The following is a 144,179-nucleotide window of genomic DNA, read 5'->3' on the forward strand; positions in this document are numbered from 1 at the left end:
TAGGAAGACATTGCTGCGGCTGAGGTTGAAGAGGTTGCTGCCTGTGTTCTCCTCAAGGATTTTGATGGATTCCTTTCTCACATTGAGGCCCTTCATCCATTTTGAGTCTGTATTCGTGTGTGGCGTAAGGAAATGGTCCAGTTTCATTTTTCTGGATGTGGCTGTCCAATTTTCCCAGCACCATGTGTTGAAGAGGCTGCCTTTTTTCCACTGGACATTCCTTCCTGCTTTGTTGAAGATTAGTTGACCATAGAGTTGAGGATCTATTTCTGGGCTCTCTACTCTGTTCCATTGATCTATGTGTCTGTTTTTGTGCCAGTACCATACTGTCTTGATGATGACAGCTTTGTAATTGAGCTTGAAGTCTGGAATTGTGATGCCACCAACTTTGGCTTTCTTTTTCAATATTCCTTTGGCTATTCGAGGTCTTTCTGGTTCCATATAAATTTTAGGATTATTTGTTCTATTTCTCTGAAAAAAAATAGATGGAATTTTGATAGCGATTGCATTAAATGTGTAGCTTGCTTTAGGTAGCATAGACATTTTCACAATATTCGTTCTTCCAATCCAGGAGCATGGAACATTTTTCCATTTCTTTGTGTCTTCCTCAATTTCTTTTATGAGTACTTTATAGTTTCCTGAGTATAGATTCTTAGCCTCTTTGGTTAGGTTTATTCCTAGGTATCTTATGGTTCTGGGTGCAATTTTAAATGGGATTGACTTCTTAATTTCTCTTTCTTCTGTCTTGTTGTTGGTGTAAAGAAATGCAACTGATTTCTGTGCATTGATTTTATATCCTGACACTTTCCTGAATTCCTGTACATGTTCTTGCAGTTTTGGAGTAGAGCCTTTTGGGTTTTCCACATATAGTATCATATCATCTGCAAAGATATGAAAGCGTTTTTTAAGGAATTTTTCATTATTAAAAGTTAGGAAAGTTAAGCATGTTGAAAGTTTGGAAAATACAGCATACACATGTAAAAGTCATAACTAATTCCACCATCCACCAATAACCATTGCCAACATATCACTGTTTTATCCAGCCATTGTTCTATACAGAAATATTTTATATTTTGAGTAAGAACTCTGACTAACTCTGACTTTACTGGAAGGTAATAATATGTAGTGTAGTGGGAATTTCATACCCTGAAGTTGTGACTTGTCTGTGATGACCTTTAGGATAAATAAAGCAGAGTTCTAGCTGCTCTTTTTATTGGCTACTTTGATTAATTGAATGCCTGATTGAAGGGCTTGAAGACCCCACCATTCCTGGGGGAAAGACTTCCTTCTGCTCTGTTTCCATCCTAGCAAATGCAAAGTATGCTATTTATACATAATAGTAGCTATAGGTGTAACATTTTTTTTTTAAGAGGGTAACTTGTCAAGTGTTTTACTTTCTCCAGTAGTGGATGTACTTTCTATAAGTGATATATCAAGGCCCTACTATAATGTAGTATTTCCAAAAGATTATTTATCTAATAATTCAGATTTAAACAATTTGTGTTGTTCTGACACCACAAGGAAAACTTTTATAATTCCATTTCATTTCTGACTTCCTATTTTATTCTCTATGCCTTTATAAGTCCTAGAAATTGAAGTTATTTACATGAAAATAAGATTTTTGTTTTATCTACTAAAGATATGTTTTTAAAATTTACTCTCTGTCACTCTGTAGAGGTAGAACTTGAATTATCAAAGAGTAGAACTATAACTTCAAAAAGATAAAATGGCCAATTTAGTTTAGCTCCAGAGAGCAGTTCACAAAAGATGGAACAGAAACTTCTAAGTAAAATGTGTATTCATCTTTAGAATCTCATTGTCATTCTCTCTCTCTCTCTCTCTTTCCCTCAATAATGCTTTTAAATTCTAACCTGAACAGGTGGTGACAGTACTGTCTTAACATAGCCTGAACTGTTGAGGAGTGATGTTGTTCTTAAAAATCCTGGTAGAGGACCTCATGGCTAACTCTAGGGCTGGGCAGAGAAAATACAAAGATGAGCCTGGAGAGTAGTATCTTGAATTGCCAGAAAGTAAATGCTGAAAATAAGTAAGTAAGTAAGTAAGTAAAAATGGAAACAAATTAAAAGGACACTGGAGCCAAACTAAGAGAATTCCCAGTGCCCAAACTGGAGCCAAACTAAGAGAATTCCCAGTGCCAAACTGAACAATTTGACCAACAAAATAAATGACAGAAGGAGTTTATTATAAGCCAAAGAATAAAATAAATATCCATGAGTTCATACTGATACAAATAAGCAAATAAATAAATGAGGGAAATGGGACAAGTGTTCCTTACAGAAAAAGTCCAGATAATAAATGCAGAAGAGATGGAGAAAAGAGAAAACCCCCCTTAGAACACCATAGGAATAATTGCTGTGGGCAGAATTCACAGATGAATGCTGAAATTAATGAGCAAAACTTTAAGGAGAAACGGAGTATTTGCATAGTCTCAAAATATCTCTCTCAAGAAACTTAGTAATGTCTGTGGTGGTTTTAATAAATGTCCACAACTTTTTGGATTCTCTTCCTTCCAGGAAGTGGAGCTTACTTCCCTTATCCTTGAGTGGGGCTCTTTGTTCATAGTGACTTGTAACTAACCCACAGAGTATGGAGAAGAGAACAGTAGTAACTTTCCAGTAGTGAAACGTGGCACATACCATCTTAATGAAATTCTCAGGGATAGCATCACCAGGAGTAAGTCATGTTGCTAATATATCCTCCCCCCAGATATTACACAACGAGAAAGGCACTTCACCTCTTGGCATTTGTCCCCCAAATCTACAACCTCAGTCTAATCATAAGAAAATATCAGAAAATTCCAACTTGAGGAGCATTCTACAAATATCTGACTAGTACTCTTCAGAAGTGTCAAGGACGGTCTGAGGAACTGTCACAAATCAGAGGAAGCTAAGGAGACATGATGACTAAGTGCAGTGTGGTTTCCTGGATGGGACCCTGGAACAGATAAAGACATTAGTGGGAAAAATGAAGTCTGAACAGTCTGCAGTTGTTAATTGTTGTACCAACATGAATTTCTTTGAATTGATAAATGCACTGTGATACATAAAATGTGAACATCAGGGGAAGCTGGGTGATGGGAATACTAGAACTCTCTAAACCATCTATACACAGCTTTTCTGTAAATCTAAAATTATTTCAAATTTAAAAGCTAAAAATAGAATCACTACAACTCACTGATGGACTTCTCAGTCTAAGCGTATTTGTTATTTTAAAGTGTCTCCAGAGCAAATTAATTCAGAGAAATGCCCTGCCCCTCAAGCCTTTGTGCAGTCTCTCTATAAAATAAAGATGACCTTTAAAAAAAAAGATTTTGCTTATTTATTTATTTGAGAGAGAGCACAAGTGGAAGGAGAAGCAGAGAGAGAGAGACAAGCAGGCTCCCTGCTGAGTGCAGAGTTCAACACAGGACTCACTCTCACCATCCTGAGATTGTGACCTGAGTCAAAAGCAAAAGTTGGATACTTAACCGACTGAGTCACCCAGGTGCCCCAGCATGAGCTCTTTATAGAAAAACATCTCTCCTGAAACAGAGACAATAAATTTACAGAGTTTCATCCCACCACTAGAAATAGAAATGTAACTTAGCCTGCTCGGGAGAGGTCAGTTCAGCCAACCCTGATGGTTGCCTTTTGTAGGTATATGCCTAGCACTTAAGTTACAAAAAGTAGTCTCTAAGAATAGTGCAGAGTGGAGCACCTGTGATTGTACCTGACTCTACAGTGGGCTCTTTATTGCAGGTATCGTTATTGAGCTGCTAATTTAAAAATCTCCAGAGATATTAGGGGCATCTGGGTGGCTCAGTGGATTTTGGATCAGGGCATGATCTCAGGGTTGTGAGATCAAGCCCTGTGTCAGGATCTGTGCTGTATGTGGAGTCTGCTTAGGATTCTCTCTCTCCCTCTGCCCCTCCACCCCACTTCTCTTTGTCTCTGTCTCTACCTCTCTTTAAAAAAAAAGAAGCAAACCAACAAAAAACAAAAACAAAAATAACCCTCCAGAGATACTAGATCCAGATTCATTGGATTGTCTCTTCACCTCATTTTATTGATAGTTAAAATAGTATAAAAAGTATGGTACTCAACAAGATGGATACATGAACAAAATATTTTTCAATATAAAATACATTGTATATTGCTCTTTAAAAAAACAGTAACATTCACTAATTCAGTATAATAGTACAGGTAGGAAATCCTGATTTATAAATCTTTTATTCTTATTACTTTCAAACTCTTATTAGTTGATTATAGAAGGCCTAACAGGGTCTTGTTTTAGTAAATAATAATATGTACTTGGCTGAGGGTGGTTACTGTCATAGAATTAGAATTTGGATACTAAAATTAAAGTCCTCCCCTGTATGGCACTCATTCTCTTGATCTGACCATTAGTGACAGTTGTCTTTAGTTTGTACACATATGAGAAGTATTATTTCTGTCAGTTAAATATATCTTACTACCAAACCAAATGAGTACCTTGTAATGTTTCTACCTTGGGAATATAACTGATGTGATCAGAAGAACAACGAATTGTTCTTGAACATGGATATACATTTAGGCTACTGCAGTGGCAGACGCATGCATTTTTCAGAACACTGTTTCCAGGTTGTTGATAATGCATGCCCAAACGGATATGCAGATGCTTAATAATGTTGCTTAGTTGTTGTAGTCAGATTGAGCAGCACATAATTTATAGCAATTCTGAAACCAGGAACACAAGAATGATGAGCTATATGATAAAGACTTGCTGCTGGTCAGTGAAAGTACCGACTGCACATTGTTGATACAAGCCTGTCTTGTGTAGTACCTATGAGACAATTTTCTTGACACCTGTTTTCAAAGCATACCTTTCCATGTCATCCTGGTTTCTTTGGTGAATTTACTTATAAAGTGTTTTTTGTTTTTGAAAGCAGTATGCAGTCTATTCTTTCCTAATTTTAATTTAATCAAGAATTTTACTGGTTGGCCACTATGTGCCAGATACTTTCATTTATTATTCTTCCAGGGTTCCGGTAAATGAGGAACTCCTTTGCCCATTTTAGAAATTATAAAATGGAGGCTCTGAAAGGTTTAGAAACTCATCTTTGTTAGATCCTACATGTGATAAATGTGGTTACCTAGCTGAATGAGTTGCCTAATACTTGACTATAGATAATGTATCAAAAGTAAAAGGAGGTGGATCCTTAGAAAGAAGGGGAGGGGAATTGAGATTAGAATAATGAGTATTTGAGAATAATTTTAGCAAGTTTGCTAAGTGGAACATCAGTCTTTTGGGCATGTTTGTTCCACAGCCACTGAATGTATTGGTCCTGTTGGATTTGTTGAAAAGGCAGATAATACAATCCAATGTAATACTCATTAAAGGAAAAGGAACACAATTTGATAGTATTTATGAAGACATGCACAGCCTAATCTGTGAATTGAAAGCATCTTTTAAAAATTTGCTTCCCTTCATATTCCTAGGTGGTATTGAATCTGTGGGTAGAAAAATGAGAGCATTTCAAATAATGCTAATGAAGTTTAAATGATGGCAATCTACCATATTGTGAAGAAAAGTTGTTAGCTGTGAAAGATGAGGACAGAATTAAAATATTACCATGACTGGCATTTGATTTGAAAACTGCAAAGCTTAGGTTCCTATTTATGAAAACTATCCTCAGAGCCCGGTGAAATATCTCTTAAAAGGTTTTATGGTGGGGCGCCTGGGTTGCTCAGTGGGTTAAAGCCTCTGCCTTCGGCTCAGGTCATGATCTCAGGGTCCTGGGATTGAGCCCCGCATCGGGCTCTCTGCTTGGCAGGGAGCCTGCTTCCTCCTCTCTCTCTGCCTGCCTCTCTGCCTAGTTGTGATTTCTCTCTGTCAAATAAATAAAATATTTAAAAAAAAGTTTTATGGTTACCACGGATACTTGTTAGCTTTGGTAGAGTAAGTTGTAATTCATATTCCATCATCTGAGGTGAAGGAACCAAAAAGCCACCCAACTAAAATGTAAGGTAGCTTCATCTGTATGTTCACAGTAGTTGGAAGAGATGGAAAGGGTAACTAACCCAAAGATTAGAGTTTGGGTTAGTTGTTATTTCTTGAAAAGCAAAATATTTAGCCTGCACATTACCTGGATCTCATCCTAATGTTTACTCTCTATGTATAACTTTTTCTTTCAACTGGTGAAGGGAACTTTTTAGGTTGTGACGCAGGAATCTAGATGGTGAGAGCCTTCTGAATGCTGACGAACCTAAGCAGCCTCTCAATTTCTGAAAGCCATAGGGACGCAGAAATATTGAAGGCATTGGTCCCTATGGTAACATATTTGCATTTGGCCCAGAAGTGACTAGTTTCTGCTTAGCCTCTTTTGATTGCTATATACTGACAGCCATTTTCACAACTATTTTTAAAATGTCGGATTAATGAGCATGTGTACAAGGGAGTGCACACCATATCCTTCGGCTTGATTAGACACTTCACATGACAAAAAGCTCTGTGTGAATTGTTACTGAGGTGTTTTGGGCATTCCCTAATGTGCCTGTCACACAATGGAAGCAAAAAGCCTTTCAAATGATTTAAATATTTTCCTCAATTCTCTTTTAAAACAGGTGACAAAAGAGCTAAAACAGTATGATAACAAAATTATAGAATGCAAATTTGAGAATAACAGCTGGGTCTTCATGAGACAAAGAACAGACAAAAGTTTTCCTAATGCCTACAACACTGCCATGGTAAGTATGACAACCGACAGATGTTTGTTACATTAAAAGAGAGAGAGAGAGAGAGAGCGCGCACACACACGTTAAGGTTTATAATCAAAATGTGCTGTCTTTGGTGTTCTGCTTGATGGGGCACAGGTCACTCAGACCCCTGTCCTTGCTGGCTGTGAAAGGGCTGTGACTGTCGGCTCCGGCTGGCTTATAGGTTCCCGTCTCTAGGCCTGTGGGCTTGTGCCCATGCGCCCAAAAGAGAAGTGTAAAGGGCAGGATAATGGGCTGTATACAAGTTAAATTTGTTGAACAGCAACAACAACAAAAGCCATGATAATTTCAGATCTATTCAGAACTATAAAAATCATTGTTTGCCAGATGATAAAAGACTAAATTAGCAGGGGGAAAATGTCATTTCCAGCTCCTAAAATAGCTTTATAAACAATGGAGAACAAAGTAAATGAAAACCATTAAAAAAAAAAACAAACCCAAACCTCCTAAAACCTGCTGTGCTATCTTTCCGAGTGTTCTTTGGGTACAATATAAATGTTTTGGGAATTCAGAATAGTAAGTTTCTTTCATGGAGAACAACAGAAATTAATTACTTTTATAAGGTAAACCTTATAGTAGCAGTAGCAGTTGTTGCTCTGGGTTGCATTTTTAGTGAAGCTGGGGGAAAAAAAAACCAAAAATGGATAAAAACTAAGATTAAAGGTTAATAGAATTGTGTGCCTTTAGGCTGCTCAGTCAGTGATGATGCTGATTATATGATAAGCTTATGAGAAAATACAGAAATTGCCAGTTTCAGTTTTGCAGTTTATGAAAGTTACTATTGTACATTTAAGGGTTCTGTTAGAACTAGCATCTGTGTTCAGACAAGATGAGTTAATTTTGAAAATGCGAATAATTAAGCCACTGTCCTCCCCCCACCCCCAAACTAGATATGTAAATACAATTCACAGGACTGGTGGTCAATTTTGATCACATAAGAAAAGATGCCGTATTTATTCATAATTTTATTAGGATACCTTACTTATCGAAAACAAGTTATTAAAATAAAATAGTAAAATCTGTGTGCTCCAGTGGAACCTCCCTGTTCAGTAGAAACGGTGGCGGGTGCCATCATGACAGGGTGGAGTTCCTTCTGACAGATGAGACTGGAGGATGGTAGCGCACGGTTTCTGTAGTTTTGGTTGCATATAGGCTGTAGCGTGATGCGTTGTAGTCCATTAAAATCCCATGAAAGCAGTTTCCAAGAGGGGGAAAACAATAGTGATGGAGTGGTTGTAATTCAAATACTTAAAGTTTTGGTTTAAAATTAACGGTACAGGAAAGAGTATCCACCAGAAGAGCACTCGTTTGGGGGGCGAGGGGGTGGTCAGAGAGTCGTTTCATGTGTGAAGCCTGTCACCCCAGTCGGTGAAATGAAAGTGTTCAGCCTGTCGGGACGAAAACCTTTCCCCTTTCGCATCTCCCTGTGGTGAGTCAGCTGCCTTAATTAACCCTCACGTGAGACACGTGTCTCCCTTTGTCCACAGCTGTGTGCAACAGCATCTCCAACCCTGTCACCAAGGAGATGCTGTTTGAGTTCATTGACAGATGTGCGGCAGCTTCGCAAGGGCAGAAGCGGAAGCATCATCTGGACCCCGACACAGAGCTCATGCCTCCACCACCTCCCAAAAGACCTCGCCCTTTGACCTGAGACCCGCCCCTGACTCAAGGATTGAGAGGAAAAATGAGTGGGAAAAGATGCTGTTGCCCCGTTTTTGCAGCCAGAGAAATTGGAAAAAGAATGTGACTTGATGTTGATACACATTTTGAATTTCTTTTTTTTAAGAAGAGTATTGTAGCCAGCCTCTAAATATTTGATACATTTGTTTCCTTAGTGCTGCAATACCTCGTGGACTTTATTTATTTTTTTTAAAGATTTTATTTATTTGATATATAGAGAGAGATCACAAGTAGATAGAGAGGCAAGCAGAGAGAGAGGAGGAAGCAGGCTCCCTGCTGAGCAGAGAGCCGGATGTGGGGCTCTATCCCAGGACCCTGAGATCATGACCTGAGCGGAAGGCAGAGGCTTAACCCACTGAGCCACCCAGGTGCCCCAATACCTCGTGGACTTTAAACGTTTTATTTATATCTGATAAACTCAGCCTTACCTTGTTAATATGAAGATTGAAATATCCAGAGGTTTAATCGAGATTGAAATCAATGAAAAAGAGGCCTTGTTTGTATATGGATAACTTTCACCTTTAATTTATAAAGTTAGTAATCTGGAACTGTGAGCGCAGAAAACACTGTATTTTTTAGAAGTTGTATTTCAACTATGATAAATTTTCCTTTTCAAAAAAATGTAGGCAATGTCATTAAACATTCTTGCTATCATTTATCATGGATTTCCTACATTTCTAAGATTCTTGTATTCAAAAACAAATGACAAGGTTGTTAAGTATTGTATTATATAGAACAACTTGGTCTGGCTTAGATCATTTTAAGTTTTTTTTTTTTTTTTTGAAATGTTAAAGTAAAAAAAGTAAAGCCCTGTTTTTGTGAGTTGCATCCTTTTTAAAGGAAGTATATTGAGTATTTTCATGTTTCTATTCTTGGAACTAAAATATCAACGATCCAGTGTGTCATTCTGGCAGTGGTTTTGAGTTACTTCCTAGAACTTAGATATCCACCACTGGGTCCCTTTTATGTAGTGTTCTCCTGGGAAACTCCTTTTTTTTTCTCTCTCTCTCTCCTTTTAAAAGAGCCAGGGCTACTTCTGCTTTACCTCAGTGGTATCGGCACATTGTAAATTACATTAAAACACGCAACTCACAGTGATTATGGGAGCGATATCAAATACAAACGATGTTGTGTTAGTTCCCTTGAACAAAATGCCAAAGGACATGCCAGCCGACTCCTTTGATTAGAAGGTAATGCCCATGGAATAGAACGCTGTCACTAGAAACCGCTCTCCCACTGCTAGATAAATGCAGAGGCAAAGAGTAGACATCTGTAGGAACTAAACATCAAGGAAGCCAAGACGTCGATTTTCAAAGCCAGAATTCTCTCTCTGTTCTGTACTGGGGATGCTATTTCTGTTACACATCGGAATTTTACAACATTTACTGATAGATAATGGATTTAAAGAGCAGCTAATTGGTCATCTGCTCTTGTTGAGAAGCTGTGGTCTGATTGGCTTATGAAGGAACTCTGAGAATTAGCCTACTAGAGGCTAAGGTATTTATTTTTAGAGGTACAGGTTTTAAGTATGTATATTTAAAACAAATTTTCATGATCTGAATTTTATATATGTATATGTATATACATGTGTCAGTATATGCATCCGTGTATATTCTTCTACTAATACAATCAGACATGAAAAATGCAAATGAGTTACCCAGCAGACTGAATATCTGACAGGATTTCTATATGGTATAGCGCAGATTAACCAAAAATGTATTTACATTCACCTGCATTTTGATGTTTTTAAACAAAGTTTTCTCCTGCAGTGCTTTTCTATATGAAATACTAGAGTCACGCTTGGGCTTTTTCCTTTGTTCTTTCCAAGTTATGTTACACTTAGTGAATGTATCCAGAAGGTCATTTTAGTATTTCATTCCTAGAGTGCTTTTGTGAGTTTGGGCACTAAAGAGATTAAAACACCTCACTGCTGCAATGACTGCTGAAAGGTGGAAATTTGTCAAGGTTCCATAGTGTCTTCTACAAAGTGGGTCTGAAAAAACACCCGTGCAACTCCAGATAGTCTGACGCCTGCTTCACCAGGATTAGTGACTCGTTTCACCTGATAGGTTGCTTTCCTCCAAGCCTGTATAAATGCAGAGCCCTTTTGCAAATATAAGAGCTAGTTAATGGAGTTAATTGTTTATGGTAATTGTATCCTTTTAAATTGAGTTCTGTGAAAAGAGCATCTCATTTTTAATACACCCAGATATTTCCCCCCTTGCCTTTGTGCATTTTCCAGACTTAATTTTCTTAATTTGTTCTTTCCGTTCAGTTACAGTGAAGTATAATCGCCGGCCTGATAAGTAGATCCCCTTTGGCCCCTGAACACACTGTCATCTGCAGTATCATAAAAAGTCATCTACAAAGTCAAGGGGGAAAACCGAGAGGCAGGGAAGGAAGGAAACCCTTCTCTTGTCAGCCCGCTTTACTGTAACTATTTTCTGACTCTGAAGTTTTATAGACAAGAATAAGAAAACTTTGCTTTCCTGCGTTATCAAATGTAAAAGCTTTTGCTTTGAATTTGGAGAAGATGTGGATGACTTGACTGCCTGGATGGTTACATTTGCTTTCCGTGAAATGCTCAGAAAATGTCAGGACATTCCTTCTCTAACTGTGTGTCCACAGGGATTGTAATAAAACTACTGATTTAAAATAACAGAAAGTGTATCCACTTTGTTTTGTGTCCCTTTATTTGACTAATGATCTCATGTCCTTTCTGTTGCTGCATTTTCCTGTCTGCCATGCCCCATCGTCATCCATCTGGTTTTGTTGCATTCTAGAATTAGCAAAAGACTTGGAAAATCCTGTTTTCTTCCTGAGAAACCAAGAAGTTGGATTGACTTGGGGGGTTCAGTTTGCACCTTTTCTTTTTGGAGTGTAAAGGGTTGGGGGAAGCACAAAGCACATCTGTAAATGATGCTTATAATATTATATTTCTGTTCATTCACCTTTTAGTGCACTACTGTATGAGTAGATATTCTGTTACATTATTTTTAACACATTTAATACTTTCTGCAGTAAATATTCTGAAATAGTGACATAATGACCGCTATCAGTTTTTTTGTTGTTGTTGTTGATTCTTCATTTTTTTTTAAAGATTTTATTTATTTACTTGACAGGAAGAGATCACAAGTAGGCAGAAAGGCAGGCAGAGAGAGAGAGAGGGAAGCAGGCCCCCTGCTGAGCAGAGAGCCTGGTGTGAGACTTGATCCCAGGACCCTGAGATCATGACCTGAGCCAAAGGCAGCGGCTTAACCCACTGAGCCACCCAGGCGCCCCATTCTTCATTTTTTTAAAGTATGGGATTTACCATTTGTAATTTTCAAATGATACCATTTGGAACTAGGTGCATAGTCCTTTCTAGGCAAAAGACCTTAAAAGTCAAGAACCAAATACTTGCAGGTGGGGAAGACTAATGTGGTAGAAAAAACCCTGGGCTAACCCCAGAAACCAAGTCGAGGCTCTGCCTCTTATTGATTCTGTGTTCTCTCTAAATCTCACCCTCTATCCCCCCACTCCGTCCCCATCTATAAAACGCTGAGATCGAGCCAGATGATCAAAAAGAGCCTTTTCAGGTCTAACACGATTCTTGTGAAGTCTCATGCTTTGTAAATAGCCCATGTTTACAATGAAGGCAATATTGCCATTACTGAAGATTTACCAAGCATTATGACTGTCCTAAACACAACAGCCCCGTGCAGGTAGGTACTGTTACTACCCTCCTTTTGTAGTTGAGGAACCTGAGACTCAGAGAGGTAATTAACCCAAGGTGATGTAGCTGGTAAGTTGTGAGCTGAGGCCCAAATATAGGTCTTTCTGACTCCCAACGCCTGATTGTTCAGTACTCCTCAAGGCTTTGTTGCAGCCCCAGCGTGGGGGCTGCTTCCATGTCAGGGGCCCCAAACTATTTGTTTCTTTAGGGCTAACAGGGTTTCAAGCACCTCTCTCTAAAGCAGGGAGATGAAGTTGGGATCAGCAAAGTGGATATATTTTTAGGGACTGACTTAACCACTTATTTAACAATATTTAAATGTGAGTGACACAGAAGCCATGAAAAGAAGTTTAATATTCTCATTAAGATAATAAATTTCAGAGACATAATTAGGAAGAAATAAATGATTAAATTACACACCAGGCCAACATTTTTCTGATTGTCGCATAGTTAACTGTCAACTCTGATGCTTTGGTAGGTTGGTGTCAGCCTTGGTTAACCCAGAAGCGTCCTTCTTCCTACCAGACTCTGCCATCAGGGGACCGACCTCTGTGCAGGGTGAACAGGGTGGCGGTGGAGGGCCCTCAGACCAGGGGCCTGCCAGGCTTCTAAGAAGACTTCACATTTCCACAGATGAGCGCATGCATCCAGCGTTGCCAACTGTTTGGCCATGGAGTGGCTGTACGAAACACCAGGTTGCCATTATTTCATAAAATAAAGATAATTTTTTTAAGATTTTTTTTATTTGATAGAGAGCACAGCAAGGAGAGCAGCAGAGGAAGAGGCAGAGGGAGAGGGAGAAGCAGGCTCCCCACTGAGCAGGGAGCCCCATGTGAGACTCGATCCCACGACCCTGGGATCATGACCCAAGCCAAAGGCAGACATTTAACTAACTGAGCCACCCAGGCTCCCCAAAATAAAGAGAATCCTAACACCCAAAAAAGGAGTAGGACATAATTTAAAAGAAAAGGTGTGTCTTTACATGTTTTATGATTCTCTATGTGGTCCTTTGCTTCTACATTTCACCCCAAACTGGTGAATACTTTTTCATGGCCCAGGCAAACACTTTTTCATTGCACAGGTGAAATTCCAGGCAGCTCATAAGCGGGCAGAGGGGCAAGAAAACCCCCCTGGTTCTGTAGCCCAAGGTCATTTGCATAGCGAGAATTTACATATACCTCGCAATTGTTCATTCTATCATGCCATTGAGATATAAGGCATACAGGTGCAAAATGAATTGTCTGAATGTTGAAACCTACCTGGAGAGAATGAACCCCTCAGCTGTTTAAGGTACAAAAATAAGCATAGGCAGATAAAGCACAGAAAAACAGAATATGACAACAAATCAGACCCATAGAGTCACCAATGTACACAACTTTGAAGTTGGTGCACAGTCTGTTTTTCCTTTAGAACGCTGCCACCAGAATGACCTCTCAAGACTGCAGACCTGTTCCTGCTGTTGCTCACCAGGAAGAGCTCTCTGGTCCAAGATGTTAGAGGCCTTCCATGATCTGGCTGCAGCCTGTATTCACATTTGGGTTGTGTCTGTGTGCCTAGAACTCCATGTTCTCTAAACCCAGGAATCTTTCCTCATGGTGCTGCTCCTGCTTCTGCCAGAGACCCCAAACTCCCTTCATCTCAGGATTGAAGGGGCCTTCCTGCCATAGGTAGCCTCTTCGATCTCAAACTGTATCGTGATAGTCTCTGCCCGTCTCCTCTCGAGACAAGGGTCTTGGCCCATAACACAGGGTGTATAACAGCAGCGGGCCCTCAGTCGTGTTTAGGCAGGAGGTACAAATGCCCTGTTGTACTTGCTGTTGAGACTCAAGACATATTTGCTGTCGTCTCCCTCAGTTTAGCTTATACAAGCATGATTTTTTTTGTCACTCCGGCCTTTTTGTCATAATAGCAGCTCTGAAAACATCTCATTTCTTCAGAATTTCTTCAGAGGCCATCTACAATGTGTCTTGTATTTAATCCTGACTAGAAGTGTCTTGTCTGTTCTTGCCTTTTGCCTTCTGAGGAAACTTCTCAGCAGGAGGAATCTTAAATTGCCCTGGTCTCCTGGCCGTGAGATATTCTGAGGGGAGGTGTGAGGAAAGTCGTGTTCTGAATCACATCTTATTTTTTGGTGCAGCTTCACTGAGGCTGCCACGTCTTCAGCTAGGAGGCTCCTTCTCCCTCCCCACCTACTCCTGCCCAGCTTCTGATGTTTTCAAAGAGAAATCTTCCGGTAACTGCTGAGGCTTTTCAGTTAGTTTTAAAAATAAATACCACTCTGTGATTCCTGAGTGTAAATTGGTGCTTCTAGTCACATCTTTCAGAGTGGGAAAGGCATGTAAAAGATATTATTCTTGTTGCTACTATTGAATGCTATCTTCCAGGATCTAAAGGAATAAGAAACTTTATAGTTTCTGTAGAAGTTCTGCTTCCCTTCTGAAAGCTGTCAGGGGAACATTGTGTAGATTTGATCTCCAGTTTAAACACACTGTGTGCTCTGATACACATCAATGATGAGGGCTGCTAGAGAGAGCCTAGCTGAGCCATCTGACAACTGAAACTCTCCTGTAAAAAATTTCTTGAAAATTCTGTGTGTAAGTAGAGTCTGTATGCCTGGACACATCACATACAATTGGGATGACGTAGGAGGTGTACGTGTTCCAGACCTTCGTGGACGGGCAGGGTGAATGGGCAGGGAGGTGCAGACAAAGAACGTGGGGAGGGTTGCTTTGGAGCAAATTGTCTAAGGCTTGTATGAAAGACAGGGGAAGGAAATCTGGCTGTAATATCCCTGACTTAAGCTAACCAACAAAGCAGCTGCCCTGGGCCCCTTGATCTCCTTCCAGCTACCCTTTTCTCTGGTCCTTTTACCTGCAAGATTCCTAGGAGGTGATTGCACTTGCTCAGTCTCTCTGCTTTCCTTGTATTTTCTCTCTTTCTTTCTTTCTTTTTTTTTTTTTTTTGAGAGAGAGAGAGTGTGCAAGTTGGGGGCAAGGGAGGGCAGAGGAAAAGAGAGTCTGAAGCAGCCTGCACACTCAGCAGAGAGCCCAAATCGGGGCTCCATCTCACAACCCTGAGGTCATGACTGGAGCTGAAATCAAGAGTCGGACCCTCAACCAGCTGAGCCACCCAGGCGCCCCTCCTTTGCACCCTCTGCCAACAGGCTCTGCCTCTACTGAGAATGCTCCTGTCACCACCAGCAGTGCCCTCTACAGGGTCAAATCCACTCTCCGAAGTGACGTCTCAGAACTATCAGCTTCTCACTCTCTGGTTGTTGTTTTGTTTTTGGTTCCCCGCCTCTCTTCGTTTTTTTCTTTCTTTCTTTCTTTCTTTCTTTCTTTCTTTCTTTCTTTCTTTCTTTTACTCTTTTTAAAGGGAAATGTCAACCATATACAAAAGTAAGGAAAATGTACAGTGACGTCCCATCTACCCATATTTAGCAGTGATCAGTTTGTCGTAGTTCCTATTTGTTGAAGGAAGTCCCCCATCTCCCTTCACACACACACACACACACACACACACACACACACACACACACATATGATTACTTGAAAGCAAATCACAAACTTCCCCTCCTTGTTGAACCCTTGCTGCCCTTGGCTTCCAAGCCACCATAGTGTCTTGATTGTCTTTCCTCCTACTTATAGGGTCTCCCTTGCTGAGCCCTTTCTACCATCTCTGCCTCCTAGTGTTATAGTGACCCAGGTTCGGTCCACTGGCCTCTGTGTATGTGTAGCCAGAGAATGTAGACCTTCTCGAGGAGATCTCTCCTTGTCCCTGAATGCTAATACCACCCATACACAAACAATATCTAAATTTATTTTTAGCCTGGATCTTGCTTGTGAATTCTAGAGTCAAATATCCAACTGACAGCTTGACATCTTCACTTAGATGTTTAATAGTCACTTCAAACTTAATACACCCCAAACTGAACTTTCCTTCCCCCATAGACTTGCTTCTCTTCCCACAGTCTTCTTGTAGAGCTTAACGACAATTGCACTTTTCCAGTTGCTTCAGAATCATCCTTGATTCTTTTCTTCTCTGACACTCCATGTCCAATCCATCAGCAAATGCTGTCAGCACCACCTTCAAACTGTAACCAGAATTTGACAACTTCTCAACCTCTACAACGTCTCTCATCCCATCTCTTGCCTACATTGTTGCCATAGTCTCCTAACTGGTCTCCTGGTTTTCATTCTCCTTCATCCCCTCCTCCCTCTGTTCTCTACACAGCTGTCTGTAATACTTTTTAGAACATGTCACTCAACTACTCAGAACCTTCCAGTGCCTTCCACCTCATTCAGAATTAAATTCTAAATGCATACCATAGCCCACAAAGCATACATAACATAGCCCCCAGCCTCCTCTTCAGAGCTCACCTCTCATCCTCCTCCTTGCTCACTCTGTGCATCCCACTGGTGCCCTTGTGGTTTCTTCATCTTGCCAAGCATGTTCCTGCTTCAAGAACTTTGAACTTTTTCTTCCCACAACCTAAATGCCCTTCACCTAGCTATTCCTAAGGCTCATTGTCCTTTCATTTAATTATCTAGATGAATTCCACCTCATCAAAAAGGTCTGGCTGACCATCCCATCTAAAGTGCTACTCCCCACCTGGGTGGCTCAGTCGGTTAAGTGTCTGCCTTCCCAGGGTCCTGGGATCGCGCCCCAAGTCGGGTTCCTGCTGGGCAGGTAGCCTGGTTCTTCCTCTGTGTGCACTCTCTCATCTCTCTCTCTCTCAAGTAAATAAATACAAATTAAAAAAAAAATAGGGTGCCTGGGTGGCTCGGTGGATTGGGCCGCTGCCTTTGGCTCAGGTCGTGGTCTCAGGGTCCTGGGATCGAGCCCCGCATCGGGCTCTCTGCTCCGCCGGGAGCCTGCTTCCTCCTCTCTCTCTGCCTGACTCTCTGCCTACTTGTGATCTCTCTCTCTGTCAAATAAATAAATAAAATCTTAAAAAAAATAAAATAAAAAATAAAGTGCTACTCCCATCACCACCTACCTACCCTCTTACCCTAATTCATTTTTCCACAAGCACTTATCCAACATGTTTACATGTTTTCCTGGTGTCTGACTCTCTTCTCTAGAATGTAAGTTCTAGAATGTGAACTGAGAATTTGATTTCCTTCACTGCGGTATTTCCAGTGCCTAGGCCAGTCTGGCACAAAGTATAGAAGTTTAATAAATATTTCTAAGTCTATAAATGAACTAGGGTTGTGCAGATAGGCTGGGAACAGATTATGAAGGGATCTGAATGTTTGGCTAAGAAGTTAGGCGCAATTTAATCAACAGTGAAGAGCTATTAAAAGCTTTTATACATGGGAGTTGTGAGAATTTGTCCAAGGTGGCAGAAGAAAGAAAAACAAGGTGATAGACAAGCTGAGAGGCTACTGTAATAATCCCATTGAGAGGTAAAGAACCTAGAATAGGATAGCATATACAGAAATGGAGGTGAGGAATGGGATAGGCATACAGGAGAGGGAATCATCAGGATTCAATAATCAGTTGAGAAGCCAAGATTACCTTCAAGGGTTTGAATCAAGGTGGGGGAATGGTGGGGCCCTTCCCAGAAACAGGGATGTGAGAAGGAAAAGCTGACGTGGGGCTGGGGTGGAGAAGGAGCTTCAGAGCAGGGTGAGTGGGGGGTGCCACCAGGAGTTTCAGAAGTAACTACCCAAAGACAGAGGCAAAATTTAGAATGGGGTTCAGACAGTCAGACTGCTGGCAAGATTTGAAATTTGTTCACACAGAAGTGATGGTATAAAACAGGGTGAGAAGAAGGTATCGACTAAAAAGAGGGTCAGCAACTTCCAGCTAGTGGATGGAAGAAAAAAATGACAAAGTACAGCATCAAGACATAAGTTCCAATAAAGATCAAGAAAGCAAGGAAAAGAAAAGAAAGTTGAGAAGGTACAGCCTGCAGGAGCTGAGAGAGAGAAGGATGTCTTGATAGAGGAGGCAGAAAATAGTTCCAATTGTCCTAGGAGCAAGTCATGGAGAGCGAAGGACTGGAAAAGAGTAGGCAGATAGATAACCTTCAGAAGCATGAATGGGGATGGGTAAAGTCAAGGGAAAAACCAGACAGAATATGAGGAGATGGAAGTGGTGGGGTTTGGGGCTAATCTATCAACAGATGAATGAATATTCCTGAGGGTAGTGGTGATGGCATGTATTCACTCCATGATGACCTGTCTAGACAGTTACCCATCCCCTGTATCAAGATGCCCATGTGGGTGACCAGGGGCTTATGGGTCTGCTGTAGAGGTGTTGATCTTCTTAGTTCTCAGGCTCAGGGCGGGTGCTGGACGGTTGCCTCCAGCTGAATGATGTCTCTGGGCTCCTGAAAGGGAGAACCTGGGGATTCCTGCAAGTGAAAGCTCAGGACCAACCTAAGTACCCAGGAGGCTGCTGCTCCACCGTGGAGATGGGGGGATGTGGGGGGGAGGCTGGTCCCAGAGCGTGACACTGCCCTGTCCAGACAGAGAGCCCATGGAGTACCTGAGCACACAGCTTGGGCTATTGGCCACCCCCCCACCCCCACCCCCCACCCCCCACTCCTGGTAACGACAAGGGCATTAAGGAGTGGTGCTGTCCCTGCCTTCCTGTATGTCAGCTATTCCTGTCTACTGTGACTGACAAACTACTGTGGTGGCATCCATTTTAGGTACAAGGAGACCTCTTTAACAATGCACATGCATTCTGCACATTAGGTCTTCGTCATTATGTAGAAATAATTTATGTAAAAATAATTGTCTTGGAATGGAAGTCCATTTGCTTTATCATAAGTAATGTCATCAAGAAATCCCCATGAATTTATATGTAGAAGTGAAAAATGGAACGTGACTGGATTCTTTAAATATCATTTCGACAGTTGACATTTTTGAAAGGTTGCCCCAAAAAATGGCTTTAATTTTTTTATTCCCCACTTGTGCAAGGTTTCTCATTGATAGTGACTACCAAGAAGCTGAAGAGATTATTACTAAAAAGTTTTGGTCAGGATTTTAGGACAGCATTTAAAGCAGTAAACCTGACATTAAAAAGGTATGTTCATGGGAGCAAGCTCAAAGTTCTCATTTAACATTTTGAAATGATTTTACTTTGAAATTTCATATAAAGCTGTAGTCTTCCCTAAGACTTTTTGTTCTATTTTTTACCACAATTTTTTAATCTGAAGAAAATTGAATGGACCTTCCCCATCAAGACCCATATAGACACCTTTAATGCTTTAGCTTACCCCAGGGTTCCCCCCAAGATTATCATGTTCTGTGTTTGCCATGACGTGAAAAGGGCTGGGAACATTGTCTGATGGCCAAGGATTGGAGATTGGCAAAGTGAAAACAGAGGAAAGTTGAAAAGATGAAGGATTTAACCCCACATTGGGCAAGAAATCAAGCAAAATTGGAAGGGTATGATGGCTTGGATGGATAGGAGAGAGTGAGACCAGATTGAAAGATCAGAGTATAGAGCCATGCTACACTGAAAATGGCAGGGCACTGCCTTCCATCTCTCCTACACTTGTATTTTCTTTGCTGCCTCACACCAGTATCAGGACTTTTTTGTTATACAATGACAGGAAAGCAAACTTACCCACTCTAGATTATAGTCCAGAAGGCAGGAATGAGTTTCAGGAATGGCTTGATCCAGGAGTTTTGCAACTCTTAAATTCAAGTCTCACTGGGCTTCCTATGGTCCTTCAAGAATCACATCTCGGGGCGCCTGGGTGGCTCAGTGGGTTAAAGCCTCTGCCTTCAGCTCAGGTAATGATCTCAGGGTCCTGGGATCGAGCCCTGCATGGGGCTCTCTTCTCAGCGGGGAGCCTGCTTCCTCCCTTCTCTCTCTCTGCCTGCCTCTCTGCCTACTTGTGATCTGTCTATCAAATAAATAAATAAAATATTTTAAAAAATCACATCTCAATTCACATCCATCATAAAGAGCAACTATCTATCTACTAACAGCCACACAGAAAGTTTCATTACATTTCATTTCATCGGACAGGTCATTTGTCCCTTACTGAACCAGTCCCTGTGGCCAGGAAATATAATGCCCTCTCTGAATGGCCAGACTTATGGCTGGTACCCCCTGTACAGCTGAGAATGGAACGTCTCCCAATATCTCCTTTGTTTGCTTAACTGCTTTTATCGCTTCTTTTTGGCACCCCCCCCCCCCAAAGGTTTATTCATATTCCTTAGTAGTAGTCAAAATATTAACCAACTGACAACCACTGGTGCTGACAAATCAGGACAGCTCTGGAAGAGCATACCGAACATTCCCTGCCAAACCAGGTGTTACTCCTCCCTGGTTGCTAGGTTGTAGGGAGGTCTGGGAATACCACAGAGAGGCAGCATAACCCGGAGGAGGAATTTGCTGCGGGTGATTAGGGAAGTGGCTGTTTCCCAACTACTATTCAGCTAGTATTGTCTTTCCATATTTACAAGCTGTGTTGCTATAACAAGAGTAGTGGCACTGCTAGGATTCCAGCTGTTTTTGTGCGTGTTTGATCCTTTCCACCACCATAGATAGACTGTCCTCCTAAAGGCTGGGGAGGGGGCCTGTTTGTTCCTAAATCTCCCATAGCACCAACAAGGTACATTTGTCCATTCGCTTACTCAACAAGCGTTTCTTCAGCCCAACAAATATTAGGTAGCGAGGGGCGCCTGGGTGGCTCAGTGGGTTAAAGCCTCTGCCTTCAGCTCAGGTCATGATTCCAGGGTCCTGGGATTGAGCCCCATGTCCGGCTCTCTGCTCCGCAGGGAGCCTGCTTCCTCCTCTCTCTCTCTGCCTGCCTCTCTGCCTAGTTGTGATTTCTCTCTGTCAAATAAATAAAATAAAATAAAAAATATTAGGTAGTGAATAGTTTAATTGAATAAATGCAAAAGCCTCCTTTAAAAGTGTTGCAAAAATAAAAAAGTATTACAGTTAGATCCAGTTTCATTTAGGAGAAGGAGTAAGCGGAAAGTTTGAGGAAACTAATATGACTCTAAGGGAATTTATGATAATTGTGATAATTATGATAAGTTGCCAAGAAACAGTGACCAATATTTATCTAGAGCTTGTCCTGGTTACAAATACATTTCCCCAGATTTCTTGTCGATGGGATCCAGTGGAAGGGGTGTTTGTGGGTTGCAAGGCAAGAGGAAGCCCAGATAGGCAAGCAGAAGGGATGACACTGGCCTGGGGCAAGAAGCAGGGGAAGAGTAACAACCGGCAGGAAGCTGGCTGGAGGAAGTTTGCAGCAGTGGGTTGGGGGTGGGGAGCTACCTCCTGGCCCCTGATCACCTCTTGGGATCCTCCCAGAGAGAAGAAAAGCATGAGATGGAGTTTGAGCTGGAAGTCATCTTCTGGGGCATCTGGTCCAATTTGGAGGTAAGTAAAGTGAGACCCAGAAATACTAGGTGACTTTAGCACAGCTGGTCCCCATCTTTCTGATTCTCTGTTCCCTTGGCATTGTTCCCTGTGAAGATAAAGATGGGGAGGAAAAAAGGATTTCCTCCAGGTAGGCAGACAATCTGCCCTTGGACAAAGCCTGTAGGTAGCCCAGATGTGACTGCCCTTTACCCTGTTTTCACCCTGGAGCTTGAGCAACAGGAGGTGCCCAGATGCCCATGAGGAGCGCAGGTGCACACACATACCTCTAGGGCTTGGAAGTTTATTCAAGGTGAAGCAAAGTCCACATGCACTGCTGATGGATGCTCAGAGTTGCGTAACCTACAAGCACATGTCTACTTAGAAAAGTTTGATTTTGATTGCCATAGAAGGCAAAACATCTTAAAATGAAGTTGAGCTATCTTTGGATAGGATGCAAAACCGCCCATGGGTATATCACATCAGAAATGATGTGATTTCTTCCAGTCCCTCAACTCAAAAAAGATGAACAGATTTAACTGATGCATTCTAAAAATAAATAAATAAAAAAAATCTGTTTTGAGTTTGAAACCAAGTATAGAAGTTCTAAGGTCTCTCTCTTTTTTTTTTTTTGGTGGGGGCAGTCAGGAGATGACAGGGTAAAGGACAGTGGGATTTCCCCCCCCAAAGTTATAACTGAACTGTTTTAGCTCTGAGCATTTTGTACTGGGTATAACAAGATGACTAAAGGTCGCAATAACAAGGTTGGCTTGGAAAAAATTATGAATGGTGGTTATACATTTAAATCCTCACACATAGCCCAAGGTGATGTTTTCTGAGCTGGAAAACTAACACTCCATTTTTAAACCTGTAGTGTCAATAACGGAACAAGTCTAACTCAAAGCTGACTGGACTCCTTAAGACCCAGATCAGGAGACAACAGCGTCTGCCTTCTCAGTAACCTAGAGCGAATGCAAACCTGGGCGCTCTCAGGCTCCCCGCTCATGCCTCTGGGGGGCCTGGGGCTCCGGGGTGGCCTAGGGGCCCCTCGCGGGCCATGTCACTCAGCCATCTACGCTAGCCGCCTCGGATTCCTCCGTTTCCCTCTTCTCTGAGGCACAACTGAGCTTGCCCTTCTTACATAACAAGGTTCCTGGCTGGAAGCAGAATGTCCTTCACAGGTCATCTACTCTAAAAATCAGCAACTTGGGGCACCTGGGTGGCTCAGTGGGTTAAAGCCTCTGCCTTGGCTCAGGTCATGATCCCAGGGTCCTGGGATCTAGCCCTGCATCAGGCTCTCTGCTTGGCAGGGAGCTTGCTTCCCTTCCTCTCTCTCTGGCTGCCTCTCTGCCTGCTTGTGATCTCTGTCTGTCAAATAAATAAATGAAATCTTTAAAAAAAATAAATAAAAATCGGCAACTTACCAAATTAATTTTGTTGTGTAAGGACCCCTTTCCCCACCCCACTCCCCCTCCCTTTGGACTGCAAGTTGATTCTTCTCGTTCTCTTTTGTCTTCTTCAGAAAAGAGATTTAACATGTTACTGTGGTGCAGAAAATCAATGCTTTGGAATCTATGGTAATTTTTCAGGCTGTTTAAAATCACTCACATGGCTGGCTAAACCTGCTGCTGATAGAGAAACACAGTTTTGTTGCAGAGGAAAACTTCAAGTTGGAAACCTCACTGCTGGTGTGTTTCTGTGCGTCTTTTCACATTGGAATTTAAAATATTTATCCCGTAGCCCAGGCAGCAATCTTAATATGCGGCTGAGGCTCTAGCGTGGGTCCCTCTGAGCTAGCTGTCAGTGTGACCCCACAAGCTAAGCAGGGGGTGTTTAGGGGGCCGAGGCTGGGTGTGCGGCGGACAGCCAGCAAGCACGCACTGCGCAGACGCGAGATCAGGGCTACCAGGTGGACGAAGAGTGAGATACCAAGGGGAGGTTTGAAAGAGGGGGAGGGGGCCCTTGGTTGGCTCTGGAATACTGCTGCCTGGAGGAAGGGCCGTCGTCTTGGACAGACACTGTGGAGAACTTTGCAGTGAATGCGCCACATCCAGCCCGTGATCAACGCTGTGACTTGACCACTTTTTTTTTCTCCACGTGGCCTCTCGGTGGCATTTGACATGGGCCTTCAGGGCAGGGAGTGTTCTAGTCATTTCAGATTTGGGGGGGTGGGGTGGGGGTGGGGGATAGAAACACATTTCCAGGGGACTCATGACTGCAGGTAGGAAGGCATGAGCCCAGACACACCATTCTGCTGGCTCAGGGCCCGGCTTGGTGTCAGGGGTGGACCTTAAAAACATAGAAGACCTCGTTCTCTCGTAACTCACCCCAAGACCGAGAAGACAGGGTGCCTAGTGTGAAAACCCTGGAAAAATGATTTGCAGCAACTCGTATGCAGAAAGAATATTGATTCCCATCTGCCACCAGCTCGAGCATTCCTGGCAGGGAGCAGTGCCTTCGTGGAAGAGGCTTGAATTCTTTGGCTGCTCTAGCAAACCCTGGCCCCAAGTACCAGTACCAAACAGACGGCTGGGTCCTGTTCTGTTTGTTTTTACTGTGGAGCCTCAGGCCCTGACAGCTGTCTGGTGGGAACACACTCCTAGGACCCTCCTTCGCCACTCCTGACCTGGATTCCTCATCACACCCACCACAGGGGGTCATTCTTAGGTCCTCATCCCCCAAACAGTGCCTCTGTGGGATGGGACAAACTGTATCCTCTGGGCAAGGTGGCACAAAGATGGCAGAGTTGGCTCTCAGCCCCTCTACGCCCAAGCAGAAAGCTTACAGCGCATCGTAAGTGGTAAGCCTGGCTGTCCTCTGTCAGTTCCTCATGGGGCCAACCAAGGCCCTGCCAAGCAGCTCCCCATCTTACAGCTGCCGCCTGGGGAACTGTTCTATCATCCCCGGGAAGAATCTGGATTGGACAGGGATTCTTAAGATGTCTAGCTCCAGTGACCACGTGGTCAGTGCCTCTGGGGTGCTGGGAAGGAAGAGGTGGTGACCAAACAGATGGAAAGGAGGAGCCGACCCCCTGGAACCTTGTTTCCGGCTGTGAGGTCATGTGTGCTCCAGCCACACCAAATCACAGCCCCATATATCAGTCGGCCGTAAATTGTGCCAGGGGGAGTGAACCTGCACAAAATTCATTAGGAACATGGTCACCATACACACCATAGACAAACGCTGCTCAGATAAATTACCAGGAGTGGACAAGATGCCCAAGCAAACGTCAGTGACACCCCCGACTCAGACAATCTCTTGAGGGGAATCAGGACTGCAGCTGATGTACATTCTGGAGAAAACCAGGTCCTTCCAGCCCTCTCCCTCAGAGGCAGACGTTGTTTGTCATGCCACAAGTGACAGAGACATTCCTGAGAAGCTGTAAATAATTTGAGTTTGGAGAAAAAATAATTTATAATGTGTTCAAAGAGCACTCAATCTTTCCCACACTACTACAGTCAAGGATTTTCCTTTTGGAAGGACTTTTTTGTCAACTCCTAAACCATAATTCACCTGGAAGCTATCACTGAGCACCAAAGGTCTTGTTTCAGGGGGGAATTATAAGTAAAATTTGTGTATATGTACATTTTTTTTTTTTCTGGAATGGTCCAGAGTTTTGCTTAATGAATACTCACAGGGTTCGGCAATCCAGAAGCAGTTTTTTGGACAAGTTTGCAGTTGGGGTATTTGAGCATGCCCTGTGAGAACTGTGTGGAACTGGGATGGAACTAGGACAGTCACTTACATGTGCTTACTGCCATGAAATACTTTTAGCCAGGTGACTCCCTTATTCTTGGCCCCCAGCAAGTAATCAGGGCTTTCTGTGAGCATCTGTAAAGATGACAGAAAAAGAATCCTCAACATAAAGCTGACCTTGTCTCCTAGATCCAAATGGAGTGACCAACCTATGTTTGTCATGTGGGGTTCTCCTCTACTCAGAGCCCCTCTTAGACATGAATGTTATGCCTCACGTTGTTGCTTCACAACCAGCCTGTTTAGTCCATCCTGGAAGGGCACGGTCTGGGGACACGCTGTGCTGAAAAGTCTGTTTCAGATTCTAGCTGTACTGTCCACTTAGGCTCATCCTCCAAGCTGGAGTTGCAGGCTCTGGCCCCATTTCTCCCTCAGTTTTGATCCTCCACACAAGGAACAGTGTACCAGCAACATAAAATTGTCCCTGCCCTCAGCGTGTCTTTGCTGGGAGTTGTCATTAAATGCTAGGTGGCTGCTGGATTTTGCATCACGCTGGATCTTAAGGGACAGTGAACTGGGCAGCAAATGTTGAGGCTGGACTGATGGCCCCGAAGGAATGTCAGGGGGAGAATGGGGGAAGTAGGTGATTTATTTATAGGTGACCAAGCGACTTAATGGTAAAAGTTGCTTGCCCCCTCACTGGGACTTAGGGATTATGGTTTCCTTACCTTCCAGACCAAGTGCTTATTCATGAACTTTGCTCAGTAAGTCACCACCCACAAGACGCAGGGGGTGTGAGGGAGCCAAGGGCTCTGTGACCCACCAGAGTTGCTGGGCTCCATTCCTAGTCCTGAATGAAAAGCGGAGGCTCCTTCATTCTCCTAGATTCTTAGTCCAGGACTGGCCTCCAGCACCCAATTGGGTGGGCTGATTTAAGTCACTGAATGGTGGTCGGATGGTGTCCCACACCTCGAATATTTTCCTTGCTGTCCCTGTCCCTTGGTTCCAAGAGGAAAGATGTGAACCTGACATGCTGGCCTTGTATGCAGTGACTGGTATATAAGAATCAAGTACCCTCACCCTCCCCCACCTTCCACATGGCAAACATGCTGCCCAGGAGACTGTACGTAATGTTTCAAAGACCCCAAATCTCTGAGAGCGATCTTGATGAAGTTAACCAGGCTCCATTCATGTCTTTTAGACAACCCCACAACATAAAGCATTTCCCATGCCAACGCACATGGCAGAATGTTTTCTTTTTGATGATTTCAGAGATTTAAAAATGTCAAAAAGATTCTGGTTGTAAATGTCCCCACAGTGATTTTGTCATTTTGTGGAGAAAAGAAAGCAAGTTTCACCACCACCCCTTTCAGAACAGACCAAGCTGCAGAGGCCCAGCCCCTCCTTCCACTACTCCTTCCTACCACACCCCCATCTTATTCATATTCTGATCTTCAACACACTTGAAAAGATGTTATTTCAAATGTTCTTACCAGAGAGAAAAATCTTCCTTGGTTTTCAGAGCCTGCCATCAAAGGACTTCATCTGCATTTGGGTGGCTGCACATGGGGATGGAGGCTGGAATCACACAGGAGGGGGCAGAGCTGGCGGCCCCCTGCCCGCACCTCTGAAGCCCCCCAAGTCCAACAGGGAAGCCCACTGATCCAAGGTGTCAAGGCCCAGAGGTGGGGGGACCCCAACCCTCCTGGGGTGAGCTGTGTGTTTACCTGGGGGCAGCAGTAAGAGCATACACAAGAGCTCACTCAGGCCTTTAATTTTTTTTTTTTTTGTATCACTTTTGGGTCTTTTTAAAATTAACATATAATGTATTATTTGTTTCGGGGGTACAGGTCTGTGAATCGTCAGCCTTATATAATTCACAGTACTCAACATAGCACATATCCTCCCCAATGTCCATCACCCAGTCACCCCATCCCTTCTACCCTCCTCCCCTCCAACTCTCAGTTTGTTTTCTGAGATTAAGAGTCTTATGGTTTATTTCCCTCTCTGGTTTCATCTTCTTTCATTTTTCCCTCTCTTCCCCTGTGATCCTCTGTCTTGTTTCTCAAATTCCTCATATCAGTGAGATCATATGATAATTGTCTTTCTCTGATTGACTTATTTCGCTTAGCATAGTATTCTCTAGTTCCATCCATGTCGTTGCAAATGGCAAGATTTCATTTCTTTTGATGGCTGCATAGTATTCTATTGTGTATATATACCACTTCTTCTTTATCCATTCATCTGTTGATGGACATCTGGGCTCCTTCCATAGTTTGGCTATTGTGGACATTGCTGCTACAAACATTGGGGTTCACGTGCCCCTTTGGATCACTACATTTGTATCTTTAGGACAAATACTCTGTAGTGTGATTGCTGGGTTGTAGGGTAGCTCTATTTTCAACTTTTTGAGGAACCTCCATCTGTTTTCCAGAGTGGCTGCACAGCTTGCATTCCCACCAGCAGTGTAGGAGGGTTCCCCTTTCTCCACATCCTCACCAGTATCTGTCATTTCCTGACTGGTTAATTTTAGCCATTCTGACTGGTGTGAGGTCGTATATCACTGTGGTTTTGATTTGTATTTCCCTGATGCCGTCACTCAGACCTTTCTAATTCAGCATTCAGTACCAATCCATAAAGGTTAAGGCAAAGTCAACTTGCAAAGAAATGAATCAAATAGCAAACATTGGTGGGGACCTTTTAAAACCAATCTGAGAAGACCAACTCAGTCGTTTGTTTGACAAGTATCTGTGGATGGTTTACTGAGTGTCTGTTGTTGAGGGCAGTAACACATGCCCCTATTGTAAGGAGTAAAGCAGACAGGTGAGCAGGTGACATCATGCTGGGAGGCGATATGGGAGTGGGTTGAGGGGCGCTTATGTCAGACCCGGGGATTGGGGATCTTGGATATCTTTCTTCCCAGTGGATGCCATGTCAGAACTAAGACCTGAACGATGTAAAGTGAGGAGGCGGTCTGGAAAAATCATGCTGAATGCCATGTGGGCAGTAAACGGGAGTGCAGAGAAAGGAGGGGGGACTACAGGAAGAGGGGAGAGGGCGGCCTGACCTAGAGAAGTGACAGTGGGTGGGATAAGAAGCAGCAAACTTGGAAATGGATGGGACGCAGAGGGAGAAGGAGAGGAAGGGGTTCAGGATGAAGCCTGCATTTCTGGCTTGGGTGACTCACTGGGTGGTGGTGCATTCTCTGATGGGGGATCCTGATGGAGGAGGAGGAGGGAGAGAGGGAGACAGTGGTGCATCAGAGCCCTGGTTCTTAGAAGGGGCTGTGGGTGTAGGGAGGGAACAGAATTTAATGAGTTCAGGTTCAGGTAAGTTCAAGGTGCTTCTGGAACAGAGAGGAGGAGTTCAGCAGGCAGCTGAACCCCTGGGAGGGGAGCACGGGTGTGGGGAGCATCTGGGCTGGAGTGAGGTCTGGGAGAGCCTCAGGTAGTTGGAGACTTCAGTGAGGATTATAGACTTTCCTAAGTATTTTAGCAGCATCCTTAGCAATCAAGAATTTGGTGCTAATTACAGATAACAGCAGGCCTCATTTGCATATTAACAACTAAATGTACTAATTACAAATTAGCTTTATCTATTCACTAAAACAAGCCCAGGAGGCCTTTTTACTTAGAAAGGCTTTGATAGCATTTAGTTAAATTACTGTGTGTGCACCTGGAAGCAATAATATCTGCATTTCTTATATGCCATTGTATAAATCAGATGGGCAAAATAGAGGCTTTAGTGGATTTAAAACCAAAGAGGGGATTCGGTTTTGCGAGAGTTTTTAGTGTAAATACAAGGAAAATAAAAAATTATTCTGCTTTTTTTTTTTTTTAACGTTTTCTATAGCTTCTTCTTTCTGAAGAAGCAGGGTCCCCAGATGGTTCCCAAAAGGGCCTCTGAAAGCAAATGGATTTTTCCAATCTGAGAGTGAAAAGAAGCTGTACCCCCCGCACCCCACGCCACTGACTCCCACCCAGCTGGGCAGCTGTCTGGAAAGCAGCATCTCCTACCTGGAACAGGAGAGGGAGGGTCCAGGAGGAATGTCTCAGAAAAAAAAGGGAGGAGGGAAATCCTATAGAAGGTTTGCTGTATTCAAAGGTATGAAAGGAGATTTGGGGCTCTGTTGGAGAGTTTTAGAATGAGTCATCAATAGTTTCCTTAAAAAACAAAGCAAACTGACAATTACTCATGCCAGGAAGGACAAAAAGCAAACTGAAAAAAATGTTCTGGTGTATCAGGTGGCTCAGCTGTGCTGAAAACATCAAAGCAGCCACTGATTTAGCTAACAGCAGTAATGTAACTATATCGAGAAAATGGAGAGGAGGCAATGGTATATATATGGGAGTAAATCTAAAACTGAAGAAAAAGCATTCCATGAATGCTGCCTGCAAATATGGAGGTAAATATCAGAAGACAGTGTCTTTGAAGAATGAGAATTAGGAGGGAGACACATGGGTCAGTGACAGCTGTTTTCTATTTATGCTTCGTAGTCATCTTTGAGTTTTTAAGCCTATATATATATACATATACTACTCTGATAAAAAATAAGAATACATTTTCAAGGGCCTCTAAGGCATAGGAGACTAGTTTGTTTTGCTTCAATTGCTAAGCAAAGGCAGGGACAAACAATTATTGTCTCAGGTCTCAATTTACCAAAGCAGAAATAGAGCAGCTGGGTGTGTGACCCTCTGAGATCCAAGCCTGTGTTGCTGGGACAAAGGCAGTCTTAGTTGGTCAAAAATGCAGTCCTACTGTAGAACTCACCTGTCTCAGTGTCTCCAGGGGCTTCCAATCACCAACTTGAGAAAATCCCAATTCTGTAACATTGACCTTTAACGGCTACCATGATATAGCCCTTGCCCACCTCTCCACTTCCTAACATTCTTCCCTTCACAACTGCACCTTCAGCCACCCTAAATAGATCATAGTACTACAGTACACACACACACACACACACACACACACACACCCATACCAGACTGTCCTTCTACCAACCTGTAACCTGGGTAACCCCTAACTCATGCTCACTTACCTGTGAGCAGGTAAGTGATATCCTTGTCCAGAACTTTCCTTCTCTTGAGAGCCTTCACTGACCCCTCCTGTGGCTTACAGCATGCCTTGCGCTTCTCTCTCACATTTCCAGTAATCCCTCTCTCCCACCCCTCATGAGCCCCTCAGGGCAGGAACTATGCCCTGTAGTGTTACTCAAAGGAATGCTTCTTCCAGGAACTTTCTGATGGGGTGACAGCAAGTCCTTCAATGGGTCTTCCTTTTGCTCCTCCATCCAGTCCCATTTGCCCACAAAAGTCCTGTCCTCACCAAGAGCCTGCTCAGCCTCTGCTGCTCTCTCCCCTGAAGGAAAGAGAAATCCAGGTTCAACTGAAGGAGGGAGAGTCAAAGACGGCTCAAAAAGGATAGAAGGCAAGGCCTGGATGATATTGGGCTTTGTGATATTGGGCAGTGCCATAATTTCCAAGGCCAAAACCAACCTAGAGCTTAGAGGGAAGGTTTTGAAGGCCTGCCCATGTGTCCCCCAGCTGGGTCGTCTCTCATTACACAGTCCCTTCAAGATTCCTGAGCCCTTCCAGGAAGTGGCAAGCTTTACATTCCACCATTAAGATTTCCTAACCAAGGAGCTCAGAGCTTGCTGCCTAGGGGAAGAAGGCCAGTGATGAACTCTGACCAACACTTTCCTGACCCTGGCTGGACCCAGCCCTGCTGTACCTGGGAAAAGTCTTGTTCTCATCTCTGTCTGGCCAAGGGGGCCCAAACAGGGACATGTATGGAGTACCACACTCCTCACAGTGAGAATACCCATCCTGGCCCAGCATCCCAACAGGGATAGAAACTTCCAAAGGAAAGGTCAACCAAGAGAAGAAGGAAACCTCTCAAGCAATAGTTAGCGGGCACCAGGAGGAAGACCTAGAAGCATGACAGGCTGTATGATGATGGTCATAAACTCACAAACACAATAGTGATGCCAAGCATCGTTTGAACTCTGGCTTTGTGCCAGGCATAGTGCTAATGCCTCCACACACGTCAGCTCATTAATCCGTCAATACCCTGCAAGGTAGATGCCATCACTACCAGCACCTAGCAGATGTGGTCCCCAAGCTCAGAGAACTCAGCTGTCCAGGTCCTGCTGAATGGTAAGTAAGGTCAGGAGGGGTCCCACTCCGCATCTATGGCCTCAAAGGGTTTAAACTTTTAACATGGATGTTATGCTTCTATGGACCAGGTTGGCAAAGGAAGGAGAGGTAGAAAAGAGAAGAAAGGTGATGGATTTTTTTTTTATGGCTTAGGGGAGGCTTAGCACATTTTGAAGAATGAAATCGAATGTGTCCTGCCTGCTCCTCCTCCGCCCCAATTGCTCCCCAACCCAAACTAGCAGCCGAGGTACTTCAGGGGTTCTGGGGTCTTCCTCAGTTCCAAAGTCGAATGAACTGTAAACAAGCAAATGTTTTAAATAATGTTCCCCAAAGTGCAACCTTAATTTGCATCTTGTCTAGACTTTCTAATGCCCCTGCAGGAGCACCGGATCTTATCAGTGTCTACATTTTTGACAAGCAATAAGCTCACACTTACCCGGGCTGATGGCTCCACGTGCCTTCCGCAGCTAGTTAGTAATTTCAGATGCTGTAGGAGGGAGTTCTCTGTGGAAGAATCACACTTTCAATCCAAAATTAAAGCACAATTTGGTCTAATTGTCCTTGATTTTATCAGTCGCATAAAATGGCTGATCCCATATGCAAAAATAAATAAACAGTTGCGCAGCTTCGAAATCCTTTCTCTTGGGGGCCAGATCCCATCAAGTTCTATGTTGTCTCTCATGCTATTTCCATCCACCAAACAGTGCTGATCTTTCTCTGTCCTCTTCGATTTTCTCTCCTTTCTCTGCGCTCCCCCCAGCCCTTACCAAAAAAAGAAAAGCATAGTGTCTCTCTCTGTGTGTCTATCTACTCTGTCTGTCTTGTTTAATTTTAGAATGGAAGTTCCTTAAGATCAAGAATAGTTCCTTCATGAGAGGATGACACTCAGAAATCTGGAAATGCCTATTTAAATGGTAAATTGGTACATTGGAATAAGGAAAATAATAAAAGTAGCCATTTATTTATTCCTCTAGCAACAATTTCTTTGTGAATAGAGACCATATTTTGGGCCTGAGATGTAGAGATAGAGAGACTGCCCCAGGCTTCTGGTGGGAGAATGCCTTCCAAGAACATCCAAAGATTTACCCTCAAGCAGGGAAGGTGCTGGAACGTGCCCAGCCCTCATGTGCAGCAAGTCTGAGTTCCAGCTTGCCTCTGCCTCTGGTTAGTTGTGTGATTTTGGACAAAGTCCTTTCCCTCTCCAGTCCTTCCCCCTCTTTACTCAGGAAAGTGAAGGGCCATGGGGTGGTCTTCGGTGCATTCCACTGGTGACACAAATACCTCTGGGAAGGAGGAGGGAGGTCAACAGTGATCCAAAAGACATGATAGATATGATGGAGGTCCAGCAGCAGTGGTGAGTGAGGGATGGAAGGGAGCTGAGGCATTTGAGAGAAATTTGGGAGGTAGTCAATCAGTGCTCAATGTCTCTAGGATGAAAAGAGAAGGGTCTGGAGAGACACTCTCATTTCTGCTTTGGGGACCCAAGAGGGTGTGGAGGACATAGATCAAAGTGGCTATGGGCGGAGAAGGTATAAGATTTGGACTGTACCATCTGTGCTGATTTTAAAAATATGTCCACAAATTCTTTAACACAGTTCCTATCGTGAATATGGACTTGCCTTAGTGACTAGCTTCCAATAAATACAATGCAGTAAAAGCCATGCCATGTGACTTTTAAGACCAGGTCCTAAGACAATTCAACTTCCATCATGTCTCTTGCCTTCAGAATCCAGCTCCCATGCTATGGGGAAGCCACGACCAAGTGGGAAGGTCTTTGGTAGGTTTCCCAGCCAAGGTACTAACTGATAGCTGGACCATGCAAGTGAGAAAGCCTTTGGAGGTGGCTCCAACCTGGGCCATCACTGACCATAGCCTCATGAGAGACCTGGAATGAGAACCACCTAGCTGGGTTGAGTCAAGAGCCAGAACTGTGAGAAGTAACACAGACTTCTGTAACTATTGTGTTGTGTCACTATGTGATAAGCAGAACCTGCTCCAAATGGAGAAGGGTGATAGATCATTCTGGGTGCTGGCAGAATACAAGGGGTCCAGGAAGAAGAGTTAAAAGGACAGAGTTTAAAGAAAAGGTTATTTATATAGGTGCGGGCAAGGCTGAGAGAACCACTAAGGGATGATGAAGTACCCAGACAAAAGCAACAGGAGTCATTCTGCCCTCTGAGCCAGATAGGACAAAGGGGAGGGAACAGTGTGACCACAGCCTGGTGGCCATGACAAATGTGAGGGACTGAGAAAGATGAGGACCTACTAGATTATCAGCAAGACTGCAGAGGAGGGGAGGAAGAAAAGGGTTACAACGCCCCTCACTTTCTCCTCTGGCCCTCCCACCTCCTGATATTTCCATGAGCTGACTCAGCAGCAGGCCCGAGGACGAGGGCAGCAGTAATGTGGTGTGTGGAGTCCAGGCCCCCAGACCACGCAGCGATACGGAGAACACATGTGGGCAACAGCAAATGCAAAGTGATCAACAAAAATGAATGAACGAAGAGACAGGGTCTAGGCAGAAAGGCAGGAAACCCAACATTTAAGGGCAAAGTGATGCAGAGATGCCTACGAGTGAGAAGATCCAGATGAGATCTCAGGGCAAGAAGCGAAGCAGGTGGGAAAGTTCTGTGGCTCCTAAAGCCACCAAGGGAAGATGTGCAAGGGAATTAAGGGCCACATCCACTTGGTAGGTTCCTGCATTTGCAGACAGCTGGTCCCCTTCTGTTCTCTAAGAAGGGAAGCCATCTCTCCTTTGCCTTGCAGGCTGGTCTTGCCTTACCTTCTGGACGCTTGGTGCTGAGAGGACAGGGAAGAGCAGTGCTTCTTTTGTCACCTGTGCTGTGCGCAAGGGGACTCAGGTCTTCGAGGGCTGCTGAGCGTGTGGCTGAGTGGGGGACATGTTCATGGAGCCAAGAGGGCCCCCAACAGTGCAAGTGGAACCAGCCTGGTAGTTGTTTTTCCTGACCAGTTCGGTGGGCTGGCAAGCAGAGGCAGTCTCTGATCCCAGCCTATATCAACTGGAAGAATTCTCAGAGCATGTGTCTTGCTTGCAATGACTGTCCTCGAGGACGAGACAAGCTGGCTCCCCTTTGCGGTAACATTGCGGTCTGGTTTGTTTCCACCTGCCCTGAGGCCTTGTGTTCCTGGTGTAGGGCACGCTGGGAATGGGGTCACTGGATGGTCCTGAGGTATGGACAGCGGGACAGCAGGGAAGCTGACTGCTTCAAATTTCGACATGAGATTCGTGTCCAGGGACTTGGGAGGTCTTTGACTCACATTTAGTGCTTAAGTCTTCTCAGAAAGAGCTGTAGAAGGAAATTGAGGCATGATGGTTCAGACTAGAATGGTTAGGACTGTGTTGAGCAGGGCTGACCTGGAGAAAATTCTATGATGACAGCAATGTTGTTCTGCATGGTCTCATATAGTAGCCACAAATGGCAGGTAGCTACCAGAAAGTGGCTAATGTGACTGCAGTACTGAATTTTAAGTTTTCTGTCATTTTAGTAGCTGAAAATGTAAATGTACAGAGCCACATGTGGCTAGGGGTTCCTGTAGCGGGGACAGGGCAGGCAGAGGGTGAGGCTGGGCAGATTATTCTTTTTTCAGTTCTGGGTCCTCCATGGGGGCCCAGAAAAGGTGAGGAGCAGCATCTTTGCTCTGGGGATCAGAGGAAGAAAACAACTACATGCTCTTTAAAGGGAAGTGTCAGGGATGGAATTTAAGTGGGACCTGGCCCAGGTGCTGCCCACAGGGAAGAAGCTGGATCTCAGCAGGTCTGAGGTCATGCTGGGGTGTGGAGGGGGTGGGCAGAGCAGATGGGGAGGGAAGATTTCCCCACTGCCCACAAGCCAGCAGACTTGCCAAAGCTGAAGAGGGAAGAGTTTAGGACCAGAGAATTAAGACAGAGAATAAAGCTGGAGAACTGTTGAAAAGAGGAAGAAGGAACAGGAGGCAGATGTGTGGAGTCCCTTCCAAGCAGGCCTCCCCCCGGGACCCATGCCCATGTCACCTGCCAGCACAGAGACAGCAAGCGTGTCCCTGAAGATGTGGGCCGGCCAGCAAAGGAACATTCGCTGGGAAGCATCTGGGGGAGGAGCCAGATTGGCTCCTGTGGAGCTTCTTGGTGAACTAGGAAGGGCAGAGTAGACTCTGCCTTCTGTGTGCTGCTTCCGTCTGTGGTCCTGCTGGCTAACAGGCCAGTAACACTGACCTCAGGTGTGGGGCCTGGGAGCAGGTCCCAGACCCCAGTCCAGCTCCCACCCACTGGGAACCTGGGGCTCTGTAAGTCAGCAGGTGCCTGGGGCTGAGAAGCAAGCAGAGATGCCAGCCAGGAGTTGTGAAGGAGCTCTGCAGGGCACACTGTTCTAAACACCAAGGTTTCTGTTTCTGCTAGGATAGAAAGACATGTTGTATGGCCCATAAACACAGATTTTTTTTTTCCCATTCTGCTAAATCACTTTTTTTTAACCTTTCCTTTTCTTCCTTCTTCTCTTTCTTCTTCTTCTTTTTCTTGCTAAATCGCTTTTAAAATAATAATGGGGCAGTGGAAGCTTGCTGACATTGACCTGGAAACTGAATAGCTCTATGTCTTGGTTCTCAGCCTAGGGCCTTTTTCTATTACTATCTTTCTTTCTGGAAGACACAGTGTTTTTGTATCAGCCAAGGCAGAGACCCAGGTGTAGGTATGGGCGAGAGAACTCCAAGTCCTGCCTGTTACTTATGCATTAGTGAGTCAGGCCAGAGCCAGGACCAAGGAGGAACTGGGTTTTCCTACAGGACACAGAAGACAGGATGGCTGGTAGGCTTTTCATTCTACTCACTGAACAGGGGCTTGGAGAGGCCATGGACCCTGCCATTCTCATTTTTTATCTCATTATCTATCCACTCATCCACCCACTCTACCATCTATCCGTCCACCCACCCATCCATTTTGAGTAAAAATCCTCCAATATCCTGAGTTCATGGCTTCACCGTTAGGGGAATGAGGACCAAGCACTACACAAGAAGTTGATTTTGCGGCTCATATACTCCGACTACACATCTTTCACTGATGAGTGTCTGTACTTTTAAGCTGAATGCCTAAACCGACCGACTTCCCCCGGGAGAACATTCTGAGGCCACGAGGATTGAAGAAGGGAAGGGGAGAGCCACCAAGAATGTATGCGAGGAGCGGGAACATCTCCTAGAGGGACTAAAACGAGAAGCATAGCCACAGTCCCCCCCCCCCCCCGCCCCCCAGATTTTGGGTTCCACTGGGGTTTGGTTCAAGAAACAGCCATTTTCCACCCTTCTGCTCTGAGTAAGCTTTGCTATGGGTGGCCAGAGCAGGAAGCCCTTTTGGGGAGCTCTTTTCCATAGCGGGGGTGGGGGGGGTGTGGAGGAGCCCGTGCTGGAGGGACGCCCCACCCCCAGGGTCTGCGCATGTGCTGAGCCCGCTGAGCCCATGAAGCGGGCGGTGTTCTCCGCCTGGTGCTCCCCCAAAACCGCTCCACATCACCGAGAACTGAGACTGACGCTCTGGTTCTGGAAGAAGCTCGGCACTTTGCTCCTCTTCTGTTCCCGGAGCCGCCAGGTGATGTGTTGTCTTAAACAGCAAAACTGTACACATGGCAATTCAGTTTCAATTAGCAATAATCGCGCCTCGGATAAACCTCATTGGCTACGATACTGCCACTGCGCAAAGCTGGCAATTCAGTTTCAAAGGAAATGCCTTGCCGTGCCAATTGTGGGATAATCATTTTCCACACCAAAAACACACTTGAAAATGTTGGCTTTTAAGACACATAAACAGTGGAACCGCGAACCCACTTGTTGAAGCAGAGACAAGAGAAACCGCATCTCCTCAGTATGGCAAGTGAAGACAGGCAGCTGCTGCTACCCTGCGTCTTCCCAGCAGAGTCTGCCGCGCTCAGCAAGGCCGCTGGCGCCCTTTCAGGAGGGGTCCTTCCCTGCCTTGGCTGCACGTACCTGAGGCTCCCCGAGGCCTAGCCGCGCTCGGAAGCTCGCCCAGGGTTGGCTGCGCGTGGTGATCAGACCCGGGGGCGACAGGCTGCCGTGGTCGACGCCACTGGGGCTTCCTGGCAGATGGGCGCTGACCAAGGGGCTTGCTTCCTCTGAGAGCGGGCTCTGCTCTTGCTTATCGCCTTTCGTTCCGCTTACTGCCCGGCCCAGCGGCCATCTCACCAAAGGCTGGTCTGGGCGCTGAGGCTGGCTGCCAGTGAGCATTTACTCTCCCCTCATGCAATGGAAGAACAAACCAACCAACCCAAACCAACACCCAGTGACCCTCTTCTGTTGGTAGGGAAGCAGGAGGGGATGCAGTCCTACGCTCAAATGCAACCCCAGACAACAGAGATGCCGTCTGTCTGTGGATCAGGGAGTCCGCCGGCTGTTGCTCCCTTTGTACCTCAGAATCTATGGGTCAAGATCACCTCAGTGAACATCAGTTTGTAAGGTTAAATTTACCCTGATGCCTGAGCACATTACTTTCCATTTCAACTGGACGGGGGCTTCTGCTTCCAGACAAAAATGGGGAAAATGTGTGTCACCTATTCCTCACGCTAATTACAACTACAAACCCTGGGCAAAATGCATACGGACTCAACAATGTGGAGGAAAGAAGACAGAGGGCTAGAGACCTGGTGATTCGGGAGTGACCCAGAGGTGAGCTCTGTGGGGAGGGGGGGAGATGGAGAGGAGAGGGAGTTGAGGGAAACTGGAAGGGGAGATGAACCATGAGAGACTATGGACTCTGAAAAACAACCAGAGGGTTTTGAAGGGGCGGGGGGGGGGGGGGGAGGTTGAGAAATCAGGTGGTGGGTAATAGGGAGGGCACGTACTGCATGGAGCACTGGGTGTGATGCCAAAACAATGAACACTGTTATGCTGTAAATAAACAAATTAAAAAAAAAAAAAAAAAGAATGTGGGGGGGGGCGCGCACACGCACTCGTCTCCTCATATCCTAGCCTGGGCACTAGAGAACCCTGAAATTTGGAAATGCCAAATGACACACCAAAAAACCCATGGAAAAGCGTGTCCTCTCTAGTCAAAGGATCTGGAAAAGGATGGACCCGTGTGATGGACTGTTTTAACTCTACTTGAATATATGTTCTGGATATTAGTCCCTCTTCAGATATGTAATTTGGAAATCCTTTATCTCATTTTGTAGTGTGCCTTTTTACTCTTCTGATAGTATCTTTTGATGTCGAAAAGTCTTTCATTTTTTTATAAAGGCCAATCTATTTTCTCTTTTGTTGCCTGTGTCTTCGGTGTCATATCCAAGAAATCATCGCCAAGTCCAATGTTATGAAGCTTTTGTCTGATGTTTTCTTCTAAGAATTTTATTACTTTAGGTCTCACATTCAAATCCTTGATGTATTTTAAATTAATTTTTTGTGTGGTGTTAGGCAAGGGTTCAATTTCATTTCTGTGCGTGTAGATATCCAGTTTTCCTACATCATTTTAAAAAAAGACTGTCCTTTACCCATTGAATGATCATGGCACTCTTGCCAAAAAATAATTTGACATACATGCAAAGATTTATTTCTGGGCTTTCTATTCTGTTTCATTAATCTATATTTCTGTATTTATTCCAATACCACATTGTTTTGATTACTGTATCTTTGTTTTGGTTATATGGGTTCCCTATAATTTCATATGAATTTTAGAATGGGTTTTGCTCTTTCTGTAAAAAAGTCATTGGGATTTTGGTAGGGTTTGCTTTGAATCTGCACATTGCTTTGGATAGGTTTTTTTTGTTTGTTTTGTTTTGTTTTGTTTTTGTCTCTCACTGTCTCTTTATTTTTTTAATTTTATTTTTTTCAGTGTTCCAAGATTCATTTTTTATGCACCACACCCAGTGCTCCATGCAATACATGCTTCCTTAATACCCACCACCAGTCTCACCCAGCCCCTCACTCTCCTCCTCTCCAAACCCCTCAGTTTTTTTCTCGGAATCCACAGTCTTTTATGGTTCATCTCCCTCTCCGATTTCCCCCAACTCACTTCTCCTCTCCATCTCCCAGTGTCCTCCGTGTTATTCCTCATGGTCCACAAGTAAATGAAACCATATAATTGACTCTCTCTGCTTGACTTATTTCACTCAGTATAATCTCCAGTTCCATTTGTGTTGATACAAAAGTTGGGTATTCAAAAGTTGATATAAAAGTTGGGCATCCTTTCTTTTTTTCTTTTCTTTTCTTTTTTTTTTTTTTAAAGATTTTACTTATTTATTTGACAGAGATCACAAGGAGGCAGAGAGGCAGGCAGAGAGAGAGGAGCAAGCAGGCTCCCTGGGATCATGACCTGAGCCAAAGGCAGTGGCTTAACCAACTGAGCCACCCAGGCCGTCCCCACATACACTACTTTATCTGTTCATCTATTGATGGGTATTTGGGCTGCTTTTATAATTACGCTAGTGTAGATAATGCTGCTATAAACAATGGGGTGCAAGCATCCCTTTGAATGAGTGTTTTTGTATTTTGGGGGTATAAACCTAGTAGTATGATTACTGGATTGTAGGGTAGTTCAATTTTTAATTTTTTGAGAAAACTCCATACTGTTTCCAAAGTGGCTGCACCAGTTTACATTTCCACCAGCAGTGCACAAGGGTTCCTTTTTCTCCACATCTTCACCAACACTTGTCTTGCATTTTTGATTTTAGCCATGTTGACAGGTGTGAGGTGATATCTCAGTGTAGTTCATTGTGTAAGTCTTTTGCCTCCTTTGTTAATTCCTATGTATTTCATTCTTTTTGATGTTTGATTTCATGTTATTGTAAATAATATTTTGTAATTTTCTTTTCAGATTGTTCATTGTTTGTGTATAGAAATGGAAATGATTTTTGTATGTTGACTTTGTATCCTGCTACTTTGCTAAATTCCTTTATTAGTTCTAACAGTGTATGTATGTGTGTTTATAATCCTTAGGGTTTTCTGCATAAAAGATTATATTATCTGCAAACAGAGATGGTTTCACTTCTTCCTTTTCATTTTGGAAGCCTTGTATTTATTTTTATTGCCTAATTGGTTTGCTAGAACTTCCAGTATTATGTTGAGTAAAAATGGTGAAAACAGGCATCCTTGTCCTGTTTCTGATCTTAGAGGAAAAGCTTTCAGTCTTTCACCATTGAATATAATGTTTTCTATGGGTTTTTCACGTGTAGTTTTTATTATGTGGAGGTAGTTTCCTTCTACTCATAGTTTGTTCAGTGTTTTTATCATGAAAGGGTGTGGATTTTTGTCAAAAGATTTTTCTGCATCCACTGAGATAATCATGTAGTATTCTCTTTCTTTCTGTTGATGTGGCATATTATATCAATTGATTTTCATATGTTGAACCATCCTTGCATTCCAGGAATAAATTCCACTTGGTCATGATATATAATACTTTTGATATGTGACTGAATTTTGTGTGCTAGTATTTTGTTGAGGACATTTACATCAATTTTGTAAGGAATAACGGTCTGTAGTTTTTTTTGTAGTGTTTTTGTCTGGCTTTGATATCATCAGGGTAATGCTGGCCTCATAAAATGAGATGGAAATAATTCTCTCCTCTTCAATTTTTTGGGAAAGATTGAGAAGGATTAGTATTCTTTAAATGGTGGAATTTACCAGTGAAGCCATTGAATTGGGGCTTTTCTTTTTTGGGGAGATATTTGATTACTTATTTGATATCTTACTAGTTATAGGTTTATTCAGATTTTTTATTTCTTTGTGGTTTAGTCTTGGTAGATTTTATGTTTCTCGGAATCTGTTCATTTCATATAGGTTATTTAATTTGTTGGGGTACAGTTGTTCTGCTCTCTTATAATCCTTTTTATATCTGTAGAATTGGTAATAGTGTCCCCATTTTCATTTCTGATTTTAGTAATTTGAGTCTTCTCTCTTTTTCCTTAGTTCATGTACCTAAAGGTACTATCACCTTTAGGTGATAGTTTCACCAGCTGAAACTATCAATTTTGTTGATATTTTCAAAGAACCAACTTTTAGTTTCATGATTTTTTTTTCTTATTGCTTTTCTATTCTTTATTTCATTTATTTCTGCTCTAATTTTTATTGGACTCTTTGATTTTGGCTCAGGTTATGATCTCATAATGAGCTCAAGCCTTGTGATGGGCTCTGCTCTGGGCATGGTGCCTGTTTAAGATTCCCTCTCTTTGTTCCTCTTCCCTCCCACCCCCAGCTCACAGCATGTGCATTCTCTCTAAAAAAAATTTACAAGATTATAGTAATGGATCATTGAATGCCAGGGGTTAGAGATAGTAAAGGAAAGAGTAGAAAAGGGTTTTCACTGTGGGAACAGAACACTTTGATATCCTGATTAGGATGGTGTTTACATTAACATATCTATGTGCTCAATTGGTGAAATCTGAATACAGTCTGTAGTTTAATTAGTAATACTGTGCCATTTTCAGTTTCCTGGCTTTCATAATTTACTGTGATTATGTAAGATCTTATAACTCAGGGGAACCTTGGTAAAGGGTAGATGGATCTAGTATTTTTGCAACTTCTTATGAGTCTAACATTGTTTTAAAATAAAAAGCAAAAAAAACCAAAACAAAACAAAATGAGAAAACTGAATAGGAACTGTTTCTAAGTGTTGCTCTGCAAACAACTTGTGGCATTTCTGGTTCAGTGTAGCACTCAAGACTGGAGGGAGCCCCTCTCCTGCCTCTTCCTTTGGGCCATCAAGTCTACCTACTTTTATGAAGAACATCTTGCATGCAATTCAGACAGTTGTGTTCAAAATATCTGTGTGAGAGGAGCCGAGGATCCCTTTTCCAGGTGCCATAGTCTTTAACCCTGCTTCCTCCATCTTTTCCTTTTACTGTTATCACTGAAGTTGATGTTGAAGAACTGGGTCATTAATTCTGATCAGTCAGCCCATGTTTACTAGGCAAAAAGTATGTGCAAAAAGGAATATAATTTATTTGTTATTTTGGTGTCTTTATGCATATAAACACAACAGACATCATGTTCTTAGGAGGGTCTGGCTCTGGCAAACCTCCAGGGTCAGAATCCAGGGAAGATCACTCTTTGTGTGTCTCCTCACTGTTCTGGATGTGCGCCCCTCTGGGGTCCTGTAGGCACTGTCAATTGTGGTATTTTTGCTAATATTTGTGTATATGTCCCTCCTCACTGGGGCAACGATCCTGTCTTCCAGAAAATTTTCATCCAAGCGATTGTTAACATTTGCTATCAGGACTAGGTCCTGTGATGGACTTCTGTCCCAGCTGGCATAGCCACAACACCCTTTGAGATGCTACTTAAAATCCCCTTGACTGTCTGGTCACCCATCTGCGTGTCACCATCTCAACCTTAGAACCTTATGGGAGTTCCTGTCAAATGAAATCTAGATTGCTGCCCATTGTGGCAGAGGCTGATAGTGCCAGCCCAAATCTATTTCTCTTCTTTTTCCTTTATAGAAGAATCCCCAATTATTTTGGGAGGTGGCAAGATGCTCAACTAATAAACCACATTTCCCAACTTCCTGGGTTTCTAGATGTGGACATGTGACAAGTTCTGGTGAGATATAAAAAAGGTTATTGGGTGGGACTTCTGGGAAAACTTTTAAAAAGACAGTTGTGAAGTGCCTTTTTTGGTGGTGGGGGTACTCCTCCTTCTTTCTTCTGCCTTCTGCCTGGAATCCACATGTGATGATTGGTGTTCCATCACTAGTCTTTGCTCATGAGGTGGTCTTCAGGATGAAAGCCAGAAGCTAAATATACAGAGTCAAAGAATTGAAGGGGCCTTGGTTCTTGATGTCTGTTGCCATGCCAGGCCAGGACTGCCACCTGTAAATTTTCAGATGAGAGAAAAATAAACTTCTGTATTCTCTTTGCTCTTGCTATTAAGTCAAACAGAATTCCTAAGAGATGGTCTTTTGTGTGAGGTGCTGCTCTGGCCTGTCTACCTTGGAACTTATTACAAAGCCAGATGAGGTCACTGTGGCAGGTTGTGTGTTCTTCATGAACATTGACTGATATCAAGGGAACATGTGCTGATGTGTCTGAAGAGGAGAGTCAGTAACTGAGTGGAGTGTGGAGGTGGGGAGGAGGATGCTTGGCTTGGAAAGGATGGGGGGGGCGTAAGGAGTGATTGGGTGTGCATGAACTTTAAGCTATACTTTTTGTGGTCGGGTGTCACCGCCTTCTCCATTCCTGAGCTTTCTGAGTCACTCCCCCTGCCAACAGGCCCTGGGAATTGAGATCCTGCTCCACCCTCCAGACCCACAGGGAAGTTGTCTCTGGTCCCAGTGAAATGAAACATGGGGAAAAGGCATTTGGGGGAGGCCTCTTGAAAGGAGGACTCTTCAGTGACTCACTGCTCAACTTCCTGAGGTAGGAATGAGTTAAGCAACAGTCAGCTTTTTGCCTGATGTTAGTCCAGGCCTCTGATTTAAAAAAAAAAAACACAAAAACGTGGGATGTTCAGGAAGGGAGAGTCAGGCCCATTCAGGACTGGGCATTTACATACAGAAGCTCAAGCCTGTGCACAGCTCACAGGCAGAAGAGGACTTAATGGAAGCCGATGGAGATGCTCTTTGTGGAAGGATACAATGAGAAAGAAGCAGCTCTTGTTTTCCCTGGTGTCACCATGGTTCTGACTGATGACATTTCCACAGAACAAGTCCTCTTCCCTGCCAGGCTCATTTGTGCTCTTGTGTGTGGGCTCCTGCCCTCTGCTGTAATGGGGTAGCCACAGTGGATGTGCTCATGGCCATGATGAGTTTAATGACCTCTAAATAGAGTGAAGCTTGTTTTGTTTCTATGAAAGAAGAAATGACAACTTATCTTTCCCTTCTCCCTCTTCTCTTCAGCAGTTTGGCTTGGTTTTATATAGCTCTGTCTTGTCTTGGGACCCACACCCCCAAGGCCTAGGTTTTGCTGGTACTAATACAATTGGAAGGCACAACCACACTCCTCTCAGCTCGAGATAAGAATTTAAATTAAACCTCATTTAGCTGGGCACTCCCTTTTGATTTATCGGCAGATGCCTCTTGCTGTTTGAGCCTTGTTAAATTGCTACCAAACACCTCATTGACCAGCTGTTCCTATTAAGCCAAAAGGGCATTGCAGAGCAGGGTCAATCCCCTTGCACTTTGGATGGTTCTTATATGTTATCCCTGTGGAGTGGCCACAGGGAGGGTATTATCCCCTGTACCCTGGGAGCTGTCTGGTTAATGGCAGTAAGAGATTCTTCTGCCGATGGGTGGGAGTGGGAGGGGACAAGCTGCACTGGCCAGGGACCCGTTGCTCTGTTCTGCATGCTGGGGTCCTGCCAAGTCTCTGAATGAGGCAAAGTCATGATGCCCAGCCCCTGGTGTAATGTCAGGTAGGTATCTTTCCTGTGGATAATGAGCCTAGCACGCGTATAACCTTCTCCTTCACTTACCAGCCAAGGGTGTGGCTTTGCAGAGCCAGAACCGACCTAACTATGGCTAGACATAGGTGCAGCTCACTCTGTGTAACCCATGTATTCCCTAGAGGAAGAAAGGCACACACTTCCATCAACTGTCTCACAAGCACTTGGTGACACGGATGGAAAAGCCTAGGGCTGTTTGCCTGCATGTGCTGCATCTTTGTGTTGATAAGAAAGAGTCCCTGTCCTTGCGGTGGACACAGCCCTGTGCTAGGGTCAAGGCCTAGGCAAGCAGCCTCCATGAGCTGCTCTGCCTCCATGTCTGGCCTCTGTGGAGCACTTTTGTATAGTGTAGGAGCTGCACAACTGCACTGGGAACCCCACTGATCACTCCTAACTCAGAGGGATCCTAACTGGCTGCCTACATTTTTCTCTCCACTATATACTTTTTCCACTCCTCAGTGTCCTCCTATCCCCTGCATTCACTCCCTTTCTATTCTCAAACTAAGTCCCACCAGAGGCTTCTCTGGGGACAGAGTACAGGTCAGAATGGCCTTGAGAGTCTTGAGGGAAGCCATCTAAAGTTGAGCTTAGGGCCTGACCCCTGGCTCAAGGCTCGGTGGGGCTTGTGTGCTGGACCCAGGCAGCAGGGAAGCTCTACTTCTAAGTGCTTGGTTGTAAGGAAATTGGTAGTATTGACTCATAGACCTGGATGGGACCCAAGAAGCCACAATCTCCATCACTGTTCTTACCTGAGATTCTTGTTCCAAGTGGCAGAGGCATCACTTTGGATTTAGACATTTCAGCAAAATGTCTCAAAGGTAGGATTCTGAGAATATCCCCCTGAGTTCATCCTAGGACCCCTCTCCCTACAGCTATGGTCCCCCTGAGCCAGGGCCAGGTCTGGTGGAGCACTTTGGAGCTGGGGTTTAATGTCTCCTGAAAGTCAAGCCATATTCCAGTCCAGGTCTGTCTCAGAGAAAAACTCCACAAAGGATCTTTAAGAACTAATATCAGAGTATCATTGTCTGCTGTGATCTCCCCTTCCTGTCCCCTCATGACACAAAGACAAGCACATAACAGCTCTGGGCCAGAGGGGGTTCCTGGATGTAACCTGTCCAGGAAAGTGTCATCTTCTCCAGTTTCCTGGGTCAGACCCTCCAGGAAAGTGCTGGGCTGTGAAAACCCAGGGTTCCCAATCTCATTCTCATGGGTCAACCTGAGCCTCCTGGCCACATGTCCTTTCCTGTAGTCTTGTCACATCCACACTGCTTTCCTGAGACACAGCAGAGTGGGCACATGCACTGGACAGGAATGAATGAGCTAAGCAGGTTCTCAGGTTGCTTATGGAGCCCTCTCTGATGCTGCTCGGTATTTTACTTACCATTTTGGTGCCCACAGCAGGCAGCCCTGATGTTTTCTAAGAAAAATTATTTCCTCCTGTGTGCTTCACAGAGGGATATACTCATTCTCCTAACACAAGCTTTATTTTCCATCTTTGTAAGGGTTTTTATTCTTGTTTCTCTTTTGTTTTCTACTTGGTGATCAAAAATCTTCCCAAAGATGGCCAGTAGTTTTTGCTCCCTTCCCTGCAGGGATGCATGGGGCAACTCTGTGTCCTCTGCACAGACCACACCTATGCAGGATTTTGCCAGAGCTTCACTACTAGCTCCGAGAAATCCTCCTGTTAGCCCACTTTGTTGATTTTCTTTCCTTTTTTATTTTCAGCGTAACAGTATTCGTTGTTTTTGCATCACACCCAGTGCTCCATGCAATATGTGCCCTCCCTATTACCCTCCACCTGGTTCCCCAACCTCCCACGCCCTGCCCCTTCAAAACCCTTGGGTTGTTTTTCAGAGTCCATAGTCTCTCATGGTTCATCTCCCCTTCCAATTTCCCTCAACTCCCTTCTCCTCTCCATCTCCCCATGTCCTCTGTTCCTCCTCAGTTCCGGGTGTTTTCCTCTCCCAAAACTCATCTACTATTTTCTTGTCCATTCATGGCCTTGAAATACGTGGCACTTTGATCCTTTTGCTCAGAATTTCCTTACAGACTTTGAGAATTCTTCTTCCCTTTTGGCATTATGACAAATAGTTAAGTATGTTCTGATCTGAACATCAGGCTTCATGTCTGCATCCTTTAGGTTCAATGTTCTGTACTTTTCTTTGTTCTCCATTGGTTTTAAAAAAATTATATTTGTGTCTCAGGCATAGGGGAGGGATAGCGCTTCAGGCTCTGGCCTTCCCCCTCATCTGCACACACTTCAGGTCCAGCTTTGATTACACTTTTGGGAGGCAGCATTAGATAGCAGAAATATTTCAGACCATGGAATCAGACCTAGACTGAACCGCTGCCCCTTTCTAGCTGTGTTACCTTGGGAGATTATTTAACCTCTCTGAGCCTCAATTTTTCAGTATAAAATGGGATAATAGTCTTTGCTTCAGAGGACACCCAAACAAAGAATACAAAGGACGGGCTCATTTAATGGCCAGATGATGGAGGGATCATTTATGACCCAGGTGATTTAGCCTCCCTTTGCCTTTTTAGTCTTTATAATAAAAACAAGAGAGGATCCTAAAAACACACTTTTAAAAGTTAAGCTAGGGGGAGCCTGGGTGGTTCAGTGAGTTAAGCATCTGTCTTCAGCATGAGTCATGATCCTAGGGTCCTGGGATTGAGCCTCATGTTGGGCTCTCTGCTCGGTGGGGGGTGCGGGTCTGCTTCTCCCTCTCTATCTGCCTGTCCCCCTGCTGAGCATTCTCTCTATCAAACAAATAAATAAAATCTTAAAAAAAAAAACTGAGTTGGCTGCCCACTCATGTCCATAGCAGCATTATGTACAATAGCCAAAATGCAGAAGCAACCGAAGAGTCCACTGATGGATGAATGGATAAACAAAATGTGGCATATACACACAATGGAGTATTATTCAGCCTTAAAAAGGAGTAAAATTCTGACACATACTACAACATGGATGAATCTTGAAGACTTTATGCTGTGTGAAATAAGCCAGTCACAAAAAGACAAATACTGAATGATACCACTTACATGAGGTACCTAGAATAGTCAAATTCTAGAGACAGAAAGTAGAAGGGTGGTTGCAGGGGGCTGAGGAGGCATAAAATGGTGAATTATTGTTTAATGGGTTTCAGTTTTGCAAGATGAAAAAGTTCAGGAGATGGATGGTGTTAATAGTTGCACAACAATGAGAATGTACTTAATGCCACTGAATTGTACACTTAAACATGGCTAAGTTTTATGTTCTGTTATGTGTCTATTTTATCACAATTAAAAAAAGAAAAGGTGAGCAGTCCATGCTTTTCAGTTATGTTGTCCTCTAATTGTTTGCCAGTCAAGAGGAAGCTGTTTTACTTATATTTTTATTATAGTAATAGATGCATATGAGTGAAAAAATTAAACAGTACTGTCATGGAAAATAACCATCTTCCCCTCTCTAGGGGAATTCTCCCCAGGTCTCACCAGTCACTGAGAATATTTTTAGCTCAGTAGTAACACTGCCTCTGATCATTTTGAAAGTCCAAAGAATTCACGGGCATTGATTTTTCTTCTTGAGATTCCATTTTAGAAATTGTTGACTCTTCTGGTTTGGAAAAGGGTAGGACATCTTCAATGAAACCATCAACCATCAGGTTCAGTTGGGACACTGACTGTGAGCAATGATTTTCTGCATCAGCTGCCATTGGGTTGGGGGGCAGGGCTGGGACACACACCATATACTCACGGTGCCCATAATGCATCATTTTCTTTCTACACAGTGGCAGCAAAAGGGCACATCCAATATTGTATTATTTTCTTCTTTCATTCATGACGATGTCCCACACGGGCCCTGAGAGTCTGAAAAAAGAAGCGTTTCCTAGGTTCTAAGAATGAAGGGAGCCCTAGCCAATGCATCATGCTTTCTCTGCTAATGATAGACTCATGCATAAGAGCGACTGTAACTACAGAGGGGCGGCAGGCATGAGAAGGAGGGACTCAACGGTCAGTGGCTGGGGTCTGAAGGATAGCAAAGCTGTGATTAGAATTCTCAATCAGACTTCCATGATTGATCATGGCCTGGGGCGGCAGGTGAGAGAAGTCTGTGGACACAAACTCCTCCCTCGGCCCTGTCTTTTCTTCTGTTGGCAGAGTTAAATCCTAGGGGCGATGGAAAACTCGATCTTACCCAAGAGTGTAACTTTAAAGGATCTGCTGAAGGGGAGGTGGGGTGGATGAGTGCTGGGATTCAACAACTCTCTCCCCACAATGGCCAGAGGGATGTCTCTCAAACACAATGCTGACCTTCTCAAGCCTGATCAAAGAACTCTTGAGAGTTCTTCCTTCCCCCTCCTCCTTTTTCCTTCCTCCCTTCCTTCCTCCCTCCACAACTTCTCTCTTTTCCTAGATGCCTTCTGGATTATCCTCCTGTCTTTCCTCCTCCTTTCTTACCCACCTACTTATCTGTCCTTTCCTTCCTCCTATGTCGATTAAGCACTGACAAAGGAAAATTATTTCAAGGAAGAAACCACAGTCTACTGAAAAGGGGCACGCTCCCCCCCCCACACACACACACGCAATGGCAATATAGTGTGAGCTATAATAAGGGTGCTAGGACGGACAGAGGCGTACTGACGAGAGAGTTCCTACAAGCTTCCTGAGGTGAAGTGGCAGGGTGCTGCCCGCAGAAAACACAGCACAAACACAATGGCACCAAGACAAAAAGGGCCGCAGTGTTTTCTGGAAGTGTAGGCAGGTCAGTGCCATTGAAGCATGGTTTCTGGGGGAAGGGGTCTGAAATGAATCTGGAGAGGTCAACAGGCCCCAGTTATGAGAAACTTTGTGCCTAAGAACTTTATGAAGGCAATGAAGATAAATCATAAGTCTTAAGCAGAAGTGGTAGGGGTGACTCGATTTTAATGAAACCTCCATAAACACACGTGCAGGTCCCTGTCTCAGCACACTGCTTAAAACTGCAACTTCAGGGGTGCCTGGGTGGCTCAGTGGGTTAAAAAAGCTCTGCCTTTGGCTCGGGTCATGATCCCAGGGTCCTGGGATCGAGGCCCGCATCAGGTTCTCTGCTCAGCAGGGAGCCTGCAAATTATTAAAAAAAACAACAAAACAAAACAAAAACAAACAAACAAACAAAAAACCTGCAACTTCACACGCAGCTGCCCTCCTTCCTACTTTATTTCTCTCCACTGCTCTCATCCCCGTCTGGTGTTGGATTCATTTAATTTTATTCATTGTCCATCTGCCTCTGCTGAAATGCAAGCTCCATTTTGAGAGACAGGGGGTTTGGTTTCGTCCACTGCTCTATCCTTTGGACCCAGAATACCATTCAGCACATAGGAGGCACCCCATGAATACTGCTGAACAACACGGTCTTTTGAAAGGCAGTGAAACTCAATCATCTCAATGCTTTATTTGGAGGAAAGACTTGGCCTTCAAAGAGGACACTTCATGTCAACATGCCCAGTGCCAATTCCATGCAGAACACGCGTGAAATGCCTCAACAAGGAACCAGGTCTTATTCACCCAGTGCACACTAGGGAATCCAAAAATGGCTTCTGAGTCATGAGAAATTTGGACTGTCAACCCAAGGGATTCTCTCTTTAGTTCAGAAGGTGAGCAATTTCTCTAGAATATTCTACACATCTCAAGAAGCTCCTTTCGGAGAGACAGGAATGTAATGTGTTCCTCAAACACAGTGGTCATGGAATTAAAGCTCAGCAGTGGCCAGTGAGGCTCCTCAATCCATGTATCCAGGCTTCCCGGAGGCAGGGAGGGGGACTGGTGCCCCCCTTCCAGGATGCCATCATAGAGCTACCACAGCAACTTCTGATAGGGTTCTGACATTCTGACCGCCTGCCACAGGAGGCCATCCCCATCTTAACAGAAGGACGCCATGGCTGGGGAAGAAGTAAGCTGGAGAAGGAAGTGCCTGGTATTCAGCGCCCAACTTCCCGGAGTGAACCCCAACTCCGCCACATTCCAGCTGCATAACGTGCAAAGAGCAATTAATCTCCTGTGCCTCAAGGACACCTTGGGAACAATAAGGACCCTACCTCAGAGGGTCACTATGAAGATGAACCGAGTCAGCCTTCAGTGAACAGTGCCCGGCACATAGTACATGTCTTAAAAAATGTGGTATTCTCAGGGCACCTGGGTGGCTCAGTTGATTAAGCATCTGCCTCTGGTTCAGGTCATGATCCCAGGGTCCTGGCATCGAGTCCTGCATTGGGGACCCTGCTCAGTGGGGAGCCTGCTTCTCCCTCTGCCTTCTGCTCCCCCTGCTTGTGCTAGTTCTCTCTCCCTCCCTCTCTCTCTCTCTGATGAATAAATAAATAAAATCTTCTTTAAAATGTGGTACTTTTGCATTGGCGCATCTTAGAACATAACAGGTGCTCAAACAATGCTTATTGAATTGACAATATAACATATACACATCTGAATTTCCTTAATAGATGCCCACAGAAAATGACAGGAAAGGGGCTTCAGCACAACGCACCCATATCCCTGCTTGGAAATGTTAAAAAGATACTAGTAACTCGAAAGGCTCTGCCCCTTTCTGGCTGTATTGATTTGAGGTATAAACTTTAACTGCAAAGGCTGCATCTCCTCTCCTGTGAAACTCAGCTCTCTCCAGGGATTGCCCTGTGGCTTGTTCAGGTAACAATTTGGTGTTTTACAAACACGAGAGCACTATAAAATATTGTCGGTATTATAAACAGAAAAGCTCCAGGCACTCAGCAAAAGAAGAAAAAAATGGAATGTCAAACTACTCTGTCTTCTTACATTTGTGCAAAATTAAAATGACTCTTTGAAGAATCCAGTTTGGATAAGCCCATGTCAATACCACTGATCCAAGCCATCACTAATGACAAGATTGATAGCTCAGGAGGGTGAGTCATTTCATGTTCACTGTGCATCATGCTTAATTCGCCAAAAGGAGTTTGTGTGTATAATTAATGCACTTTTCTTCCTGGCTTCATCTGGAAACATGTAAAGGGTCTCCAGGGAATTCTATAAGTTAGAAACAATTAATAAAATAAAACCACTTAATTAAAGAGAATAATTGGAGCCTATTTTGTCCCTGAAAACAGAGGGATAAAAATCACTTTGGAAACACACTGTAGAAAAATGGGCTGAGTTTTCAAAGAAAGAACAATGCGTAGACGGGACACATGTAAGTCATGATAGTGGACGGATTTCCCAGGCCCTTTGTTCTACAATGATTTCAAACCACCTGACTTGACATGTACCAGGAACAGAAGATCACTGCCCCTACAATGACAAGTGCCATTCCTATGGAAGCAAGCTTCATGTGTTCATTATCTCTGTGTACATTTACAGCACCTCCCCTGTACCCACCATTGGGACCCATCAGCAAGAAGCAGCCACTCTCCCTCTGTCTTCCAGAAACTCCCAGTGTTGTCAGGAGAAGAAAAAAGTCCCCATGCACCTAAAATGCAGAGGGGCAAGGACGACATGGAGACAGAGGTTAGCACGGAATGGTCAGTGGGAGCTCCCCAAGCAGCCCCAGAGAAACACTGCTTTCAGGTGCCCTGAGTTTTTGGAAAGAAGCCCACCCTCACCGGCATAGGAAGAGAAAAATGCAACTGCACATGTTAACATCGTGTCCTCAGCCACCGATATGGGACTGCACATGCTGCTCGGGCAAATTACATAAATCTCCACGTGTTACAGGAACAGAGTATGTGTGTCAGAGCAGAAAGGAATGACGCTGGAAACCCGATGGGGAAAGTGCATGTACGTGGAATCAGAAAAACGAGTTCAGATTACATCATCATGTTATCCAGTATGTATGCAGCATCTCCAGGCTTCGGTTTTCTCTCGAATGAAAACGGAGTTCTAGGAACGCTCAGATGGTAGTACACAGGACTATGGTTCCCAGCTCTCTGCGTCCCTCCCGATGAGATGGGCATTCATCTGTGCCCTTTGCACTGTGACTGCCAGCACCTCAAGAGAAACAAGGAACATTCCCTGCCCTGTTGTCAGGTTTGGGCACATGACTAGCTTTGGCCACCATAATATGCAGAAACTTAAAATGCACTTATGTTGTTCATTCACTTTACACCTGCATTTCAGCCCCACCCCCCCAGGCGGTAGGACCACGTGGTTCCGATGAGGCTGCTCCCCGAGCCAAAGCAAAAAATCTCCCAGAATAAACCTGAGCCAAAGCAAAAAAATCTCCCAGAATAAACCTGAGCAGAGCTGCAGACAGCTTGGATAACTACTGAAATTTGGGGGTGGCTTGTTACTAAAGCAAAAGGTCAGCAATACACAGGTGAATGAACAACTTACAGGCTAAGAGGAAGTCATACAGGTAGTTTTACAATAATTAGAGATGCGTCGTGATAAATACATGCGTGAGATAGTACTGAAGAACCAATAACATTTGCAAAGACACTTGTCCCATATTAGGCAGTTAATCAATGTCTGATTCCTTCACCTTGGACCTTGCAGAGAGAGGCGACAGTCTCAGAGTTAAGCAATTATAATGAAGGTCATGCCAAAGCATGAATACATTAATTGGCTCCATATTAGAGACCTGCCATCAGAATTAATTGGACATTTTTTAGACTGGCTCTTATGCTTTCCTTCGACTCTGTCCATTTTACAGACGAGACAACAGAGATACAAAGGGCAGCTCTCGATCCACTTTAAACAGCAATTCTGATCATTATATAAATCTAGGTGGAGTCCCTAAAAGACAGCCTGATGCCATATGTGCTCAATAAATGTAAACTACTGTCCGCATTTATTCCTATGAACATTCCACAACTAACACCTGTTGCAATTTACTAAGAGGGGGTTACACCTGTACCTCCTCATGACAACTACAGCACACCAAATTCCTTTTCCTTCACCTTTTCCTGATAGTGTCTGTCACCATTTCTGAATAAGTGGTGTGAGAAGCTGTTTTCGATTCCTTGGAGACCTTTCCGTGCAAAGACACAGTGGTGAAATATTTGGATTGAATGAAATATTTGGATTGTGTAATTCACAAGGTAGGTTACTGCTTTTTGTTTCTTCGGTAAATTCCACACAGTGAATTTCTAGTGCAATTTCAGGACTTCAAAATATTTGGCCCGATCATTAAAAACCAATCAATATGAGCCTTTGAACACTTATTCATTCATAAGCCGATTGGCTCTATTTCATTGTCTTCAAATGGCCGGTTGCATCGGTTTGTCGTCTTAGCGACTTTAAGATCAAAGTCAGCGGTTCTTAAACTTTCAGAGGTGGCACACCCCTTTCAAGGCGACAAAAGCTTGGACACTCCCTCTAGACAAATGCCCATCAAGAATTCGGAATCCCGGCCACAATCTCCCCTGGGGATCCCACGCTGACAAATGATGGGACGCCAGGGTCACTGGTAGAGCGGGTGTCTAGAAGTGGGGTGCCTGTAACATACAACAGTTCCCAAATCAAAAGATGGAGGGAGGCCCAGATACTTCTCTTCCAGAACAAGACTCCAAATCCCCCATTTCATGGGGATCGGTGGGCCAACCTTACCTTGATTTTCTGTGTGCAATTTCTGCACAAAGTGGGGGCTCATAACAGTTCTCCCCTCATGGCAGTGTTGCGGAAATGAAATGAGATGATCCATGACCATGGCACAGTGCCCAGCCCAGTATAAGCTCTTCATAAACATGAACTACTGCCACCATGTTAAAATGCAGGACACTGGGACCTGAAAGAGGAACAAGCTGCCCACAGGTGTCCATCTCCTCGGTGGCAGAGCTGGAGGAGACGCTGAGATGCTGAGGGGCTTCCAGAAGAGAGCTTACAAGAGAGCCAAACGCCAGAGTTAACCAACCAGGGCATCTAGAAAGAAGTGCTAAAATCAGCTGCTACCTGTTCGTGGCTCAGCTGTTCCATTGCACCAGCTGCTCTAAACTTTCAGACGTGTCTTAGCACAGCACAGAATCACCCCATCCTATAATCATCCCATCAGCCTCAAATCTAATTTCAGTCCTTGAGAGGCTGGCTTTTTTTTTTTTTATTAAGGGGGCCTAAAATTGAATATCCATTCCTATTTATAGTAAAAGGACATTTCCTAAGAAAGTGCCTCGTAAGGATTCAGATCTTTCCTCAGCAGTCCCCCCCACCTCTGGCCATTTTGGGTCTATTTTGATTCTTTTCCTGATTGAAACACGTCTCAGAGGTTCCCACTGCTGAAGAAGGAGAAGCTTCCCGGCAGGTCCATAGCCATGGGGTGTGTCCCGGGCCAGCATTAATGGGACGGGGCCCCAGAGAAGGCAGCACTGCCCCAGATTTGGTGATGGGGAGAAATCATCTCACCACTAAATGCCAAGTATGTTTCTAGAAGAGTGGTGAAGAGCTAGCCCAAATAAAAACTCCAAGATTATAGTTATCAGTAGCATGGGAAGTTGTTTAAAATAAAAAGATGAGCCATCAGATGTGTGGTCTAGTCACAGCAATGAGCCAAACTGGGACAAGAAACCATGGTTACTGGCCCTACGCTGCCATTTCCTAACTGGGAAACCTTGGGAATCTGCTGGCCCTCTCGGGCCTCAGCTGCCTTTTATGCGAAACAACTAGGCAGCGACAAGGTATCAGACTAAATTGTCTATAAAGACCTTTTCAGCTTAAGAATCAAAGGGATAGAAGAATATTTATAGCAACATATTCTGTAAGAGCAAAAAAGTAGACACCAGCCAAATGCCTATCGTTACTTGAGGAGATAATGGGTTGCTCTTAGAACAGAACACTACACAGCAGAGAAAGTTAACCATATGTATGTGCATTGGTCTCAAGCAAACTTAAAAATTAAAAATACAATGAGTACCAAAAGCACGAGAGTATTGTACGATCTGTTTCCATTTTTTAAACGATTTTATGTATTTATTTGAGACAGAGAGCAGGAGCAAGGGGAAAGGCAGAGAGAGTGGAAGAGGGAGAAGCAAGCTCCCCATTGAGCATGGAGCCCAACACGAGCCTCAATCCCAGGACTCTGAGATCAGGACCTGAGCGGAAGGCAGATGCTTAATGACTGAGCCACCCAGGTGCTCCTATCTGATTCCATTTATATAAAGTTCAAAAGCAGGCAAAATGAAAGGCATGCAGAACATGATCAACATGAAATTCAGGCTGGTAGCTACCTGGGGAGGGGAGAGGGCAGACACTGTCAAGGAGGAGCCCTTTGGAAGATTCCAGAGACCCACAACATTCTATTTTGGGACCTGTAGAGTAGATACCTGGGTTTTTCTTTTGTGTTTATTATTACTCATTGTCCCCATGGGGGGTCATGAACTCTTTGAACATAGTCTATGTATCACAATAGGAAAACGGGTCTTAAAAGGCTCCAGTGTTGTAATGAAAAGGGATGCTACATTCGCACCAAATACATGATACACTATTAACCCCACAACAACCTGACAACACAGGGCATGCAGGTCCTCGCTTCGCAGACAAGGAAACTGGTTCTGAGCAGCTGAGTAGAGAGGAGGGGCGATGCGTCAGATGAGACTTGGTGACTGCAAGGTCCATGTACTTCCCACCGCACCAGGCTTTGGGTACACTGGGGGGAGGGGGCTACAATTACTTTCCCCTCATTGTCCAGGACTTTATAACTAAAAGGGCAGGAGTTCAGACTCTGGCCCTGAAGGTCAGGCTCCTTCCAGCATGCACGACCAAATACTACAAAATGCAGTCAAGGAGAAACTGGTATTAAACATGCTAGCTCCAAAAGAAATATACTAAGCCTCTCCAGTTTATTCCCTTTTGATCTGGTTTGTGTGAGGTCGGCGAATTTATCTCTGATATGTGCGGCAGTGGAAAGGTGTACAGAAAGATAGGACTATGCTAATACAGTGGTCTGCATATAATTTTCATATCCAAATGCATCCTGCTCTTTGCAAGGCCAATTTTCTCCAAGGATTCTATGTGCAAATATGTGCAAATATGTTCAAGCTTCCCCCCTGCTCCAAACAGCAAAATGGCATTACTCCATTGCTTGATATCCACAGAGGTTCTCATTTAAGTAGGGCTATTATCTCTGCTGTTTATGAATTTGTTTCCCATCTCAAGAAATTTCAACCCACCCATAAGCTCCAAATGTGTTTCCTTCCATTTTTTTCCCATTACTCTTAATAAGGTAGTAAAATACAATCCACCTACTGGGGCGCCTGGGTGGCTCAGTGGGTTAAAGCCTCTGCCTTTGGCTCAGGTCATGGTCCCAGGGTCCTGGGATCGAGCCCCACATCAGGCTCTCTGCTCCGCAGGGAGCCTGCTTCCTCCTCTCTCTCTGCCTAGTTGTGATTTCTCTCTGTCAAATAAATAAAATATTAAAAAAAATACAATCCATCTACGTGAACAAGATGGGTAAAAGAAAGTCATAGCTAAATGCATTTTTCATTTCGCACAGAACGATTTGTAAGCAGACAGTCAGAAAGTCCCCTGCAGCTAACCATCCAGTGCTTTCCCCCACTGATGGAGGGTTTGGTTGTTTATATGCATCACTGAGCATCAGAGCTGAAAGGGACACCAGGAATCCACCCCATTAGCTAGCACAGTGTTGGGCACACAGCAGTGGCTTACCAAATGCTTGAGAAGTAAATAATAACAGCTCATAATTATGGTAGCTAATACATACAGAAAAGGCTTATCATAAATCAGATACTGCTCTAATCATGAGACCTACCTAAATTAACTCATTTAATCTTTACAAGAATCTCCAGCATTGGTGTTGTTATTATCCTGCCTCAAAGACAGAAAACTGAGGCTGAGCATGATTATGGCACCTGTCCAACCTCACACAGCTGGGGAGCAACAGACCTAGGACCAGGCTGTGGGCTCCAGCATCTGTGTTCTTAACTCCCCTGTTGCTGTGAACAGGAAGGAGAAAAGGGGGAAAGAGATGGGAAGAATGGAACCCAGGAACAGAAAATGACAACAGAAAGGTCACAAAGTGGGACTGTGGAAAAAAGCAAGAGCCCGAGAGTCTGAAAGACAGTTTCCAATCAGAGCTAGGTGCCTTCCTCACGAGGGGACATCAGCAACACGAATTTCCAGAGAGCTGCCGGGGTTGGGTGCCTGTGACCCGAAGGCTCTATGACTCGCATCAGTCTTGTGTTCGCACGTTTCCATGTCTTCCTCTAGACACTGAAGCCAGTAACATCCACCTCAGCAGAGTACAGTGAGAATCACATCAGTGAAACAGCAAATGCATCCCAAGAGGCACCTACCTACAGAGACCATGGAAGTTCCAGTTGAAGGATCATGCCATGCATTTGCCTGCCTTACCGAACCTGAGCAAACTTACCCCAGAGGCGCTTTTGCTTCTCACAGATCTAACAAAAGGTTTATACTGGAAACACACCAAGAGAAAGTTTCCACATGGGTGGGGGATATGAGGATGTCGCTTATGACTCTAGGAAAGGAAATATTACCTCTGTGCCATTGGGGTGTCAGAAAATGCTCAAAAGAATTAACTCAAATTGAAGTGGTCTTGCTCAATGGTTAAAGCTTGGCTGTGGGAGCTCCACAGACCTGGGGACCCCTCCTGCCTCCTCCCCTTGCTAGCAGCAAGTCAGACAATCTCTCAAAGGCCTTGACTTTCCTCATCCCTGCCGGGATCGCTGTAAGGATTTATCACAATGGTTGGCACAGAGACAGAGCTTCATCAGCTAGAGTAAAAACCCAACAAAGCATGGGATGAGGGAGGAACAAGGAGGAGATCCAACCCTCCCTCTGGAGTTGGTGCCCACATAATATCAAAAAGAAAAAAATTCAAGAGATTATTTAAAGAAAGGGAAACAAAAAGCCAGAAAAATACTTTTTTCCCTCTATATGCCCAAGTGTTTCATGTTCATTTTTTTTTAAAGATTTTAATTATTTATTTATCAGAGAGAGACAGACCACAAGCAGGGAGAGAGCCAGAGGGAGAGGAAGAAGCAGGCTTCCCGCTGAGCAGAAAGCGCAATGGGATACTCGATCCAAGGACACTGGGATCATGACCTGAGCCGAAGGCAGATGCTTAAGAACTGAGCCACCCAGGCATCCCCCACCCCCCCCCACACGTGCTTAATATTCTTAGTAATAAACATTTTCCTTTTTCATAGTTTACCCATCCACGATGAGAAGAAGACTAGCACATAGGAGACATGAGTGACACACACGTACATCCCCATGAGTGGGCTGCAAAGTGAACACAGGAAAACTCCTTTAGAGAACCACTGCTGTACAGTGTACACTTCCCTGTATTGACTGTTATCAGCACACTGGACCCTCAGGACGGTCCTGTGCCCCAGAGGTGGCACAGGTGTCACATCTGGGCTCTGGGTTTGGGCTTTGGATGAAATCAAGGCTCTGCTCTGAGCCTTCTAAGAAGGCTGTCCAGCTGAGAGAGCCGGCTCTTGAATCAAGGCCTGTGTTCCTCCGTGGCATGACGCTAACCCCGCTTCCCAGGTGTTCTCCCTGGCTCACCGTTTCCTCTCAGCCCTTGTGATGAACAACCTTCCACCTTCAGTGATCAATGACTCTCACTTTCCCTGGTGTCACCTCACTCAATGATGCACAGCCAGCACCGCCCCTGCCCCCCTGCCCCAAAGCACCAACTTCTTACCTCCAAGGCTACAATCAGCTTGCACCATCTGCTTGTTTCTGTTCGCTTCCCAAAATGGGCACTGCGGAGGGCAGACGCCATGTCCTGTCAACCAGTGTGCAGCTGGTGCCCAGGATATTAGCTCATGAATGCAGGAATGATGACCACAGGGAGAGTACAGAGTTGAATCACAAGGAAGCCGCAGGCTTTAGCAAAAGGGTAACAGAACAGAAAGGACACCTGGATCCAAGCTGCCAGTGTGCTGGACACTGGCTTTAAAAACAACAACAGGGGCGCCTGGGTGGCTCAGTGGGTTAAAGCCTCTGCCTTCGGCTCAGGTCACGATCCCAGGGTCCTGGGATCGAGCCCCGCATCAGGCTCTCTGCTCAGCGGGGAGCCTGCTTCCCATCTCTCTCTCTACCTGCCGCTCTGCCTACTTGTGATCTCTGTCTGTCAAATAAATAAATAAAATCTTAAAAAAAATTCTACAGCACAATAACCCTTCTCTGGATTTCTGTTTACTCATAAAGTAAAAGAAACTAGTGGCAGTTCACTATTCTTAAGTTACCATAGCTAGGTCCAATGTTTTTGTGGTCTGGGAAAACCGTTGTTGATCTGTGCTTATAACTCTGGGTCTAATTTTATTGGGGGGGGTGGAGAATGAGAGAGACAGAAAAAGAGATTCAAAAGATAAGGGGAAAAACAAAACAAAACAAACAAACAAAAAAAAACCTCTGACCTTGGACAAGTCTCCCACTGATTTCCAGTTTCCTGATCTGTAAAATGAGAAGTTTGAACCAGGTCATTTCCGCCATCCTTCGTGCCTTTAACAGAACTGCCTTTTAATTCCACTTTCCTCCCAGAGCTTTGAATCCCAACCTAGAAATCCACTGTACCTTGTAAATGTTTTTTACAGTCCTTTTAAAATTCACACTATTGTGGTGGTCAAAGCTTAGAGAATGAATTTAAACCTAAAAGTTTTTAAAAGTGACTTCGAAGACCTTCCAGGAACACTCAACTTTTGTGCTGTTTCAGCATAAATCTTGGGAAGGGCTGCTCTCCTCGGACTTTTTCTTATGACTTTCAATGCAAGCCTAGAGAAAAGAGCCATCACAGCAAGACCCATCACAGCCCTGGCAGGGTGGCCAGGCGAACTCTGGAAATGAGAAGTGGCCACACAACTGGGCAGCAACTGCGAAGCCTGGGGAAATATAAAGTAGAATTTTTCATCCCCCCAATGAACCAGAACATTCTCCCTCTTGCCAGTGCGGCTTCAAAAAGACCCAACATGCCTCCTTAGACCTGGACACCCCCCACATCCCGCCGTGTATCCAATGTGAACTTCAAAGGAGGCAACCCTAAGCAGGCCTTTCAGGGTGCCCGATGGGGGAGGATCCCATGACCAACAGCAGATGCTGTCATCATCCCCAAATTGCATCTGTGATGGCGTGGGCCCATGACGTCCTCTCAGTTCACCATTTCGATTCATGCTTTACGTCCAGGAAGCAAGCCGACCTCCGCCTACTGAAAGCTCAGCTATGTGCCCACTGTTGAGATGCGGAAGTAGAAAAGAATGTAACAAAGATTCTCAGGTAAGTATTTTTTTTTTTAAAGATTTTATTTATTTGTTTGAGAGAGACAGTGAGAGAGAGCATGAGTGAGAAGAAGGTCAGAGGGAGAAGCAGACTCCCCATGGAGCTGGGAGCCCGATACGGGACTCGATCCAGGAACTCCGGGATCATGACCTGAGCTGAAGGCAATCTTCTAACCAACTGAGCCACCCAGGCGTCCCCTCAGGTAAGTATTTTTATGGGAAAACATACATACGTACATAATACTTACCAACACACATACATAAATACATAAAAGCATACATTTATGGAAGCTGAATACACATTTACTGACAGGTAATTGGTTCCTCTTATGCATCCAACAAACACTTACTGGGGGCCCCTGAGCGGACTAGCAGTCCCACGTCACAGGGATGCAAACACCTAACAGCCCTGCCTTCCCCTGACATCCTAGAGGGGAAGTCATTATGTGAACAAGCATCTGTCACACTGACATTTGCCGTTGCCTTTTGGTTTAAACACTCCGAGACTCACTTCCCTCTGTATTTAGAATGCTGAAGGACCTTGACTGAACACATGTGAAGGCAGTGATTCTCAATTAGGGTCTCTTTGACCCCCCACGGGGGATAACAACTGAAGACATTAGAGGATGCTACAATTGGTGGCTTCAGGAGCCTACCAGGTAGAAGCCAGGGATGCAGCTAGCCCTCCTACAACGCATACAATCTCAAAGGTACTGAAACTGAGAAGTCCTTATTAAGGCGTGTTTGAACAATCTAAAAATAATATGGCGACACTTTAAAAATCAGGGCTATTTATAGAATAGGGAAATTTAGAAGCCTATGGTTAAATGGGGGGAAAAAAAATCTAAAGAATGGAAGAAAAACTATTCATTTAGATTTGCATGAAAATAATAAACATTTGCAGGAATACATTAATGTTTGCTTTACTCGAGAGGAAATTCAGGGACACTTACAAATTATGACAATTTCTCTATTTATGCCATAAAATGGTGTGTTTAATACCTCCTATTTCACCTGGGGGAAAATGGTACTTGAGTGTGCCTTTGGTTTCCCACCTTGTGGGGCCCACTGTTTAAGACCTCACATCTCCCACTTACAAGAAGAACTTATCTCCAGAAAGACACATGAACCCTGAGGCCTAATTCAAGATTTGAGGAAGGCTGTAACTCAGGCATCAGACAATCAATATTCCAATGTGGAATTTGGCACTTGGGGACAGAATGTTCAGAAACACACATAAAGGATATGCTTATGATTGAAGCCCAACTCATAGTTATAATATAGTCACCTCATAAAAATAGTAATGACCTCCGGCTGACTTCACACAGCATGCTTTGGCACCCAAGCTCCATAACAGGATTTTCACAGACCTTGCCTTGAAGAAAATACATCTAAGTTCCTGTTTTCTTTTTTTTTTTCTTTCTATCAAGACTGAAGAGCCCAAACAAAAATATCATTTTGCTTTCAGAGTTCCAACATGCATGGTATGTGTAGGAGATTATCTTGTAATAATATGATAATATCCTCAAGAATCTTTCTACTTATACATGAGACCTTGAAGATGAATATACACTATGCTTTTTGGCTCATCTTCTCTACGAGAAAAAAAAAATAAAAAAGCTCTCTCTTCCCTTCCATGGCTACCTTGGAAAAAACAGATCAAAACACCCACCGATGGACTGTGGCCCCTTTGGATATAAAGCCAGCAACATGGAGGTTGGGTCCTTCTCATGGTGCCACCTCTCTGGCTCTCTGCAGCCTAGAAGGGGTCTCAGCTTTTAAGGACTTGGGTGATTAGACTGAGCCCACCTTGATAATCTAGGATAATTCCACATCTCAGGGTCCTTAACCTCAATCTTTTCTGCAGAGTTCTTTGGCCACAGGAGGTAATGGATCCAGAGGTCTGAGAATTAAGACACGGGAACCTCTGGAGGTCATTATGCTATCTACCGAGCGCTCACGCACACACACACACACACACACACACACACACACACACACACACACTGTATACATCAGTGAACAAAAGGAAAAGCCCTGCTTCAGGGAGTAAACATTCCAGTGGGCAGGGGCAGACAAAAACAAGAAACATTAAAAAAAAGAAGCCAGTGTTCAGTCTGTTAGAGGCTATGAGTGCTATGGGAAAAATATAAGTAGAGGAAGGTGGAGAGGGTAAAGAATGCCACAGCTGGGGGGCAGACGGTAGTATTAAAGATGTACCGGAGCATTAGAAACTGTAGTATTGACTAACGTGTATTACAGAGAGTGAGCTGCTGGTCAGAGGGAGGAATGCGGAATACATGGAATCAAGGTTCTGAAAGAGCTGCAGTTACTGAACAGTTATAAAGTCATTAATTGTCAAAAATGTATTTAGAGGTCATAACACATACTAGTTCTTTTTTCCCTTCCAACAGCAATGATTCTTCTATGAAGAAAAGCTTATTCAAGTCTGGTCCTCTAATCCTGATGGTGGAGTATCTTGGCCCATGATGCAACAGGCTTTGTAGCAGAGTGAAGAGTTCAAAGGCCCAGCTCTGCAAATTACTGGCCAGGAGACCCGGAGATGTCATTGTCCCACCTTTGAACCTCAACGTGTCATGGCTTCACTGGCACTTGCATTTGGAACCCCATGTTATTCAGAGAATAAAGATCAGTAAGTGTAACCCAAGCAGTGTGGGACTGGTGCAAAGATAAACCTACAGACCAGAAATGTACAATAGAAAGCCCAAAAGTAAACTCTTGTGGAGAAAGTCAATTGATTTGAGACAAGAGTGACAAGAGCATTCAATGGGGAAAAGACAGTCTCTCCGACAGACAGTGTTAAGAAAACTGGATATCCACACACAGAAGAATGAGGTTAGACCATTACCTTCTATTATATAAAAAATCATCTCAAAATGGATCAGAGACCTAACTGTAAAACCTAAAAACTATAAAACCCCCAAAATGGGGATGCCTGGGTGCCTCAGTCAGTTAAGCTGCTGCCTTCAGCTCAGGTCATGAGTCCCACATGGGGCTCCTTGCTCGGCAGGGAGCCTGCTTCTCTATCTGCCTCTGCCTGCTTGTGCGTGTGCTCGCGCTCTCTCTCTCTCTCTGACAAACAAATAAATAAAATCTTAAAAAAAAAAGAGAGAACTCAGAAGAAAACACAGAGGAAAATCTTCATGACATTGGATTTGCCACGAATGGGTTCTTGGACACGATGCCCAAAGCACAGGCAACAAAAGTGAAAATAGATAAATTAGTCTACATCAAAAGTTGAAACTTCTTTGAATCAAAGGCCACCATCACAAGGTAAAAAGGCATGGGAGAAAATATTTGCAAATCATGTATCTGATAAAGGGGTATAATATCCAGAATAGATAAAGAAATTTTACAACTCAACTACAAAAAACAAATATCCAATGCAAAATGCAATCCAACTACAAAAAAAAAAAATAATCCAATGAAAAGTGGGCAGAGATGGGGCACCTGGGTGGCTCAGTGGATTAAAGCCTCTGCCTTCGGCTCAGGTTATGATCTTGGGGTCCTGGGATCGAGCCCCACATCAGGCTCTCTGCTGAGCAGAGCCTGCTTCCCCCTCTCTCTCTGCCTGCCTCTCTGCCTACATGTGATCTCTGTTTGTCAAATAAAATATTTAAAAAATAAAAATAAATAATAAATAAATATATTATATATAATATATAAAAATAATAATAAATAATAGTGGGCAGAGGACTTGAAAAGACATTTCTCCAAAGAAGACAGATAGACAGCAAACATACGAGGTAGAAGCAACCCAATGCCCAACAGATGAATGGAGAAGCAAATGTGGTGTATGCATATAATGGTGTAAAATTCAGCCTTAAAAAGGAAATGAATTATGACATCTGCTACACCACAGATGAAACTTGGGGACACAGGCTAAAGTGAAATAAGCCAGTCTCCAAAAAGTAAATACTGTAAGATTACATTTACACAAGGCCATCTAAAGCAGTCAGTCATCAAAACAAAAAACTCAAATGGCGGTTGCCAATGACTTGGGGGAGTGAGAAATGCGGAGGTATTTCATGGGCACAGAGTTCCAGTTTGCAAGAGAGAAAGTTCTAGAGATAGGTTGCACAACAACATGAATATATCCAACACTCAAAAATAGTTAAGGTGGTAACTTTCATGGCATGCGTATTTTACCACAGTTAAATTTTTAGTTAAAAAAAATAATAATGTGAGATCAGGAAAGATGTATGTATGGGATGTTTATAAATCACGTTAGCAACGAAATAAGCCCTGCCCTCACCCTATGACCTGCCCTTTGAGAAGGGAGGTGTTAGAAAAATATGTGATATGCCCCTGCTGAGATCTTCCATGAGGAGCAGCACAGAAAATGGGATCTGCCTGGGATAAGCAGTGGCGACAGGACACCCTTCTCAAGGCGGCTGAAGCCCTCTGTGGACTCCTACTGACCTCGGAAGAACTGATGGATTAGCTGTTATCAAAACATCGGGGATCAACACAAATAAAATAAGTTACTACGTTTTGAAAAGGGAAAAAAGAGACGGTCTTGAGTCCAGATGTTCCACATAAAATTCTTCCTTGGATTTGGGCTAGGTCCCTTCAGTTCTTTGATATTTCAGAAAGCTGCACTGTCAGAGGCATGGCTCAGCCTGGATAAAACCAGACATGTGGCAGAAATAGCTTCATATGCCATTTGAGTGTGCAGGTTTGGGGCATTTAGGAAATCACCCTTCGGATCATCTGTAATGCATCCACTCAACTAGCAACTAGCTAGTTACTTAGCAACTAGCACGGGCTGGCCCCTGGCCAGGTCTCAGTGGCATGGAGGTAAATTAGATGGAGCCCCCCGTCTTCAAGGAGACTCAGCCACATTGGAGTCAGAGACCAAGACCTGTAATTACATTTCTGCAGGTACGGAATCCAGAGGCAAGAGACAGCATGAGGCCCTCAGAGAAAAGAGTAAATATCTTGATGAGGGTGGGATTCAGGCTTGCAGGCAGGGGACTAGAAAGAGAAGGGGCTAAAAAGTTACTGGGCTAGAGCAAAGTGCAAGTTAACTGTAGCCATCTGGCAGGGTTTCCCATTAACTGTTGTCCCCAACATGGCCGGTGCCATGGAGACTACCTAATGCACCCAAATGGTGCCTCATTTCACTGCTGATTTCACTTTGCTTCCAAAGGAACGGATGGTTCACGGATCACTTCCCTTGGGTCCTTGGTCACCTCTTAAGAGATTCACATTCCAGTGAGTTCAGAACACAGGTGACAGAGTTCACAAGAGCCAAGGTTTTGATCCCACGTGTCTGTGCCCCCCTCCCTAGCTATGGGGCCTTGGGGGAGTGACTGAGTGGGCCAGTGTCTGCAAACACACTATAACATGGGAGCAGGGAGCTCCTATCTCACTGGGTCCTTATGGGGCTTCCACAAGGTCATGGATGTGGAGTCCTTACTTAGCCCGAAGCACTCTGTAAATGGTACGAATGCCATTCATCCATTTACTCACTCTTTGACCGGACAAGTAAAGGGCACTATTTGACATTGAAGATTGGAAGATAAATAAGGCACGGTCCTCACCCATCCAAAAGCTCCCAAGCTAGGGGGTCAGACAGACATAATGATACCAAAGGACAACAATGTCAGTTTGTTTACTCTCCACCACTTCGGCCCCCTGAAAGAAGGGGCCTGTGCAGTTTATTTCCATAAGAAGGAGGGGACAGAATTCCTATCGGCTTTACTAGTGTCTACAGGAACCTAAGGACAGCTCTGGAATATTGGTAACAAAGAGGCAGAGACTGAAAGGAAGGAACATGGGTGCTATACTCACTATCCGCAACAGAGCCTGTGAGACCTGGAAAGGACCCTAATGACCAGTGAATGGATGCACAGTTTCACTCTGTGGGTGAACACCACGAGCCTTCAAAGACCCCATGAGTGGCCAGAGGTCACTGTATTCGGTTGGGTCCTTGCTCCTACCAGTGCTCCTTCCCCTCTCCATCATGGCCGGCCCATTCTTTTTCACCTTCTCTTTTTAAATCTGTATTTTTCTTTTGCTGTTTCATAGCTGAGCATGATCTTCACACCTGAGTTCTCAAATGAAGAGGGAAAACCAAAAACTAGCCACTAGTGGCATCCCTTTTTACCTCCTAGAAGCTGAAGCTCAGGCAGAATCCAGCTGTGAAAGGATCCTGCATTCTCTTAGTTCATGAGCACCTGTGTGGGCTGCCTTCTGGCTGTATTGCTCCAAGACACCAAGTGCAATTTCCCATGGGCCTGGCTTGGGGTCAGGGAAGGGCAGGGAGGCTCATGCAGACATGCTCGCAGGGATTTTGGCAGTGGAATCAGCAGGATCAGTCTACTTCTGAAGGTATTATCCAGCTCTCCACTCCCCTGACCCCATGGTAAGGTCCAGAATAAAGTTTGGTTTTGCCAAAAGTTTGACTCTGGCTCCTCCACTTAGCAGGAAAGAGACTAGGGCAAGTCACTTAACCTCTCCAAGCAATACCACCCACCTCTGTAAATCATTATGAGGACGAGATGCCAGGTGGAAAGCAGCGGCTTGGGGCTGGGGGATGGCATCAAGGAGGAGGAGTGGGGGGTGGCAGTGTTGGCACTAGTGTCAGAATTCTCTCTTATCTGAAATGTACAAGGAGGGCACCTGGGTGCTTCAGTCGGTTAACTGTCTGCCTTGAGCTCAGGTTGTGATCCGAGTCCTGGGATGGAGTCCCGTATCAGGCTCCCTGCTCAGCAAGAAGACTGCTTCTCCCTCTCCTTCTGCCTGCCCCCCTCTCTCTGTCAAATAAATAAACAAAATCTTAAAAATAAATAAATAGGGGCACCTGGGTGCCTCAGTCATTAAGCCACTGCCTTTGGTTCAGGTCATGATCCCAGGGTCCTAGAATCAAAACCCACATTGGGCTCCCTGCTTTTCCCTCTAACTCTGCCCTCTGCTCGTGATCTCTCTCTGTCTCTCAAATAAATAAATAAAATCTTTAAAAAATAAAAAATAAATAAAAGGTACAAGGAAATTCTCACTGTTCCATCTTTGACTTTGAACTTCATAACTTCTACATTTAGTGATAAAATGTACTACTGTGAAATCACACCGTCCGCTGCTGACACACACACACACACACACACACACACACACACACAGGTCTTCTCTCTTCTAATCACCATAGAAACACTGTAAAGCTTTGAGGAAACTAAGGGTCAGAGGTCAAATTCCTGACACCAGGTCACTTCACTAGACAAAAAACCAATTTGAAATTAGGCGTCCTCGACTAAGCCCATGATCTCTCCGCTCTATTCGCCCCTGCCCTTCTCAAGTCATACACAGATTCTCAAACAGTGCTGCGGAGATTTCCTTCCTCTCCTCTGCCAGCATATTTATGAGCTGCTGGAACCCCCTCCCAGTGCTCCCCCTTCTCCCTCACGCAGTTAAGGCCTTGTATCCTGGCAGACCTTCTCCCTGACACATTTCTCCTGTGGGACATGGGCATCCATAAATGTGGTTATTTCCCCTCCCGAATAAATACAACTTAAGATCATATATCTTTCAACAAAGATTTCCTTTCACACATCCATATCCATCCTATGTCTGTTAAACAAGCAGCCAGTCCTTATATAGGATTCTGCTGCTCCTGACCAGACCTCGCAGTCCCTATTCACCCAGAACATTTCCATCATCCTAGACAGCCTTGTTCCTTGGGCTAAAATTATAACTAGCTTCCCCTCTGCCAGAGCCCCACAGGCCTTTGGCATTTCAAGCTATTTGTGCTTCCCTGTCCTTGTGTGGGCCGTTCTGTCCCATATTGAAGTGATCTCATTGAACTCTTCAAGGCTCCTTTGTACCCCCTTCTTCTTTCTCTGGCTCCCTTTGACCGTGCGCCAGCTTTATGCCCAGCTCAATGCTCCCTCCCCTTGCCTGTGTCTCTCCACCTTCTGAATCTCATGTCCCACCTACGGCTGGCCTGTTATCTCCACTGACTCTCCTTTCTGCTGCCACCCCCTTCTCTGAAAGCCTCTTCCCTCCCCTTTCTTTCCCTGTCTGTGCACTTCAGACAAAGGCAGCCCTTTTGGAGGTGAGCTTGACTTCCTACTCTCACAGCTCATTCCCCCTTCTGGATTTCTTTGCCCAGTTTTCTTTCTCTTCTTCTTTATCCCTCGTAACTTTAGCACTTCTCTTCTCCATGACCCCAAATCTCCCGTCTTCACTGAACACAGCTCCCTCTCACAAACATCTCCTCCTCTTACCCACTTGGAATCCTCAACACCATGATCTGAAAACATGCCCCGGGATCTGTATTGCTTTTTCTTTTATTTGGGGCCCTTGAAGTCGTTCCCACTGTGCCTGTCTCCTTTTTATGTCATTCTTTTAGGAAAACATTCAGAGACATTCTCTTTCACACCACCAGGGTAACTATCGATTCATGCGTCAACCCTCTGTCCTGTTCCACCACCAAGACATGGCTGGAGCCTTGTTCTACGTACCCTCAAACCCACATCTTCCATTCACATTCCTGTCGTCGCTGCCTTGGCTCTGGTCCTAATGATCTCTCTCCTAATCTCCTAGCCCACTTCCCTGCCTCCTTTCTTGTCAATTTCCATCTGCCCATCACACCCTCTACTCTAGACTGATTTCAAGAAGCCAGTCGATCAATTAATTCTCTAGTTCATAAGGTTCCAAAGGTTCCTCATGACTTTCAACATAAAGTCAACACTCTCCAGGATGGAACACAAGGCATTCCCTCTTCTGGCCCCCACCTACCACTACCAGTTCAAATCCCTCCACCCACCGCCACCCCAGCTCACTGGAGAGCAGTTAACGCCAGGGCACTTTGGACCTACGTGGGTGCAACTTTGGTAGGAAACACACCATAGTTCATGCTGCCCGGTCTCTACCGCAATATTCTTCTGGGGGGAATGCCATTCCGACCTCATTACATAGATGACAAGCTCTTATCCTGTTTCTTTGATCTTCTTACCCTTCTAGCCTCAACTCAACAACAACAACAACAAAAAATGAAGGATGGGGGAGGAAGGAAAGGAGGATGGGAGAAAAGGAAACAAGGAAAGAAGGAAGGAGCAAGCAACTATAGAGCATACACTTAGATAACATCCAGACCAAGAGTTCTCCCTAAATCAACTATACCCAAATTGTTTCCCCCCAAATGAAATGTGCAGTGGGTAAAAAGCTCTATACTTCCCTTGACACTGTCATCTGGCTACCTAGATGCCCTAACATAAACCAGCATCATAGCAGCAACAAAAATAAAGCCAATTCCAGAAGACCTACCAGTCCCTTACATATATTAACTCATGCCTGCCTCAGCAAGTGATAAGGAAGCAAATGTGTTAACTAATTTGCTCCAAGCCACAGAGCTTTCAAAAGAGGGCCAGAGTGTGAACCCCAAAACCAACACTGCTAACTTTGGCCCCCAGTACTGCTGTGGTGCTCTTCACACATACCAAATTTTCTTGAGAAAGTCAGTACTGCACCTGCTGGTGGGCTTATTATGGACAATGAGGGCTTTGGCCCTAAGCGGCCCTCTTAAATAGACCCTAACATTCCTTCTGAAGCCCATCCTGGTGAAAAGGATACGGAGTTTGAATCAGAAGAGCTGATGGGATTCAGCCTTTATCTCTGTTGCTCATTAGCTGTGTGGCCTTAGGCAAATCATCTAACTGGGGCCTCCATTTCTGCCAGGAATGGAGATAGTAACACCTACCCTCACAGGGATACTCCAGAGCCTAGGTGAGACAACCCCGCTAAAAATTATTTTGCAAAAGGTACTCATTTCAATTCTATCAGCTCTAGTCAGACACCAAAATAACTGCGACTAGTCTACTGATATGAAGATCACCGGGAGCTCCTGAATTCGGGAGTGGAAAATACTGCAGGCCAGGGTCCCTGACCTCCTCCCCGGGCTGTGACTAATCAGAGCCCTGGCAGGTAACAGTTTTCTCCTCCTATATAAAGCTACTCCTGGTCTCAAATCCTCCCGGTGGAAGGGACCGGCTGAGACGATTTCAGCTTTCTCCCGGAACAAGACAAGGAGAAATCAAGGAGAAACCAAAAAGAAAGCCAGCTTTGGTCCTTTTTAAGTTCATTTTGTCAGCCTGTCATGATTTCAGCATTTTTATTTTGTGGTTTAGGTTTGTTGTTTTTTTCTTCTTTTTCTTTTGCTATTTCTCTCTTCTTCCAATATTTGTTTGTTACAAATTTTACCCTTACTTATGGTCCCAGCTGACAGCATGGAGGAAATCTGCTTTGAGGATCTCCAAATTCCCAACCTTCCTCCTCCCACAGTGGCTGTGTTTCTTTCTAGGTCTGCACGCCCTATGGCTAACACGACCATTTGTCTGGCATGCTCTCAGCCCCAAAGGACCCATGTAATCATTTGTCATAAATAGTTGAAGTCTTTCAATCTTGTTCCCAGTGATCACGCTTTTTCTTTTTATCTATCATCTATCTATCTATCTATCTATCTATCTACCTATTTGACAGAGATAGAGACAGCTAGAGAGGGAACACAAGCAGGGGACTGGGAGAGGGAAAAGCAGACTCCCCGCTAAGCAGGGAGCTCATTGTGGACTCAGTCCCAGGACCCTGGGATCATGACCTGAACCGAAGGCAGATGTTTAACTGACTGAGCCACTCAAGCGCCCCGACCATGCCTTTTCTTCTGCTGCCCAGGAGAAGCCCAACTGATCCATATCATAGCCAGCCTGTGCCCAGAGCTGCTGTTTAACCCAGCCGCCCTGCCCACAACTAAAGCTCATTCTAGAATAACACACTAGCTCTATGTTTTGGGCTCCAGAAATATTCATTCATTCATAAGGATTTAGTAGCCCAGCACAATGCATGGCCCTGGGGACACTCTAAGAGGCAAGAGGGACACAGAATACACTCAGAGGTATGGACAAAGAAGAGGCTGTCACCAAAGCATCTGCTGCATCTTCATGACAGAGTTTTCTGGAAGGCTGTGACACTAATGAGTATGTGAGTATGGTAACTCACAAGTGTTTATTACAGACTCTATCCTGTGTGAGTACACCAAGAAGAGCTGCCAAGTCCTGTTGCTAATGGCCAAATCTTCCAGATCTAGTTCCCTGCTTGGCACCTGGAAGGCAAACTAAAAATATCAATTAACTAATGCTTCTGTAGACACAGTTACACTTGAATCTCTAAGAGCACTAGTCCTATGTATTTCATAGTTCATTTGCTTACCTAGCAACCAACATATACTAAACAGATACTATGTGCAAAGAGATGCTGTGGGAAACAAAGAGAGATGTAAGACGTCACATACATATGTGACACCTGGGTCTCGACACTCGCAGATAGAAATAACTTCACAGAAGATGTCTGAAGCCTGCATCTAGCCATGCATTCAAAGCATTTTTTAATAAAGATTTTATTTATTTATTTGACAGGGAGAGAGATCACAAGTAGGCAAAGAGGCAGGCAGAGAGAGAGAGAGGAAAGCAGGCTCCCTGCCAAGCAGAGAGCCTGATGTGGGGCTTGATCCCAGGACACCGAGATCATGACCTGAGCAAAGGCAGAGGCTTTGCCCACTGAGCCACCCATGGACCCCTCAAATTATTTTTAAAGGTAGATGAATACACACACACACACCATCTGATTCAGGCAAGCATTATAGAAACAGCCAAAACTGGTGCTTACACTGATAACCAAAGAGATAGATGAGAGGTGAGCAGACTCACCTCTCGTGGGCCCCATGCAGCCCACCACCTGTTTTAGCAACTTTTACTGGAACACAGTCATTTCTGTCTTGTCTCTGGCTGCTTTTGAGCTATGACACCAGATCTGAGTTGTTGCAGAAGAGACCAAAGGGCCTGCCAGGCCACAGATATTTATTAGCTGGTTCCTTTTTTTGCTGACCCCTGAGATAGATGACTGAAAAGAGCGAGAGAGATGACATCCATCCAGACAGATAGGCACAGGATCCAGAAATTTGATTCGAGAATGTGCTCATTATCCTTCCCTGCTAGACTAAAGTTCCCAGCATCCCACCACCTTGGGAGCGGCATGTATGAGCAGGCTCTCTGTCAGGCTTTGTCACGTGGTGCAGGGAGAGAACAACGATGAGACCATTCTCTTAGATCTTATCACATTAGCAGAGCCAATGCAGGTTCAGCTTTATTCAAAGCAATCCCTTCACTGACACTGGCTGAATCACATCTCCCTTTTTCTCTAAGACCGCCATCAGACCCGATGGGCAGGACACTGCAAGGACAGACTGCTGAGGACAGAGGTCTTGGAAACCTGCTGGTCATCCGATGGAAGCACGGTTCCATTAGTCTCTCATCTCCAAGAACAAAACCAGCCTTTGCAGTTTTGTCTGAAATACAAGAGATCTCAATTGCGGTTTATTGAACCTTAAACCTTGACAAAGTAGCTTACTTTCAGGTCCTGAACTAGCTTCAGATTTATCCTTTCCTTAAGGAACTGCAAAAGAGAGTGAGCTGTGGGCACCACATCCCTTTTGTTATGTTAGAATTAGGGGTTAGTGCAGAAGGAAATGCTTTTCAAGACTTCCTACAGATGCCTCTGGAAAACAGTGGTTGACAAGGCCTTAGAGCAGGATATGTTTTAAAATGGCTTCTGTACAAACTATTTAATAAGTGTTCTATAAGAATAGGGAGGAGTGCCACATCCATGAAAACTCAAAACACTGAGTTAAAAAATGTTAAACATAATTGCTTTCTGGCAGGACTTCTCAGAGCCTTTAACCTGCACATTGTGAATCTCCAAGAGGAAATTCAAAGGAAAGAGGAAATGCAGGGTTTCCCAAACCTAACATGATAAAAGAAAGCCATTATGGGTCTAATTTTCCTTGGAAGGTGGCTTGGGAAATGTGGTCTTTAGATTACAAAAAATGGGACACCTGGGTGGCTCAGTTGTTTAAGCAGCTGCCTTAGGCTCAGGTCATGATCTCAGGGTCCTGGGATGGAGCTGCACATAGTAGGGCTCCCTGCTCAGTGGGAATCTGCTTCTCCCCATCCCTTTGCCCCTCCACCCCCCTGGCTCCTGCTCTCTCTCTCTCATACAAATAAAATCTTTAAAAAATAATAGATTACAAAAAAGCTTCCTAATAGATGTGAAGTATTTTACATACTCTTCTTAAAAAGCATTTACTCCTTAAAAATTCGTTGTATTTGGGGCACCTGGGTGGCTCAGCTGGTTGAGCAACTGCGTTAGGCTCAGATCATAATCCCAGAGTCCAGGGATCGAGTCCCATATCAGGCTCCCTGCTCAGTGGGGAGTCCGCTTCTCCCTCTGAAGTCTCCCCTCTCATGCTCTCTCTCTCTCTCAAATAAATAAATAAAATCTTAAAAAAAAAAAAAGGTTATGTTTGCCATTCTGCGCATCTGAGGAGCAAATAGTAACTAATATGCATGTTAACTCCTGCATTATGACTCAGTACCGAGGGGGATGATTTCTGTGGAAGCAGGCTCTGCAAACCTCGGCCTCACAAACTGGCCTTATCAGACTGGACGCCACATACAATGGGTAACTTCCAGAAATGAATTTCCCTGGACCCCAGTACTGCAAGCCAAGAGCTGTTTTACAAGACACTGTAGTTAATCTTCAGACCGGCCCTGTGATGTAATGATTTATTATTTCCATTTTGCAGATGAGGAGATTGGGAGCCAGTAAACACCTTTCTCAACTACAAAATAGCCAACAGGGAACCCATGTCTGTCTGCTTCCATTTATCCTTAAGCCTCAATGGCACAGGTGCTTGAACAACGAGTGCCAAGAGGACTTTTGGTGATGACGGAAATGATCTCTATCTGTGCTATCCACCAGCTCTCCTACTCCAGCCACTAGCCACAGGACATGACTGAGCCCTGGAAATGTGGCTAGTAGGGCTGAGAAACCGGATGTTTTCTTTTAATTAGCTGAAATGTGAATTGCCACAGGGCTCCCGTGGCTACCATACTGGAGACTCTTTTCTCTACACATCTATGGCATTCCTATCTTTTTTTTTTTAAGATTTTATTTATTTATTTGACAGACAGAGATCACAAGTAGGCAGAGAGGCAGGCAGAGAGAGAGGAGGTGATGCGGGGCTCGATCCCAGAACCCGGGGATCATGACCTGAGCCGAAGGCAGAGGATTTAACCCACTGAGCCACCCAGGTGCCCCTGGCATTCCTTTCTTAAGCACAAAGGCTATTAGACTCAGTTTTACAGAAACACCAAACTCCTCTCCCTAAAAATTTCCAGTTTTACTTTCTGTTACTAATCAAGGAGCCAACAGATCCCAGCAGGTTAGAGGAAAGCTGGTGGTGGGGGAGTGGACAGTAGACATAGGAAGAGAAAGCAAGATCTGTGGAAAACAGAGCACAAGCTAAAGGAACACAGCAAGCTGGGGGCACTTCTTGTTGGGCCAAGGCACCCAAAGCATTTTAATAAGATATCAGGTGAGTAGGAAAAGGCACAGCAAAAAAAGAAGCAGCCAGAAGTCTGGGGTCATTCAGAACATACAATGCATGGCCTCTCAGCCACCATGTTAGGCTGCCCTTACTCTACTTGCTGTCTGCTGAAGCACACAGAAGTTTGGATGCTCAAAACATTAGATGCAGGTTTTAGCAAAATCCATTTAACCTAGCATCTCCATGCTGAACAAGCCAGGTAAGTGATGTCTAACTGCGTCATGACCCACTTTTGAGAGTGAGGGGCCAGATTTTCTGGGGTCCTTTGGGAAGGTATGTCTTTTTTTCTCCCCCCGACTTTTCATGTTAACCTTCGATACACATTCCAGGATACCATAGTTTGTCCCAGGGGGTGGAAAAAACACACTTTGAGTTGTTAATTTTGTATTCTGATCATTTGAATGGTTGATGGCAAAACAAATTATTGATTGCTCTTTAACTTCACAATTTTAGCATTCCATCAGCTGAGATATTATGCTAATTATAGAAATGCATGCTACACAGAGGTTAAAAATATGAACTATGAAATAAAATCACACCATCTGGTTCAAACACTGGTTCTGCCACTTCACAGGTACGTGACCTCGACTTGTGCTCTATACCTTGGTTTCCTCATCTATGAAATGAAATTAAGATTAGAATCTACCTCTTAGGGATGGTCTAACTACTCACAGAGAACCAGATTGTAAACACTCCTTATGAAGTCAAGGACCCAGCTCCTCCGATGACCTTGAAAAAGTCATTAGTCTGTAAAAAGTCTGTAGGTTTTTTAATCTACAGAATGACAATAATAATATCTCTACCACATGTGTATCTTAGAGGGTTCACTTGAGATAATGTAAATAAACATGCTTTCTGCAATAAAATGAGAACTGTTCATCTTATTTTCATACTCTAAATCTTTTTCCGGAGTCAAAAAGGAACAACATGTTCAACAGAAATAAGACATTAGAATTGGAAGGATCCTTAAAAATCATTTTGCCCAATCCCCCAATCCAATGTGGCAATCCTCTGTAGTACCCTTTTCCCTCAAGTTTTTGAGCCTACGAAATGAGAAAGGGAGCACCTTATCTCACATAAGCCATGTCACACTTAGATTTCTTGAGCCAAAACTTGCTTTTTCTAACCTCCACTCATTTGATGATGAACAGAAGAATTCTAATTCCCACTCCACACAGCAGTTTTTAAAATGTTGGTAGATGGTGATTATGCTCCGCACTTTCCCCACACAACCATCCCTGCCAACAAACACATGTCTTGAAGTATAAATATCTCAGACTGCTTCTAGTACTTTTTAAATTCATTTAGGGACAATCTTTTTCCCTTTCTTTTTTTCTATCTCTTTTTTCTTTTTTGACCACTCAGCATTCTTCCTCCAGACACACTCCAGTCTGATCGGTCCCCAGGCCACTGACATTCACAGAGTCTACGCCACATCCATGCCGTCACTGCCTGGCACGAGAGGCAGGTGTGTGTCCTCATGTACTTGAACTTCTGCTGGGTCCTCCAGAGAGTAGAGACAAGAATCCAAAACCAAATTCTTCATTAGCTACTAAATTCTTCAGTAAATCCACCCCAGGATAGAAAAGACATCTTGGGCAGCTTCCTGGAGACTTGTATGAACTTAAATCATCCCCCTCCCCCATCTCCTTCATAAGAACAGGTGGATACTCACCACATGCTATGTTGCTTTGATATTCATGCTTTGTGTCTAAGGGCAACAGTGTGCATTTAGTCCTAATTTTTACCATGTTTGACTCAATCAACCCTTCTTGTGTGTGAAGATCACTTTTTAATTTTGGCTTTCTGGTTGCTGTGTCACCTGCCCATCAGGCAGGCATAATTAATCCACTTTCTCCCACCACATGCCCCCTCTCTCCCCAGAGGACACGACTTACAGGGTGAGCGACCTCCACGTGATCGTCCAAGCTCACCAGAGACAATAGATATTTAAGTTCAGTCAACATTGTTGAGTGTTTGAGCAAGGCCCACAGGCAGGGGAAGGAAATGCAGACAGAAAGAGACAACAGTCCATGTATTTGGGGACACCTGTCGGGGTCTTCCACAGGCTACCAACATGGACACGAAGAACTCAAATGTGGGGCCTGGGACTGAGGCTCTGGAGCACGATGACGACAGCCATCCAAGTGATGGAGACCGTTGAGGGAGGCCCAAGAGAGGGGAGGGCAACGGACTGGAGACTTGACCAATGAGAAAGAGCTCAGCGGGCAGGGCTGGGGACTAGGGAGACAAGACAAACCTGCAGGCAATGGGTTTTTAAATGATGCAAGTGACAGAACTATTTTTTTGTTTTTTTGGGGATATCCTTCTCCCTTCTGGAAACTCTGCTGAGTCGCAGTCCATAACCTAACTGTCCTCTCACAATCCTCTCCTCAACCGCAAGTGGCTTGTTTCACTGCTGTCTTTTCAACTGGGACTTTATAATAAAAGGTATTTCTTTTCTATGGGAAAACGTAAAGCAAGACCACACCCCGTTTACAAGTCGGGGGCGAACTGCTACCCCATCTGCCACAGTCAGACCCCTGGAGGTGCGGGCCTGAGCTGGGGGACCAGCCACACAGAGGCCTTTCAGAACTTTCTGGATTTTGTCCCACCCCTTGCGGGGTGCCCACTCCGCTTTCATTTTCTATGTGGCCCTCTATTTCCTCTGAACATGGACTGAGAAGCTGGGCTTGGGTTCTGAGTGTGTGCTTGTCCAATATGGAAGTCCCTCAGCAGAAAAAGTGCTCTCCGACTCCCGGTGGTGCTTTTGTTGATAAACAGGCTTGTCACAGTTTTGCCCTCGAATTCAGTCTCTAGTTTCTGCTTGAAATGATGAATGGTTGCAGGAGACAGAGCTGAGGAACTCTCCCCCCACCTTCTCTTCTACTGGAAGTCCCTGGGCTCCCAGCACCATCGTCCCAGCCACACAGAACCAAAAGGCAGTACAATGAAGAGCGACGGGTTTGTAGTTCACAGGTGCTCTTCCTCTGTGGGGAACGGGGAGAGGGTTGTGGGTAGGGACTGCATCTCACTCTGTTTGGTTTCCTCAGCACTGTGCATAGCCCCAAGCATACACCAGGTGCCTAATATTAATAAATATTAAATAAGAGAATAACAGGATGAATGGACGGATGGCACAGTTTCCTGATCTCAAAAGGAGATTGCTCTAATTAAATAAAATTTTAATAGTAATTCAGACCTGAGATTCTAGGCTTCTACCATTTTCTAAAATAAATGAGGGCACTGATAGGCATATTTACTTGAATACCATGCAAATGCTTGAAAAGGTAGGTCAGATCTGAGAATCCCAGGAACCCGTGGAGTACAGAGGACCCAGATGCTTCTCATCAGCTCACCAATGTTTCAAGCACAGTGCTAAGTGCCAGAATCCCATCTATATAACCTAGAACATCACAGCTCACAGGCCCGCATTTTATGGATACGGACAGTGAGGCTAAAGGAAGTGCCATGACTTGTCCAACATCACATAGCTAGTACGTTGGACTGAATTTACTGCTGCTTACTCATGAAAGCTGATCATTCACATTTAAGGCAGAAAACTGAGAGGCATCAGCCTGAGCCAGAATAGACCTAATGGATTCAATGAACGCTAGGCTTTCTGTCTTGCAATGAAGACCCAGCGAGTCTATAACACGGGGAGCCAGAGCTGAACTGAAAGAGATCACTGCTCTAAGACCAACAAGCGCTAGCTTATAATGCCAGTCCTACTTTCCCAGTTCTCCGGGTCCTCACTGACTACAGAGCTGCCTATGCCCCCAGCACTCACTGAATTCAGCTTACAGGTAGCTTCCAGTGGATCAGGAGATAAGAGGGCCTTTGGAATTATCATCGCATGTCTTCCAAACTTCAGATGGAGCTAGCGTTTCACAGCTCCAAGGGCTCATCCCTATGAGGGCTCACCTCCCAGTATCAACTGCTGGCGATCTGAAACACCGTTACTGAACGTCTGCAGGTCTGTGCATGAAATGAACAGTGCACTGGTAGAGGAACCTTTATTTTTCTGGTGAATTTTTAACACCATCGAGGTGGAGAGAATGAAAAACTAGGGGGCTTTCGACCTGTGAAGCTCGTCTATCTAGACACTGCAACCCACCCCTGCCAGACCTCCTCCCCTACACCAGCAGTGGTGGCGGGGCACAAAGGAGGCACTTATTTCAAGTGGCTAAAGGAACAAATGTTATGGAAGATCATCTGGCCTGCCCACGAACTACCCCTGGAGGTACCCAACTAGAGGTTTTTTCCCACTTCGCAACAAACTTACATAAAACACCGCATAAAGCAAGATGATGCAGGGACTTCACGCCAGTACCTGTCTTTTTCTTTTTCCTTTTCCTTTTCCCTTTCCTTTCCTTTTCTTCTCAAAATAAGTCACCAAGTTAATAGTAACATCTTATACTGGTCCACTTGGGAGACTTCCAAAGTGCGAGCCCTAAATTGTCTCGTGTAGCCTGGGCTGTTTATTTTAGACACTTCTCCTCCCATGAATCCACCGCATTACCATTTCATAATGCTGAGGAAAGAGAAGCAATCATAGCTTGTGCCCATCTAGGCACATTACACAATTCATAATGGTGCAATCACGAAATGGGATTTATTCAGTCTGCCGCACTTACATTGATGTGGCTCAAACCTAATTTTCTAGAGGACAGCACAATTCTCATTGATTTGGGGAGATGTGTTCACATTGTCTTGCTTTGCAGACTAGCTCCTCCAGAGCCCAGGCAAAAACAACCTCAAAACATTAAAACACCAGTGAGGACAGTACAAGCTCTCTCTTCTTTCTTAAAAGGATGGGAATGACCTCACCACCACGCAGGCCACATTCTGACATGATAGGAAATCACGTAGCATGGCCCTATCATATGGCGCTGAATAATCAGAAATGTATAAAAGGATTCCATTATCGGCCCCAAATAATTTACCTCTCTGCTCAACTGCAAAAATTTGGCATTTCATGTACACTAAAGTGAAATTTCCCTGAGAAACTCCTGAGTTTACTGTACATGACTTAAGGGCCTAAACAATTTCACCACAGCTAAAGAAGGGTCCCCTTTCAGATAAATTTTTTTAAAGATTTTATTTATTTATTTGACACACAGAGAGAGATTACAAGTAGGCAGAGAGGCAGGCAGAGAGAGAGAGAGGAGGAAGCAGGCCTCCTGCTGAGCAGAGAGCCCGATCCGAGGCTCGATCCCAGGACCCTGAGATCATGACCCAAGCCGAAGGCAGCGGCTTAACTCACTGAGCCCCTGTGTTTGTTTCTGTGCTTCCCTGCACAATCTCTAAAATGTAATGCGAAGTTTATCCATACAGTTGCCAAACATTGATCAGGTGTCATGTTGCAAAATATTCTTTTTATATGGAAAAGACATGGGTGAAAAGGCTCTTGCCCTCAAGGAGCTCACAGCCTCAAAGGCAAAAGTAAGACACAAAAAATATCCACTCTAAAAAAGACAGCCTCTTCAATAAATGGTGCTGGGAAAACTGGACAGCTATATGTAGAAGAATGAAACTCGACTGTACACAAAGATAAACTCGAAATGGATAAAAGACCTCAACGTGAGACAGGAATCCATCAGAATCCTAGAGGAGAACATAGGAAGTAACCTCTTCGATATCAGCCACAGCAACTTCTTTCAAGATGTCTCCAAAGGCCAAGGAAACAAAAGCAAAAATGAACTTTTGGGACTTCATCAAGATCAAAAGCTTCTGCACAGCAAAGGAAACAGTGAACAAAACAACAAGGCAACCCACGGAATGGGAGAAGATATTTGCAAATGACAGTACAGACAAAAGGTTGATATCCAGGATCTATAAAGAACTCCTCAAACTCAACTCACACAAAACAGATAATCATATCAAAAAATGGGCAGAAGATATGAACAGACACTTCTCCAATGAAGACATACAAATGGCTATCAGACACATGAAAAAATGCTCATCATCACTAGCCATCAGGGAGATTCAAATGAAAACCACATTGAGATACCACCTGACACCAGTTAGAATGGTCAAAATTAGCAAGACAGGAAACAACGTGTGTTGGAGAGGATGTGGAGAAAGGGGAACCCTCTTACACTGTTGGAGGGAATGCAAGTTAGTGCAGCCACTTTGGAGAACAGTGTAGAGATTCCTCAAGAAATTAAAAATAGAGCTTCCCTATGACCCTGCAATTGCACTGCTGGGTATTTACCCCAAAGATACAGATGTAGTCAAAGAGCCATCTGTACCCCAATGTTTATAGCAGCAATGGCCACGGCCACCAAACTGTGGAAAGAACCAAGATGCCCTTCAACGGATGAATGGATAAGGAAGATGTGGTCCATATACACGATGGAGTATTATGCCTCCATCAGAAAGGATGAATACCCAACTTTTTTGTAGCAACATGGACAGGACTGGAAGAGATTATGCTGAGTGAAATAAGTCAAGCAGAGAGAGTCAAGTATCATATGGTTTCACTTATTTGTGGAGCATAACAAAGAACATGGAGGACATGGGGAGATGGAGAGGAGAGGGGAGTTGAGGGAAATTGGAAGGGGAGATGAACCATGAGAGACTATGGACTCTGAAAAACAACCTGAGGGTTTTGAAGGGGCAGGGGGTGGGAGGTTGAGGAACCAGGTGGTGGGGAATAGGGAGGGCATGTATTGCATGGAGCCCTGGTTGTGGTGCGAAAACAACGAATACTGTTACGCTGAAAAGAAATTAAAAAAAAAAAGTAAAGTACTAAAATAAAAAAAAATCCACTCTGATATATAGTATCATTGGTGAAAAATATAGTAAGAACAGAGAAGGACAAAGCCTAGGATGAGGGAACACAGGAAGACTTTTGAGAGGGGCGGAATCATGTGTATAACTGCGTACTAGACACTAGTCCTTACGTATTACTATAGATGAACAAAAAGTGTCAGTCTGCATAAAAATCAGAGAGTTATTGTGGGCAGGGATTTTAGGGATCATTCATCCAAACTCTTCTTTCTCAGCCAAGAAAAGGTAGGTTCAGAGAAGTCAAGTAAGTAGTTCAAGGACACACAGGACTTCTGACTAACCTGATAGGAGATCCCACATGTTCCTACAGGATGTTAAGACTCCCCGATGCACAGCCTATCACAGCTCCCTCTCTTTTACCTGTCTGCCGGTAACTCGATTCAGCACAAGCGACGCAGCCAAGAAGAGCACAGAGTTTCACCAAGCCTGTGCTCCATGTTTTAGGTTCCTTCTAAGTACAGACAGTTTGTCTCTCATTCAATCTGGAATAAAAGAGCACCAAAAAGCGAGCTGTGTTCATGACATTGCCTGCATCATTATATAGTAATGACTGACTAGGCAAAAGCTGATAATACATTAAGGTGACATGGTATCTGGATTGAGCTCCCCACCACCACTCCTGCCACAGTGAAAATGAAGTAAAAATATATAGACAGATAAAGAAAAGACCCTAATTTCACAGTACAGTAGATGTTAGGACAAGAAATGAACTTATATGTAGGAGGTCAATCTCATCTTATGGTCAGGGAATATTAATTTGCTGATATGCTTTATGCTGGAGAGTTTAAAGGAAAATTGGCATAAACGGTACCACAAAATTTCAGCCTCTCTTACGAGGCCGAGCAAGAACAGTAAAAAGGAAACTGTTTGAGCCACCATATTTTATTACACAAAGGGCTGAATCAGAAAATTGAAACATTAATAAAATATTTTCTACATGGATTTTGCTGATGAAATAACTAGCTTCATACTTTTATGAAGATCTGATATGTTACAGTCACATTTAAGGGCAGTGAGTCCCTTTTTGTAAATACTAATAGGGATGGTTTAATTACACCCATAAGTCCCAAGATATTGCTGCAATACACCAGCTGGGGACTGAAGTACCCACTCTCCACCAGATTCCTAGATTATCTGATGTCTGACACGTAAATCCCATCAGCTTTGATTCAGGTACTTGTAGGAAGGGGCTTGGGCAATATATCTTTTGCCTTATTCATAATGAAAAATAATCACAATAGATGCATCGATTTACTTAACCTCATTCACTTTCTGGGGTATAGTTACCTACTTCCCAGGGAGAAGAAGTTAGCTTATGAACATACTGTCAGAACACAGAGTGAGAGCAGACACAGCCCAAATACCCCAATGCTTTCATCATCAGAAGACTTGGCCCTCCTTGGGGTAAGGGAATGATCCCATTAAGTGATAAAAGCCTGCTAGGCCAATGGATAGCAACTCACAAGATGAAAAAATCCACCCTCCCCCCTGACAAAATGGCTTTCCTGAAATAGAACTGGGGTAAGCAAGAATGCTTCAAAGATATGGTATAATGAGTATCCATTGTGCAGCATGTGTCTGCCTGACAAACACATTTCCCAACCCAGTGGCAGACCATGTAGTTTACCAGGGAACTCACCTCAGCTCTATACAGACCTGGGCCCAGAGCTGACCGATGGACACGAATCCTACCTCCCCAACTGTGACCACAGAGACAGACTCAGGAATGAAAACAAGTTCACCAAGATCCAGATCTAGGCCATTCTATGATCTGTGAGGGAAAAGTCCTCTCTACTTCTGCTAGGGCCCAGGCTAGTAGGATGTAAGCCTAGACTATTGGCAGCCATCTTTGCCACTATTTTGGGAGAACCCACTAACAAAACCAACGACATGGAAAACACAGGCCAAGGAATTAACCTTTAGACCAAAGTCATACTAAGCTACGTTCTTGTCACTGACAACCTGAACTGTTCTCACATCAGCAAAACTTAAAATTCATCTTCTAAGTTAAGATGGTAGCTGGCGGGGCACCTGGGTGGCTCAGTGGGTTAAAGCCTCTGCCTTCGGCTCAGGTCATGATCTCAGGATCCTGGGATGGAGCCCCACATCGGGCTCTCTGCTCCGTGGGGAGCCTGCTTCCTCCTCTCTCTCTGCCTGCCTCTCTGCCTAGTTGTGATTTCTCTGTCAAATAAACAAAATATTTAAAAAAAAAAGTTGGTAGCTGGCACGTGACGTGTCCTCTACTAAGCCTCCGTCAAAATAAAAAGAATGTACACAAAGAAAGGGAAAATCCAGTACTTAAGTACCTGTACCAGAGAATTAAAGGAAAAGCCCAAAAGATAAAGCTAGATGTTTCACTGACAGGTCTCTCTAAAAAACAAACCCCAGCCTAGATCTACTCTTGAACCAGAACAGCATAAGCCCATGCTGTACAATATGGTAGCCATGAGCTCACAGGGCTATTCAAACTAAAATTAAATAATGTTAAAAATTTTTTAAAAAATAAGTTTCTCAGTCACACTAGCTGCATTTCAAATGCTCAATAGCCATGCATGGCTAGTGGCTACTATACTGGACAGTGCAGATACAGAACATTCCCATCCATCATCTGCAAGGGTTCCAATAGAGGATGCTGGCAGGAATCCTGCCCATTTCCCATGTGAGATGCAGTCACTATATTAACCAGAAAATCAAGCTGCCACCAAAGATTGATGAAGAGAGATATCCATCAAATAATTATTTATACTAAAGAAGGATGAAAAACACCTTAAACATGCAAGGGAAAAGTTTAAGGATGATTCAGGTCTGCAAAGAAATCTGTTAAAAAGGATACTTAGAGAGTGATTCTTAAAGAGATATGGGAACAAGGGGAGTGGTCCTTTTTTTTTTTTTAACAGAAAATAGGTCATTGACCACATGGATTCCACAAAGCAAAACGTTTGTAGTCAAAAGAATAGGAGACATAAGCATATTGCTCATTTTTTAATGCATTCTGTGCACCAACCAATGAGCTACATGCTTCATGTACATTATCTGGTTTAATCAAGAATATATGAGATAAGAGAGATAATATCCATATTTCTATTTCATAGGTGAGAAAAATAAGACTCATCAAGAATACATAAAAGAAGAAGACTGGATAGAAACCCATATTCATCTGACCTCAATCTCTAGCCTGTTTATCTCTGTAATTCAAAACATTAACAGAGACTGCTTCTGGGTAGAAATATTATAAGTGACTTTTTTCTTTCGTATTTCTTGTGTGTTTTCCAAATTCAGTAAACAAGGGATTCTTTCTGAAGAAAAAAAAATCTGGAAGAAAAATACATTGAACCTGCTTACAGCCACTACATGGTTAAAAGGAAGCTATTGTATGCAATGGATCAGTGCTGAAAACGGGTTAATTATGAACACCAGGAGCTTTCATATTCTGCTCAAACTTCTGTTCAAATCTGATTTCTCAAAGTATATTGCTAGAAGTTAACGAAAACCCAAAGAGACACACACATTCAGGAGATGGATAGCCAATGAATTTTCTGTTGTTTTTACAGTGAATGACTTTTTTATATCCTAACATTTTTATGCCAGCTATGAAAAAGATAAATATTTATGACATTCACTCAACTCCACAGTAACTACTAAGTTGCTTGTGTTCTCACTCTCGTTTGAAATGTGCATATTTCAGAGGCTGGGAGTCAAGGCTCAACCCTAAAGGAGAACGCCATGGAACGCTGTCATTTACAGACACTACACCCACTCATCGGACTTACTACGGGGACTTGCCTGGGCAGCAGGATGTAACAGGCCTCACCAAGGCAGCTGTAGAGTCAGACACACAAAAACCTCAGTGCTGCCCAGCAAACAGTGAGCAACACACTCGGATTGCCACGGACACCGGTTTTACCAAAGGTTTACCCTGTATCAGAAGCATTTAATCAAGAACAACAGAAGAGGTGATTCAGGAAACACACAGAAATAAACGAGGACCAATTCCTACCATCCAACTGTCTTACAGAAACTTTTCCTTACTAAAAATGGCCCGATTTACCCCTTGGTATATTTATTTAACTTCCATTTGAGAGCGATCTATGTAGTCATAACATAATAATTATCAAGAATGGGCCAGAATCCACCAATGAGGGGGTTCATGAGTCAAAACCAGCCCACGGGCAAGTTATCTTTAGCCTACAAATGTTATTTTTCTGTTGTTGTCCTTGTTGTGTAACTAATTTCATCCATGTTTTTAAACTGATGGATTTCACATTTAAAAAACAGATTTCTTGGGATGCCTGGGTGGCTCAGTCAGTTAAGTATCTGTCTTTGGCTCAAGTCATGACCCCAGGGTCCTGGGGTCGAGTCCTGTACAAGGCTCCCAAGGCTCCCTGCTCAGTTCTTCTCCCTCTGCCTGCCACTCTCCCTGCTCCTGTGCCTGCTAGCTCAGTCTCTCTCTCTCTCAATCTGGCAAATAAATAAATAAATAAGTCTTTTTAAAAGTTTCTAACTTTCTCAAGCTGAAGACTTGGCTACTTTTGTCTAGCACTCTCTTATGGCAACACTTGGTTGGAGCTAACCAAGTAGCTAACCCAGGACCCCCCAACGCCTCCCCTGGATTGTTCCATTCAGCAATGTCAACTACGCAGTCTTTGTAGGCACCTGGGCTTGCAGGTATGGTCACAGGAGGCCACAGAGAGACCATTAAAACACACCATACCTGCCATATACCCATCCTCATTTCACCTAAATAAATATAACCCCATTTCTCCTTAGACTGCCCGTTCACCCCGGGGAAGAGGAGAAGGGTGAGATCTGAGCAGAAGGGCACACAAAGAAAAGGCTGTTTCACCACCAGCCACAATCTCAAGGCTAATATGGCGACCAGGTACTACCTTCACGGCCTCACCTTCCCCGGCTCTGGCCGGCTCATACCAGCTCATTCAGGTCTCACCATACATGGAGGTTCCCATCTCTACCTTTACCATGGTCCCCTGACCTAGAATGTGCCTCCTCCATCATTTGTGGATTTGTGTCTTCCCTGGTAGACAACAGCTGCTATCACATTCACCCAGCACAATCCCTGAAACATATTTACAGTAAGAACAATCCATCAGCAAAGCCCAGTTCACCTTCAAATTACTTAGCTGGGTGCTGGCAAAATTCATCCCTCAGCTAATTCTACTTTTTTTGTTGTTGTACTTAGCCACTGTGTTGTCATCTGTGTATCTGGGCTTCATACACCAATCCTCGATCTTGAGAAGAAAGCCTATCTTTTGTGGCCATTTCCACGGAGCGCACCATTGTGCCAATACCCTGCAAGGGCGCAATGAACACTGGGTAAATGAGTGACAGGACAGAGCACAGAGTACTTCCCCGTAAACCATTACCCCTTGTAATGGGCACAGAGGTAACTATCCTCCTCACCATCACCCTCATCATTGCTATCACCCTTGCCACCAGCACACCATCTCCATGTGCTAAGAGAGAAGAGACCCAGGGCACACAGCTTGAGGCAAGGCAGCCAGGGTCCAAATGCCTGTGTCTAATGTCGCTGCAGTGCCGCCAAAGGGGTGGAAGGGACCAGCATCCCAAGGACCGCGATTACTCAATGGGCTGCCGCCTACTTTTTCACACCCTCCCAATTTGAAAACAAAATGAACACAACTGCTGGTTTAGATCACATCCAAGGGAGAGTTGCTATCCTATCAGCAACCTGCACTACACCTGGCACAGAGCTAGTTGAATAACGGACGCATAATTCAATGCTGACGTCTTTACCTACAGGACATATCTCGTATCTTCTTCCTCTGGAGTTTTCTAAAAGTTATGGATTAATAAACTTTCCCTAAGAATGCAGCCTTACTAATCTTGCAAAATACTCAGAAAAAGAAAATATTTTATTATGCCCATGTACCGTAAATTATGATAAGCAAAGTACCATGTGTGCTGACAAGAAATAAAGTTGCTCTCTGCAGCAAATTGTATTTTTGATCTGGTTGCTTCCTCTCCAGTCAGATTTGGAGTAAACAAAGTAACAACCTGTGCCTATCTGGATCTGTGAAGACAATAGGGTCTGTGAAGACAATAGGGGCCACAAAGGTCACAGCCAACTGTGACCCAGTTTCCCAGGAGAGAAAGAGAAAATTAGCACATGGTGGCATTTCTTCAAGCCCCTCCTCTTAAAGCCAGGAAAGCAAGCAAGCAAGCAAGCAAGCAAGCAGAGGCACAGAGAGAAGAGGTCTGTCATCAGTCAACTACTAAATTCTCTTCATGATACTAGAAGCCTGCCCTTTCAAAGGGAATAGCTGTGTGGCTTCAAGTAATCTACTTTACTTGTCTGAAGGTGGAGGGGTGAGGAAGAAAGGATGGTTGATGGGCACCAGGCACATTTCTAATTGTGTTGCCGCTCTCCCTATGGGTCTGATTGTGGCTGAACAATTAGAACAAAACCATGAGTAAGAATTCATTTTCCAGTGGAGGCTCCAAGCATTCAGGGACTTGCCCACGCCATGGACCCAGTTATTACTCAAACCTTGGTCTGATGGTCTGGAAAATGGGGATGGTGACACCCATCCTGTCTGTCTGATAAGATCAGAAGCTGAATAGTTTTTGCATGAGTGTGAGTACATGCGTGTGTGTGTGCAAATGTGTGTGTCTGTGTGAAATGCTACAAAAGGATAAGATGACCACAGCTGGAGGGCAGATTTACCTGTATGTTCACTCACCAGTTGGCTTCCTTCATTCTGACACTTCAACATTGGAAGTCACCCAAGCTTCAGACCAAAGCAGCATGGACTGCAAAGGGAACTCAAGTAGCAGCAGCTCCACTGAGAAGCTCTTGGTGACCCGCGACACATGGGCCAGCTCTCCAACCTCAATGAAGTCTCCCCATCTATAGACTGAGTGGGCTGTTAGGCCAGTCTACCGAGGAAACCCGCTCTGGCATTCGGTGATCCTGGAATGGCTGTACTGCATACCAGGAGCACTGGCCTAGAGCTGCCTATAATCAGGCCACATTTCCACTCCTTCTCCTTCTGTCATGTTGAAATACAGGTTCACAATCCAAATTTCCTGGGTCTGATGTGTTCAGAAAGCAGATTTTATTCTGCAGTTTAGAAAGGCAGCATGTCGCATGTCACATGTCACACACTTAGCTTTTAGGTATCTGGACTACCCCTAGCTAGGTCCCTCTCTCCATAATCAAGTTCATCAAGACCTCTCAAGCCATATGTATGACTGTTCACACTCAGGGGCATCAACAGACATGATAAGTAGTCTCGTGTCCATTCAGATCAGATCAGTTCTTGCCATGCAATGAATTATAAAAAAATTACTGGGACTTTTCAGAGTCTTCTAGATTTGGGAACTGCAGAAAAGGGACTGTCACTGTTCTACTCACCAGGGCACTTGGCACGGATGTAGCGTCCCCTGGCAAGATAGAGATTCAATGTCAGGGGTCCCTCTCACAGTTCGGCAAGGGAGGTTGGATGGGACAGCATGGGAGGGCAGCTTAGAGGAGGAGCATGGCTTTACTTCACTTTCCCAAGCTCTGCAATATTAGTGAACACTTTTGTAAGAGACTAGTCTCCCTGGCATCAGAACTAGTCCTTTGCCTGTTTCTCTCTGATCCACTCCAGGCCCCTTCCCCTGCACTGCTGCGTGTGGCAGGAAGCTGAGCCCAAGTCCCATTCCCAGGCTCCCTGGTCAACTGACTTCCAGTTAGGGTCAATCAATGGGAATGCCGGGCAGGAGACAGGAAGAAAGGAGGAGGGGTAGAAACTAGGGTATCTATCTCCCTCTCTCCCTCTCTTTCTGCTTCAAGGTGGCATCCTGGGCAGTGGCCCAGTCTCCTCAATGGATCAGGAGCCAGACTGGCCCCAGGTCTTGCTACTCAGACATAACAGAGTGCCTAACCAGTGAAGTTCTTTGCTTCACTGCACACTCCAAAACTAGAGACATCTTTCAAAGACCCTGCCACTGGAACAAGGTGACTGACTGCTACAAGGTTTGAGCAAGTCCTTGGAGCTCCATTCCTCACTTCTGCATTCCCACTGGGCCACAGGGCATCCCCTGCTCTGTCCATCTGTGAAGGAGGGTGGAGGCTGTTCTGGACATCAAATGAGAGCATGCAAGGCACCTAGTAATTTTTTTTGGGGGGGGAGGGACTCTTAAGCAGGTTCCATATCCAGCACTGAGCCTGATGTAGGACTCGATCTCACAACCGAGATCATGACCTGAACTGAATCAAGAGTCCTATGCTTAACCAACTGAGTTAGGCAGGTGCCCCAGGCACCTAACACTTTGTAAGCAGTCAGTGAGCACCATTTTTTCTCCTCCCTTCCTAATCCCCCACCATCCAGAGCAAGAAATACAGGTGGGATATGATGAAAACTAATACATAATTAGAAAATATAGTTTTTAGAGATAGCATTTAGAAGAGCAACTACAGAAACATAAAGCACCCAGAAATAAATCTAGTAAGAGTGCATAACTTCATGAAGAAAATTACAATCTATAGTGAAAGACATTAAGAACCAAAAAATGGAGAGAAGTAGCATGTTTATGGCTGGAAGGACTCAGTATCATAATGATATCATCTCCCTGAATTAGACTATAAATTCAATGTAACTCCAATCAAATCTCAAGAGTATTTTTGTGTAACTTTGAAAGTATAAAATGAATATGAAGATAAAAAGCAAAAAAAAAAAAAAAAAAGCACCAAGACATTTCTGAAGAAGGACATTATGGGGATCTGTCCTGCCAAATACCAAGATTTACTATAAAGTTATAATAATAAAGAAATGTAGTCTGGACAAAGAGTAGACAAAATATACACCTAGAAACTGACCCTAAGTCCCTTGATGACTCTTTTCTATACGGAAGAAAATTAGGAATAAAATAAATTGCTACCTCACACCATACATACTCTCTCTCTACGTGGATTACAGAACTTAATGTGAAAGGCAAAACAATAAAACTTTTAGAAGATAATAAAGGAGAATATCTTTAGGACATCAGGATAAAAAAAAAGACTTTCTTTTTTTTTTTAAATATTTTATTTATTTGACAGAGAGAAATCACAACTAGGCAGAGAGGCAGGCAGAGAGAGAGGAGGAAGCAGGCTCCCTGCAGAGCAGAGAGCCCAATGTGGGGCTCGATCCCAGGACCCTGGGATCATGACCTGAGCTGAAGGCAGAGGCTTTAACCCACTGAGCCACCCAGGCACCCCCCAAAAAAAAGACTTTCTTAAACAAGACATAAAAAGTACTAACCATCAAAGAAAAGACTGATAAATTCAACCACATTATTAAGTTAGATAGCAGAAGGTTGTCAAGACTCCAACTTCTATGTGGCTTATAAATCTATTCAGTTTCCCAAAGGAATAAATTACAGTAACCTTTTTGCATTCACTATGTTCTAACAATACATACCAGAGCTCAGATTCAGCATATGGTTGACCCATCTTTGACTTCATCCACAATTGGATTACTGGCACTTCTGGTTTAATTTTAATGTCTGAATGGTTGTGTTCTATATTTAGAACTTTTGTGAGAATGCATATAATTCTGCTCAGAATGTGTCCTCCAATTCAGGACAAGCACCACCATGTGCCGTCCTCCTAGCCCATGGGCATCTGTAGGCAATCATGTGGGCATGGCAGTCTACGGCATTTCTTCCCGACCCTCCGTGCGCTGTCTGCATTGTTGAAGGTCATTCGAACCCAAAGCTGATCCTCATTCTATCCCTTGGAATTTTACTCGTGCTCCCAAAATTACTCAGAGAAATCAGTACTGGTGAAATCAGAGGAAGAAAATCATGGGGGTGGACTGTCAGCCATGATCAACATCCAGCCCCATGGGAAAAGCTAATCTACCATCTCCCATACAACCACGATTTCATATGAAATAAAAGTCTCCCCCCACTGAGAGTACGGGTCTCCCACTTTATTCATCCTTTCATTCTTTCTACCATGTATCCCTCAGCAATATTCTAACCTTCACTGCATGCTGACATGTAAACAGGAGTAATTCAGGAATACAAGCTAGGATAACATAAAAGGAAAATATGACATAAGTTTCAGATGGAGATTTTTCAAGATGTCCCTTACATATATCAAGAGAGATGCTTGTGTTGGCATGACTGTACCTAAGGTCACACCCTGCTACTGACAGTAAGTTATTTCTTGGGGCCCTAAGTATAAATCTTCAAAGTACTTGGTGTCTGGGTACTGAGTAATTAATTACATTGTAATTTACAAATATCCTTTTTGACTGAAAGCACTTGGAGTTATTTTTCCTGTAATGGAAGTAGATAGCTGTTTTACTGAATCACCTATTTTAATAGGGCAGATTTGGGCAAGTGGTTATCATTAATGATTCCAAAAGATGTCAAGAAAACATGAAAAGGACTTATAGTCAGTAGTTGTTACTATTCACTTACAGATCCGGATTACAAAACAAAACAAAAATGAAACAAAAAAAGTTTTCAAGATCTCTGATCACAAAGAATTTCAATACTGTTAATGAAAAACAATTACTTTTCCCCAATCTTCGTTACCATGTGAACTTAATATACCCCATGAGAGTGCACACATTTAGTTAAATTCAATTCAGCAGAAATTTATCAAGCATCTACTACATTCCAAATACTGTTAAAAGGAGTAGTCATAGTTCCTTCTTCTGAAGAGCTTATAAACGTCCTTTATTCCAGGAACAGAACAACAATTCCTGGACAGAACAACAATTTCTTTATTATCTCTGTAGTGACAAGCTAGAAACTGAATGGGAATTCAAAGGAATTCTTTGTCTTCTAAAAAGAATATTCAAAAGAATTATATGGAATCATAAACACCAAATTTAGGACGGTGGTTACTTCTGGCAGAAGGGAAGGAGATATGATCAGGGAAAGGAGCCTTCAACTGTATTTACATGGCTCTATTTCTTAAGTTGGGTGTTCTCAGCTTTTTTGTGCTGATTTTTTTTTTTTCATAGTTTTATTCTATTTTTTTACTTTTTTGTATGTCTCACATATACTACACTACATTTCAAATCACACATATTACTTTTATGATAAAATTAACCCCTTTTGGAGCTCCTGGGTGGCTCAGTAGGTTAAAGCCTCTGCCTTCAGCTCAGGTCATGATCTCAGGGTCCTGAGACTGAGCCACACATCGGGCTCCCTGCTTGGCAGGGAGCCTGCTTTCAACTACCCCCCCACCTGCCCCTCTGCCTACTTGTGATCTCTGTCAAATAAATAAACAAAATCTTCTAAAAAAAATCAACTCCTTTTTGTAAAAGTCCTAAGTGATTACCTACAAACACATTCCCCACTCTAACTCATAAGACACTTTTTAAAAAGGGCTCCTTGAAATGAGGGGGGCTCTGGCAAGTAAGTTTAGAAGATCTTAATGATTTCAATGAGCTTCCTTGCTTGCTTGCTTTTACTTCTTACTGAAGTTTTAATATGTCAGTAAATACCATGTCTTAGCAAGAGTGAGTTATGTTTTTCAATGCTTTTCAAGCTTTGGGGGACACAGAACTTTTTTCCTTCCGTATGTTCTTTCTTTTAAAATACTCATAACCATCTTGGAGAACCCTAGTGTTCCTTGAAACAGAATCTGGAAAATGCTCTACAAAATAATCCATTTCAGTCACATATTGTACACTACAGCCACACCCAACTTTGCCTGTCTCCAAACCAATGACGAACCTTCATGCCCACCTCTCTTTGCCCACACAGTTCTCCCGGTCTGGATGCCTTCAAGACCTGAGAAATTCTTGGTCAACCTTCAGCTTCCAGCTGAAATGCAATCTCTTCTTTGAAGCTTGCCCCTCCTTTTCCTTTCTTTAGACGTAATAAATTACTCTTCTGGAAGCTTCTAGTGCCATGCAGATATTTTCTGTACCGTATCTCACCCTGTGGCAGTAACTTATGCAGGAGGTAGAGTGCCTAGATGACAGAGACTGCACCCTTGCTCATGGTACTGTTCATAATGCCAGGCACAAAGCCAGAGCCAGATACAAACAAGGTGCTCAGGCAAGTATGTGTTAAATGGGCATGGAAGTAATGTCTATGGGCATTCCCTGAGTTAGCTTCCTCCATTTCCCAGATAGTCCCAAAGACATATTTGTAACTTTTCAGTCTTCACTAGCAAAAGTGACACTAAAAGGAAGAGATAGAAATGGATCCAAAGACTGAAAGAGAGACAAACTCTGAGACAAAAACAAGAAGAGGCAAAGAGGGGGAAAGGAAGACTAACTGATGGACCAACAGATCACAGTTGTCCCGCCAAGAACCAGAGACACTGACCAACAGCGAGAGTCAGAAATTGCATCTTGGAGCCAATATACCAAGTTGACAATTTTGCAAGGCTCAGTGTAGGTGGTCGACAGAGACTGCGGTTCACCTTGAACGGTCTCATCTGTCTGGGACTGCCCTCCTCTCATTTTTATCCTCTAAATGAAACAACCCATCTTGGCCATCACAAAACTTGTATCATTTGGCTGTGAGTTGTTCTATTCAGCAAAAATTTTATTTCTGTTTTCCTTTCTCTTTATGAGAATCCCCCACTGGTATTGTAGATTGGTTATATGTTGGGTTCAAATAATAATAATAATAATAATAATAAAAGCAAGCTGGCAATTTCTCTCCAATAGTATATGCTGCATATTTCATGAAATAGAAGCCGGAGGAGTTTTAGGATTCCTGAACCAAAACCTTCCCATATCTGAAAACTAAGTGGAAGAAAAACACAAAGAGCATCTCACAGAAAAAGAAACCCAATCATTTGTTCATTTGCTCTCCAACCTAAGGGAGGTGTTCAAGTCATCAGCTGCTCTGTGTGTGTGTTTAACATGGGTTCATATCCCGATGTGCATTTCATAGATTGAGTTTAGTGCCAGTTTTCATGGATATTAGTGTACTTATAAGAGGAGGGGTTTTCTTTTCCTATTGGACACATTTTTCAGTACAGAACATCTGACTGGCTCCTGCTCCTAGTCTGGCAACACTCCCCTGGCTTCAAGGTTTGTTTATACTTAGGCTACTTCTCTATCCTGGTATGGGAGGCAATTTGGCCCAGAGGAAAAAGCAGTGGACAAGGAGCCCAAGAATTCTGGGTTCCAATGGTGTCTCTCAGCCATTATGTTTATATGTTTCCTTTAATCTGACTTGTTTTCCAATCTGTAAATGGGGAGAATTGACTATTCTACTACTAGAATCCAATCAATCAAACAGTCATTTTATTTTCCTCAAAACAGTTTCTGAAAAGAGCAATTCCATGGAGAGTTTAGCATTATGTGTACTTCCCAATTCCCTTCACATAGAAGGTAAATGTTCAAGGTAATATTTCCAATGACCTAGAAAAACAAAAACAAAAACAAAACCCAACAACAAAACCTTTCTCTGAAATCCTGAACTATATCTCTTTCTCCCTACCTCCTGTTTAGGAAAAAAATAAAAACAAAAACAGATACTGTTAGGATACTTAGGCCTTGGGATATCAATGACAGAGACCTTTGTATTATGAAAAGGAAGAATCTGGCTTTCATTTGAAGGGTGACACAGAGCTAAGTAACATTATGTACTCACTTCTGTTCTAAGCACTTGGTGTTAATTCCTATAATTGTCTCCACAGTCATAGGTGGTGGGTACTGTTGTTTTATTATCAAGGACACTAAAGCATGGAGAAGTCAGAGAGGTTGGTCAAGTCCACACCACTGGCAGGGCTGGAGGAACTAGGGTCTGAACTCAGGCACTCTAGCACCCAAGTCCAGACTTCTAACTACCTGTTATGCCACCTTTTAATTTTAAGAATCTCTGCTTATCACAGTTGTTAACAGACAACAGCAGTAATGCAATTTCTGTATACCTACTTAAAGAATACTTTGACAGCACAGATAGATGTGAACATACTGACCAATACCTATCATGAAGTCCCAAGTGTTCAAAATGTTCTACCATCAGCCCAATGCCCTGTTGATAACACAATATTTATTTTGTTTTAGCATCTGAACCTTGGGAAAAACCTATTAACTTGCTCCTGCTGGAAGTCTATTCCATTATTCCCTGTTAAGGAAGAGAGATAGCTGGGATCACCCCTCCACACAGAGGCAAGTATGCTGCCACACAGGCCCAGGAACCAGAAAGCCTGGGTTTAAATCCCAGTTCTAGGGGCACCTGGGTGGCTCAGTTGGTTACCTGTCAACTCTTGACTCAGGTCATGATCTCCAGATTGTGAAGATGAGGCCTACATGGGGCTCCATGCTAATGATGGAGCCTACTTAAGATTGTCTCCTCCTAACCTTGCCCTCTGCCCCTCCCTGCTCATGCGCACTCTCTCTAAATAAATAAATACATAAAAAAAAAAACCCTAGCTCTATACCTTATTGGCTTTGTGACCTTGGGCCAGTTACCATCTCTGTGGGCCCCAGTTTCTTTATTAATCAAAGGAGAATGAAAATACAACTATCAACCTATGGTTACTCAAAGATTATTCATGGTTATTTAAAGATTAAATAAACTAATGCATGCAAAGTGCTTAAAAGGGTGCCTGACTCTTAGTAAGTGCTCCAAAAAGGTAAACTATTCCTTTTTTTTTTATTAACAGTGTTAATACCCTATTAACAGGGTACAGAGTCGACCACCCCTCAATTAGACAGAGAAAACTCTCGATAATGCAAGTCACACAGCAAGGTTTATTTGACAAGCTTAAGCTTGGGCCCAAGTATACCCGACACAGCGGAATAGCGACTTGGACACCAAGGCTAGTTAAGGCAGGGGTTTTTATGAGTCATTACAAGAGGCTTGGGGGCGGGGGAGTTTTTCTGCAGTAGGCTGATTAGCTGTTGCAGGTCTGGTTACAGGGTTAGGTACTTTCTTGGAAGTGTTTACAGGGTTAGGTATAGTGGTTTTTCCTGGAAGTGTTTACAGGGTTAGGTATTCCTGTTACTAAAGCAGGGTGGGGGTCTCTGGAACTAAAGCAGGGTGGGGAAAGTTCAGCTCTTAGGCCTGAGATGGCTGCTCAAGCTAAGATGGCTGTACTTATGCTAACCCACTCTTACAATAGAAGAGGTGATTTACCAAACATCACATAGTCAGGATTCCATCCTGGCCTTCCAATGCCAAATATCCTCTCTCCTTAGCAGGACTCCTTCCTGTGACCAAAAGTTACCATTCTCCTGAAGTCCTGTTATCTGTCAAAGAGCCCAATGAGATAGTTTTCCCTATCAAATTGCTTGAAGAGCATACAATGTAGATAATACAGTCCTTGTTTTGCAAATAACAAAACAGAGGTTCTGAGAGGTCACGAGATTTATCCTCAATTACTTAACTCACCCAGTGCACATTCTTCTTCACAGTAAGCCCTAAATAAAGCTGAAAGCTCCTGACAACAGCATTCAATGTAGGCAACTTTTTAAAATGCCATCTAAAAGATATAAACTGTGATTTTCTTGCTTTGTTAGCTTTATTAGCTTGAGAGAGGGATTAAATTCCTGCAAAAACCAAAATGTTTGACTTGAGTGAATTATCAAAATGAAATGCTGCTTCAATTAGATTCTTCATCTGCCTGGAGGCTGGCTCCAGGCATCCATATATCCACCAAATGCAATTTTTAGGAAGGGTCCTATCAGGTACCAAGCCAAACCCCCATCCCTTTAAGGGAAATGACTTTGGAGGGCAGAGGGGAGTGAAGCAGCAGATTCCTCTCTGGCCTGGGGAAGAGAACAAGAACAATAAGTGATGGCATCTCTTCCCTACAGCCTCCTACAATGGTGTGTCTTGCAAATAAAACATACTGTGAAACAGCTTGTGAGATGAGCTTCATCAACAATCAGTAACTTTTATCCAGATGAATACAATGAACATGATTAAAATGTTTCAGATATGCCTATTCAGACCTTAAGCAATCCACCAAGGGGAAAAAAAAACAAAAAACAAAAAACAAAACAACCTAGTAAAAACCATCCCCTAAATCTGCTTTACGAAGAGATTTAATTGCCAACTTGATGCTTAGAACTGAATTCCCACTTGACAGTGGCACAGCTCCCAAGAAGACTTTAACAACACCTTTGCACTTCCCACCTAGGCCTCTGCTCTCATCCCTGCTGATCCCCTCAGAGTTGCCAAATAGTTACAATGTCAGTCTTTCAAATCAGGGCATTTTGAACTTCCTAAACCTTTATGAGGGCCTCTGTGTACTGAAAAGAACAATAGCACTTCAAAAACTATGTCTGAGAGTTCTTCAATACTCCATTTGAATGCTGGGGTTTCAATCAAGGACATCAGCAGACAACTTCTGATTGTTTAGAATTGACTTTTACACAGCTCTGATTAGGTTGCCCTTCTCAATAGGAAATCAAGAAAATCTTTGATCCCTTTCAGATTCCAGAATTGTCACCAAGCCCTGCCAGGATAGGAAGTGAGAGAGATGGGGGAGGGGGTTGCTGTTAAGTGTCCTTACTCCAGCCCAGCTCTCCTCTCCCTCGCCCCCACACACCCGCACAAGAACACATTCTTGCCTGTTCAATTCAGGATTCCATCCAGAATCACTCATCGTTGAGATAACAAAAACAATGCGCGCTAATTCAGGGGGTGGGAATGGTTTATAATTTTATGGATTTCCTGAAGACCTCTAATTGGCACGTAAATGCACAAACGTGAACCGGATAATTAGGGGGTTCTGAACGTAAGCCAGTTTTAATTTATATGATTACTTGAAAACATGTTAAGTGTTATGAAGTGTCCGCGGAACCCCCACAAGGCCTTTATTCAAAAACCATCAACACTGTGAAAGTGCGTGGAACCCGCCAGCAGGAGGGGAGCAGGGGAGCAGGAGGGCAGGAGACGCGATAGCGGATCCTTGCTCTGGTTCCGGTAACTCGCTGGAGCAGCTTAGTAGCAACCGCCTCGGAAGACTCGCTGGCCCGCTCGCCCGCTCCCCAGACCGCCCGACCGCCCAGCGCCAGGACAGCAAAAGACGCACTCGCTTCCGCAAGCTTTCCACTCGCGGCTCTTCCTAAAGGATCTAAGTCCAGACGTACCTGGGTCTACAAACGTACCCGCCAGGCACCGACCCACGCGGGCACGCAACCACGCTCCCCGACAGTCGCCAGAGCGCTGGATGCCCGCGCCAGGGCGCTCTCCGCTCTGCCCGCGGGGCCGAGGCTCCGGCTTCAGCCGGCACTCGTTCCCGAGCGCCCCCGGCCTCCCCACCCCCATCCCATTCCTTCAGACTCTCCCAGCCCCGGCGGAAGTGCCCAGGCAGACCCCCAACAACGAGGACTTGTGTGATGCAGTTGGGGGTGGCGGGTAGTTTAGCGTGAAGCACACACAATCTGGCGGGTCCGGGAGCAAACAATGCAGGAACCAAGGGGCATCAGCCTCTCCAAGCAGATTTCCCTTGTACCGACTCCCTCTTCTCCCACCCCCCGTTCGGTCACCAGCACCACCAAGGGGGAGGTGGGAGGAGGTGGGGACGGGCGCTTTAAAAAGTGCAGAGAAAAACGCGCCCTCCCACCAGGGGTCACAATAATACTCCGCGGGACGGAATCAGCCTGGGAAGGAGAGTCCCGGCAGCAGCAACCACCTCTGTTTTGAATTTTACTTTGTACACTCACTCATCCCATGGCTCCCTTCCGACGAGCCACACGATCTCCCCCATCTCTGTCTCCCTGCGTCCAGATTCTCTCGGCGGTTGGGCCCTCCGGTTAGGGCTTTTTTTAGGAGCCGAACCACGGGGATTTTAAAGTTTCCCCAGTAGGAGGAGAAAAGAAAAAAGAAAAAGAAAGAAAGAAAAACAGAAACAAAAGCCCTCAGCTCTGGTTCCCAGGCACAGCATCCAGTCTGGAGCCCAAACCAAAGGGGCGGGCCGGGGAGGAGAGCCATCGGGCTGCGGGGAGCCTGGGGAATGGGACAGAGCGGGGAGCAGCACAGAACAGAGTCGACGGAGGACTCGAGAACAGCTTGGGTCCAGGGAGACGAGGTGTCCAGCTCTGAGGGTGTTTGCGAAAAGGCAAGGGTTATAGGAGAAACCCGCTTGTTCGACAGTTGCGGGCAGAGCGCTACAGATGAGTGGGGAAGAGGGTCCGGCCCCGGGAAGCCGCTAGAGAGACCGGGAGATGGGCTCTGGAGCAATGGGGATGTTTTGGAGTGGAAGGGAGGGCTCAGAGGTCGATAGAACAGGGTTTGCGGCAGGGAGGAGGGAGCAGGGGGTCTCGGAGAGAGACGAGTGTTTGGGGTGAGGACGTCTGGAAAGAAGAGGCGTGAGGTCAGAAGTAAGACTGGGGGTGGTGAGGGAGAGCCAGGAGGAAGGAGGAGAGGTCGCTCCTTTTCCCCCAGCAAGAGAAGGGAGCGGGCGGAAAACTGCAGTCGCCATTCCCGCAACATCCCAGCCAAACTCCCACGACGGGCGCCCCAGGAGCCCTCCTCCGCGCCCGGGGCCCCAGCGGCGGCGTCCGGCCCGCAGTTCCCCCCTGCCCCCGGCACCTGCTGGCGCCGAACTCGGAGCTGCGCTCGCCCCCGCCGCGCCTCACCTCCGCACGCGGACAGCATCCTCCGCCGCTGACGCAGCCGAGCAGGAAGCGGCTCCCCAAGCCCGGCGGGCGACGGCACTCAGGCGCGCTCTCCACCCCGGGGAAGCCCGGCAAGCGCCGTGCAGGGTCCGTCGTCCCCGACAGCCACAGGCCCGCGTCAGCGCCGGGAGAGGAGACCGCCGGGCGCGCAGCCCCGCCTCCTCCCGCGGCCCCCCGCCCGGTGCGGCCCCCCGCCCGCCCGGCGCCCGGCGCCTTAGCTCACCTGCTGGCTCCCGTGGCTGCCTCCGGGCCGCCCGCCCCCGGCGCGCCGTCACCCGGCGCCTCGCCGCTCCTGTTCCGGCTCCGGCACCTGCCCCCGCTCCCGCCCGGACGCTTTCCGTGCCGCCTGAGCGCGCTCCGAGAGCTTAGCCGACTCGCGGCGGCGGCGGGGGGGTGGAGGAGGCAGAAGGAGCGAACGAGCGAGCCGGGGCGCCGCGGTTCGCGGTCGCGCCTCCGGAGCCCCTGCGCTCACTCCGCATCCCGGTGCGGACCGAGGCGAACCGAGCCGAGGGCGTGGGGGGCGTGGAGTCCCCTCCCCAGCGCATCGCGCGGAGCGGGTGAGGAAGGGAAAGTGTCAAAGCTCCCAGCCTCGGCTTTCACAAAGTAGCCAGTGTTTTTCGCCACCGTCCCCACCGACCACAGCGCCCTCCCGACCTGCCTCATTTTCCCCTAGGGTCTACTCTTTTATCCAAGGCTCCAAACTTCTCACGCATTCCCAAGGGTAGAATGCCCACGGGTGAAAGCCAGAGGCGGCCCCCTCGCCCCTTCGCGGGAGGGGGCGCTAGCGCCCAGCGGCCATCCCTGGTTAGGCAGGTTCACGTCTCCACTGAGGCTTCCCTGGGCGAGCAGAAGGGAGAAGGCTTGCATCACTCACGTTGCCCTCGGTCCTAGGAAGGGACTCAAGCCTCTGAAGGTATGTGGGCTGGTCTTCTCGCTCCACTCGCGTTCTTAGAACGCTCGGGAGAAGGCAATCTGCAGATTCAGTTCCAACATGCGGCCTGCACGGGAGAAGGCCCCAGCCAGTAAACAGTTGCTCCCTCCTTCTGGTCCTAGTTTACAAAGAGCTACCAAGCTGCAGAAAAGCTGTGTTGGTCTGAAAGTCTTGTACCTCAGACTGGGTTCAACTCCAGTAAAAGTCTGGTATGGTATAACCTGTCTCCAGACGCCAGAATGCCAGGTGTGGGGGAGAGAAAAAATCTGATCAAGGGCTGCCCATTGGGAGCAGGGCCAAGAAAGGGAAGAAAAGACAGGCAACAGTTCCTCAAAAAGTTGATTTTCTTATTCTTTTGAGGTGCCACACTCCTGTCCTCCAGCTGTGTAATCATAAAGCTAATGTGGCCGGTTTGGGTTTTTTTTTTGTTTTTTTTTTTTTTCCTCTCATAGCTTCTGTCACTCACCCATGAAAATTTAATGAAGCATTTAGGGTTATTACCCCCAGAGTCAGTTGGCTAAAAATATTTAGCCTAATGCACTCCTTGTGGAGCCAATACGTCCTTAGCTGGTACATACAAAGTCATCGAGAGACCCTCCCTTTCTGCACGAAATTCACGACCCATTAAACTTATTCCATAATAACAGTTCTGTACAAATGGAAGCCCAAGCAAAGGGAGGCTGTCATGCTCCTCCTGAAAAGATAGCAATTTATGTGGAGACAAAAAAATTGGTGAGGTCATAGGCAGGATGCAATCTTGGGAGAACAGTTGATCAGAGGAAACTCCCAGCAAGGTGGGAGGGAGGTGTCACCCTTGGTACTACTGTTTCTAGCCACTTTTGGATGTGATCAGCACATCTAAAGGCGAGGACCAGGGAAAGCCTCAAGTTGGAGAGCCAACTTTTCTAAAGTTCTAGAAAGTGGGAAGAGTTGCCACCAAATGCTTACGATTCATTTAGTAGGAAATTCAGGCTCACCAGGCAACTCTACTAAGATTTAATTAAAAAAAAAATACCACTTCAGTATCCTCATCTATAAAGACAAACCCCAAGGGTCTGAACTCCATAGAGAGAAAACAGGACAAACCAGAGAAGACATTGTCGAAACAGGAGGAGAGAGTGTATAAAACTGTTCAGCACTATAGGTATCTGGGACAAATGTCAAACCTAAGGTAATCGAACACGGTCTAACTTTTCATTGACTACCCAAAATCACTGAAGTTCCTCAATGCTTTGAGGACAGTCACAGGACATCAAAATCACTCAACTGCATTTTAAGACCCTGCGTATACCATTCACTGCCTCCCTTCCTCCACCTCCTTCTGTTTTCCAGGGGGGTTAGGATTACAGACTTTGAAGGGAATGCAGGACACTGAGTTGGCCAAGTAATAGAAATGGAAGAGGTTCATGTAAAACTCTCTCTATATTCAATGTTGAATAAGATCAACTACAGAAACTGGGCAAATTCCCATTACATCCAACAGGGGCAATAAGCCACAGCTGTTCCCAAGTCCAGGCTAGAAGAAAGTGTAACATATAGACAGTAAGTGCACACATGCTGCTCACCAAGGACTTGGTGAAGACACTAATACTCTTCTGGGTTAAACCCCAAACCAAGTCTTAAAGCACTATTTTGAGTTATTGTAGTAAACATATCAAGAAAGAACATACCTAAAAGGGTGTTGTTTTTCTTCTCTTCTCTTTATATAACGATGTCCTTTCTACTAAGTGTGGCATAAAGAAAAAAATCAATAAACATTTCTTTACCATCTACTCTGAGAAACTGCAAAGTAATAAGAACGGCAAAGATGTATGCATTGTGTATTATGTTCCAGGCACTGTGCTGGGTGCTTTCCATACATTAACTCATTTAATCTTCATGGCAGCCCAGTGAGAGAAATATCGCTTTTAACATGTACTGGATAGACTGCCCACTTTGAAATCTGATGAGCCTGAATCACCTTCGACAAGCTACTCACCTTTCAGCACTCCAACATTCACTAATCTACTATGGTGTTACCTGCTTCATGAGACACCTGCTTCATGAGATCACAGCAGGTCTTCAGAGAGATAATGCAGTAGACATAGCTAGCACCAAAGGAATCACCTAGTAAACATTGTTTGCCCTCCGAGAATAATGCCAAAATAGTTCATTTTAAATCAACAAGCATCTATGGCATTCCTTTTATATACCGGGCTCTGTGCTATGCAATGGGAATGATGATAAATCAGAAACCGACTCTGCCTTTCAGGAGCTGTGAGTCAACTGAATAAAAAAGCAAGAGCATGGGCAGGTGGATGGGCACGAAGGAGTTTTATTGAACTTCACATAATTCATCCGGATGCACCTGATTCTCAAGCTACACAGAGGAGCAGCCTATATGAGTTACTGTTTGAAACTGATCCAGGACTAAAAGTAAAACCAAATGTCAGAAATCATCAATTCAATTAGCAGAAATTACTCCTCCTATGAAAGGAATGGAAAGTAGATCATTTTCTGTAGTATATATTAAAACTAAGTTTATTCCTATAATTTTTTTCCAATAAATAAATGAATTTGGACCATAAGCTCTGGGGGTTTCAAACACAAATTATTACATAGCCACTGTTTATTAAATAGTTTCTAGTGCTTGCATATGCCAGGAATACACTAATATTCTGTATACATAAAGCTCTCAAATTAATAAAATTTTGACTAATTCTCATTAGGAACATTTCTACCCTGCTTACTAGAGACATCATGTGTTCAAAGTATACTAGTATATAGAATGCACAAAATTTCAAAGGTTAATACCTAAAGTAAATGAGCCTTGCACAGGCCCTTTCAATCAAGTTTATGTTAACACTCAGATTCTATTCCTTTACTCAAAAAGTGCTTGCTGATTGTTTACTCCATACCAGGCATGATGCTTGGCATTGGCAAAGAAGGAAAACAAAAAGCAAACAAAACTCATTCTCAAACAACTCAGAGGCACATGGAGGCCATACATCATTATGCTGCATTCGGATCCACGCTATGGTAGTTTTAAGTACAGCATGCTAGGGGAATATCAGATAGAGGCATTTAACACAGAGTAGGATGTTAGGAAGACTTCAGGAAGGAAGTGATATCATCTCGAAAGATGACAGAATAACTAAACGAAGCAGCGAAAGGTATTTCAGGCCAAGAAAAGAGAATGGGCAAATTCTCTCATGGGGGTGGAGGGGGTTGGATATAGTTAACTATATAGAGGGAAGCAACGTAAACAAATTTTAAAGGGTCTTGTTTGCCATATTAAGGACTTTGGAATTTACTGCGAAAGGGCGCAGATTTTTTAAAAAGCAAGAAAAAAATATTTTGCAATCCTTACATTAGCCACATTTCAGATATGTTTCTTACCACCCTGGACTCAAGCAAGATATCCAATTGCTATTTCTCTTCTGAAGGTTAAAAAAGAAAAGAAATTTCTGTAAGTCTTCATCAAAACAGAAGCTCCTTTCTTTTATGATGCTGGCCTTTCTTGATTCCAGAGAAAGGTTGTGTGGCAGTATTATGCCTAAACTTGACTCTGGTTTACAGTTGCTATAAAGAGCCCTCCTTTTATTTCTCCAAGAAGGCTGTGGAGGGGACTAGCAGCACTACAATTGTATTTATGCCACCAATCTGCTCTTTTTGGCTAAATGCATAGTAGAAACAAAGCGCGGAGCTGAAACGATCATCAAAAGGCTCTTATGTTCCAACACAAATCCCAATTTTTTTTTCACTCATAAAATGGAGTGTAAGTGGGTGTTAGTGCTTGAAAATAGGAGGAGCCTGGACGCTATCAGAAAGACCAAGTTCCCAGACCCTATGGAGTATGAGAGCATGGAAGAATCAGAATGCTAAAGGATACAATGCCATGTAGCTTGTGGCTACAATATTCAAGTTATGACAGATACCTGGTTTTTTGGCCTCTCTGCAGCCATTCCCCCTTCATTGGTAAACACAACTCAGATTTTGTTGGGGAACCATTTCCTCCACTCAGTGATTTGGTTTCCATTTAGTTTTGGGAGAGTTGACCCAACCTTGAACTCCAGGGAGAAGCAGGTGCAACACATTAATTGGCCACAATTCAGGGATGGTCCAATAGACCTGTGTACTTTTGCTAGAGCAACTAGGGAAAATGCTGTCTCCTTACCTCTGTTCCAGAAACTGGAAATATGGTAAGCCCATAGCTCTAAGAAACCATTCCATAAGAAAACCCTTCAGAGATGAGGAAAACACAGATCAAAACCACAATGAGATACCACCTCACATGAGTCAGAATGGCTAAAATGAACAAGTCAGGGAAAAAACAGGTATTGGTGAGGATGTGGAGAAAGCAAGCAATCCAAGCAAAAGATCAACAAGGAAATAAAGGCCTTAAATGACACACTGGACCAGATGGACATCACAGATATATTCAGAATATTCCATCCCAAAGCAACAGAATACACATTCTTCTCTAGTGCACATGGAACATTCTCCAGAATAGATCACATTCTGGGTTACAAATCAGGTCTCAACTGGAATGAAAAGATGGGGATCATTCCCTGCATATTTTCAGACCACAATGCTCTGAAGCTAGAACTCATTCACAAGAGGAAATTTGGAAAGAACCCAAATACATGAAGACTAAACAGCATCCTTCTAGAGAATGAATGGGTCAACCAGGAAATGAAAGAAGAATTTTAAAGATTCATGGAAACAAATGATAACAAAAACACAATGGTTCAAAATCTGTGGGACACAGCAAAGGCAGTCCTGAGAGGAAAATACATAGCGGTACAAGCCTTTCTCAAGAAACAAGAAAGGTCTCAAATACACAACCTAACTCTACACCTAAAGGAGCTGGAGAAAGAACAACAAAGAAAGCCTAAACTCAGCAGGAGAAGAGAAATCATAAAGATCAGAGCAGAAATCAATGAAATAGAAACCAAAAAAGGAATAGAACAAATCAATGAAACTAGGAGCTGGTTCTTTGAAAGAATTAAAAAGATTGATAAACCCCTGGCCTGACTTATCAAAAAGAAAAGAGAAAGGACCCAAATAAATAAAAACCATGAATGAAAGGGAGAGATAACAACTAACACCAAAGAAATACAAACAATTACAAGAACATACTATGAGCAACTCTACGCCAACAAATTTGACAATCTGGAAGAAATGGATGCATTCCTAGAGACATATAAACTGCCAAAACTGAACCAGGAAGAAATAGAAAACCTGAACAGACCCATAACCAGTAAGGAGATTGAAACAGTCATCAAAAATCTCCAAACGAGCAAAAGCCCAGGGCCGGATGGCTTCCCAGGGGAATTCTACCAAACATTTAAAGAAGAATTAATTCCTATTCATTCCTATTCTCCTGAAACTGTTTCAAAAAAGAGAAAGGGAAGGAAAACTTCCAAACTCATTTTATGAGGCCAGCATCACCTTGATGCCAAAACCAGACAAGGATCCCATCAAAAAACAGAATTAGAGACCAATATCCTTGATGAACACAGATGCAAAAATTCTCACGAAAATACTAGCCAATAGGATTCAACAGTCCATTAAAAGGATTATTCACCACTACCAAGTGGGATTTACTCCAGGGCTGCAAGGTTGGTTCAATATCCGCAAATCAATCAATATGATACAATACATTAATAAAAGAAAGAACAAGAACCATATGATATTCTCAATAAATGCTGAAAAAGCATTTGACAAAGTACAGTATCCCTTCCTAATTAAAACTCTTCAAAGTTTAGGGGTAGAGGGAAAACACCTCAATATTATCAAAGCCATCTATGAAAAACCCACCACAAATATCATTCTCAATGGAAGAAAAACTGAGAGTTTTCCTCTAAGGTCAGGAACACAGGAGGGATGTCCATTATCACCACTGCTATTCAACATAGTACTAGAAGTCCTAGCCTCAGCAATCAGACAAAAAAGAAAAAAAAAAAAAAAAGAAATTAAAGGCATCCAAATCAGCAAAGAAGAAGTCAAACTATCACTCTTCGCAGGTGATATGATACTATATGTGGAAAACCCAAAAGACTCCACTCCAAATCTGGTAGAACTTGTACAGGAATTCAGTAAAGTGTCAGGATATAAAATCAATGCAGAGAAATCAGTTGCATTTCTTTACACCAACAACAAGACAGAAGAAAGAGAAATTAAGGAGTCAATCCCATTTACAATTGCACCCAAAACTATAAGATACCTAGGAATAAACCTAACCAAAGTGGCAAAGAATCTATACTCAGAAAACTATAAAGTACTCATGAAAGAAATTGAGGAAGACACAAAGAAATGGAAAAATGTTCCATGCTCTTGGATTGGAAGAATAAATATTGTGAAAATGTCCACACTACCTAAAGCAATCTACACATTTAATGCAATCCCTATCAAAATCCCATCCATTTTTTTCAAAGAAATGGAACAAATAATCCTCAAATTTATATGGAACCAGAAAAGACCTCGAATAGCCAAAGGAATATTGAAAAAGAAAGCCAAAGTTGGTGGCATCACAATTCCGGACTTCAAGCTGTATTACAAAGCTGTCATCATCAAGACAGCATGGTACTGGCACAAAAACAGACACATAGATCAATGGAACAGAATAGAGAGCCCAAAAATAGACCCTCAACTCGATGGTCAACTAATCTTCGACAAAGCAAGAAAGAATGTCCAATGGAAAAAAGGCAGCCTCTTCAACAAATGGTGTTGGGAAAATTGGACAGCCACATGCAGAAAAATGAAACTGGACCATTTCCTTACACCACACACGAAAACAGACTCAAAATGGATGAAGGGCTTCAGTGTGAGATAGGAATCCAACAACATCCTTGAGGAGAACACAGGCAGCAACCTCTTCGACCTCAGCCACAGCAACTTCTTCCTAGGAACAATACCAAAGGCAAGGGAAGCATGGTCAAAAATGATCTATTGGGACTTCATCAAGATCAAAAGCTTTTGCACAGCAAAGGAAACAGTTAACAAAACCAAAAGACAACTGACAGAATGGAAGGATATATTTGCAAACGACATATAAGATAAAGGGCTGGTATCCAAAATCTAGACAGAGCTTAGCAAACTCAACACCTGAAGAACAAATAATCCAATCAAGAAATGGGCAGAGGACATGAACAGACATTTCTGCAAAGAAGACATCCAGATGGCCAACAGACACATGAAAAGGTGCTCTACATCACTTGACATCAGGGAAATACAAATCAAAACCACAATGAGATACCACCTCACACCAGTCAGAATGGCTAAAATTAACAAGTCAGGGAATGATAGATGTTGGCGAGGATGCGGAGAAAGGGGAACCCTCCTACACTGTTGGTGGGAATGCAAGCTGGTGCAACCACTCTGGAAAACAGCATGGAGTTCCTCAAAAAGTTAAAATTGAGTTACCTTACGACCCAGCAATTGCACTACTAGATATTAACCCTAAAGATACAAACGTAGTGATCCAAAGGGGACATGCACCCGAATGTTTATAGTAGCAATGTCCACAATAGCCAAACTATGGAAAGAACCTAGATGTCCATCAACAGATGAATGGATAAAGAAGATTTGGTATATTTATACAATGGAATACTAGGCAGCCATCAAAAGAAATGCTTTCTTGCCATTTGTGACGACATGGGTGGAACTAGAGGGTATTATGCTTAGCGAAATAAATCAATTAGAGAAAGACAACTATCATATGATCTCCCTGATATGAGGAAGTGGAGATGCAACGGGGTGGGGGGGTTAGGGGGTAGGAAAAGAATAAATGAAACAAGATGGGATCGGGAGGGAGACAAACCAAAAGAGACTCTTAATGTCACAAAACAAACTGAGAGTGGCCGGGGGGAGGGGTGTAGGGAGAGGGTGGTGGGGTTATGGACATTGGGGAGGATATGTGCTATGAAGTGTTTTAACCTGGCGATTCACAGACCTGTACCCCCAGGGCTAATAATACATTATATGTTTATAAAAAAAATTTTTAGGGACGCCTGGGTGGCTCAGTTGGTTGGACCACTGCCTTCGGCTCAGGTCATGATCCCGGAGTGCTGGGATCGAGTCCCGCATCGGGCTCCCAGCTCCGCAGGGAGTCTGTTTCTCTCTCTGACCTTCTCGTCGTTCATGCTCTCTCACTGTCTCTCGCAAATAAATAAAAATATAAAAAATTTTTTTTAATTAATAACAAATAAAACTAAGATGAATGTAGATTCTCCCATACTAATGAACGAGTAAGACAAAAACTCAAGGTGCCAGACCCATGGCTGCCTTTCCTGTAATCACTTGAAGAGGGTGGATTTCATTAGGACCCCCAGCAACCCTTGATCTATGTATGAGTGAACACAAGGGAAAAAAAGACCTATTCCCATCTTCTGCTTGTATTAAAACTTTTTATTTCACAAGCTATGATATTTTTATAATACTTGGAGGAAGGCATCTGGGTGGCTCAGTCAGTTAAGTGTCTGCCTTTGGCACAGATCATGATCGCAGGGTCCTGGGATCCAGCCCCATGTAGGGCTCCCTGCTCAGTGGGGGAGCATCCTTCTCCCTCTCCCTCTGCAACTCTCCTTGCTTGTGCTCTCTCTCTCTGTCTAATGAATAAATAAAATCTTAAAAAATAATAGTATTACTTGGAAGAAATAAAAATACTGATAAGCATAAAGAAGAAAACCACTCATAATCCCAACCACCCAGATAGCTATTGTCAACATTTTGATGTATGATACTATTTTAGAAAGAAATAAACTACTACTCTGTTATGTTAAATGCTATACTTTCCTAATATTTGAAAGTTAAGGTATAATTTGTATGCAAAGCACATCAGTTGTTTACCGTTGCATTAAAAAGTACCCTTAAGGGGTGCCTGGGTGTCTTAGTCAGTTAAGTGTCTGCCTTCAACTCAGGTTATAATCCTGGAGTCTAAGAATCAAGTCCCGATTGGGCTCCCTGCTCACTGGGGAGTCTGCCTCTCCCTCTGAACCTCCCCGCTGCTTGTCCCCTCTCTCTCTCAAATGAATAAAAAAAAATTAAAAAAAAATAAAAAGGGGTTCTGGGTGGCTCAGTGGGTTAAAGCCTCTGCCTTTGGCTTGGGTCATGATTCCAAGGTCCTGGAATCAAGCCCCACATTGGGCTCTATGCTCAGTGGGGAGCCTCCTTCTCCCCTTCTCTGCCTGCTTGTGGTCTCTGTCTGTCAAATAAATAAATAAAATCTTTGAAAAAAATAAAAAAATAAAAAGAGTACCCTCAAATTTTAGCAGCTTAAAAAAATAATAATAAACATCCATTATTCTCACACAGTTCCTATGGGTCATGAATCAGAGAGTGGCTTAGGTGGGTGATTCTGGCTCAGAGTCTCCAATGAGGTTGCTATGAACATGCCAGGCAAGGTACAGCCATCTGAAGACCGGACCAACCTTTCCCAACTTCCTCTCTGGATGTTGGCAGTCTCTGGCCAGGAAGTGGTTATTAAACTGGGGGTTGCTGGTCCTCTTCACACGGATACCTGAGTATCCTCAAAAGATGGCAGCTGGCTTCCTTCGAGCAAATGATCCAAAAGAGAAAAAGGACGAAAGCAAGATCAAAATTGAAGCATCTTTTTAAGTGTGTTTTATAACCCAGTCCCAGAAGTGATATGTATCACTTCCAATGTATTCTAAGGGTCACACAGACCACCCCAGTTATCATGTGATGAGGTATGAGTGCTAAGATACGGGGATTTTCAAGTGTCTTCTTAGAAAATGACTTCCACAAATAAAATGCACAGATTTTAAGCACACGTTTGGTGAGTTTTGACAAATGGACACATTTATGTAATAGTTACTGATCAAGAAATATTCCTGTCTAGCAAGTTTTCTCATGCTCTTTTCCAGCCAAGCCCTACCTATTTCACCAAAAGCAACCACTGTTTTGATTTTTTTTTTCACCATAGAATTGTTTTGTTCGTTCATATAGTGCATAGAAATGGAATCAAACAGTATGTACTCTTTTCTGTCTGGCTTCTCTCACTTAGTAGTAGCTTCGGATTCATCAAGGTGTTTTTTTGTTTGTTTGTTTGTTTCTTCAAGATTTTATTTATTTGACAGATAGAGATCACAAAAAGGCAGAGGCAGGCAGAGAGAGAGGAAGGGAAGCAAGCTCCCTGGCGAGCAGAGAGCCTGATGCGGGGCTCGATCCCAGGACCCTGGGATCATGACCTGAGCCAAAGGCAGAGGCTTTAACCCACTGAGTCACTCAGGTGCCCCTTATCAAGGTTTTTAATGTTAAAAGTAGTTCATCGGTATGAAACCAGGTGGGTATGAAACCACAAATAGCTCATCCCTTTACCTATTAATCGACATTGGGTTGTCTCCAGTTTGGAGTTAATACAAATATTATGCAAGTCTTTTTGTGGACATATGCTTTCATTTCTCTTGGGTAAAAACTGAGGAGTTTAATTGCAGGGTCACAAGGTAGATAAATGCTTAATTTTATTTTCAAAATTGCCAAACAATTTTCCAAAGTGATAGTACCATTTCACACTTCCATCAAAAACTTATGAAAGTTCCACTTGCTACATATACTTACCAACATTTAACTTTCCGTTTTTAAATTTTAGCAATATGGTTGGTATAGAGTTGTAGATCATTGTGGTTTTAATTTGCATTTAATTTGCATCAATTTACATTGTGTTTAAATGGTATATCTAATGTTATTGAGCACGTTTCCATGGATTTATTGGCCATTTATATGTCTTTTGTAAAGTATCTACTCAAAGCTTTTGCTCATTTTTTAAAAATTGTTTTTTTTAATATTGACTTGTTGGCATTATTTATGACACCAGATGCAAGTATTTTGTCAGATGTATGGATTGTAAATATTTAATCCCAGTCTGTGGTGCATTTTTTCATTCTCTTAATGGTGTATTTTTATGATGACATTTTGATAAAGCCAATTTATCGATTTTATGTTGTATGGTTAGTTCTTTATGTGAGTTAACTAAGTAATCTTGACCCTTCCAGAAACTGCAAAGGATTTACCTATGTTTTCTTCTAGAAGCCCATCTAGGTTTTTTTTGTTTGTTTGTTTGTTTCATTTTGTTTTGTTTTGTTTTTTGGTGTGTGGTGTGAGGTAGGGGGAAGAGGTACATTTCTTTTTTCACGCGGACATCTAGTTCTTTTAACATTATTTGTTGCAAGGTTTTCCTTTTCCTTTTCAAATGTGTTGTGCCTTTGTTGAAAATCAATTATGCATATTTTTGCCCCTATTTCTGGCCTCTATATTTCATTCCACCATTCTATTTATCTAAATTTATACCACAACCACACTCTCTTGATTATTGTAGCATGATAATACCTCATAATGTAACCTGCTTTTAACACAAAACAATCATGAACATCTTCTCAGGACAAGAATTTTACTATGACACCTTCAGCTTTTATGAATGCATAGTATTCTATTCTGTGGATGAATTATAATTTATTAAACGAATTACCTATTGTTGGTTTTTTTTTTAGTATTTATATTTTCAAGAATCACTTAAAATTTCTTCAGTGAACATTTTTAGTCTTGTTCCAAATTATTTCCTAAGAATAAATTCCTAGAAGTCGACTTCCTCAATTTAAGCATGTGTTGATTTTTAGGGATTTTCATATGTCTCACCAAACTACACTATAAGGCTGTGTCCATTTGCAGCTTCCACCAGTAAGGTAGAAGAGAGCCAATGTTATGCATTATCACTTAAATTAAAAAATTGCTGTGTAATTTTAATTAATAGAAAATACTAGCATATCACTGATGTTTTATTTTTTAAGAAATTGTATTTATTTATTTGACAGAGAGAGAGAGAGATCACAAGTAGACAGAGAGGCAAGCAGAGAGAGAGGGGGAAGCAGGCTCCCCACTGAGCAGAGAATCCTATGCAGGGCTTCATCCCAGGACCCTGAGATCATGACCTGAGCTAAAGGCAGAGGCTTAATCTAATGAGCCACCCAGGTGCCCCATCACTGATGTTTTAATATGTATTTGTGATTTATAATATTTATTTATTAGTAAAACTGAAAATACTTAATGCAGATTGACTATACAGGTGACATAAGAATAAAAATTTCTTCCTTTTTGAATTGCCTGTTCATGCCATTTGATCACCTTTTCTGTTGCCTTTACTTCCTTCATAGTGCACTAATGGTCAAAGCTAATCATAGTTTAAATGTAGAAGTCCTTCCAGGACAATTACAGTATAATTAAATATATCACTTTTTCTAGAAATGGTATAAATGAAATGAAATCGCAGAAGAGGCCCATTAAATGTTAAAATAATTTTATTCATTATAATTATATTATGACCTTGTCCCAACTGCAAGTTCATTTTCTTTATCTTTTGCTTAAAATCAAGACTCTGCTACTTCAGGGCTTTGGCACCACACTTAATGTGTCCAGATGGCTTCTGACTTCCTATATTGCCCTTGGTTTGACCTAAAAACTTGTCATTTCTGTACTCTTGGCCTGTTCTTCTTACATGTGAATTTGCCACCCCCTAGTATTTCCTTTCAAATTCCCCCTAAAAATTATTTTTCACCTACCCAAGTTTTTGACCAATATTGCCTTACTATCAACTTCTTGTTATTGAAAAATAACATGGAGAAAGAAATATTTTAAAAAGAAAAACCTAAAGAACATCAAAAGGGAGAATTTTTGCCTCACTAATTCAACTCTTGTGCATGCCTCTCTTCATTACTTGAATGTCATTATTTAGAATGGGAAATTTCCCTTGATCTTAGTACCAGGAATAGTTATGCCTTTGAGCTGTTGGTTTGTTTTTATGTATGGACTCCATGAATCATTGAACTCATCATGGTCTTCTATCTGAATTGGCTGCTAGAAATCTCAGTCAGATTTGCAGTCCATCTGTAGCTGGTGGATTGCATCTCAGGACACACTTTCTATTTACTGATTCCACTCTTATTTTTTATCATCTCATTTTTTCCATTCTTCTCTTATTTTTCCTACTACTTGTTGTTCATTTACCCTGGCATTTTTTACTTAAAAAAATAAAGTCTCATAGTATATATTTTGAACACTGATCTAAAACTCTTCTTTTAGAATAGGATGGATTATCTATAAATAAACAGATAATCTCCTATTTACTAAGAGAGAGAAAAAAAGAAAATTTGTCTAGTCTAATGTCATAATTCATAGCTCACCTTTCATGGGCTAAAAGCTTTTAAAAGCAGTACCTCTTGCACCCCAGTCTTATCCCTATTTGCAAATAGAGAGGTGAATATCAGGAAGTTAAGCGAACCACCCATGATCACAGACAGAGTCATTAATAAGTGTCCATAATGAGCCTTTGCTTCCTCACCTAGCACATTGTTTACGGGTCCTAGAGTCCGCTTGCTCTTGGGTCATAACTATTTGGAGTATTAATTGCTTGGAAAAAATTCAGAGAACACCAGTCCATAGCTTTTAAATTTGAGAGTTTTAGATCTATGGGGAACTGGCCAAAGGCTATTACAAAGTTAATTGTTTGGGCATTTTCTCTCATTTTGTTTTGTTTGGGAGGGGAAGATTTGTTTGTTTGGGGGGTTTCTCGGGAACAGCTATGGTGGAACAAAAAATCATCGTGTTTTGACTTTCCCAAAATCTATAACTCAGAATTAGGAAAATTACTTTAATTTTATTGGTCCTCACTGCTCAAAGAAAAGTACAATGTAGGGATATTCCAAATGAAAATTCTATAATATTAATGAGAGCATTAACCTGGTGTGTTAAAACATAGAGAGATGGTTAGGACATTCCAAGTTAGGCTAAAGATTATTTTAGTTAGTTGTCAGGGAAGACAGAAGGGCATACTGGAAGGTTAGGATTCGAGAAAGGAGTAGGACTTGAATTATTTTAGTCAGATGGGAGTCTTCTAGGAGACAGGGAACATACAGAAGCAGAGATAAAGAAGGTATTTCAGAGACAAACTAAGGACATCATTTGGCCAAAGTGGAAGGACCATACTGTTAATTGTGAGTATAAAATGTATTTCTTACCTTCATAGGGCAAAACTGAAAGCCAAGGGAAACTTTTAGTTTTACTCTAGGAGTGATTGGACATCACCATAGGATCCTAATAAGACAACCATGGCCTGGCCTTTTCGTTGTTCAAAAACACAGCTGAGAGTAGAATGGGAGATCACATGGAGAAGGGCTGTGTTCATTAAGATTGGTTCACAGTGATCCTGGGAATGGAAAAGAAGTTTTCAATTTAAGACTCATTGTCCAAAAGAAATCGAGAGGACTTAACAATTGCTTAGATAAGAAGAAAGTGGAAGGAAGAGAACTGTAAGGCCTTAAATGCTGGCAATGAGAGAGTTTTGAGATATTCAGAAAACATTTGGAGACATGGCCTGGGAACTTAAGTCATTCGATTTGGCATCTCAACTACTGAGTTTCCACGTTTTAATCCTATGCTAGATTGTATAGAAGGCAAAGACAAAGGGAAAGACATGGCAAGGCAAGGCTTAAGTACAAAGAGATGTGCAAGAAAGAGTGAGGAGCACAGATATAAATCAGGAGCAAAGTGAAGTAGGAAGAAGTCTTAAATAGAAAAAATCTCTGGGTAGCAAAGGAAACAGCCAACAGAATGAATAGGCATTCTACAGAAAGGGAGAAAATATTTGTAAGCCACATATTTGATAAGAGATTAATACCCAGAATATATAAAGAACTCCTATGACTCAATAATAACAAAAACACAAATAAATCTATTTAAAAATGGGCAAAAGACTTGAATAGATATTTCTTCAAAGAAGACATACCAATGACCAATAAGCATATCAGAAGATGCTCAACATCACTAACCACCAGGAAAATGTAAATTGGAACCACAATAAGATATCACCTTGTGCTAATTAGGATGGCCACTGTTTTTTTTTAATATTTTATTTATTTATATGAGAGAGAGACAGCACAAGCAGGGGGAGAGACAGAAGGGGAGGAAGAAGGATAAGCAGACACCCAGCTGAGTGGGGAGCCTAACAGGGTTTTTTTCCTCAGGATGCTGAGAGCCTGACCTGAGCTAAAGTCAGATGCTTAACTGACTGAACCACCAAGCCACCCCAGGATGACCACTATTAAACAAACAAATAAATGAAAAAACAAACAAACAAAATAACAAGTATTTGGTGAGGATGTGGGGAAATTGGAACCCCTGTGCATTGTTGGTGGGAATATAAAATAATGCAGCTGCATGGAAAACACTATGGACATGCCTTGAAAATTTACCATATGATCTAGCAAACACACTTCTGGGTATATAGCCAAAAGAATTGAAAACAGGACCTCAAAGAGATATTTACACACCCACGTTCATTACAGAATTATCCACAATGGCCAGGAGATGGAAGCAACTTAAATGTTCATTGGCAGATGAATGGATAAAGAAAATGCGGTGCATATGTACAATGGAAAACTAGTTAGCCTTAAAAAAGAAAGAAATCCTTTCACATGCTACAACATGGCTGAAACTTCAGGATATTATGCTAAGTGAAGTAAGCCAGTTACAAAAAGACAAATACTGTGTGATCCCACCTCTATGAGGTACCTAAAGCAGTCAAACTCATAGAAACAGAAAGTACAATAGTGGTTACGAGAAGCTGGGGAAAGGGGTAAAGGGAAGTCATTGTTCAATGAATACAGAGTGTCAGTTTTGCAAGAAGAAAAAGTACTAAAGATCTGTTACACAAGAAGGTACATATAGTAAATATTACCAAACTATGCTCTTAAAAATTGGTAAAATGATAAATTTATGTTATGTTGGTTTTGTTTTAATCACAATAAAAAGAAGAAGAAGAATGGAAGAAATCTCTGAGGATGTGAGCACTGAAAAAGAAATATTTAGGGCCCAGAACTAAACCTTGAAGGAAGCAATAACTTGAAAGTCTTCTTGAAGAAGACAGAAGAGCCGGGAGAGGTTAAATAAAGGTATAACATCTCAGAAACTGAGAGAAGGGATGTGTTATAAGAACCAAATGCTGCACACAAATGAACAGGACATCAAGGAAACAGAAGAATCATTACAGCTCTGAGATGAAGCACTTTGAATATTCATTAATTGATTCAATTCGTAGGTATTTCTTAAGCTCTAACTACACACCAGGCATTGTTCTAAAGTTTTTCTTTTACCTGTGTTTGCAAACACCCAATAAATATTTGCCAGCTAGGGGTAAGTACTATGAAGGAAAATAAACAATTGAAGAGGCTGGGGTGGGGGTATTTTGCCATTTTGGTTTTTTAAAATAGAGTGACGAAGAAGTCATCTGAGCAGAGACGTGAAGGAAGTCCTGTGACTGTATGGGAGAACAGCTTGGGACAGAGGGAAAAGAAAATGCTAAGGTCTGAAATGGGAGAGCACTTGACTTTGAAGAGCGGGAAGGGGGCCACTGGGCTTGCAACACAATTGAGAAAAGACAGAGATAAGCTCTGAGAGGTGGCCAGGTTGGCTGTGGCACTGAGGATAAGAAGGGAGACATATGAAATTTACAATAATTCAAAGAGCTTGCTAATGAAAGGAGAGAGGGATGAAAGGAACTGGCATTGACTATCTCATTGGCATCACAGGAAGTTCTTATGGTTTGTTTTAAAAAATGATATATAAACATTTGGGGGAAGGAGAAGAGGAAGACATAGAGGGAGTTATGAAATGGGAATTTTTTAAAAATTAGATTGTTTTTTCTTCCACTATAGGTCTTTAATTTTTAATTATAATTTTTTTTTTCAGTGTAACAGTATTTAATGTTTTTGCACAACACCCAGTGCTCCATGGAATACGTGCCCTCCCTATTACCCACCACCTGGTTCCCCAACCTCCCACCCCCCGCCCCTTTAAAACCCTCAGGTTCTTTTTCAGAGTCCATAGTCTCTCATGGTTCACCGCCCCTTCCAGTTTATCTGAACTTCCTTCTCCTCTCCATCTCCAATATCCTCCATGTCATTTGTTATGCTCCACAAATAAGTGAAACCATATGATACTTGACTCTCTCTGCTTGACTTATTTCACTCAGCATAATCTCTTCCAGTCCCGTCCATGTTGCTACAAAAGTTGGGTATTCATCCGTTCTGATGGAGGCATAATACTCCAACATGTATATGGACCACATCTTCCTTATCCATTCATCCGCTGAAGGGCATCTTGGATCTTTCCATAGTTTGGCGACGGTGGCCATTGCTGCTATAAACATTGGGGTACAGATGGCCCTTCTTTTCACTACATCTGTATCTTTGGGGTGAATACCCAGTAGTACAATTGCAGGGTCATCGGGAAGCTCTATTCTTAATTTCTTGAGGAATCTCCACACTGTTCTCCAAAGCAGCTGCACCAACTTGCATTCCCACCAACAGTGTAAGAGGGTTCCCCTTTATCCACATCCTCTCCAACACACGTTGTTTCCTATCTTGCTAATTTTGGCCATTCTAACTGGTGTAAGGTGGTATCTCAATGTGGTTTTCATTTGAATCTCCCTGATAGCTAGTGATGATGAGCATTTTTTCATGTGTCTGATAGCCATTTGTATGTCTTCATTGGAGAAGTGTCTGTCCATATCTTCTGCCCATTTTTTGATGTGATTATCTGTTTTGTGTGTATTGAGTTTGAGGCGTTCTTTATAGATCCTGGATATCAACCTTTTGTCTGTACTGTCATTTGCAAATATCTTCTCCCATTCTGTGGGTTGCCTTTTTGTTTTGTTGACTGTTTTCTTTGCTGTGCAGAAGCTTTTGATCTGGATGAAGTACCAAAAGTTCATTTTCGCTTTTGTTTCCTTGGCCTTTGGAGACATATCTTGAAAGAAGTTGCTGTGGCTGATATCGAAGAAGTTACTGCCTATGTTCTCCTCTAGGATTCTGATGGATTCCTGTCTCACATTTTGGTCTTTTATCCATTTCCAGTTTATCTTTGTGTACAGTGTAAGAGAATGGTCGAGTTTCATTCTTCTACATATAGCTGTCCAGTTTTCCCAGCACCATTTATTGAAGAGACTGTCTTTTTTCCATTGTATATTTTTTCCCGTTTTGTCAAAGATTATTTGACCGTAGAGTTGAGGGTCCATATCTGGGCTCTCTACTCTGTTCCACTGGTCTATGTGTCTGTTTTTATGCCAGCCCCATGCTGCCTTGGTGATCACAGCTTTGTAGTAAATCTTGAAATCAGGTAACGTGATGCCGCCAGTTTTGTTTTTGTTTTTCAACATTTCCTTAGCAATTTGGGGTCTCTTCTGATTCCATACAAATTTTAGGATTATTTGCTCCAGCTCTTTGAAAAATACCGGTGGAATTTTGATCGGAATGGCATTAAAAGTATAGATTGCTCTAGGCAGTATAGACATTTTAACAATGCTTATTCTTCCAATCCAAGAGCATGGAACAGTCTTCCATCTTTTTGTGTCTTCTTCAATTTCTTTCATGAGTGTTCTGTAGTTCCTCGAGTACAGATCCTTTACCTCTTTGTTTAGGTTTATTCCCAGGTATCTTATGGTTCTTGGTGCTATAGTAAATGGAATTGATTCTCTAATTTGCCTTTCTGTATTTTCATTGTCAGTGTATAAGAAAGCCACTGATTTCTGTACATTGACTTTGTATCCTGCCATGTTACTGAATTGCTAAAAATTAGATTGTTTTTTATTTTAATTCCAATACAGTTCACATACAGCATTGTATTAGTTTCTGGTGTAATAATTTAGTAATAATTTAATAGAAATAATTTAATAATTTCAGGTGTAATTTAATAATCCTATACATTGCTCTGCACCCATCACGCCAAGTGTACTCTTTAATCCCATCACCTGTTTTACCCATACCCCCCCACCTTCCCTATGGTAACCATCATGAAATGGGAATCATTGTAGAAGAAAAATCCCTTCCAGAGGAAGAAAAAAATAAAATAATATCAAAGACAGAACTCAACATATTAGATTATGGAAAAGGACGAAACTCCATTTTTCCTCCAGAGACTCTGGGGAAAGATAGAAAAATAAACCTTATAGCCATTGGTGCCTGCACTCAGTGCTTGCTTCTATATAGCTAACCCCCTAAAATATATAAAAGTCAGACAGTATAAATTCAACTCGAATAGGAGACAGATGGTCCCAGAAGTCTATAGGCATAGATAGATATTTTAGGTGATTCATTAGAGCCAAGTAGAGGAAGCCTTTGGTTGTTGACTTAATGAATTATTGCAGGATCTTCACAGAACCTTAGGTTTAACTAGCTATAGATTTAACAAGTTTGGTAATCATCACAAGAAAAAAAGCACTAGTTTGATCTTCATTTTCCTGAAGGCTTCCAATAACCTTGAAATCATCTTAAAAGAAATTTAAAACCAATACTTGATAATAATTTAAACAGTTCAAAAATACATCAAAATACCTTAACAGCATGATTTTATAGGGAAAAAAATTAAGCCAGATAAAAGTAAAAAGCTCTTTAAAAAAAAATCACAATCTGACTAAAGTAAACATTTGAGAGATTTAAATAATTTTAGACCTGAATATTCAGCATTAGGAACGTTAATTTAAAAAATCTTAAACATTACCTTTTTTCCTTGTTCACGGGCCCTCTTAGAAAGGTCTGCAGTCAAAAAGGTACTTTGGGGCGCCTGGGTGGCTCAGTGGGTTAAGCTGCTGCCTTCGGCTCAGGTCATGATCTCAGGGTCCTGGGATCGAGTCCCACATCGGGCTCTCTGCTCAGCGGGGAGCCTGCTTCCCCCCCCCCTCTGCCTGCCTCTCTGTCTACTTGTGATCTCTCTCTGTCAAATAAATAAAATCTTTAAAAAAAAAAAGGTACTTTGGATGTGTGATAAATATGCAACACGTCTTGAAATTAATATACTGGAAACTGTTAGAAAAAGCACGAACAAACAAGATGAAAGACAAATTAATAGCATAGGGCCTTCGTGTTAACCACAACATAATACCTACCGAGAATTGAAATAACTTTTAGTATTGGCTGATCCCAGCCTTTAACTTCATTAAAATCTTTTTAAATTGTGAAATGTGGCATCCCTACCAAAAATGTATAAAACACACACATATAGTTTTTTATGTAATAATCCTCATCTTCCCTTTGCTTTCCCTCGGGGATAAGGGCCACCTTGAATTTTGTGTTACTCATTCCTGTGCCTTCTTCATAGTGTTTCCACCGCTCTAGGCGTTCCCAGACAGGATCCTGAACTGTACCGCCAGCGGGTGGATGGATCCTGTTTGACCTACATCTGGCACTGGTACTGAGCAACTTTTGTATTTTTACCCTTCTGGTGGGTGCAAAATTACACCTCACCGTGGTTTTAATTTACCTTTCCCGATTACTGAGTTTATGCATTTGTTCATGTGTTCCTGGGACAGCTAGAATGGCTCTTCTGAGAGTAATTCTTCTCACTTCTGTATTAGGCTGCTCACTCTTTCTCCTGTTGATTTCTAGGCATTCTTGAGACATACATCTTGCAAATATATTCTAGTTTTTTTTACCTGCTTCTTCACTTTTTGGTATATATCTGTGAACAGCCAACCTTAATATGAAAATAGCCAACATTCACCAATTTCCTCCTGTGGTTTTAGCTTTTTCTTTAAGTTTGGATGTATAAATGTTAAGTTCTTTAAGTTTGGATGTATTAATATTAAGTTTAACTCAATACATCATGGTCAAAGAATGATTGCAAATGACTTGGGCTGGCTTTTATCCTAGCAAGAATTCAGTTTTTATAAATGTTTGATATGGAGGGTGCTCAGGTGACTCAGTCAGTAAAGTGTCTGCCTTCAGTTCAGATAGTGATCCCAGGGTCCTGGGATCGAGAGGGAGTTCCCTCTCCCTCTGCCTGCTGCTCTGCCTACTTGTATACTCTCTATCTCTCTGTCATAAATAAAAAAAATCTTCTAGAAAAATGTTTGATATGGGCTATATATTAGTATGTAGAATGTGTATTTTCAAATGTATATTAAATATTCTGTTTTTAAATGTCCATTAGATCAAGCTTATTCAGTTAATATGATCAATATTTTTACTAATGTTTGTCTCTACCCGAAGATTATTCATGTTTTGGGGAGTACTATAGTAGTAGATTTGTTGATTTTTCTTTGTAGTTCTGTCAACTTTTTTTTAAATTTTATTTTATTTCTTTTCAGTGTTCTAGAATTCATTGTTTATGCATCACACCTAGTGCTCCATGCAATACATGCTCTCCGTAATACCCACCACCAGGCTCACCCAACCCCCCCATCCTCCTCCCCTCCAAAACCCTCAGTTTGTTTCTCAGAGTTCACAGTCTCTCATGGTTTGTCTCTCCCTCTGATTTCCCTCAACTTACTTCTCCTCTTCTTCACCCAATGTCCTCCGTGTTATTCCTTATGCTCCACAAGTAAGTGAAACCATATGATAATTGACTCTCTCTGTTTGAGTTCTGCCAACTTTTGATTTATATATTTTGGAACTCTTATTTTATGCGTAAGGCTTAGATTTGGTATATCTATTGGGTGAACTAAATTTCTTAATGTTATCTTATGGCTCTCTTTACCTCTTATTCTCTTATAGTTGTTTTTATCTAATATTAAGATAACTGCCCCAAGTTTCCTTTGATTATTTATCTAGTATGTCATTTTTCCATCCTTTGGTTCTAATGTGTAGACACTTTTGTGATGCATATGGTTTATTTTAAATAGTATACAGCTATATTTTTTTAAAATATTTTATTTATTTGACAGAGAGAAATCACAACCAGGCAGAGGCAGGCAGAGAGAGAGGAGGAAGCAGGCTCCCCATGGAGCAGAGAGCCCGATGTGGGACTCAATCCCAGGACCCCGGGATCATGACCTGAGCCGAAGGCAGAGGCCTTAACCCACTGAGCCACCCAGGCACCCTTGGATTTTTTATATTATACTTTACTGAGAGTGTTCAGTCCACTTACATTTATTGTGATTGATAATGTAAAGAATCTATCATCTATCTGTCTAAAGAAATTTGTTATGAGGAATTGGCTCACACAATTATGGAATCTGAGAAATCCCACAATCTGCTGTCTGCGAGCTGGAGATCCAGTAAAGCAGGTGGTGTAATTCAGTCTAAATTCAAAGGCCTGGAAACCAGAATAAGTCTCAGCTGAATGGCAGAAGACAATGGCCAGCTCCAACAGTCAGGCTCAAAAGGCAAAACCTTTCTTTCTCCAGCTTGTGGTTCTATTCAGACCTTCCACTGATTTTGTGAAGGCCACCCTCATAAGAGAGGGCAATCTGCTTTACTTAGCCTACCAATCCAAATGCTAATCCCATGAAGCAACACTCACACACACAATGAGAAATTATGTTTACCAAATCCCTAGGACCCTATGATCAGGTCAAGTTGACACATAAAATTAGCTATCACACCTTCTAAAATCAATGATACATTCCTAAAACATCAGATATTTTGCATGAAAACACAGAGAGTTTATTTCTTGTTATTTTATTTACTTTTTTTAAGATTTTATTTATTTATTTGAAAGAGATCACAAGTAGACAGAGAGGCAGGCAGAGAGAGAGGTGGGGAAGCAGGCTCCCAACTGAGCAGAGAGCCTGATGCTGGTCAGAAGAGACCCCGAATTGCTAAGGAAATGTTGAAAAACAAAAACAAAACTGGTGGCATCATGTTACCTGATTTCAAGCTTTACTACAAAGCTGTGATCACCAAGACAGCGTGGTACTGGCATAAAAACAGACACATTGACCAGTGGAACAGAGTGGAGAGCCCAGATATGGACTCAACTCTACGGTCAAATAATCTTTGACAAAACAGGAAAAAATATACAGTGCAAAAATACAGTCTCTTCAATAAATGGTGCTGGGAAAACTGGACAGCTATATGTAGAAGAATGAAACTCGATCATTCTCTTACACCGTACACAAAGATAAACTCAAAATGGATAAAAGACCTCAACGTGAGACAGGAATCCATCAGAATCCTAGAGGAGAACATAGGCATCAGCCTATGTTGATATCATAGGTTATCATAGGATATGATATCATATCATAGGATATCAGCCACAGCAACTTCTTTCAAGATATGTCTCCAAAGGCAAAGGAAACAAAAGCGAAAATGAACTTTTGGGACTTCATCAGGATCAAAAGCTTCTGCACAGCAAAGGAAACAGTCAGCAAAACAAAAAGGCAACCCAAGGAATGGGAGAATATTTGCAAATGACAGTACAGACAAAAGGTTGATATCCAGGATCTATAAAGAACTCCTCAAACTCAATACACACAAAACAGATAATCATATCAAAAAAATGGGCAGAAGATATGAACAGACACTTCTCCACTGAAGACATAAAAATGGCTATCAGACACATGAAAAAATGCTCATCATCACTAGCCATCAGGGAGATTCAAATGAAAACCACATTGATATATCACCTTACACCAGTTAGAATGGACAAAATTAGCAAGACAGGAAACAACATGTGTTGGAGAGGATGTGGAGAACGGGGAACCCTCTTACACTGTTTGGTGAATGCAAGTAGGTGCAGCCACTTTGGAGAACAGTGTGGAGATTCCTCAAGAAATTAAAAATAGAGCCTCCCTATGACCCTGCAATTGCACTACTGGGTATTTACCCCAAAGATACAGATGTAGTGAAAAGAAGAGCTATCTGTACCCCAAAGTTTATAGCAGCAAATGGCCACGGTCACCAAACTGTGGAAAGAACCAAGATGCCCTTCAATGGATGAACGGATAAGGAAGATGTGGTCCATATACACGATGGAGTATTATGCCTCCATCAGAAAGGATGAATACCCAACTTTTGTAGCAACATGGTCGGGGCTGGAAGAGATTATGCTGAGTGAAATAAGTCACACAGAGAGAGTCAAGTATCATATGGTTTCACTTATTTGTGGGGTATATCAAATAACATGCAGGACATGGAGAGATGGAGAGGAGAAGGGAGATGAAGGAAATTAGAAGGGGAGATGAACCATGAGAGACTATGGACTCTGAAAAACAACCTCAGGGTTTTGAAGGGGCGGGGGGTGGGAGATTGGGGAACCAGGTGGTGAATAATAACGAGGGCACGTATTCATGGATCACTGGGTGTGGTGCAAAAACAGTGAATACTGTTACGCTGAAAAGAAATTTTAAAAAAATGAAAAAAACACTGAAACTCACGGATTATTAAAAATGTATTTACATTTTCAAAAAAAAAAAAAAAGTTGTCCAAAGGTCCACATGGCTTATTTAACTTTCCAGAGGCTTTGTCCAAACAGAAGCTTAGAAGTTACCCTGTGCCCATTCTCTCATGCTAATATGGAATCTCATGAATTCCTTTGATACTCAGGTTTGCTCTAAGAAATAAACAAGTATTTCTGTCTCAAGGTAAGCTACACTAAAACAGAGACTATTCAAACCTGACTGCAGTACTTCATATGCATACCATAAGGTGGAAAGTCCTATCACCATTTTCCAAGTGTAGGTAAAAACATGTGCTTCAATAGAAAACTATGCACAGTTTAAGGCTTCAGAGCACAACCTTCAGGGTTAACTGACTGATTCCACAGACACTCTTTGGCCTTCATTGTCTTTAGGGTATTTTACAACTCTGTATTATAAAACACTGGTAAGAGTGTGGTGATTAATATAGGAAGAAATTTGATATGTCGTTTGCAAATATCTTCTCCCATTCTGTCAGTTGTCTTTTGGTTTTGTTAACTGTTTCCTTTGCTGTGCAAAAGCTTTTGATCTTGATGAAATCCCAATAGTTCATTTTTGCCCTTGCTTCCCTTGCCTTTGCCGTTGTTCCTAGGAAGATGTTGCTACTGCTGAGGTCGAAGAGGTTGCTGCCTGCATTCTCCTCAAGGATTTTGATGGATTCCTTTCTCACATTGAGGTCCTTCATCCATTTGGAGTCTATTTTCGTGTGTGGTGTAAGGAAGTGGTCCAATTTCATTTTTCTGCATGTGGCTGTCCAACCAAAATCTATAAGGAACTTAGCAAACTCAACACCCAAAGAACAAACAATCCAATCAAGAAATGGGCAGAGGACATGAACAGACATTTCTGCAAAGAAGACATCCAATGGGCAACAGACACATGAAAAAGTGCTCCACGTCACTCGGCATCAGGGAAATACAAATCAAAACCACAATGAGATATCACCTCACACCAGTCAGGATGGCTAAAATTAACAAGTCAGGAAATGACAGATGCTGGAGAGGATGTGGAGAAAGGGGAACCCTCCTCCACTGTTGGTGGGAATGCAAGCTGGTGCAACCACTCTGGAAAACAGCATGGAGGTTCCTCAAAATGTTGAAAATAGAACTACCCTATGACCCAGCAATTGCACTACTGGGTATTTACCCTAAAGATACAAACATAGTGATCCGAAGGGGCACGTGTACCCGAATGTTTATAGCAGCAATGTCTATAATAGCCAAACTATGGAAAGAACCTAGATGTCCATCAACAGATGAATGGATAAAGAAGAGGTGGTATATATACACAATGGAATACTATGCAGCCATCAAAAGAAATGAAATCATGCCATTTGCGACGACGTGGATGGAACTAGACCGTATCATGCTTAGTGAAATAAGTCAATCAGAGAAAGACAACTATCCTATGATCTCCCTGATATGAGGACATGGAGAAGCAACATGGGGGGGGGGGGGTAGGGGGATAGGAGAAGAATAAATGAAACAAGATGGGATTGGGAGGGAGACAAACCATAAATGACTCTTAATCTCACAATACAAACTGGGGGTTGCTGGGGGGAGGTGGGATTGGGAGAGGGGGAGGGGGCTATGGACATTGGGGAGGGTAAGTGCTATCGTGAGTGCTGTGAAGTGTGTAAACCTGGCGATTCACAGACCTGTACCCCTGGGGATAAAAATACATTATATGTTTATTAAAAAAAAAAAATTGGAAGGGGAGGCGAACCATAAGAGACTATGGACTCTGAAAAACAACCTGAGGGTTTTGAAGGGTCAGGGGTGGGAGGTTGGGGGAACAGGTGGTGGGTAATGGGGAGGGCACGTTTTGCATGGAGCACTGGGTGTTGTGCAAAAAGAATGAATACTGTTACGCTGAAAAAATAAATAAAATGGGAAAAAAAATATATAGGAAGAAATTCTGTCCAGTGGCGGGAAGCCCCACACGCATACCCCCACTCCCAGACAAGAGAGGGGCAGGGGTGGGGTGGGGCGGTGGTGGGAAGAAGCTGTGTGCATCCATTTGCAGTTACTCAGTATTCCTGTTCTCTAACTGTCGCTGCTTTTTGATGTTTGAACTAGTTGCAACATCTTTTGTGTTTCCTCATTTAATTAATGAGAAAATCTTTGACCTATATTATTTTATATTTCTATGAAAAGCATGGTTTCACTTTAAAAATATTATTCTGTAACACACAACTATGATTCCAAATTACAGTTACTGAATCAAATCATTTTCCTACTTGTGTTATTTTCTTCAGACTGGAATAGTAGTTAAAAATAGGGTTATTAATTTGTGAAAAAAGCTTTTAATTTCAGTTACTTTCTCATTTTCTATGTACTAATCAAAAAGTTTAAAGCTCCACTAAGTAGTTAATGAGAAATTAAAGTCTGAGTGTGTGTGTGTGTGTGTGTGTGTGTGCGCACGCACGTACTGGGGGTAAAAAATAAGAAATTGATTACACACTTGGTATTAAAAAACACTAAAATAGGGGGGTGCCTGGCAGGCTCAGGTGGTTAAGTGTCTTCCTTTGGCTCAGGTCATGATCCCAGGTGCTGGCATCGAGCCCTGCATGAGGCTTCCTGCTCAGTGGGGGAGTCTGCTTCTTCCAGTCTCTCTGTCTCTCCCCCGTTCCTGCTCTCTCTCTCTCTCTTCCTCTCAAGTAAATAAATAAAATAGTAAAAAATAAGAATAATAAAAACACTAACATAAGAACATAGGAGTAGGATGTGAAATTGGCGTATTGCAATGATCAAAATTCTAAAACGCTCCATCTGAGTTATCAGAAATGCAAAGTTAGGTTGAAACAGTCATCACATGGGACATAATATAAAAATCTCTTAGTTATCTTAAAATAACTTATTACCAACTCTAAAAAAAATAATTTAACATTCTGTCTTCCAGCTTTCCTTCAGTTTTTATTACAAATAGGCTTAATATTTAATTATTTTGACTATAGTAAATAAAAAAGTGAAAGAAGTATTAGGTTTCTGCCTCACTTTGTAGTATTTCTAGGTGGACTCATTTGACAATTATGAAAAATTTACTATGTGTAACACATCCTGCTGAATATTATTACACTTTCTCTAAGATTAACTTTAGTCTACAGAGGTCTAGCCCTGTCAATACACTGTAAGGTAATGAGAGACTATGATTTCATCACCTGCCTTTGGCACTAACTTAAGAGAATTATGAAGAATGTATCTAGCAATTCCCACACTCTACCTCCTTATCCAAAATAGGGATAAGTCCATCAAACAGGTGGTTATTTTAAGGAATAAAACTATATAATATATGTACAAAGGGTCACAAAATCTTGTCCATATTTTAATTATTATTATGTCTAACTAGAAATGTGTCCATTTCAGGAACACATAGATATCTAGAAGAAACTTCCAATCCTGACTGGGGACTTAATTATTAGGAGTATAATTATTAATACTGCCAGTAATTTTCCATACATCATTTCATCTAATGGTTACAATAACCCTATGACATAAGCATAATTAAAGCCAATTTATCCAAAACAGAAACCATCAGGACCAGACAGTTTCATGAATGGATTGTACTAAACAGTTAAGAAAAAACTTTTACCAATTCTCTACAATCTCTTTCAGAAGATAGAAGCAGAGGGAATTTTTCCTGACTCGTGCTATGAAGTCAGCCTCTTACCTTTTTTTTTTAAAGATTTTATTTGTATATTTGACAGAGACCACAAGCAGGCATAGAGGCAGGTGGGGGTGGGGGGAAGAAGGCTCGCTGGGGAGCCTGATGCGGGGCTCAATCTCAGGACCCTGGGATCATGACCTGAACTGAAGGCAGAGGCTTTAACCCACTGAGTCACCCAGGCACCCCCAGCCTCTTACCTTAATACCAAAATTGTACAATAGAAAACTACAGATCTAAGCTCTCATAAACATATATGCAAATCCCTAAAAATTAGCAAATCAAATCTAAAAAATGTGAAAACAATTATACACCATGACAAAGTGGAATTTATCCCAGATATGGAAGGCTGGTTGAACATTTGAAAATCAATTAATGCAATCCACATCAGTGGACTAAATAAGAAAAATCACATGATCATATCAATAGATGCAGAAAAAGCATTTGACAGAATCCAGTACCCATTCATGACTTTTTAAAACAATTTAAATGAGTGTTTTGCTGTTCTTTGAGTATAGATCCTTTACCTCTTGGGGTAGGTTTATTCCCAGGTATCTTATGGTTTTTGATGCTATAGTAAATGGAATCAATTCTCTCATTTCCCTTTCTGTATTTTCATTCTTAGTGTATAAGAAAGCAACTGATTTCTGTACATTGATTTTGTATCCTGCCACATTACTGAATTGCTGTATGAGTTCTAGTAGTTTGGGGGTAGAGTCTTTTGGGTTCTCCATATAAAGTATCATGTCATCTGTGAAGAGAGAGAGTTTGACTTCTCCTCTGCCAATTTGAATACCTTTTATTTCTTTTTGTTGTCTGCTCTTGCTAGGACTTCTAGTACTATGTTGAATAACAGTGGCGAGAGTGGACATCCTTGTAATGTTCCTGATCTCAAAGGGAAGGCTGTCAGCTTTTCCCCATTGAGGATCATATTTGCTGTGGGGTTTTCATAGATAGATTTTATGAAGTTGAATAATGTTCTCTCTATCCCTATACTTTGAATTATTTTAATCAGGAACAGATGCTGTGCCTTGTCAAATGCTTTTTCTGCATCAATTGAGAGGACCACGCTCTTCTTCTCTCTTCTCTTATTGATTTGTTCTATCACATTGATTGATTTGCAAATGTTGAACCACGCTTGAATCCCATGGATAAATCCCATCTGGTCGTAGTGGATAATCTTTTTAATGTACTGATGGATCCTATTAACTAGGATCTTTTTGAGAATCTTGGCATCCATATTCATCAGGAAGAACTACAGAACACTCATGAAAGGAACTGAAGAAGACACAAAAAGATGGAAGATCATTCCATGCTCATGGATCGTAAGAATAAATACTGTTCAAATGTCTATACTGCCTAGAGCCATTTATACTTTCAATGCCAATCCTGATGAAAATTCCACTGGCATTTTTCAAAGAGCTGGAACAAACAATCCTAAAATTTGTATGGAACCAGAAGAGACCCACATTGCTAAGGAAATGTTGAAAAGAAAAAAAAAACAAAACTGGGAGTATCACGTTGCCTGATTTCAACCTTGACTACAAAGCTATGATCACCAAGACAGAATGGTACTGGCACAAAAACAGACACATAGACCAGTGGAATAGAGTAGAGAGCCCAGATATGGACTCTCAAATATACGATCAAATAATCTTCAACAAAGCAGAAAAAAATATACGGTGAAAAAAAGACAGTCTCTTCAATAAATGGTGTTGGGAAACAGCTGTGTGTAGAAGAATGAAACTCAACCATTCTCTTACACCATACATAAAGATAAACTCAAAATGGATAAAGGACCTCAACGTGAGGCAGGAATCCATCAGAATCCTGGAGGATAACATAGGCAGTAACCTCTTCGACATCGGCCACAGCAACTTCTTTCAAGACACATCTCCAAAGGCAAAGGAAACAAAAGTGAAAATGAACTTTTGGGACTTCATCAAGATCAAAAGCTTCTGCACAGCAAAGGAAACAGTCAACAAAACAACGAGGCAACCCACAGAATGGGAGAAGATATTCACAAATGACACTACAGACAAAGGACTGATATCTAAGATCTATAAAGAACTCCTCAAACTCAACACACACAAAACAGATAATCATGTCAAAAAACAGGCAGAAGACATGAACAGACACTTCTCTGAAGAAGACATACAAATGGCTAACAGACACATGAAAAAAATGTTCATTATCATTAGCCATCAGGGAGATTCAAATCAAAACCACATTGAGATTCCACCTTACACCAGTTAGAGTGGCCCAAATTAACAAGACAGTAAACAACATGTGTTGGAGAGGGTGTGGAGAAAGGGGAGTGCTCTTAACTGTTGGTGGGAATGCAAGTTGGTACAGCCACTTTGGAAAACAGTGTGGAGATTCCTTAGGAAATTCAATATAGAGCTACCCTATGACCCTGCAATTGCACTACTGTGTATTTACACCAAAGATACAGATGTAGTGAAAAGAAGAGCCATCTCTACCCCAATGTTCATAGCAGCAATGGCCATCGTGGCCAAACTGAAAGAACCAAGATGCCCTTAAACCAGCGAGTGGATAAAGAAAATATGGTGCATATATACAATGGAATATTATACCTCCATCAGAAAGGATGAAGACCTAACTTTTATATCAACATGGATGGGACTAGAAAATATTATGCTGAGTGAAATAAGTCAAGCAGCAAGAGTCAAGTATCATATGGTTTTACTTACTTGTGGACCATAAGGAATAATATGGAGAATGTAGAGGAGATGTAAGTTGGGGGAAATCAGAGGGGGAGACAAACCATGAGAGACTGTGGACTCTGAGAAACAAACTGAGGGTTTTGGAGGGGAGGGGTTTGGGTAGTTGGGTGAGCCTGGTGGTGGGTATTATGGAAGGCACATATTGCATGGAGCACTGGGTGTGGTGCATGAAAAGTGAATTTTGGAACACTGAAAATAAAACAAAATAAAATTTAAAGAAAAAAATCAAATGCTTAAATGACTGAAAAAAAAAAAAAAAAGAAAACCCTGAAAACTTCTCAGTAAATTAGGAATAAAGAAGAACTTTCTCAACTTGACAAAGACATCTACAAAAAACCTATAGCTAACCTTATACTTAGTGGTGAGAAAATAGATTTCCAATTAATATCAGGTACAAAGCAAGGATGTCCCTTCTTATCACTGCTTTTCAACATCAGACTGGAAATTCTTGCTAAAATAATAAGGCAGGAAAAGGAAATAAAACATACATAGATTAGGAAGGAAGACATAAAACTATTGTTGCTCACAAATGACATGATTGTTATATATTGAAAATCTGAAAGAATTGATGAAACTTTCCTGGAACTAATAAGCAATTAAAACCATGATGTAGGATATCAGGTTAATATACAAAGCTCAACTGAATTCTTATATACCACGAACAAGTAGAATTTGAAATTAAAAATACCATGTATATTGACTATCAATATAGCACAGCAAAGGAAACAGTCAACAAAACAACGAGGCAACCCACAGAATGGGAGAAGATATTCACAAATGACACTACAGACAAAGGACTGATATCTAAGATCTATAAAGAACTCCTCAAACTCAACACACACAAAACAGATAATCATGTCAAAAAACAGGCAGAAGACATGAACAGACACTTCTCCGAAGAAGACATACAAATGGCTAACAGACACATGAAAAAAATGTTCATTATCATTAGCCATCAGGGAGATTCAAATCAAAACCACATTGAGATTCCACCTTACACCAGTTAGAGTGGCCCAAATTAACAAGACAGTAAACAACATGTGTTGGAGAGGGTGTGGAGAAAGGGGAGTGCTCTTAACTGTTGGTGGGAAAGAAAATGAAATACTTTAGTACAAAACTAACAAAATAGGTACAAAGTCTGTATAGGGAAATGATAAAACTCTGATTAAAGCAATCAAAAAAAGCTAAATAAATGCAGAGATATTTCATGTTCATAAATGGAAACACTCAACATTGTCAAAATGCTTGTTCTACCCAACTTGATCTGTAGATTCAATGCAATCTCATTCAAAATCCTACCAAGTTACTTTATGGACATCAACAAACTGATGATCTAAAGTTTATGTGGAGAGGCAAAAGATCCAGAATAGCCAACACAAATATTGAAGGAAATAAAAATATATTTGGAGGACTGATGCTACCCAACTTCAATAGATACTCTAAAGCTTTAATAATCAAGACATTCTGGTATTAGTGAAGCAATAAGCAAATAGATCAGTGGAAGAGAATATCTAGCCCAGAAATACACCAATATAAAATCAGCTTGTCTTTGACAAAGGAGCAAAGGCAATACAATGGAGAAAGTTTCCTTAACAAATGAAGCTGGAACAACTGAACATCCACATACAAAGAAATTTACTTAGACACAAACCGTTATACCCTTCACAAACATTATGTCAAAATGGATCATAGACCTAACCATAAAATGAAAAATTATCAAGTTTCTAAAAAACAACATAGAAGAAAACCTAGATGACCTTAATGTGTTTTTAGATATAGCAGCGAAGACATGATCCATGAAAGAAATAATTGATAAGATGGACTTCATTAAAATCAAAAGCTTCTGTTCTATGAAAGACAATTTCAAGAGAATTAGAAGACAGTTATCTACTGCAAGGAAATTTTTGCAAAAGACACATCTGATAAAGGATTGTTATATAAAGTAGGGAAAGAACCCTTAAAATTCAATAGGAAAAGAACAAACTACCTAGTTAAAAAATGGGCCAAAGTCCTTAAAAGACACTTCACTAAAGATGACATACAGATGGCAAATAAGTTTATGAAAATTTGCTCCACATCATACGTCATCAGGGAAATGCAAATTAAAACAACAATGAGATATCACTCTATACTTATTAAAATGGCCAAAATCCAGAACACTGACAACACCAAAGGCTGACAAAGGGGTGGTGTCACAGGAGCTCTCATACATTGCTGTTGGGAGTGCAGAATGGCACTTTGGTAGAGAGTTTGGCAACATCTCACAACACTAAACATATTCTTACCATGTGATCAGTGATCACATTCTTCAGTATTTATCCAAAGGAATCGAAAACACATGCACAAATGTACAATGGCTGATTCTAGCAGCTTTGTTCATAATTGGCAAAACTGGGAAACAACCCAGCTGACCTTCAGTAGGTGAATGGATAGTGATATATCTGTGAAATATTAACAGTGAAATATGATTCCGCACTAAAAAGAAATAGGTATCAAGCCATGAAAAAACATGGAAGAACTTTAAATGCATATTACTAAGTGAAAGAAGCCAATCTGAAAAGGTTTCACGCATACTGTTTGATTTCAACTATATGATGTTCTAGAAAAGACAAAACAATAGAGATAATAAAGTGATCAATGGTTGCCAGAAGTAGAGGCGGAAGAGAGATAGGGAATGAATAGGCAAAGCACAGAGGATTTTTAGGGCAGAAAAAAACTCTGTTTGATATTGTAATGATGGATATATGTAATCGTATTATATATGTAATATACTTGACCAAATTCACAGAATATATAACACCAGGAAGAAACCTTAAAATAAACTATGAGCTTTGGGTGATTATGGTGTGTCCATGTAGGTTCATCCTTGGTGAAATGTACCATTCTGATGAATGGTGTTAATAATGGGGGACACTAGGCTTGTGTACAGGGAGGAGGTTTATGGGAAATATCCATACCTTCCCTTGTTTTGTTGTAAATGTAAAACTATTCTGAAAAAAAATGTAAAACTGTTCAGAAAAAAACTGTTTATGGGAAATCTCCATACCTTCCCTTGTTTTGTTGTAAATATAAAACAATTCTGAAAACTGTGCTTAAACTAATTTATAGGTGATAAAGTGAGAATCAGGAAAGTTTAATCATCTCTTAGTAAATATGTAAGTAATGGTTGGCTGAGTCAAAATTTGAAATTAGGCTGCCTTAGTGTCAATGTGCACAAATTTCTGCTCTCCTACATAATTGCTGGTTATAATGAGAGATTTCAAACTGGTTAATTGAAGAAGTCAATAGTCCTTGAAGAACTTGCCTACCAAGGAACAAATGAGATACATAGTTAGCATGTCATAAAACTAGGTCATTCAGTCTGATTGATTCAGCAACAAATATTTCCCAAGAGAAGGACTCTTTCACTGTGCTGGCATTTTTTAATACTCAAATACACAGGATTATTTTTTTATTTTACATTTTTTAAAGATGTAATGTATTTTTATCCCCAGGTGTACAGGTCTGTGAATCGCCAGATTTACACACTTCAAAGCATTCAACATAGCACATACTCTCAAAATGCTTATAACCCAAACCCCCTCTCCCAAGTCCCATCCCTCCAGCAACCCTCACGTTGTTTTGGGTGATCAAATACACAGGATTTTTTTAAATTATTCGTTTATTTGTTTATTTACAGCATAACAGTGTTCATTGTTTTGGCATCACACCCAGTGCTCCATGCAGTACGTGCCCTCCCTATTACCCACCACCTGGTTCCTCAACTTCCCACCCCCCACCCCCCGCCCTTCAAAACCCTCTTGTTGTTTTTCAGAGTCCATAGTCTCTCATGGTTCATCTCCCCTTCCAGTTTCCCTCAACACCCTCTCCTCTCCATCTCCCCATGTCCTCCATGTTTTTTGTTATGCTCCACAAATAAGTGAGACCATATGATACTTGACTCTCTCTGCTTGACTTATTTCGCTCAGCATAATCTCTTCCAGTCCCGTCCATGTTGCTACAAAAGTTGGGTATTCATCCTTTCTGATGGAGGCATAATACTCCATTGTGTATATGGACCACATCTTCCTTATCCATTCATCCGTTGAAGGGCATCTTGGTTCTTTTCACATTTTGGCGACCGTGGCCATTGCTGCAATAAACATTGGGGTACAGATGGCCCTTCTTTTCACTACATCTGTATCTTTGGGGTAAATACCCAGCAGTGCAATTGCAGGGTCATAGGGAAGCTCTATTCTTAATTTCTTCAGGAGTCTCCACACTGTTCTCCAAAGTGGCTGCACTAACTTGCATTCCCACCAACAGTGTAAGAGGGTTCCCCTTTCTCCACATCCTCTCCAACACACGTTGTTTCCTGTCTTGCTAATTTTGGCCATTCTAACTGGTGTCAGGTGGTATCTCAATGTTGTTTTAATTTGAATCTCCCTGATGGCTACTGATGATGAACATTTTTTCATGATCAAATACACAGGATTTTAAACAAAATTTCTGGTTAGGTAAGGTTTGCTGAATTAATTGAAGTAACCAAGCCACTTAGTCCATTCAGCTACAAACTATTACACTGCACTAAAAACGTTTCTATATAGGCAAACATTCTGATACCACCAACGCAGTGCCCACAGCAGCTCCAGGACAGCCCAGAGAAGCTCCAGAACTATATGGGGAGACATTTGGATGGCCACCAGCTGGCTCCGAAGAGACTTGTGGCTTTGTCCTCCATCATCTTCCTCTCCAGCTGTCTGAGGTGCTCTTCGGACAGCTTAGGCTCTGCCTCAAGCTTCAGGCGCAACTTCTTAATCTCACCGTCCAGGAGGGTGTTCCGAAGGTGAACAGGTACTTGCTCAGCTTGGTGGATTGTTGGGTTTCTTGGGAGCTCTTCATTCCTCTGACGGGACTTCTTCAGTGCCCTGGACGGCTTTCCTTGGTTCACCGGCTCCCGACTGAGGACACGTGGTCAGGAGAGGAGGAGCCAGTCTCCACCTGCCTCCTTGAGCCCCCACCTTCCAGATGATCTCCAAGCAGCTCTAGCACATGCATCACCTTCAGGAGGATCTGGCTGAGGGTGTGCTGTTGGCTCTGGCCCTCACCACTGGTCTGCCACCACACTCCTCCTTCAGGAAGCTCTGGCCTGCCTGCCTGCTCTGCCTCTTCCTGCACTCTCTGTCCACAGCTGACAATCTCCTGAACCAGCAGGTCTGCACTTGCTTGCAGATCACGGCTGTCCTTGAAGCCTTCTGGTATTTGCCACCCCAGGGCTTCTCCATCTTCTTGGGGTGCTCCACAGATGGAATTTTCATCAGGCAGTTGGTGACGGCTCTTCAACAGCCTTTCCCGAACTCTCTTCAGCAGTTGCGTGGTGTTTCCCACTGACTAATACCAGGCATCTTGATTCAGGGCAGCCAGAGCAAGAAGCTGTAATGGGAGAGAACTGGCCTTCTGCTCTGATGATGCGACGGCTCCACGGGCTTGTGCATCCAGTGCCGTCTTCTCCATGCCTTTTCCAGAGACTTCATCATTCTGGGCACAGTGCCCCTTTCTTCTTCGGAAGGTGAGTCCACTCTTTACCAGGAACACCACCACTGCAGTGCACACCAGGATCTCACAGCTAAACCCAGAGACGCGTGGCACATGTGGCCAACGTTCGTAAATCACCAACCCAGCAGCCCACAGCTGCTCTAGGACAGCCCACAGTGGCTCCAGAACTGTGTGGGGGACATTTGGATGGCCCCCAGCTGGCTCCAAAGAGCCTTGTGGCTTTGTCTCCGATCACCAGTGTCTTCTGGGCTACTAGGAAGTGCTTGGAACCCCTATGAGGGTTCCGTCTCCAACGTAAACCAGTGCCTGGCAACAGGAGCTGAAGGGAGGAGGGGTGGGAGAGGTGCACCTGAGTCTCCAAAGCACATCAGTTCCTGGCAAAAGCAGCTGACAGCACTTGGGGTAGGAGAGGTGAATCACTATATTGTACACCTCAAACAAATACAACCCTATCGGTCAATTTCTCGGAAGTACAATTTTAAAAAGCAAAGTAGGTATCCAAAGGAGAAAGATAAGAAATATCCAAACAGTGAGAAAGTAACATTCCAGATGATCAAAAAACAATGATCAATCTCAATGCATTGAAGTGAAGGAAAATTAATATACAACATATTAAAATTTGTGGGACACAGCTAAATCAATGGACAGCACAATTTAGAGCACTCCATGCATACGTTAGAAAGGAGGAGGAGCATCTGTGTGGCTCAGTCAGTTAGTCCAACTCTTGATTTTGACTCTAGTCATGATAAAACTCGGGGTTGTGAGACTGAACCTGCATTGTGCTGGTGCTGGGAATGGAGGCTGCTTAATAATCCTTCTCGCTCTCTCTCTGGACCCCTTCTCTCTCTCTCTCTCTCTCTCTCTCACTCTCTCTCTCTCTCTCTCAGTCTCTCCCTGTCTCAAAACAATTAGCTCCCCGCTTCAGTACCTAGAAAATTGAGAAAATAAAACTAAAGAAGAAAATCAAAGGAATCCTTCTACCCAATCTACAGCTACAGTAATCCAAAGTATGTGGTGTTGGTGAAGGGATAGACAAATGGAACAGAATCAAGATAGCTAAGTGGAACAGGATCAAGGACCCAGAAAGAGATTGACATCCAACATGTCAAAGGGGTTCTGACAAAGGGGAAAAGCAGATCAATGGAGGATGACAGCGTTTTGAATAAATGGTGCTAGAGCAAGTGGACTTCCAGAGACAATGAAGAAGATGGAGAAGAAGAAGAGGGAGGGGTAGAGGAGAGGAAGTGGTGGAGGTAGAGGACGAGGAGGACGAGGATGACAATAGAAGTCTAATCCTCTGTACAAAACTTAACTCGGGGTGCCTGGGTGACTCAGCCGCTGAGGCAGCCAGCTCTTGATTTCGGCTCTTGTCATGCTCTCAGGGTCCCGGGACAAAATCAGGCTCCAAGCTCACTGGGGAGTCTGCTTAAGGATGCTCTTTTCCCTTCTCCCTCTACCCCACGCCCCACTCATGCGCAAGCTCACTCTCAAAAAGAAAAAAAAAATTTGTTAAATTAACTCAAAATTAATCACCGCCTTATATGTAAAATGGTATATCTTATAGGGAAACAATATCCAGAATGGACAGCTAGGTAAAGAATCCTCCGACTGGACATCAAATCATTTCCCATACGGGAAAAGTTGATTCATTAGACATGATCCAACAATCAGAATTGGAAGTCTGTCCTGTGTGAAACACCTTGTGAAGAAGACCCAAAAGGGAAGCTACAAACTGGGAGAAAATAGGTGCAAACCACATACCTGATAAAGGACTCCTGTCTGAAGTAGAGAACTTCAAAAGTTGACCCCCAAAGAAGCAAGCCATCCAGCCAGAAAAAAACAAACAAACAAAAAAAATGGGCAAAAGACCGAAACACTTTACCAAAGAGTATAGAGACGGAAATCCCATAAAAAGTTGCAACAGGGCAATTCAAATTCAAACTCCAATGAGCTCTCACTGCACACCTATCACCATGATGCAAACCAAATGCAAACAAGAGGGAGAGAGAGACCCCACTCCCCATTGTAAGGCAGGATGTGGAATGACTGGATCGCTCTTGCATCGCTGTTGGGAATGGAAGATGATAGAGCTCACTCTTGAAAACAGATCACAGTTCCTTTTCCGTCCTCTGTCTTCCATTGTTTACACTCATCTCTCAGGCATTTCTACCATCTCTTGATTTCCCTGGAATTTCAACCCCAGGAGAGGGGGGGTGGGTCAGAAGCCAAACATTTGGCTTCACACTCCTGTCTTTCTTGAAGGTTTTCCCCGAACCAATGGGCCTAAAACAACATTCATAACCTGATATGATTTCTGTGGGCCAGCCATCCAGGTGCAACTAGCCAGGTCCCTGTGGCTCAGCATCACTCACAAGGCTGCAGTCAAGAGGGCCTCTGGATCTTCAGTCATCTCCAGGCTTGTTGTGGGTAAGTCTGCTTTTGAGCTCACTCAGGTGGCTGTGAACCATTGCTGGAAGCAAGAAATAGTCATTCCTTGCCCCATGGGCCTCGCCATAATAAAGCTCTGAAGGAGCAGCTGGTTTCCCGGGGAACAGATGAGGGAGGGAGGGACGGAGGGCGGGCAAGCCCAAGAGGAGACCAGTCTCTTTGTAAACTAACCTCCGAAGTGACATCCTATCACTTTGGCCACATTCTGTCCTTTACAAGTGAGTCAGTGGTTCCTGACTCGAATGAAGAGGTGGAGTATGGAACACAAAACGATGTGTACCCAAGATGGGAATCGTTGGAGACCCTTAAAGGCTGCCCTCCCTACTTTGGTGGGACTTGACCTCAGCTAGCCACCACTATAATCTTTGCATCCTTACTAACATGTGAATGAGGAGAACATTTTACCATGCCCTTCTGGGATCCTTACAGCAGCTTGCCTAGAAGTTCCTTGCCCAAGGGTGCCTGTCAGTTCAGTGTCTGGCTCCTGATTTTGGTTCAGGGCTGATCCTGTGATCTGGGAAATCCAGCCCAGTGTCCGGTTCAGCACTTGAGTCTGAAGCCTGTTGCGGAATCTCTCTCTCTCTCTGCCCCTCCCGCGCCTGCGCGTGTGTGTGTGTGTGTGTGTGTGTGTGTGTGTGTGTGTGCGCGCGCGCACCTTCTCCCTTTGTGTCTCTCCAAAGAAGAAGAAGAAGAAGAAAAGTAGTAGGCATAGTCGTAGAAGTTATTGGCACAGCAGGTGATCATTAGACAACCCTGGTTTGGAACGGGAGCTCTGAAATTCACTAGCTGTGTGATCTTGGGGCAAGTTGTTTCCCCTGTCTGAACGTCAGTCAGACATGACACACTGGATTATTGGGACGATTAAGTGATCGAGAAAAGACACTTCAAACCGTCCCTTGCTTGGCATAGAATCCCTTAATAAAATACATTCTCAGTAGCAGTAGTCTCAGCGATTGGATATTTTTATTTTTATTTGTGTTATTCTTAACACTGAAAAATATTCTCTCACACTCATATGGCTCCAGGGAATATGGAGCATCAGGCTAAAGAATGGGGTGGATCTCAAGTCAAAGGAGCCATGGGTATGGCTGAAGGGGTAAGCACAGGAGCTTTTGTGCTCTGGTTGTGAGTGCTGGTGCCTACTGGGCAAGGGAATCAGACCTGCAGGGGACCCGAGAACTTGGAGTCTGGCCAGTGCACCCTTGCTCCCTTCTTGGGCTTCCTGGGTTTCAAGGAAGCCTTTGGCGCTTGAGGGTATTTGGAGGCTGTGCCCGGAACAGCAGGAACAGGAGCAGGAGGCCCCCCGGAGACAGGCTGGACCTTGGGCCCAGAGTTGGCCAGCTTCTGCCTGAGGCAATGGGTTTGGGCCTGGAGCCTTTGGAACTCCCTCTCTGCCCACACAACAGCCTTCTGGCTCTCCTCACTCTGTTCTCCACCAGGAGGCGCTCCTGGTCATGCAAGGAGGAGATTTTCTGCCATTCTCAGTGTAGGTCGGCGGCCATGTTCCTATAGAGGCCCAAGTGCCAGTGGGCAGCATCCGCCTTCCTGCGCACCTTGGCAAGCTCGTTCTTCACTTGCAGGCAGCGTGCCTTCTCCTCCATCATCTTCCTCTCCAGGTGTCTGAGGTGCTCTTTGCACAGCTTCGGCTCTGCCTCAAGCTTCAGGCGCAACTTCTGCATCTCACTGTCCAGGAGGGTGTTCCGAAGGTGAACAGGTCCTTGCTCAGCTTGGTGGCTTGTTGGGTTTCTTGGGAGCTCTTCATTCCTCTGACGTGCCTTCTTCAGTGCCCTGGACGGCTTTCCTTGGTTCACGGGGCTCCCGCCTGAGGGCAGGTGGTCAGGGGAGGAGGAGCCAGTCTCCACCTGCCTCCTTGAGCCCCCACCTTCCAGATGATCTCCAAGCAGCTCTAGCACATGCATCCCCTTCAGGAGGATCTGGCTGAGGGTGTGCTGTTGGCTCTGGCCCTCAGCGCTGGCCTGCCGCCGCACTCCTCCTTCAGGAAGCTCTGGCCTGCCTGCCTGCCCTGCCTCTGCCTGCACTCTCTGTCCACAGCTGCCAATCTCCTGAACCAGCAGGTCTGCACTTGCCTGCAGATCACGGCTGTCCTTGAAGCCTTCTGGTGTTTTCCTCACCAGGGCTTCTCCATCTTCCTGGGCTGCTCCACAGATGGGATTTTCATGAGGCAGCTGGTGAGGGCGCTTCAACAGCCTTTCCCGAACTCCCTTCAGCAGTTGCGTGGTGTTTCCCACTGACCAATACCCGGCATCTTGATTCAGGGCAGCCAGAGCAAGAAGCTGGAACGGGAGAGGACTGGCCTTCTGCTCCGATGATGCGACAGCTTCACGGGCTTGTGAGTCCGGTTCGGTCTTCTCCATGCCTTTTCCAGAGACTTCATTGTTTTAGGCACAATGCCCCTTTCTTCATCAGAAGCTGAGTCCACTCTTTCCCAGGAACACCACCACTGCAGTGCACACCAGGAGCTCCCAGTGAAACCCGGAGACTCGTGGCACATGTGGCCAACGTTCGTATATCACCAACCCAGCAGCCCACAGCTGCTCCAGCACAGCCCACAGCGGCTCCAGAACTGTGTAGGGAGGCATTTGGATGGCCACCAGCTTGCTCCAAAGAGCCTTGTGGCTTTGTCTCTGATCACCAGTGTCTTCTGGGCCACTAGGAAGTGCTTGGAACCCCTACGAGGGTTCCGTCTCCAATGCAAACCAGTGCCTGGCAACAGGAGCTGAAGGTAGGAGTGGTGGGGGAGGTGCACCTGAGTCTCCAACGCACAGCAGTGCTTGCAACAGGAGCTGACAGCAGGTGGGGTAGGGGAGGGGAATCGCTATATTGTACACCAGAAACAAAGACAACCCTATTGATCAATTTCTCGGAAGTACAATTTAAACATTAAAGAAAAAAACATTTAAAAAGCAAACTAGGTATCCAAAGGAGAAAGATAACAAATATCCAAACACTGAGAAAGTAACATTCTAGATGATCAAAGATCAAAGGTCAAATCTCAATGCATTGAAGGGAAGGAAAATGAACATACAACATATGAAAATGTGTGGGACACAGCTAAATCAATGGACAGCACCATGTGGAGCACTCAATGCATATGTTAGAAAGGAGGAGGAGCATCTGGGAGGCTTAGTCAGTTAGTCCAACTCTTGATTTTGACTGGGGTCATGATCAAACTTGGGGTTGTGAGACTGAACCTGCATTGTGCTGGTGCTGGGCATGGAGGCTGCTTAATAATCCGTCTCTCTCTCTCTCTCTCTCTCTCTCTGCACCCCTTCCCTGTCTCTCTCTCTCAGTCTCTCCCTGTGTGAAACAAAAGTCTTCTCAAAACAATAAGCTCTCTGCTTCAGAACCTAGAAAAAGAAGAGAAATAAAACTGAAGAAGAAAACCAAAAGAATCCTTCTACCCAATTTCAAGATCTATAGCTAGATTAATCAAAAGTGTGTGGTGTTGGTGAAGGGATAGACAAATGGAACAGAATAAAGATAGTTAAGTAAAACAGAATCAAGGACCCAGAAATAGACCAACACCAATTTGTCCAATGGGGATTTGACAAAGGTAAAAAGCAGTTCAATGGTTGAGTGACAAGTCATTTTTATGACATATGCTGATATCACTTAAAACATCGTTATGTTTATATAATGATTACTCTGGCTTTCATATAATTCCCTAGATTTTATACTGACCTGAGAGCTATAGTTCAGTGGCAGGCATTGGATCGCTGTTTACCAAATTGGTTTAGCTTTATTTCCCTTGGGCATGAACCTACACTACTTTTCTAATTTTCTCTTGTAATAAGGAGTGGTCATGGAACTGACTTGCATCTAAGGACATGCACCCAAATGTAAGGGAAAACATGGAGTGTACAGGCCCATTTAAAACAAACAATCCAAAAACTCTAACACTCCTTCAAAATGACTGTTAAGAGCTCTGCACTGAAGGAGCTTGAG

At 43.2% G+C, this 144,179-nt stretch overlaps 1 protein-coding gene and 1 pseudogene across 1 annotated transcript; both read right to left on the minus strand.

Annotated features, from left to right (window-relative positions):
- Positions 1–36,942: 36,942 nt before the first annotated feature.
- Positions 36,943–37,025, minus strand: LOC123927887 (annotated as a pseudogene).
- A 5,977-nt stretch (positions 37,026–43,002) lies between these two features.
- Positions 43,003–101,250, minus strand: LOC123945156 (zinc finger protein ZIC 5-like). Its single transcript, XM_046010457.1, has 4 exons — positions 101,080–101,250; positions 100,667–100,918; positions 52,071–52,161; positions 43,003–43,135 (listed from the first exon to the last, which is right to left on the minus strand). Exons 1-4 carry the CDS (start codon positions 101,248–101,250, stop codon positions 43,074–43,076), a joined length of 576 nt encoding a protein of 191 aa, XP_045866413.1. The 3' UTR covers positions 43,003–43,073.
- Positions 101,251–144,179: the final 42,929 nt, after the last annotated feature.

The sequence above is a fragment of the Meles meles genome, chromosome 1, assembly GCF_922984935.1.
Source record: "Meles meles chromosome 1, mMelMel3.1 paternal haplotype, whole genome shotgun sequence".
In the NCBI taxonomy this organism is placed as follows: domain Eukaryota; kingdom Metazoa; phylum Chordata; class Mammalia; order Carnivora; family Mustelidae; genus Meles; species Meles meles.

What these genes read in the sequence shown, in the direction of transcription:
- LOC123945156 (XM_046010457.1), bottom strand. Translation starts at nt 101,250, where the DNA reads ATGCGCTGGGGAGGGGACTCCACGCCCCCCACGCCCTCGGCTCGGTTC. An exon ending in GATGCTGTCCGCGTGCGGAG is followed by an intron (nt 52,162 to 100,666) that starts GTGAGGCGCGGC and finishes TCTGCATTTTAG; the next exon opens with GTGCATGGGGACTTTTTTCT. An exon ending in CTTGCTGATGGGTCCCAATG is followed by an intron (nt 43,136 to 52,070) that starts GTGGGTACAGGG and finishes GAAAATTTACAG; the next exon opens with GTGGCAGTCCTGGCCTGGCA.